Source organism: Triturus cristatus, chromosome 11 (assembly GCF_964204655.1).
Source record: "Triturus cristatus chromosome 11, aTriCri1.1, whole genome shotgun sequence".
Taxonomy (NCBI): Eukaryota; Metazoa; Chordata; class Amphibia; order Caudata; family Salamandridae; genus Triturus; species Triturus cristatus.
This window is the reverse complement of record NC_140594.1, coordinates 459,802,446-459,946,624: the sequence shown is the minus strand read 5'-3', so window position 1 is coordinate 459,946,624 and position 144,179 is coordinate 459,802,446. Positions and strand designations below refer to the sequence as shown.

Genomic DNA, 144,179 nt, shown 5'->3' with positions numbered 1-144,179 from the left:
CCCATCCTCATTAAAATTATGGTACGCCTGACCCTGTGCTCTAATGAAAAACTTTTGTACCGTGCAAATGTTTTAGCCGAGAACAGTGGTCTACATCTGACTCATAGCTTAATCTTAAGGTCAGGTTCTTTAGCTAGACCTTCAGATGTGAAAAGGTCATAGATTTCAAAAGTGGAATCGTGCAACCAGACTGGGTTAGTGCAATACTTAAGTTCTTATTAAAAGTTTTTTGAGATCCCTAGTCTCTAAAAGTCTCCAATTTCAAGATATGACGTATGGTCCCTTGGTCTGCGTGTAAGATATTATAGGCCCAGCAAAGTATATTTATGATAGCTTTTGCATACACGCTGATTATGGATAACTCAAGGCGGATTGCTGGGACAGGGACTGGCTGATTGTCGGTGCCATTCTTTGATCGGGATATATTCCAAGGTGTATTGTAAAATGGGTGGTATTTTTGAGTGATAGACCTCAAGCATAGGAGCAAAATGTCTGTTACCTGAGGAGGAATAAAATCTCAGTAGTTCAACATGGGCTTCAGCCTTTAGGCTGATACGCCCAATATGGGGCACATTTTCAAAGGTCTGGGTAAATATTCTCCCCAAGTAAACATATTCCTTAACAATCTCTAGAGGTTTCCTATCTAATGTCCAGTTATATTGGTGAAAGTGCTTTCTACCTCTGAAGGAAGGACTTTAGTTTTAGAGGTATTTGGTATATGATAATTATCTGTGGCATACTGGTCTAGAGCATTAAAATTCCTTTGTAAACCAACCGAAGTAAGGTCCATAATTGCTACATCATCAGCGTACATTGAAAAATGTGCATATCGCTGGAGCCTATTTTTGGTGGAACATTATTAATTGTTTGTAAACACTCAGAGAGGTAACTAATATACAAGGGAAATAGAATAAGGGCTAGGATGCAGCCTTGCTCAAGGCCGTTCCTCATAACGATAGGCTCCATCAGACCTTTTTCACCCCCAGCTGTACTTTGCACCATGTTGCAGAATGTAATGACATGAATATACCTACCCCCAGGACATACCGGTTTGGAAACCTGTGTTTACTCTCGCTTGGTACAGTAAGCCTGCTCCCAGTGGGTTTGAGCAGGAAAAATGCTCCTGCCTGCTGGGAGCGGACATTTCATCTGTTTGCCTGCCCTCTATAAAGAGGGCAGGGAAACATGAAATAATGGCTCCAGCATGTAGGGAGCAGCATTTTTTGCTGCTCCGTGTGTGAGGAATTCTGACTGCCACTGGAATCAGGGAGTGAGCTGGAACTGTGGGAGTATTAGGGCTATCAGCAGCCCCCAACAAATAGGCATTGGGTGCCCTGTGTGGGGCTCGGGCACAAACCATTGACTGGCTGAGCCCTCTGAGATGGGGTCCCTTGGGCCAAAATTGGCCTAGGGAGGAGGGCTGCATGCCCCGTTTTCAAATATGCAGTGGGTGCACTGGGTGGATTCCAAGGCACCCACCATATACTGGTCGGGCCTCAGAGAATGCAATCCCAGGGGCCAATATAGACCTGGGGAGGGTGGCTGGGTCCCCCCTCCCCCTTCATAATATGGCCAGGCCCTGGAAGATGGGTTCTCCTGAGTCAAAATTGGCCCAAAAGGGGGCCACTCAGCCCCCCTTCCCAATTGATATTTGATAGGCCCCAGAAGATGGGACCTCCGGGGTCAATATTGGTCCAGGGATGAGGGTTGCCTGTCCCCCTCTCCATTCTTAATATGGCCAGTCCCAGGAAAATGGGGTCCCTGATGCCAGAAATTGGGCCGGGGAGGGGAGCTGGGTACCCCCTCTCCATTAGAATTGGCCAGGTCCTGGGAGATGAGATGCCCGTGGCTGAATTCAGCCCAGTTGGGGGCTGTGTGCCATCATAACTTAAGCGATGGGACCCAGGAGAATCAGGTCCCCAGGGACAAAATCAGCCTTGTCCACCTCCCGGGTTGGCTGCCTTTGGGAGTTGGCCAAAGGGACCAATGTGCGCTGCATGGGGTTGGCTGCCTGCGACCAATCCTCACCGCGCATGACCAAAGACCATGCACAGCTGCGGTTGGATTATTGTATTGTAATAAAATATGAATTTTTGTTAAAAAAACTGAAAAAGCCAAAGGTTACAGAGATGGTATAATTGGGAAATGGAATTTAAAAAGTTGCTTGTTCTGCACATTTGCGAGACGTTTCTGACATTCCGCAGCACGGATTGCATATTCGGAGGGAAATATGGAGCAAACTTCGCCAAGCGGTCGCACATGGGCGCGGCCATCTTGCTTTTCTTGTCTGTTATGTTCTGGGCCTGTTTTCTTTGAATCCTCCCTAAATCTTGGGAATCCTTTGTTCCTAGAACTTTTTTTCTGATTGTTTTATTATCTATCCCCTTCTTACTTAAGAGTATATTTTGCACTTTTTCTACTTTTTTGCGAATTTGACTGTTTTTCTAATTCCTTGCTTTTTTTTTTACTTCCTTTCTTCTTCTCCTCACATAATTTTAAACTTTCGACATTTTATGGTGCGCTGGGCAATGTATCGCTGCTGTGGGGTCCGGCGCACCCATAACCAAGTGAAGCACTGGTGGTCTGATATCCTGGACCGAGAGCAGGACTTGCTGGGCCTGCTAGGTGTTGAGGTTGCGAGGCTTGGTGTGTACTAGATAATTATTATTATTATTCTGTGTTCTACGTTATTGCGAATATTATTTTTTCCCAAATAGCAAGAATGACGCTGCTCACATGCAGGTAAGTTACGTTTAGAAATCTTATATTATGTGATAGTTATTCTTGACAGGTGCTTGGTGATACCTAATCATACATGTTTGCAACTTTGTGCTGACTTGGGCTGATTATGTTATGTTATATTATATTAAAGACATTTCTATCACACGCAGCTACTCAAGAGTGTCCCGACGCAGAAGCCAAAATGAAGCACAACTGAAAGAACTGCGAGTTAGATGAAAAGCAAAGTTTCCTAAACAGTTTAGGATCATGAATACCATGCAATTCCTGGGGAAGGGAGTTCCAGTCCTCCGCTACCTTGTAGATCAGGGAGCTACCCCCATTCTTGAGAGGTGGAAACGGGGAATCACAGCCAGATATTGTGTAGGTGAGCCCAAGTGTCTCTGTGGCATGTAGAAGCTAAAGCACTTCCTCACATAAAGCGGACCAGATTTGTACAGGGCAGCATGGGCCAGAGTGAGTGCTTTAAATTTAACTCTTTGGACCACCGGAAGCCAGTGTAGGTCAAGCAGATGTTGCTTATGCTTGATCTTCCTGGGATGTTGAGCAGAGCCCTGGCAGCAGCATTTTGTATAACCTGCAATATCTTCAACTGGTACCCTGGCAGGCCAATGTACAGAGCATTAGCATCATCTAAGTGGTAGAGCATCAGGGCGCAAGTAACCATTTCCTTGGCTTCCCTGTGTAAAAGGGGAAAAAACTTCCTGAGAGATTTCAGTGTGCCGGAGCACTGCCCTGCTAGTTTCTTTATCTTAATCCGAGAAGCGGAGATCTGCATTAAACCAGATCCCCAGGTTTTTCACTGGCTGGCCCTCAGAATTAGGCAGAGGATAATCTGCCGGCCAAAGTGATTCCTTAAACTGAGGAGGGAAAGCCCCATATAGAAGAATTTCTGACTTGTTCTCATTACACTTGAGCTGAGCAGCTGAAAGCCATTTGAAAATGGCTGTAAGACAAGCTCCACCGCAGGTCGGAGATAAATCATTTTTTATCCCAAGTAAAGAGGAGCTGGGTATGATCCGCGTAAGTGATGATCTTAGCTCCCAGCTCCTCCGCCAAATAGAACAGAGGCGTGATGTATATGTTGAAGAGGAGAGGGCTCACAGTAGAGCCCTGTGGTATGCCAGTAGTCACCTTTGTGAGAGTCGAAGAAGACAGAGGTAGCCACACATGCTGCAATCTATCTTTTAAGAATGATTTTAGCCAATTCCAGGCTAGGCCAGACACACCTATGTCCAGAAGACGGGTCAGTAACTGAGAGTGTGGCACTGTATCAAAGGCGGCAGAGAGGTCTAATAGAATAAGAGCCGCTCTGCCACCTGCATCTAAACACTCTCTAATTGCTTCTGAGATTTCAACAAGAGCCGTCTCTGTACTAAAGGTGTCCCTAAACCCTGATTGAGCTGGATGAAGCAAGCCAGATGTTTCAACAAAATTAGAGAGCTGTTTATTAACAGTTTTCTCGCACACCTTCGCCACAGCAGGAAGAAGGGAGATAGGGCGATAGCTGCCTGGAGTGGAAGGGTCCAGAGATGGCTTTTTCAATAAAGGCAGCAGTTTGGCCTGCTTCCAGGTAAGAGGAACAGTGGCAGTCAGAAGGGACACATTCATGAGGTATACTACCTCAGCACCTGAGGCTAACAGCCTGGCCAAACAAGGATCAGACGGGGAGCCTGATTTCAATGATTTGAGAATTGTAAGTGAGTCTTGTGGGGCAATGGGAGAGAATGCCGTTAGGGAAGGTAGTGATTATGTAAAAGAACTTCAGTTAGGTAATGCATAGAAAACTAGATAGACACTTTTACTTTGTCCTGTTACTAAGATAGTGGTAGTCAGTTAGTTACTTAGTATTAGTTGGTAATGTAGTGGCCCACGTGACGCGTCCTCTCACGTGGCTTCAGTCCTTGACTCCTCCTTAGTCATTTTAGTAGAACCTTTTTTAGTTTATACAGTGAGTGAATAGCATTTAACCAATTTAGTATATGCAATTATGCATGCGTCCATCTATCCATTTAAGAAGACTGAATGTAGACTTAGTGAATTGGCCCATAAAAGGGGGTTGAGAATTATGATTGCGAATGAGATAGGAATTCCGAACATAGAAGCAAACATAGTTTTTTTGCAATTCCTTCCACAGTTTTGTGAATAGGTGGGCTAGGTAGGTTTAAGGTTCAGGAATCAGAATGGAACTGTGGGATAATAAAGATAGGACAGTCCACGGCCGCGATACTAGTTTAGTACTAGTCGATCTGATTTAGGAAAGGTCAATGTTATTGCGTTGCCGTTTCCTGTAAAAACATCTTTCTGGAGCGATTATTTATTATTTATTTAACATCAATCATTTTTTTCCTCTTTAATTATGTCTTACATGATCAGCATCCAGGGGCAAGAAGAAGACTGGTCTTGCAAGGTGGGTGCGGGGGCTAGAGGTGCCTCCCAGCAGGAACAACGCTCCTCTGCAGATGGTTCTGCTGGCCCCAGTAAGTCCTCCTGTTGTTTATATAATTATATATTTCCCTTACTTTTACCGCTCCTTATGTTTCTGAACTATTATTTTCATTTCCTAATTTCATATTTCCCCGAATCCTCTTTGATCTATCGGTTTTTAAATTCTTGCTATCCCTGAATTACGGACCACCTTAGTTATTTATATATTTCTAGTGTCTGGAGTTTCTTTTTTAGATCAAATCAAACTGCCTCTGCTGTGACTCTTATAGTCTGTCTGTAGCTCGCTTTCTTCTGGTTTGTCAGTCAGCTTTCCCTCTGCCCTTAGACATTTTGTGGACTGCCTGGTACTGTAAGACTCAGAGAACCCATTGGTCCTTACTAATACTAGTATTAGTAGTACTGCTACTCTGCTGTGTAGATTGCATGCTCAAGTAAGGTATTCTACATGTTTGTTGAGATGAAGGCTTTCCTTTCTTTTACTTTCACATGATCAATCACAAAATAATGGTCGCACTCATGTTGGACACCCCAAAGTTGTGCATTTTACTTTTTCTAGTCTAGGCCTTTTTATTAGCAGCATTTGACGGTGAACAACTGATTACCATGCACCATGCCTGGAAGTAAGTATTAGGAGGAGGAGGAGGATAGCACCAACCAAGAGACCTCATGTTCGATTGTCCACCCAGTTGGTCACTCTTTTTCATTCAAAAACTCAGATTCGCCCATAGCTCTAGCCATTGAGTCCAGTACTCTGGGTTGTCCACTTCCTGAGAGGCTCTTCAAAATGTGACACGAACAAAATGCGAAACCGGATACTTTATTATTTTTAATAAATAAATGTCTACTCTACTCTGGTACCTGAATTTTTAGTGATGTGTGTGGTGTATGTATTGTATTTTCAAACTTGCCAGTGAAACAAATAAATGGGAGAGGCATATACGCATCTAATAATGTGAAATGTTTTTCTAGGCGTACCGACCACCAGTGTCGGTGAGATTGCGGCGAAGGCGACAGCAGCCAGGAGGGAGCTGATGCGGCAGCTGCAGGGGGTGAGCTAGCAACAGTGGCTGGTGGTCGTAAGTCATATTGCTTACTTATTGACAAATTTACACTAGCTGCAAAGGTGTACACTGTACTGTTCAGACTAAGCTGTTGTCAACAGTTGAAGAAGACACCCTTAGCATTAGGGGGTGTTAAGTAACTAATGGCCTATTATATTACTCAGCAGAGGAAGTTTTATGAGGAAGACTAAGAGTCAGATGACCTTGATGGGTTGATGGAAAAGGGAAATAAGGATGGATGAGGAAGGGCGGGTGACATTTAATATAGGACTGGCAGAGAAGGATGCATGGGAGAATGAGGGGGCCTGGGATGCATATAGGTGGCTGATAGGATGCATAGGTGGTTGGAGGATGGGTGAAAGTTGAAAGGAAGGATGCCTGCCTGGGTGAAACTGTATGGGTATAAGGAATCCTCTGGGGGGTTTGATGGGTCAAACTCAAAGCCCAGCAAGCAAGGACACATGGGTGGTTAAATGACAAATGTATGTTGTTGGTGAAAGCGGTTTGTTAAGAATGATAGCCATGTTTGGATGGATGGATGCTTGAATGGTATCATAGGTGAAGACTGGATGAAGAGAATGTAAAAGAAATTTAAACTGTGCCAGAGTAGCAAAGTCAAGGGTTAGGAATAAAAATAAAGCAAGAAGAGCAATGCACTGATAAATGGAAAAATCGCTGGGAAGAAAAATAAACAAGGACTGTTTTTTTCAACGTTTTATTTCATAATCCTCCACTGACTCACAGTAGTTTGCAAGCGCAACATATATATTGGTATGTATGTACCCACACATCAGCAATTGCCTCTCTCCGAGGCAAACTCTCAATCCTAGTCCCTACCCACGTCATTTTGACAGCGTCAGCCATGGGTGACCTATCGGCTGCATAGTTACAAATTACCTCACGTCATCATGTGACGTCATGCCATATATCGTCTTTCATATTAGCAATCATTTATTCTGCCTTGTTGTAGTAATCAGGGTGAAAGTGAAATTGAGCATTTGCCATTGATTTAAGAAAATATGTCCAAAATAGAAAAATAGATAATTGTGAAGTACAGCTGCACCACCTGCAGACAGTGGTAAACTAAAGTGAGTCTGTGACACAAGTATGTCTGTCTAGGGTGCAAACTGACTGAGCTGGCATGCCTACAATATTAATTTAGCTAAACAAGAGAGAGAAGAATACTTGGTTACTCCATAGTGCCTAATGCCTGAAACTCTAATCACATCCAGATCTAAGGGGCAGAGGAAGTGAGGATACTACACATTTTATGTACTGCTAGTGCTACTATGCCACTATAATTTTATGTGTATAATTTTGTGTTACTCTTTTGATAATTGGTTACAATTGTCTTTTTTGTTTCTTGATATAGCTGCTCCTTCCCAATCCAACAGGCAGGAGTTAGCAGCCAGGACCCAGGAATGAAAGGTGGAAGGCCATCAGGGATGAATATCAGCAGCTGGTAGCTCTGGCGGAAGAGGAGGAGGAAGCAAAAGCTGCAGCCTCCGATTCCATGGGCCCCAGCCAGGCCCCCCCAGTGCCTTCAGTGGTATGGCGCAATGGTCTTGCAGCCGCCCGCTGCAATTTAAACACTGCTGCCCACCCCTGTTGTTGCTGCAAAAAATGTCAGCGCTGCATACTCCTCTGGTTGGCTGGCCCAGAGGCCAGGTTAGAGGAGCGCTTCCACATCCTAGAGCGCAAGATCTGGCAAGCCCGCCACTACAAATCAGTTTTCTTGACCCTTGACCCTTTTTTATTCTTATTTTTGGTGGGTGGAACTTGTTGGGGAGAGGATGGGAATGTGGGAGTTGGGGAAAACGTGGGTGTTCAGTTCTTTTATTCATGGACATTTGCTTTTTATGGACAATGTTTGGGGGACTTGCTTTACTGGACATTGGTTGGAGTTAGGGAGAAGGGTGAGTCAGGTGTTGTGGGTTTCTCTCCTAAATTCCTTCTAGTTTATATTTGTGAGGGGAATAAATAATGTATAGTTTTACATATGATGTAAATTTGTTTTTGGGGTACTCTTTTACTTCATACTGTTTCCTTTGCTGCAGGGCCAATACCAGTTTTTGAAATCTGCTGATAGTGTAACACACACCAACAGATTGATGCGGTACCATCACTTGTCCTACTTCTGTCAGTATATACATTATTGCATCCTCCACACTTCTTTTCTTCTTACCTGCGATTGATGATTAGGTGAAGTGATGGCTGCATAGTGATGGTTTGGTTTCCAAGGTATCCATGGTGTTGGTAGCAGCAGTAGATAGAAGCATTTGCAAAAAAAGAAAATGAGACAGTCACCTGAGGGAGAAACTATGATGATAAGCAATTCTAAAGTAAAATAAAACAGAATGGTGGTCTAGCCTAGTACAAGTTACAAACAGAAGTCGACTCAAGCTATGAGCTTATAAGTGTAACCTTTAGTGCTGAATGATGATGATGCTGGCAATTAAGTATGATGGATTATGTTCCTCTGGAAAAAAGTTTAATATATACTGTGCATGGGTGGGCAATCTAATCTCTATATATTGCCAGTGTGGGCTATATATATATACTTAGAGCAGAAGAAGATCCTCGCCCTGCCTTGAGTTAGTTTTGCTTTCACCACATCCCCCCACCTAGTGTGTGATAAATTATTGGTATAAATTTAATTTAGTCTCACCTCAGTAAATCAATCACACAATTTGATGAATGGTTGTGAGGGGGGATTTGAGGGAAAGGTTTGACACAGACAAACACTACACATGGACAACACATTCATCTTGGCAGCCGACCATCATAAATTTGTTAAGGGAGGAAAAAGGAAATGCATGCATGAGGAGGTTGATGAATAGTACTAGATTGATACAGGGCAGTATATATTATGCAATTGTCTGTCTGCTCCCAGAGAGACCCAAGTTACATACATTATGTTCTGTTGTTTTGGGCTTCCTTTGAAAGATAGCAATAATATTAAAATTTCAGTAGGAGTCACATATAAGCAAACTTAAACAACACACACAGTCATCGTAATGATTGAAGAGAAAAAATAAAGATACTTTATTATTGCCAAATTGGGAGTTGGATCTCCGTATCCCTCTTGGTCCTTCCTTGGACTGTCCATCCGTCAATCTTGGGTGCCAGGGGGATGTGGTTTGGTAAGGTAAGTGTGAGTGTGAGTTGTTTTTCCAGTATGGCGCAGAGTAACTTGCCTGTAAATGGAAAAACCAAAAGGATATTGAAAAATCAAGAAGAAAATTTAAACTGCAAATTAAGAAGGAGTGCAACAAGAAGACTTTCAGAGGTGGCATGGCTAAATCATGTCTGATTCGGCAGTTACCTCCAACAACACGAACAGCCTCCCCACCCAACGTCCACTTAGCTTCAAATTTGAGCCAGACAGCACAGCAACATAGCATTTTTCAAATTAAGTAAAAAAACAATGTACCAGTGTCAGTCATACCACACTCTCCACCACCACTACACATACATGTAGGTCTGGTGTTTACCTTTAGGCCACTTCATGACCTGAGTTATTCCATCAATCATCTCTGATCCTCTTCCTTATTCTGACTGTGAGTATGGTATGTAAGTAAGTACATTTTTTATTGTTTTTGATTAATTAAAACCATTACCAAAATGCACATTGGTAAAAGTCTTATATGTTAAAAGAAAGTGGAAATACAGTTCTAAAAGCTGGAAGATTTCCAGTATAAGAGAGGCCTTATTCACGTTGTACTGGGGACAGTCCAATATTTATACACGCGAGTATGGGATGGTGTCTAACTCTGTACAAACAGTGTCCTAACTCCCGAGTAAGTCCCAGACTCGTCCCGGATCAAACATGGAATAGATCGGCCTGCAGTAGTATAATATTGTTATTAAACAACAAGAAAGGAAAGATTGACTTGTGTCACTTTTTTGTGTGTAGAAGAATAGAATCATTCACAGCAAACAACAATCACTCAGAGTGCAATGCATGCAATCATTTACCTGCTCTTCCGGGGCAGAACAGGATAGATATATCATCATGGCCCAGGTTTTGGGAGGCAGGCACACATTTCACATTTATTGTATTCTCCATCCAATGTCTGGCTTGAGGGAAATGGCTTTAGGGTGAGTCAGGAGGAGTGGACTTACTTCTTTATTGACTGCACACAGTTGCAACTACAATCCGGCAATAAAAGAGTAAGAAGGTGGGGATGGATTTGTTGTGAATCAGAAAGACAGTGACACACACAAATATTAATGTTCCTTAGCAATATCTTTTTTTTGGGGCCTTTTTTGGGGGATCAAAGGAAGAAAGAAAGTAGCCGAAAGCCTAGTTGTCAGGGAAGTATAGCTCATCCTCAAACTCTGGTGGTTCATCCAGAAGTAGGTCACCTAACACACTTCTTCCTTGACCTAAGTCGCCGTCATCATCTTCCTGCTGTGGTACTTAAGATATGGTGTAATCCAGTAGTATAAAGAGCAGTTTCATTTTGATCATAGTTAACCTCCCCACGTTTTGGGGTGACAAAATGGTCCTTCTCACTGTCAGAACGGCACCAGCAGCACTAAAAAAGACACTCAGCAGAGACACTTGTTACATTGCAAGCCAGATAGTTTATCGCCATCCTGCTGAGCACTGGAACATTCTCGCCTTTTCCCATACCAATACAGCAATGGGGTTTGATCAAAGTAGACCTCTGCTGGGTCATCCAGATAAGCTTGGACCATCCACTCAATGGTCATAGGTGCTCTGCTTTGCTCGGCCTCTTTTGCCTTTGTCTCAGCACCGGACTTAAGCCTTGCCTGTGGAAACCATTCCTGTGCTGATTGAGAGGCTAATGATCCTGTTGTTGTTGTTGATGTTGTTCTTGGTGTTGTTGGTGGTTTTAGCTGCTGTGAGCCAACCACAATGCCCTCAGGCTATGAAGTTGAACTTGAAGGCTGCCCTGCAGTACTTGTTGTGCCCTGGAGGAGTGGGCCTCTAATTCCCCGCCTATCTTTTTCTAGCTGACTGGTTTGCACAGCTATCCTAGTTTTGTAGCTGGCAACACCCCCGTCTGAAAAAGGAATGAAAGTGTACAGTAATGGTTTTTACTGTGGATGAAGAATTGTGGCACAAATGTAATGGTTGGATGACACAATGTCTCTTTGCACCTTTGTATTTTCAGATAAGCAAAGGGTTAAGCTCTCCACCAACTCATATGCTTCTATTTTTTCTCCACACCTGCATACATTGCAGACACCTTATTTAGCAAATTCCTGTTGCGTGTGCAATAATGGAATAGCTTGGCCCATGGTACAGTCCTCCTTTCTGGCTTCACCTGTGAAGACCTCGAAAGGAAGCAGCAGCTCTGTCAGGCATTTAACTAGGGCCCATTGGGCCATCTCAATGAGCATGCCTTTCACAGTAGCATCCCCTCTTTGCATGACATATTCATTGATTGGTCGGTACTCCTCAATCAGACGTTAAGGCATGGAATATGTTGAGTTCCAACGTGTTGGCATCTCCCGGATGAGTGCTTTAACTGGTATTCTATTCTGTTGAATGACCGTCAGCTGCGTCCGGGCTTTAAAAGAATGGCTGAAATGTGTGTAGATTCTTCTGCAGGTGGTCAGTAACTTGCTGACTCGGTCTTCTTTTTTCAGAAAGTCTTGAACAATCATGTCAAAGTAGTGCGCCAAACACAGGTCCCTGAAATAGCCACCATCGGCCATCGGGATGCTGCTCTCAGCTTGGTCCCTTGATGCCGCTGTTGCCGGCGCAATTTTTGGTTTCCCAAAAAAGATCTTGGGCGACATACTGGTTGTGGTAAGTGGCAGTGCCTTCTTCTCACTAGCAACTTTCTTGGTACTGGACCTGGTACCTTTCTTTGGGGCCATCTTGAAGACATCAGCAGAACGCAGTGGCACAAGTTGAAGAGCAGTCTGTGGTCACATGTCACGTGATGTTGTGCGCAGCAGGACTTCCATCTGACAGTACAATGGGTGATGTTGTCTCCTCCTCTTTTGTGCACCTAAAGGCAAAGAAGCAAGAACATCTATGAAACATGGCATTGTTATGTTTCAATTACTAGTATAAACAAATATAATATAATTTAGTGTGTGCTTGTGTGTGTGTGGTTACACTTGTTAGTGTTATTACCTCAGTTATTAAAACAATTAACAATAAGGTGTGACCATTTGTGAGACTTTGCCAACAACAAGGGTTTTCATGGTGTACTTTGTACACTACACTCAGGACGGATAGGGAAGAAGAAGAAGAACAACAAAAATACAAATTTAATGGTTTGGCATTGTGCATCACATGGGATGCAGCTGAAAAAGGACAATGGAAGCAATAAGCCAAGGGGAACAAAGGGAAGACAGACATGCAGGTCTATATGGAAAAACCACACTCACTGCCTCCACAAAATGGTCACACAACAACAACCAGCAGGAGGCCTGGAAAACATTGAACTCAAGCCGACCTATATGGAGTATGGAATATGGACACACACTTTACAAAATGGCCCTTGGCCACATGGGGAAGCTCAGCCAAGGCAAATGATCGTCCACTATTACAAACACACTCACACACTTGCCAGATTAAGGAGGCATGCTAAACATCACATCTTTGATGCAACAATGCCAAAAATGAAAATTAACAGAGCTAAAAAGGTTTGCAAGTTACAACCACACACATCCAACAAAGGCATTTAATTTAAAAATACACATAAAAAAACTTGGTGAAATACCACAAAAAAATGTTTTCAGTATTTTTAATCTAATGCCTTCCATGACCAAAATGATGTTTAAATTTAGCAGGCACCAAAGAAACAGTTGTTTCATGCACCCATGGGTAACTCTGGGCCTATTGGTTGAAAAACCCATCCACAGACTAGGCCACATAGTAAATCAATTCAAATCAATATTGCAAATGTATTAAAAACATGGAGAAAATGTAGTGAACTGTACTACATTTTTTGCTGAATAAAAGAAGAAAATGTGCATACAAAACAACAACCAGCAAGAAGACATGGCCACCACAAAGAAGGCATGCAGGCCTATGGCAAAAGCACACTGGCTGCCTTCTTAAAATGGCCTCCAGCCAAATGGCCAGGCCACAACAACAAGCAATTAGAAGCCTACAAATGGAAGACAATGCAGGCCTTAGGCAAAAGCACACTGGCTGCCTTCACAAAATGGCCGCCAGCCACATGGCCAGGCTATCACAACAAGAAGCAATAAGCCAAGAGGATCAAAAGAAAGACATGCAGGCCTATGGCAAAAGCACACTAAGTGCCTCCATGAAATGGCCACCAGCCACATGGTCACAACAACAAACAGGAGGCCTGAGAAAACAATGAACTCAAGCAGGACTATATGGATACAGACATTACAAAATGGCCCATGCCCACCTGGGGAGGCTCAGCCAAGGCAAATGAAGGCCCACTATTACAAAACACACTCACACACTGGCCAGACAAGGAGGCATGCCAAACAACACATCTTTAATGCAACAATGCCAAAAATGAAAATCCACAGGGCTAAAAAGGTTTACAAGTTACAACCACACACATCCAACAATGGCATTTAATTTTATCACACATGAAAGAAAAAAGGTGAAATACCGCAAACACCCATTTTGTATTGTTAATACAATGCCACCAATGGCCAAAATAAATGATGTTAGTAAACTTTAAATTCAACAGACCCCACAGAAACAGCTGTTTGATGCACTCATGAGCAGCTCTGGGCCTACTGGCTGGGAAAGGCCTATTTTTTGTAGACTGCTGGACTACATAGTGCATTACATAACTCTTTCTAATTGTTTGATGGAGAAAAGTGTAGTGAACTGTGCAACATGTTTCCTTTATAAAATAAAAAATATTACTTACAAAGAAACAACTAGGCCCCTACTGAAACAACAGGCCACCCACCACAATACATTTTAAAAAACGATGAAAAGTAGAAATAAATTGAAGTGTATGGCCCCAATCAAACAAACAACACCAATTTCCCAACTTACTTGAGAAATCTCAAATTCCTAGTCTTCAAATAAAATGATATATGATGCAGCCAACACAAAGAGTGTTCCTTACAGCTCCAAATCCAAATGAAAAGTGACCAGGAGATGGACAAAGCAATGGGAGGAGCCTGCTGGACAGGAACAGGAAGTTGGAGACTCTGGGGAACTTCCTTCCTCTTGAAAAAATCATTTTAAAAAAAGGACTCCTTTTTTAATACGAATTGTAATTTCAAGGTTTTGATGCTGCTCGGGGAGAGAACCTTTTCCAGATTGCATACACGGTAGATTCTGAACATTCCGGATCGTGTTCTTCACAACACTTCAGCCGTAAGTCAGATGGCGCACACAAATGACGTGTTTGTGATCGCAAACTCTTGCGGGACCTTGCGGCCACCAAGCCAAACTTGTGGCACTCGCAAACGGCTCAGGAAATCTCGACAGCGATCGCAGGCACCCGGTAAGATGCTCCTGCATTGGCAAAAAATTTCGGGCACGCGAACACAAAAATATTTCTGCTCTGTTGCGGAGTTTTTCAGCAACTCCATATTCTACGCGGAACGTGGCGTTGCCATAACTATGCAAACTCCATGAGCGGAGCAGAGTTGTACACCCAGGGTTAGTTATAACTCGTGCCCTAAAGTAACTATAACTTTCAACCTCGCCCTGCACTGCAAATTACCCCACACATGAATTCACTCATGAAATCTTCTATGGCATCATTGATAATATCACTGCAACATTTACAATAACATTATTGATGAGAAAACTGGGCATAGTGGGGGTGCGAAATATATTTATCTCAGTGCATGAGTTATAGTTTCTTCACATAGCATAACAACTGAATTTCTATGGTTTTCTGTGTGTAAAATGTAAACCTAACTATAATGTCCCTGTAACCTTTGTTTTTTTCCAGTGAATATAATTATATATATATTTAATTTATTTACATATCTCCATATCACATCAAACATTTAATTTAAGATGTCATGAGTAATGTCATAAATGATGTCATAGAACATGTCATGAGTGATGTCATATGTGCGGTCATAAGCAGTGCATGGCGGGGTGCAAGTGATAGTGCTGAATTACAGTGCTATATAATATATATGACTCATAAAAATATCTATGAATATTTATTATATCTGTCATGTAATTTTAGAAAGAACGTTTTTCAACAATGAAGAATATAATTAGATAGCACTTGGTAACAACAGTGTGGGGAAAAAAGTTTTTAAAGAAAAAAATGCTCTCAATAAAATTGCCAAAGGTTAAACCGATTCAAAACACTTAGCGTTACAAAATGAACATATATCTTATTTTAACAAAGTAATATAAGAATATTATTCAAAATATTGGCCTAAACATTTTTCAACTTTTGATACATACACAAAATGTAACATTAATCCAAGCTTGATTTTACCCTAAAAAAGAATAATACAGTTGATATCAATTAAAATGTATTTTTTATATTGTGTACTTGTTGCGCTGGCGAGCATACAGCTGCCTGTCCATCAGTCAGTATCTCCAGCTCCTCATTTGTGTGGAGTTTGGGGCCCTGTCTCGATTATTGTCCTCCTTGGTAGCTTACAGAGCTTGTGTAGCGGCAAGTTTGGAACAGATCTGTACTCACTGTGATGTAGACCATAGGCCAATGAATGCCTAAACTAATGATTCGGTATTCTCTTTTCCATTGCACTGTGTTAATCTAAGGGTGTGTACATCATAGACAAATGGAACACCCAGTAGATGTACAATGTCCATTTGTCAAGATGAATTCAGGCAGCCATAATTTTGAATGGTCCACGTGTATCTTGCTGAAATCTCACAAGATACACATAAATGGTGGTTTATGCATCTTAAATGCCGTATAAGTCATAAAAGCTTCACTTATAGTTGTTTTTTTCTATGAATATGAAATAGCTGTAGTGTACATTATACCTATATTGTGTTTGTTTTACACAAACATCAGTTGACAGATTTAGTTTTTTACTGAGCCTGGGCGGAGTTCGCGGAGTCGGAACTCCGCGAAGTGCAAAAAAACCTTTGCTGCGCTACACAGAGCTCCGCAAGCTGCAGAGTGCATTAGATAAATGCAGTTCGTTGTGATTTTCAGTTGCAGATGCTTGTCTGCACTTTTCAAGCATCGCAAATGGCAACATGCACAGCGCAAGCAGGTACTGCCTCCTTTCTGCTGCTCGAGTAACTTTTTACTCGAACTGCAGCTTTCTCAACGCGAACAGACAGTTTCTCACCGTGAGTAGTCACGAGCATACGCGACCGCTCGCAATTAGAAATCTGACCGCCCGCTTTGAGAAATCTCATCAGGAGGTTGATTTTCCACACACGCACACGCCAACTTGATGTTGACGTTTGCGAACGAGGAAAAATCTCACCGGGAGGTGGATTTTCCTCGCTCGTGCTCGCCAACATGACGTTGACAAATACGAGTGAGGAAAAAAATCTCTGCGAGCTCCGCGTACCACGGAGTGCAGAAAACTAAGCAAACTCTGTGAGTGGAGTGGAATTCACCGCCCAGACTTATTATTTACATATTTGGGGGGAAATGATGCTATACATAGTTTCAAAGTTTCCCTAGTCCACGTGAGTTATAGTCTTACTTATTCCATTATTAAGTAGACTACAAGTTACAGATTGTATAATAGGAAATCTGGAATGGGAAAGAGCAGGGTAACCTAACATCAATGAATTTGTGAAAATTTGAGAGGACATTTGCCATTTGTCGTCAATGATGTGCATACCCTTAGGTTAAAAGGTTGTGATAGAAAAGAGACAAACCAATGGTTAGCGTAGGCATCCATTGGCCTATGGTGTACGTCACAGTGATGCACACATTTCTGTAATGGGTTCTTACTTGGTCTTAAACTTGGTAGAGTACAGATCTGTTCCAAAATTGCTGCCACACAAGCTCTGTGAGGTACCATGGAGGAAAATTACTTTTTGATGTTACATAATGTATATAATATATTGTGATATCAATCAATCAATCAGGTGTTTGTTAAGCGCGACTACTCACCTGTCAAGGGTCTCAAGGTGCTGGGGGGGTCACAGGTTCCAGTCCATCAAGGAGGGGGTCTGACGATGAGCCAGGTTTTGAGGCTTCTTGCGAAGATGGGGAGCGTTGTCTGTCTGAGCTGGAGTGGAAGGTCCTTCCAAGCGGTGGCCATGAGGAAGGAGAAGGAGCAGCCTCCCGATCTGGTCTTTCTGGTGGGGGGGACCACGGCATAGGAGAGCTGGGCTGATCGTAGGGTCCTTTGGGGTGCGTGGAATTTGAGTCGGCTATTCAGGTATGCTGGTCCGGTGTCGTGGATGGCCTTGTGAGCATGGGTGAGCATCTTGAAGGGGACTCTAGCTTCCATGGGGAGCCAGTGGAGTGTGCTCAGGTGCTGGGAGATGTGGCAGTGTCTTGGCAGGTTGAGAACCAGTCTTTGGACGATGTTTTGAATGTTCTGTAGCCTGCGGGTGAGGTTTTTGTTTATTCTGGCATAGAGTGTGTTGCCGTAGTCGAGTCTGCTGGTGACCAGGGCGTGAGGGACGGTCTTTCTGTGTTCGAGGGGATCCATTTGAAGGTTTATAAATGTATAAAATTAAAAGAATGTATAATTTAGATAATTACAAAAAATTAAACACATCCACTAGGTAGGGGTGGGCGGAATTTGCGGAATTAACCTTCGCAAATTATCGCGAGAATGTTTAAAATTATCGCAAACAAGCAGAAATATCGCGAAGATGCGGAAGTTTTTTTCCGGCATGTTCGCGCGATTTTCTGCATGGTTGCGGGTCGCCAACTTACCCATGTGGCTGCTTGCGGGCGCGGCCATCTTGTTTTGAGTTGTTCTCGCGGTGCATGATCGCGAGAAGAAAGACGTGATCGCGCGACGCATGACGTCACTGCGGGCGCGAACTGTCGCGAGACAGCGCAAATGGCTAAAAACAATACAACATCTCATGGAGAACGCGACCGGATCAAGAAAACTTGTCGGCGAACGCAGGGATTCAGGTAAGGCGATCGCGCGCGCGCGAGAATGTATCATTTTACAGCGCGAGCAAGAAACAAATTATCGCCAAGCTGCGGAAACCGGAATTTTTGACATTTTCGCGCTCTCCGCGGAACGCAAAAATGTCAAATTATCGCAATTTCCGCGACCGGAACGAAATTTTTGCCCAGGCCTACCACTAGGTCCAGATGGACCTGGAAAATGGACCTGGAAGACTGAGAAGCTGACAGCCAAGAGTTTTCCATCCATTTACGTACCTTGCTGCCATGCCAGTAAGATACATTATATGAAAGTATAGAATTCACCCTCAGACTATCTTGCATTTGTGTCATCAGCTTGAGACTCAACCTTTGGCTCTTAACCAAACTCCAACGGCTGTCACACCACTTGTCAGAAGTATGCACTACTATAGTTTGCAGCCATTGGATTATTTCAGTACACAGTAGAAGATTGTAATGGTATGTCACAATAATTTTTCAGTGGTCTGCAAACAGGAATTCCTGAATGTGATGATGAGTCACAGGAACAGTTCAATTCAATTTCCTATAAATGCACAATCAATCGAGAATATAAAGACAGAGTTTTATTAATTGGTTGACATGCCACATGTGGATGGTGCCTTTTATGGAACACACAAAAGTCCTCTCACTGGGACTACACTCAAAGTTGTAGTCCCAGTGAGGGGATGTAAAGTCCTGAAATGGGGAAGGCTGTCCTTATGGCGATGCTTTCTTGATACCAACACCCTGCCACCATGGTTTTAAAGTAAATCCTGGAGAAATACCCCTGCATGTTGAGCTTTACAAAAAAAAGGGTACGGAGGCACACAGTTAAGTCCCTGGAGTTCATGTTGCACGCACAGTCCAATAATGTGTCAGCAGTGGAGTTGAAAATGTCTTATTCTATTAATGTTCTTCACATTTTCTTTACAAGTTTCTTGTTAAATTTCATCACATGGGTGTTTCTGGCTGCCTCACTTTCCAGAATGGTACTTTGGCTCAATCTTTACTTGGTGGGCACTGGCACCTCGTTGTGGTTTGCACACCTCACGATGCAGCTGCAGCGCAAATTTACAGTTGAATGCTTTCCTTTTTCTTCATGGTTTTTGGGAAAATCATTTTTTAATGTGCCTGTCTGTAGTGTGTTAAATGAACTTGCATGCAAGTGTAATGTTCTTGAATATGGTGGAATGTGGAACTCTGGTGTTGCTATGGTGACCTGGAGATCTGAGAGAAGGCAGTTGCCATTCCTCAGCATTGGATGGGGTCTCTGTTACCTTGTTCTTAATAAAGAGACTGTTGCTGCCATCACTGAAACTTATTGAAGACACATCTTACCTTTGGCGTCGAGGATGGAATTAAAAAAGTAAGGGAAGTAGATCTGTATGAAAACGACCCTGATTCCGATGTAACAAATATTTGTCAAGTTAATGGGTCTGGTGGTGATGGCCCGATAGAAGTTGTTCTACTTAATGATGCCCCTGTAAAAATGTTATTTGACTCAGGAGCCAAAATTACTTTGATTCTGAAATCATTTTTTGAACAACATTTGGCCGAAAATGTAAAACTATCAAACCGAGAGGATATGGAGGGAAAATATTCGATCTTTTAGGGTGTTTTTGGGGTACCATTGATTTTAAGAGCAGGATCGTTCCTGGAAAAGTGTATGTATCCATGAAGGGAGATTCTCTCATTAGCTGGTTCCATCAACGTGACTTACATATAATACTGGATCCCAATAAGAATCCCTCTGTGTGTTTAAAAGAGTTACCTTCTGTAAGTCAAGTTGGGGTGGAACGTAAATCATGGGTCAAGGAATTTCCAGAGGTTTTTGAGACGAGACTGGGTTGTCTCAAGAACTACTACCATCACATCAAAATTAAACATAATGCTCTACCTAAAGTCGCAAAGGTTAGGAATGTACCACTTGTTGTAAAAGAAAGTATGAAAGTTGAACTTGACAAGTTGGTAACCAATGGCATTATACAAGAGGTAGAAGCAACAGAATGGCTTTCTCCCATAGTTATGGCACGCAAGGCCAATGGGGAGGCCAGGCTCTGTGTGGACTTGAGGGAATTAAATAAGGCGGTAATAGTTGATCACTACCCTCTACCTAACATCAGTGAAATGTTATGCTCGCTGAATGGGGCTAAAAACTTCTCCTCCCTTGATTTGCTCTCTGCCTACCATCAAATAAAATTACATCCCTCATCTCAAGACCTCACCGCATTTGTTACACCATTTGGTATTTTCAAATTTTTGAGAATGGCTTTTGGTGTCATTTCTGCTGCCTCTGTATTTCAGAGGGTAATGGAGCGCATTTTGAAGGGCCTAGAGGGAGTGAGAATGTACCAAAATGACGTACTGGTGGTTGGAACGGAAACATTTGAGCATGATAATAGATTGAGGGCTGTCTTAAGAAGGTTGTGTGATGCTGGTCTCACTCTGAGAGCAGACAAGTGTCCCTTCAATGTGGCAGAAATTGAATATCTAGGGTATCTTCTGTCATCAAAAGGCATTAAACCTAAACCAGACCTGAATAACACTATTTCTAACATAAGGACTCCCCAAGATAGGGATTAACTTGTGAAGTTTTTAGGGATGGCTGAGTTTTATCATAAGTTTATTCCTAACTTTGCAAGTGTCACGGAACATTTAGGAAACCTGTTAAAAAAGGGGTGTGAGTTTGTTTTGGTGTGAGGCATGTGATGGGGAGTTTAAGAACATAAAGGATCTACTGAACAAAGCTCCAGAATTAGGTAGCTTTGATCCCAAGAAGACATCTTACTTGATGACGGATGCTAGCACAAAAGGTCTTGGAGCAGTCCTGTTACAAAAAGGGGAAGGTGAGGACAAGACCATTTTGTTTTTGTCAAGGCCTTTGAGAGATGCTGAGTTTAATTATTCGGTCATCGAGAGGGAAGCTCTGGGGATATTTTGGGCCATACGTAAGTTACTCAAGTTTCTGTGGGGCTGTCAGTTTTCGGTCTTTTTTTAAGTGAACATAAACCGTTGAAGGAAATTCTTTCAAAAAAAGGTATTGATTTGGTGTCTCACCGAATTAGAAAATGGGTTGTGGCACTACAGGAGTTTAACTTTGTTGTTAACAATCTTCCGGGAGCCAGCAACACGTTGGCAGATTGCTTATCCAGATTAGGACATAAATGTGATGATGTGGCTACTGCTTCTGTCGAAGGTGGTAGTGATTGGTTTGACGGTGATGTACTTAATGAAGAAGTTAACGTGTGTCTCGTTAGTGAGGGCATTGTTTCGGAGAAGGACTGGAAGGAGTCTTTGTCAAAAGACGTTGTGTTGCAGAAAGTCATTTCCATGGTCTTGAATGGTTGGTGTGAAAAGAATAACCGCAGTGACGAAGTAAGAGGGTTCTGGCAGGTCAAAGATGAATTGGCTGTGGCTGATGGTATTCTTGTGAGGGGCAGTAAATTGGTTCCTCCTTGGGAACTCTGGAATTTTTTGCTTGAACGTGCTCATTCTAGTCACATGGAGATCGTTAAGACGAAGGAGAGAATAAGACAAGTTTATTGGTGGCCTGGAATTGATACCCATGTGGAAAGGGTTGTTAGGAATTGCCTGGAGTGTGCCTGCAGTGATAAGAGCTTGAAATGCAGGACGCAGCCTATGATTAAAAGGGAACTGTCTGAAGGACCATGGTGTGATATCTCCATTGACATTCTGGGCCCTGTGAGAAGAAATACTTGTGATAGGTATGTCCTGGTGTGTATGGACATGCACTCACGTTGGCCTGAAATTAAGATTGTAAACTCAGTAGAATCTCAGGTAGTAATTGAATTTTTAGATGAGTTGTTTGAAAGGGAAAACTTTCCCTCTTCATTATTGTCGGACAATGGAGTTCAATTTACTTCTAAGGTTTTTGAGGATTTTCTATCCTCAAGAGGCATTAGACACAATCCCGAATGTAATGTTTTAGTCGAGAGGTTTGCAAAAGTATTGAAGGAATGTTTACAGCAAGCCATCATGTCTGGCAATAACAGGAACAGGCGATGAGAAAGAAAGTGAGAGAATATAGGTTTACACCTCATTCATCAACAGGTGTGTCGCCCTTTAGGCTTTTCAAGGGAAGGGTACCTAATGTTGAAATTTATCCTTCGTGGGTCTTAGCAAAAAGAACTTTAGTCGATGAGAATGTTGACTGTATTGAAGGGTGGAAAGAGAAGGAGAAAATCGTACAAGAGAAGCGTAAGATTTAGATATGATGGTCGCAAAGCCACGAAAGAAACTGTGGTGTCTGTGGGTGATTGGGTAAAAATCAAGTCGCCCCGTCTCAACACAGGGTGCTCTAAATTTAGCAAACCATTTAAAGTCATCAAGCTTTTTAAGAATGCTGTTAAGACTCATGATTGCAAGATTATGTTTTATGTTACAGTCAGGTATCCTTTGTAAGACACGTTACTTTAGGATTATTCTTCTGTTGCATTTTTTACTTTCATTTTACTTTATAAGTTGGTGTTTAATATGTTGTTATGTAAAGGGGGAGATAATGTAGTGTCTTAAATGAACTTGCATTGACGTGTAATGTTCTTGAATATGGTGGAATGTGGAACTCTGGTGTTGCTATGGTGACCTGGAGATCTGAGAGAAGGCAGTTGCCATTCCTGAGCATTGGATGGGGTCTCTGATACCTTGTTCTTAATAAAGAGACTGTGCTGCCATCACTGCCTCCAGAAACTTATTGAAGACACATCTTACACCGTCTCTCTCTGCTTCTTCTCCCACGGATGAGCCATCTGTCGTTTTGGCATCTAGACTATAATGAAACTTCAAAGAGGTTTTAGATGTGCTGTATTTAATAAGACGTGGAAAGAAACGTGAAGACCTTCAATAAAACAAACCGTTTTCACCTCCACTGATTACACATTATTGGACCGTATATGGACCGTATTTGTAATAAGAACTGCTGGGATTTAATTGTGTGCTTCAGTACTCTTTTTTTGTATGGAACACACATTACTTTGGTTCCACAACACAACAGGAAACAAGTTGACCACAACAGGAAAATCTTCCATTCTATAAAAGTGCATGTTGTGTGCATTCTGGACCTTTACATCGCAAGCATGTGTGCACACTTTCCTGGATCCAGCCATGATTTATTTGTGCTGCACAATAGCAGCGTACAACAGCTAATGGCACAACTTGAAATTGTGAGGGCCTGACTTGTTTTTAAGGAATATGTCCAAATGTGTAAAAACAACTTTTAGTTTTGTTATCCAAAGATTATAATGTGAATTGTAGAAATTACTAAATATGTATCTTATATTTTTGTAGTAGGTAGGAGGCTCTAAATAGCCACACCAACCATGGTTGTTGCCACCTCAGAGAAATCCAACAATGAAAGGGAAGTCCAATTCAATGAGGCACATGGTAAAACTAGGAAGCATATGGAGTGGGCGTTTGGGCTTCTTAAAGCAAGATTTTGCGGTCTGGATGGTGCTAGTGGAGATCTCCTTTACTCACTATGCTGCACAATATTGCCCTGGGGCAAAACATCCCTTTCATCCCAGATGATGACTACAATGAGACCCATCGTGATGTTGATGAATTGTAAAATGAAGATGATATTGGTAAGGAAGAAAGAAATGATCTGAGACAAGATGTAATAGACAACTTTGTGTCATGATGGTGAGAAGTAATAAATGTACCTGAATAAATTATAGGAGATAATTGAGGCATGAGTGTTGTAATATGCACATTGAAGGTTGCTATACGTTTTGATGTCTTAAGGCCTGATTGAGAGTTTGTGAGTTCAGGAACCGCCGGGGTGGCTGTCTGACTGCATCAACCAGGGTGTCATACCGCCATATTACGAGCCAGGTGATTAAATGAACAATACATTGCCGCATACCGCTGATACAGCAAGCAAAAATTGAGCACGACAGTCGCGGAATAGGCAAATGAGCCTGTCAGAGGCCTATTTATGAGATGCTTTACAGCCGCATGACAGTGTTGGTCCAACCACCACATCTGATCAGGTGGGACGGGAGGTATATAAGGGAGAATCTCACTTCTACACATCCTGTGCCAGCATGGAGCTGATCGTACATGTCATGCTTCTGCTCGATCATGTCCAAAAGCCACAGTGTTTCGGACGCAACCAGCAGTAAGTCATACTACTACCTGTTTCCATACACTCCTAAGCAAAACAATGTTCCACCATGGATCTGACAAGGGTTTTGGGGTGGCATGATCAACTATATTTACTAGGGCACTGTGTGGGATTAATTTTAATGTATTACCCAAATGCATCTCTATCATGCCCTCCCCCAAATCCAAATCACTTTTACAGCACATGCACATTGAACTCGTAATCAGTGATAGTGATGTGTGCATTAAATTGTGCCACACAAAATCATCTCCTCATCATTATCACACCTATAAATCTCCCCAACACCCTCACTTCGCACACATCCTAGGTCCTGTTTTGATGTCAAACATACCTCTGTATGGATGTGTCAGTAAACTGAAACACACCATCTCTGCTACAACTCGGTATTGGACTCTCACATATCACCCACATGAAAAGGCAGGGTCAGTAAATGGGATTACAAAGATGTAGTGTAGGAAACATTCTAAGGGCACAATGGTAGCACTATCAGCAGAATAGGTATACCTCTATTATGTGGAACCCTGAAAGGCTGGGGATCTAGGGCACAGAAAATTTTTCTCATGACTGAGAAGCTCAATTTGCACAGGACCTGGAAATTAAAGTATATCAGGGACAACCAATAGCATAAACAAGTGCCATGCATGTGTAGGGAATGTCATGTCATGTCATGATAGCAAACACAGCATTAACCATATTTGTCATACATCTAGATAAGGTAGGTGTAAGGTGCACATTGGAAAATGGGCACATTTCTAGACAAAACTCCACAAAGGTATGACCATTTAATACCCTCCATTTGTGGATAAACACATATTTAACTTCAAACAAATATCCAAATGACATCATAGGGAGAAGTGCAACCTAAACGAGGTAGACAGTGGCCAGGCCAATCTAAAATACTTACCACGTAACATGTCACTGAATACAATGTCTGTCCCATTAGCTTTTATGTCCCAAATAGACATCGTTCCAACATTTCCCCTTGTCCTGTGTGACTCACGCACTGGGGGCACACTCACATCTTACTGACCACAACAACTGTAGCATCAATCAAGGATGAAAGAAATACAACTGTTGTCACACATCACTAACTAGACAGTAACAGAAAAACACCAGAAAAGAAATGGCAGGGTTAATGTATTCAAACCTATGACAAGGTTTAATGAACATATTCAGCAAACCATATTGTCCAATGGCCAGTCCATGATATTATAATGTGTCACAGCACAATGCTGTGCTAACATTTGCCCTGTCTGACACTGCCAGGGAACATCCTCAAAAAGGGGTACCATTGGGCATAACACCCACCTCAAAGATGGGATTTGGAAGGGTGGGGCTGTGGCTTAGGGAGGGGAGGGTTAGGATTGAGGAAGGATTTTTGCCTTATTTGACTTTGGGGGTGGTATAGGTGGGGTGTGGAGGCACTTTCTCTGGGGTGGGATTGGATGTGGAAGTGATGGGTTGGCCTTTGAGAGAGTTTTTTGTTGCTTTTTTGGCTTTGGAGCTGGGATCAGTGCCTGGGATGGGGAAGCAATTTCACTGGAGTGGAGTAGGATTTGGAAATGATGGGTTGGCCTTTGGGAGTTTTTTTTTACTTTGGGAGTTGAAGGCTTGGGTGTCACAGGACTAAGGGCAAGGGCAAACAAGACATCTTCATGGGGAAAATTAGTGAGATGTTCTGGATGGAGTTCAGGTTGAGAGGTAGATGGAGTGGAAGTGTGAGCTGTGGCTGCTGTTTGAAATGTGTGTTGTGTGGGTGACATCCTGGGAGTTGTGGAAAGGCCTGGGTCTTCTGCTGTGGTGCCCTGGGGCATGCAATGTGCAGCACACTTAAAAACAGCAAATCTCCTATGATTGTTTATGTGCAGATAGGTCCCCCTACCTGCACATAAACAATAATTTTCAAAACATTTTGTTTTGCAACTTCTATGTGTTCTGCTTTGTGCAGCACACATAGAAGTTAAAAAAACAGCATTTAAAGATTGTTTATTTGCAGAAGGTGGACCTTCCTGCACATAAACAATCTTCCCCTCAACACTGGCACCCTTACACTATTGTGCAAGGGTGCCTACCCTGGCGCTAGGCAGCTTCATTTTGTGCCATCTCAGAGGGAAACGTAGGGCTGCACCACATTCTAGTAAATATGGTGCAGCCCTGCGTTTCTAAAGTGACGAAGCGTGTCGTTAGCCTCCTTGGCTTAAAGACTTGCTTTGCCACTTTCTAATAAATCTGCCCCTGTGTGCTGGTTGGCAACAATGCCGACACCCTTTCATCATAGGGCAAGGGTGCCTGTGTTACGGGCAGGATTGGTTTTGTGCAGGAAGAAACACCTTCCTGCACAAATGCAATCCTTAGAGCCATATTCCTACTGTGTGCTGAAGCACACATGGAAAGAGGAATTAACAAGGAGGAATAAAGATAAAATAAAGATAATTCTCCTCATTATGCCTCTGTCAGGTAGGGGCACCATTTTGTCCATTTCCCATGTTTACAAGTCTTTAGAAATATGGGTTTATGTAACGTCTCCCTGATTCAAAGTGACACAAGGCAGCGCTATGCACTGGTCTACATTACTGAATAAATGTTAAACTACCTAAGATGCCAAAGAAGCATTGCATAGCTTAGTAGATCCCTAAAATGTTGTGTTTGGCTGCCCCACAAAAGTGACACAATACAGATGCAAACCTATAGTAAATCTGCCCTTGAATGTTTTTGCACCGGCCTTCCCCAGATGCATCCCTTTGCAGATGCTGCAGCGGAAGCGGAGTAACATTTTCATATTTATTCACTATATCCATAATTTATTATAATCATGGACTTTGCAGATTCTGTGCCCATATAATACTCATAACCACTTACATATCTCAGGTCCTTCGATAGATCCTTGGTAGTGCTAATAGGGACTTGATAATAAGAGACGGATGCTATTTCCCTCATGAGGACCTATAATGAGGAAAAGCCTATCCAACAACAGTAATCACAGAATACATTATGTTCTATACTCACTAATGAAGACAAACTCTGAATAACTATCAAGTCACTTTTATCTATTTGTTTCAAACATATGAATGGTCAATGCACAAATACATAGGAATCATCAATTCTGTGTTATTTCAATGTTTCAGGTAAGTGCACAATAAAGAAATGCAGTTCTTCAACAAATACATCATAAAATCAATACAGTATTAAGAGGGGAATCTGTTTCTTTTGGTGAAATTTTCCCTTTCAAATAGGTAATAACCGGATTAAAAATTTTTCATAACTTCTTCAGATTGTGCTCCTGTTTTTAGATCTCTTGGATATTCTTCTTTGGCCAAACTAAAGCAATTGTACACTCAATCCACAAGTCAGCTGGGACTACAATATCAACCAAGCCATCCAAATCCTTTCACAAAACCTTCGAAGCTTTCACAACCCTTTCTACTTGTTTGTACTACTCCATTGGTTTTTCTCTCAATCTGGGAAAATCATTCGTAAATGATAATATATCCTGTCGTGACCAAGGGACATGAACATATCCACCTCCTGGTACTTCTCTCATAGGATATATCGTTACATCTGCTATTTCTGCTCCTGCTTCCCTCACAGGATACAACGTTAAAGACAGCAAAGTCCCTACTATATTTTCCTTCTTTTTAGCCCATCTTCCTTTCCCTCGATCTAACTCGCCCCTTGTTTTAGTGTGCTAATTAACTCTTCACTTTGCAAAAGTTTCCCTGAAACATTCAAACTCTCCAAATCTTTGTCACTGAAATCTAATCTATATGTTTTTTGTAAGGCTTTAGACTTTTCTCTGTCAACTCCATACGTTTGTGCAATTTCAGCAAACATTTGATGGCCGTTTCTTACTTTCCTTGCAATCTTTTTACACATAAAAAGCAATTCTTCATCTTTATATTTACCCAATCTATCTGGACTGATTGTACCTAGTATAATTTCTTCCAAGTCTGCTTTCAACCTACTTACATCTACATCTGAATTATTAACCTGCACACTACAACCAGGCGCTATTTTTTTTATCCACTCATCTAATACTTCAGAAGATTGGACCTAACAAATTCTTAGTAATTTTGCCTGTCTCACTTCTTGACCCTCCTGATGTAGGTGTCACTTTTTCCTCAATCTGTATCAATCTTTTTGGATCTATGTATATACTTCGCTTTTGGGTTTCAATAAATCGTTCTGAAATGTTAATTAACTGCTCTCACATTTGTTCCACTATTTTCAATCAATCCTTGATTAAACTCATATGTTTTCCTGTAAACTGTCTGAGTTCCATTCGCATTTATATCTGGTATCATTAAAGCATGCACTCAAAAAACTCCTTGTCCATCATTATATAATGGAACAATCGGACCAATGGTCATTGGGACTGATAAAACATCTGGGTTCATTGGTGTCATCATTCTTTTTTTTTTTATCCTCTTTTTATTGAACAGTTGTGATGGTACAGTGACAGGCCACATGGCCACACAGCAATGACACATAATAAAAAAGCCACATGAACTTGTTCACAGATTACAGTGCATTGTAATATGACATTAAGCATCAAGAGACTCAAGAACTCCCTACTTTTCTCGCATTTCAACTGAAGGAGAGATAAAAAAGTTCACCACAGAACATGTTCCACTTCGCCCATTTGTGATCCCACTTCGCGGGACAACCTCTATGTTTAAACACGTCCTTCTCAGCAATCATGGCATTGTCCATATCGTTGGCCCATTTGGAATATTTAGGTAGAGCTCCGGTCCCCCACCCCTGAGCGACGTTCCTCTTAGCCAGGACAAATCCCAAGGACGCCCACAAACATGCATTCTGTTTCAGTCAGATCTGTGGCTTCCCACACATTCAGTAAACATAGTCGCGAGGAATGGACAATAGCTTTCCCACTGACCCTCGCCAGAACGGAAGAAATTTTCTCCCAATAAGGCTGGAGCTTTGAACATTCCCAAATTATATGAAAGAAAGTACCCTCGGATGAGCACCCTCTAAGGCAACTCGGATTCGGTCGACAACCCATCCTGACCAGTATGTGTGCAGCTAGATATGTTTTGTGTAGAATTCTGAGCTGAATGAGTCGGAGACGCATTGGGATAGCAACTTCCCTCGGGGGTGTCATCATTCTTGGCAATTCTTCTCTAACTACATTTTGATTTTGCCTCACGCTTACTGAAGTTTTCTCTTGCGGCACTTCCATTTGAAGTAATGACATACTTGGTAATGTATTTGTCTCTATTCAATTCTGTTTTTCTTGATAAGGTGGAGGTTCATTCATCAATAATCCATTTAAACATTCATCTATGTCATCAAATTCCTCAGTATTTCTAGATCTCTGATCCTCCACATTCTTCTTTTTCTCCTTACATTTATCCCCTTCTTTAGTTGCAGTTACCATAACTGGAAACATTTTCATTCCTTCTGCTATGTCCCTTCTCCAAATTGTCTTTTGGGCATTCCATTTTGCTTCTGAATATCTACTCACGGTATTCCTATATCTATTCTGGTACCTATCTCTTTCCCTCTTGTGTGGCTCATTTTCCAATTCTTCAAGAGCTTCATACTGCATAGGTTAGGACTATGTCTCAAATTATTGACTTGTCTCCTTACATTCTCTAAAGGTTTGGTATTAAAAGTACCATTCTCTGGAAATGCTAAAGTACCATCTTGCTCTGTGTGTTTCATCCAATGTCCTAACCATGCACATGTATGATAACCCCTTTCTAATGACATATAACCAGTGGGGAGTTCTTCAGGAGCTACAGGAATTCCTTCTCTAATAGGTATCAGCTCATCTTTGCTAAACAACGTTTTCAATAGTTTTAATAATTTCATGATTATTCTACACTAACACTGAACTATATAATTAAATCCTCAAAGTTCTTTTCCGTGTTATACTTCTTTGTTACCAATCTAAAATGTTCATGTTGTCTAATCCCAGTGCGACTCACAGCAACCAACCTATACCAACGCGGCACTCTTGGTGAGATTTTCATACAACTCCTGCGAATGACCCTCCCTTTACCAAATCAGCGTCAACATCTTTTTCGAAGTCTTTAACAAACAAACTACATAAAACAGCTTGTCTGCTCCACTAAAAGAAATACAATAGAACCATACACTTCAAGAATTCTCTTTGCTTCTAGCAAACACTCAACCAGCGCAATTTCACCCACATTCAAGTGAATAACTCTTCGGACTTCCCCAGATGCACTTTCTGAAGTGTCCCAAATAAATCTCCTCTATTTCATACTTTCAAGATTCCCTGAGCAGTACTGGCAATCCGACCATTGACTTGCACCACATCAAAAGTAGATAACGCACACTTACTTAGTTTATGCCACACTAAGACTGCCCTTGGGCTTATCCCAGGATCTTAGGCCAACGACGGACATGTTACTTCTATTAAGGTCAATGATAGACCACAACATAAAACATAAAGGTACGTAGCAAATTATCAAGTATTTTAGTCTAAACAAACCACCCGATGACACTATTAGGAGTAACATTTTATATTTATTCACTTTATCCCTAATTTATTATAATCAGGGACTTTCCAGATTCTTGCCCATATAATACTCACAACCACTTACATTTATCAGGTCTTCCAATAGATCTTTGGAAGAGCTGATAGGGACTAGATACTAAGAGATGGATGCTATTTCCCTCATGAGGACCTGTAATGAAGGAAAAGCCTGTCCAACAATAGTAATCCACAATATACATTATGTCCAATATTCACTAATAAAGACAAACTTTGAATACTTATCAAGTCACTTTTATCTATTTTTTCAAAACTATGAATGGTGAATACACAAATACATAAGATTCATCAATTCTGTGTTATTTCAATGGTTCAGGGATGTACACAATAAAGAAATGTAGTTCATCAACAAATACATCATAAAATCAATAACAGTATTAATAGGGGAGAGAGAGAGAGCGAGAGAGCGAGAGGACGAAACAACTATAGCAAAAACAGTATACAATTCATAGGAACCTAGATCAGAGGAAAAGTAATGCATAGCGTGCAATAGTCAGAAATAGCTAACCCTTCGGCTGAAAAGGAATACCTTAAGCAACATCACGAGCCGATGAAGTGCAAAGTAAGTCAGACAGTCTAGCACAGGATTTACAAGGATATCCAGCCAGAGTAGCACAGAGAGTACAACAGCAAAGACTCTCTTCTCATAGAAACAGCTACTTGCAATTTATTTTCTCAATGTAATAGTTATTTATAATTTTATACCCAAATGCTAAAAAGTTCCATCAGCCTAAAGTTACAATTTTATAATTTGACACAATTTGATTGGTCCAAATTATGAAGTGATCATCGTCTCAGTGAGCTCATCTGTTTTTTCTGTAAAGCTCATTGTTAGGAAAGATGTCATTATCGCTCTTCAGAAGCAGGAAGAACATGTTATTCTTTTCCATGTCCTCGCGCGCACTTCCACATCAGCTTGCAACATTAATTGACACAATTATTCAGAGAAAGATATACTATAATCATAGGAAGAGGAAAACCTGGTGCTAGCTATGCACAACTAACAAATAAATCAGATTCATAAAATAATCAAGGAAAAAAGACATTCTTCTGTTGCCTATGGCTACATTTGCGAGAAGGAAAATTACTCTAACAGGTTTTGAGGCCTTCGTAGAGAACACATAGAAAATAAAATACACACATTAATATTTTAGCATGAGAAAGTAACACATAATGAAATACGGGAATAAGGATTAATTATTCTAATTAATTCCGTAAGTATAATCTACTTCTCGATAATCAAACTATTAATAGGATTTGTTTTCCTATTTATGAACTAGGATACAAATGTTCACGAAACATTTATGTAAGTGGTTTCTATTATTACTGTTTCATATTTCATGATTCTAAATGCATATTTATTCATGTCTCTCTCCCAACATGTTGTAAAAACATTTTATAGAGTTTTCATGCTTTCAGCTTTCAACATGTTAAGTGTTGCAGCTAAACAAAACAATTTTTATTAAACATGTTGTGCCATCTTTGCACATTTTCACGTCATACCTTCTAATATCCCCATGTGTGTTTGTTAAAAATCATACCATTAGTCATTTGTTTTGCTAATAACACACTTATGAGCAGATTTGATCAAGCAAGAATATATTGCAAAAATCATGCTTCATCACATACATTAACTGGTGGATAGCACAAAGAGGAAGATTTTCTAAAAATGCACGCAGGACAGCCCCCCGCGAAGCTGTGCTGCGTTGCACAACAGAGAGGGAGCATGAGAGTGTCCTATCTTCATAGATATGGCTCTCTCCTCCCACTTCCCTTGCGCTGGCACTGATTTCAGCTGCTGTGAGCCACGCACACACCTTAGCGCTATAGAGCTAGGGTGTGGGCATTAGTCTAGCATAGGTTTTGTACAGGAAGGGTTCCCTTCCTGTACAAAATACAATGCCCAGGCAAGTGCTAAATTTTTCCCACCTTGTATGCATGCTGCACAGTGTACCATGCATGCAAAGCTGGAAAAGGAGGGAGAAATTAAAGCATTTCTCTTTCCTTGCGCCTATTTGAAAAGAGTGCAGTTTCTCGCGGTTAGTCTAATCTATTTTATTTAGTAAATTGGGAATAGGGTGAGAAACCTTGGGTGGTTGCATGGGAATGCCCATGCTCCACCCTTGATACGCGCCCATGGCGTAAAGTAGAGCGAACCAGCGCTATGGGCTGCTTTGTATTACTTTTCCGTCATTTCCAGTGCTGAACAAGTTTAGCGCTGGAAACTAAATAGGGAAAAAAAGATTTTGCACAAATCTTAGTAAATCTCCCCCACAGGGTTTTGCATGTAGCGTGAAGGTTAACTTCAGTGCAAAACAGCTTTTGCACATGAAAGTTGATTCATTGCTGCTGGTTGCGCTGCTTGGCGACGTTCCCCACCCTTTGCATTGCATCAGTACCATCCGCCTTTAGTAAATCTCGGCCTAAATTTGTTAATCCCTGTGTCAATATAAAAAAAACACTTAACCACAAGCAAATGTATCAACTTTGACCAACATGACTTGTTTCTGTTTGACTAAAACTGTATGCACTTTTCATGTCTGGGTTCCTTTAACCTTACTCAGGAGAGCGATGCCACGTGAATTTTGACAACACTCCGTCCTGTCTCTGGATTCCTCTGGCAGGTAATCGTTACAAACGCCTGAATCTACCGCACTGATAGCGGGAGCAGACAAGCGCCAGACTTACATAAAACAAACTATTGATCTTTGCTATGAAGCATATTGTAGCTTAACATCTTCAGATCGACCTGGCAGCGCACAGAATGAGAAGCACAATGGCCCTTTGATCTGTTTCTTTCGTTGGCATAGAAAAATATTTAAGGGCCGTCGCTGCGTCCTGGACGCGACAGGTACATACAATATTTTAAAGTGAAACTCGCCCGCTCTGATTCTTCAGCCTTTTGGGTCTGTGTTTGTGGCGGATCCGTGGACAGCTTCAGGACTTTTGCATTTGAGACAGGGATATTCCACCAAATAAGCTGCTTTCGATGGTACAGTAGTTCAGTTGTTGGCTGTGGAACAAACAGAGGTTGCTTCTGGTCTGCCCCGTGCTATAAACGCAGATTACCAGATGGTGCATAGATTGTATTTTGCACATTTTATATAGCGCGAACTCGACCCGAAGGCATTGGAGCGCTGTACATGAGCACTGTTAGACGGACCGGGAGGGTCGGCCGAGGACAATGGGAGAGGTCTCCGGGGAGAGCCGTCTCCAGCGATCGTACAGATAAATAACTTCCCCCCCACAGACAGACACCACACAAGTAGAAGATTCAGCGTTCTTTATAGGCAATTTCTTACGGTACGATGAAATGGTACAAGGAGGTCTGGACTCAGGGGTCCCCTCGATTCAAGTATCTCAAGGTGGGGAAAGGGGGTAGCGGGACAGTCTGGTTACCAGTCTGGTAGTTGAGATGGTATGGTGGATAGCTCACAATCCTCGAGCTCGGTGTTCTAGCTGGGACGGGCCGCGGCAGCGCCAGCAGGTCCCGGTGAAGATGGTCGATACACGGTCCGCGGCAGCGCCAGCAGGTCCCGGGAAGATGGTCGATACACGGTCCGCGGCAGCGCCAGCAGGTCCCGGTGAAGATGGTCGTTACAACGGGCCGCGGCAGCGCCAGCAGGTCCCGACGAGGATGGATGTTGCAGAAGGCCGCGGCAGCGCCAGCAGGCAGGACGATAGTTCACAAGGTAGGGCTACGGCAGCGCCAGTAGTCCGTCAAGGCTGAGTTCTCTCGGTGTCTCTCGACTCCAGGATACAACTGTCGTCCTGCTCCGGAGCTGCCCTTGTTATAGGTCTGGCGCCCTTTGATGTCCGGACCCTCGCACTTGGGGGTCGGAGGGCCCGGGATGAAGGTGTCCAGACACCCAGCAGGGGGTGGAGCCAGTGCCTGGGGGAGCTGGAGGCGATCGGCACCTGGCGGGGGAGAGCCCTTGACGCTTCGTTCTCCCATTGACCTGCCAAGTGGTCCGCTCACCTCCTGGGTGGATGGTGGTGCCGGGATGTCGGGGCCGGCCAGGCCCAGGGTTAGGGTCGGGTGGAGAACACGCGGCCTCGTGGTGCAGGGCCCAAGATGGCGGCTTGAACCGGCCGGGGGAGCCGGTGGTGGCTCGGTCCCGTGATACATGGCGGTCCGGGGGCAGGAGTTCCGTCGGGGGACGGGGTGCGGGTGATTCTTGTGGGTCACGCCTGGCGGGCCGGGGCCTGGGCCCTGTCGTGCGGGGAGGGAGCAAGCCCTTCGTGTGGCCTGTCCAACATGCGTCCCCCCCAGCTGAAGGCGGGGAGAGTCACCCATCTTCCTGGGGACTCTCCTCGTCGAGGCGGAAAAAGCGTGACAGGCCATCTGCGTTGGCGTGGTCTTGGCCCGGTCGATGTTCCACGGTGAAGTCCATTCCCTGCAGGGAGATGGACCAGCGCAATAGTTTTGGGTTCTCCCCCCGCATCTGCATCAGCCACTGCAGGGGTCGATGGTCGGTTTGTACCCGGAAGTGGGTACCGAAGAGATAGGGCCGGAGCTTTTTGAGGGCCCACACCACTGCGAAGGCCTCCCTCTCGATTGTGCTCCAGCGCTGTTCTCGGGCCAGGAGACGTCTGCTGATGAAGGCCACCGGCTGGTCATGACCCTCGGGATTCAGTTGGGAAAGAACCGCTCCGATGCCGTGGTCGGAGGCGTCTGTCTGTACAATGAATTCCCGACTGTAATCGGGGGCCTGGAGCACAGGGGCGGTGCACAGGGCGGCCTTCAGCTCTTCGAAGGCCGCTTGACAGTCGGGGGTCCAGTTAATCCGCTTCGGCTGGTTTTTGGACGTGAGACCCGTGAGGGGCCCCACAATGCTGCCGTAGTCCCTCACGAACCGCCGGTAGTAGCCGGTGAGCCCCAAGAAGGCTCGGACCTCGGTCTGGGTGACGGGGGGCTGCCAGGACTGGATGGCAGCAATTTTAAGTTGCAGCGGGGCCACCAGCCCGCTTCCCACCTGGTGCCCGAGGTAGGTCACGGACCCTTGACCAATTTGGCATTTGCCGGCCTTAATCGTGAGGCCGGCCCGCTGGAGGGCCTGCAGGACCTCTTGGAGGTGGAGGAGGTGGTTGGACCAGTGGCGGCTGTACACAGCGATATCGTCCAGGTAGGCGGCGCTGAACTCTTCGAGCCCCGCCAAGACCTGGTTCACTAGACGTTGAAAAGTAGCGGGGGCATTCTTCATGCCGAAGGGCATGACCTTGAAGTGGTAGTGGCCATCGGGGGTAGAGAAGGCGGACCGTTCCTGAGCCCGGGGTGTGAGACCGATCTGCCAGTAGCCCGCTGTTAGGTCGAAGATGCTGAGGTAGCGGGCGGCCCCCAGCCGGTCGATCAATTCATCCGCTCGGGGGATAGGAGGAGCGTCGGTCCGGGTGACAGCGTTCAAGCCCCGGTAGTCGACGCAGAATCTCAGTTCAGGTGTGGTGCCGGGGGCAGCGGCTTTGGGGACCAGTACAACCGGGCTGGCCCAGGGGCTGTCCGAGGGCTCGATGACCCCGATCGTGAGCATTTTGGCCACTTCCTCTTGGATGCAGGCCCGTACCCGATCTGGCACGCGGTAGGCCCGGTGTCGGATAGGGGGACTGTCCCCGGTGTCCACGTCGTGCAAGCACCAAGGGGTGATCCCGGGGGTGAGGGAGAACAGTGTAGCGAACCGCAGCAGGAGGTCCCGGCAGCCCTGGCGTTGCTCTGGGGTGAGGGCATCGGAGAGCCGGACCCCGTCCACGGAACCGTCGTTCTCCTGAGTCTTCAGGAGATCCGGGAGGGGTTCGGAGTCTTCTTCCGCCCCACTGTCCGTAGCCATCAGGAGGCTGAGTTCTGAGCGCACAAAGTGTGGTTTGAGTCTGTTGGTGTGGAGGACCCGGAGGGGGTTCCGGGGGGTCCCCATGTCGATGAGGTAAGTGACGGGGCTTTTGCGCTCGACCACTTTGAAGGGCCCCGTCCACTTATCTTGTAAGGCACATGGTTCGGTGGGGGACATCACCCACACTTGTTGACCAGGTTCGAACTCGACGGAGGAGGCATTGTGATCGTACCGTTTTTTCATGTCCTCCTGACTGGCCTCGAGGTTCGCCTTGGCCATCTCCCTGAAGCGCCGGGTCTGATTGCGTAGGGCCAGGAGGTACTTGAAGACGTCTGGAGGGGTCTTTAGGGGGGCCATCTCCCAACCTTCTTTGACCAGGCTGAGGGGCCCTCGCACAGGGTGCCCGTACAGGAGTTCGAAAGGGCTAAAGCCGAGGGACTTCTGGGGAACTTCTCGATAGGCGAAGAGGAGGCACGGGAGTAGTACATCCCACTGGCGACAGAGGGGCTCTTCCAATCCCCCAATCATCCCCTTGAGGGTGCGGTTGAATCGCTCCACTAGTCCGTTCCCTTGGGGGTGATAGGGGGTCGTGAATCGGTAGGTGACCCCGCACTGTTGCTAGAGGGACTTCATATATTTTGAGATAAAGTTCGTGCCTCGGTCGCTGACGACTTCTCGGGGGAAGCTCACCCGGGAGAAGATCCCCATTAGGGCCCGGCCAACCACCGGAGCTGTTACAGTTCGTAGGGGCACCGCCTCGGGGTAGCGGGTGGCGTGGTCCACCAGTACCAGGATGAACCTATGTCCTTGTGCCGTGCGGGGGTCCAGGGGCCCCACAATGTCTATTCCTACCCTCTCGAACGGGGTGGTGACCACTGGGAAGGGTTGCAGAGGGGCTTTCAGCTTACGGCCGCTCTTCCCACTGGCCTGGCACGTGGGGCAGGACCGGCAGTGGTTAAGGACGTCGTTCCGCATCTTCGGCCAGAAAAAGTGAGTCACTAGGCGACTGTAGGTTTTGTCCTGGCCCAGGTGTCCAGCCAGGGGGACATCGTGGGCCAGAGTTAGTAGGAAGTCTCTGAAGCGGAGAGGTACCACCAGCACTCGACTGGCCCCTAGCTCTGCGATTCTTTGTTCGCTGTATAGCAGGTCGTTATCCCAATAGACCCAATGAGTTCCGGTGGAGTCCCCTGCGCTCTGGGCACTGGCTTGCCGGCGGAGTCCCTCGAGGGAGGGGCAGGTCTTTTGCTCCTGGCGGAACTGTTCTTGGGTGGGCCCCCCTTCTTGACGCCACTGAGCCAGGCCGGGAAGGTCCGGGGGTTGCGCGACCCCTTCGGCCGTTGGTTCTGGGGGGTTGGCCTCGTCGTTGTCCTCTACTGGGGCGACCGGGGGCGGAGGTGCTGGCCATTCTGGTTCTTCTGATCGGGGACGGCACGGGCGGCCATGGACCGGGTGGTTACGCAGGCCCAATCCGGGAGGCCCAGCTTCCCCGGTGCTCTCTTCTTTCGACGGTGGCCCACGGGGAACTCTCAAGGTCATTCCCCAGGAGGCAGTCCACGGGGGCATCATCCCGGACCGTCACCTTCAACAGGCCGGAGACCCCTCCCCATTCGAAGGGGACGCAGGCCATTTGACACAGACTTTCGGAATTGTCGGCTGAGCGGACGGGGCAGAGAATGTTCGGAATGATCTGCTCGGGCTTCACCAGGTGACAGCGGACGGCCGTCACACTGGCGCCTGTGTCACGTAAGGCCTCGGCCCGACGTCCATTAATGGTCACCCACTGGCCATATTTCCGGGTGTTGGCGGGTAGGGGAGCCCGCGGGACCATGTCTTTTCCCCCTAGGCACGCCAGAACCATGGCGGCCGGTTCCCACTCCTGCTGGGCCGGCTCATATTCTTCCTGTTCCTCTGATAGTCGTTCTCCCCCCAGGGCGGCGGCAGCTACCTGGCGGGGCTTTGGTGTTTGGTTCTGCGGGCAGCTCGGGTCATTGGCGTAGTGGCCGACTCGCTGGCATCGGTGGCACGTGACGTTGGCTCGGAACCCCGGGCGCATCGGGGGGTTGCCCCGGCCGGCCGGGGGCGTGGTGCTGGCCACGGGTGTTGCCGGGATGGTGTCTCTCCCTCGCCCCTGGCCTCCTCCTCCTCCCCGGGGACGGTGCTGGCCTTGGTTGTTTCGGTTTTGCTCATGTGGTCCTCTCCGGCCCACTCGGGTGCTTTCCCATCGGTCAGCTTCGGCGGCGAGTTGCCGGGGGTCAGTCAATTTACTGTCGAGGAGGTGCTGCCTGAGCTCGACGAAACAGTTGTTCGACAGGTGCTCCCATACCATAAGGTTAAAGAGTTGCTCGTAGGTCGTTACATGGCTCCCCTTGATCCAACCCTCGAAGGCTCGGCTGAAATAGTTGACGTACTCCACCCAAGTTGTACCCGGGATCCGGGTGCAGTCTCTGAACCTCTGGCGGTACATCTCGGGCGTGAGGCCGTAGCGGGTGAGGAGGGCAGCCTTCATGTGGTCGTAGGACGACATCTGGTGATCTGGGAGCTGCAATAGGGCATCGCGGCCTTCGTTGACGAACCTCCCCCATAGTCCGGCTCCCCAATCACTCCGGTCGATCCGGTGGGAGGTCATGGTGATCTCGTAGGCTTTGAACCACTGTTGTATGTCGTCCTCTCGGACATATTCTCGGACAACATCCTTGGGGATGTGGACTTTTTTCTCGGTTGCTCCCGGGGTGTGCGGTCGCTCAGGCACCCCCGGTTCTTTATTCTGTTTCCGAAGTTCTATTTCCGCCAGTTTGCGCTCGTGTTCGAGTGTTATTCTTTTTTCCTCGAGCTCTCTCTGTCTCTGTTTTTCTTCTCGTTCTTCTCGGAGCCGCAGATGTTCTAGATTTAGTTTCTGCTCGGCTAACTTTAGTTCACCGTCCATCTTGAGTCGTGCCATTTCCAACTCATGTAATCTGGTTCTTTCTCTTTCTTGGATCTCCTCCTGCGAGAGGCCCGTTCCCCGCTCCTCGGGAGCCGTGGCGTTCCCCTCTGGTGCGACACTGTTTTGGTCGGGTGATCCGGCGACCCCAGTTTCTGCCCACGACTCAAGGGCGCGCTTCAAATCGTCTTTGGTACTCAGGCCGGTGGTAGCAATGCCTAGTTCCATGCAGAATTGTTTAAGTTCGCGGTGGCTATATTCTTCCAACTTATCCATTTGGAACTTTTCAGTGGAACCGCTATCTTTGGCTGACATCGTGGTTTTGTCGTGGGGTGAGCTACTCTCTGTACGATTACGCGTTGATTCGGATCGCGCCGCTGGCCACCAATGTTAGACGGACCGGGAGGGTCGGCCGAGGACAATGGGAGAGGTCTCCGGGGAGAGCCGTCTCCAGCGATCGTACAGATAAATAACTTCCCCCCCACAGACAGACACCACACAAGGAGAAGATTCAGCGTTCTTTATAGGCAATTTCTTACGGTACGATGAAATGGTACAAGGAGGTCTGGACTCAGGGGTCCCCTCGATTCAAGTCTCTCAAGGTAGGGAAAGGGGGTAGCGGGACAGTCTGGTTACCAGTCTGGTAGTTGAGATGGTATGGTGGATAGCTCACAATCCTCGAGCTCGGTGTTCTAGCTGGGACGGGCCGCGGCAGCGCCAGCAGGTCCCGGTGAAGATGGTCGATACACGGTCCGCGGCAGCGCCAGCAGGTCCCGGGAAGATGGTCGATACACGGTCCGCGGCAGCGCCAGCAGGTCCCGGTGAAGATGGTCGTTACAACGGGCCGCGGCAGCGCCAGCAGGTCCCGACGAGGATGGATGTTGCAGAAGGCCGCGGCAGCGCCAGCAGGCAGGACGATAGTTCACAAGGTAGGGCTACGGCAGCGCCAGTAATCCGTCAAGGCTGAGTTCTCTCGGTGTCTCTCGACTCCAGGATACAACTGTCGTCCTGCTCCGGAGCTGCCCTTGTTATAGGTCTGGCGCCCTTTGATGTCCGGACCCTCGCACTTGGGGGTCGGAGGGCCCGGGATGAAGGTGTCCAGACACCCAGCAGGGGGTGGAGCCAGTGCCTGGGGGAGCTGGAGGCGATCGGCACCTGGCGGGGGAGAGCCCTTGACGCTTCGTTCTCCCATTGACCTGCCAAGTGGTCCGCTCACCTCCTGGGTGGATGGTGGTGCCGGGATGTCGGGGCCGGCCAGGCCCAGGGTTAGGGTCGGGTGGAGGCCACGCGGCCTCGTGGTGCAGGGCCCAAGATGGCGGCTTGATCCAGCCGGGGGAGCCGGTGGTGGCTCGGTCCCGTGATACATGGCGGTCCGGGGGCAGGAGTTCCGTCGGGGGACGGGGTGCGGGTGATTCTTGTGGGTCACGCCTGGCGGGCCGGGGCCTGGGCCCTGTCGTGCGGGGAGGGAGCAAGCCCTTCGTGTGGCCTGTCCAACATGCGTCCCCCCCAGCTGAAGGCGGGGAGAGTCACCCATCTTCCTGGGGACTCTCCTCGTCGAGGCGGAAAAAGCGTGACAGGCCATCTGCGTTGGCGTGGTCTTGGCCCGGTCGATGTTCCACGGTGAAGTCCATTCCCTGCAGGGAGATGGACCAGCGCAATAGTTTTGGGTTCTCCCCCCGCATCTGCATCAGCCACTGCAGGGGTCGATGGTCGGTTTGTACCCGGAAGTGGGTACCGAAGAGATAGGGCCGGAGCTTTTTGAGGGCCCACACCACTGCGAAGGCCTCCCTCTCGATTGTGCTCCAGCGCTGTTCTCGGGCCAGGAGACGTCTGCTGATGAAGGCCACCGGCTGGTCATGACCCTCGGGATTCAGTTGGGAAAGAACCGCTCCGATGCCGTGGTCGGAGGCGTCTGTCTGTACAATGAATTCCCGACTGTAATCGGGGGCCTGGAGCACAGGGGCGGTGCACAGGGCGGCCTTCAGCTCTTCGAAGGCCGCTTGACAGTCGGGGGTCCAGTTAATCCGCTTCGGCTGGTTTTTGGACGTGAGACCCGTGAGGGGCCCCACAATGCTGCCGTAGTCCCTCACGAACCGCCGGTAGTAGCCGGTGAGCCCCAAGAAGGCTCGGACCTCGGTCTGGGTGACGGGGGGCTGCCAGGACTGGATGGCAGCAATTTTAATTTGCAGCGGGGCCACCAGCCCGCTTCCCACCTGGTGCCCGAGGTAGGTCACGGACCCTTGACCAATTTGGCATTTGCCGGCCTTAATCGTGAGGCCGGCCCGCTGGAGGGCCTGCAGGACCTCTTGGAGGTGGAGGAGGTGGTCGGACCAGTGGCGGCTGTACACAGCGATATCGTCCAGGTAGGCGGCGCTGAACTCTTCGAGCCCCGCCAAGACCTGGTTCACTAGACGTTGAAAAGTAGCGGGGGCATTCTTCATGCCGAAGGGCATGACCTTGAAGTGGTAGTGGCCATCGGGGGTAGAGAAGGCGGACCGTTCCTGAGCCCGGGGTGTGAGACCGATCTGCCAGTAGCCCGCTGTTAGGTCGAAGATGCTGAGGTAGCGGGCGGCCCCCAGCCGGTCGATCAATTCATCCGCTCGGGGGATAGGATGAGCGTCGGTCCGGGTGACAGCGTTCAAGCCCCGGTAGTCGACGCAGAATCTCAGTTCAGGTGTGGTGCCGGGGGCAGCGGCTTTGGGGACCAGTACAACCGGGCTGGCCCAGGGGCTGTCCGAGGGCTCGATGACCCCGATCGTGAGCATTTTGGCCACTTCCTCTTGGATGCAGGCCCGTACCCGATCTGGCACGCGGTAGGCCCGGTGTCGGATAGGGGGACTGTCCCCGGTGTCCTCGTCGTGCAAGCACCAAGGGGTGATCCCGGGGGTGAGGGAGAACAGTGTAGCGAACCGCAGCAGGAGGTCCCGGCAGCCCTGGCGTTGCTCTGGGGTGAGGGCATCGGAGAGCCGGACCCCGTCCACGGAACCGTCGTTCTCCTGAGTCTTCAGGAGATCCGGGAGGGGTTCGGAGTCTTCTTCCGCCCCACTGTCCGTAGCCATCAGGAGGCTGAGTTCTGAGCGCACAAAGTGTGGTTTGAGTCTGTTGGTGTGGAGGACCCGGAGGGAGTTCCGGGGGGTCCCCATGTCGATGAGGTAAGTGACGGGGCTTTTGCGCTCGACCACTTTGAAGGGCCCCGTCCACTTATCTTGTAAGGCACATGGTTCGGTGGGGGACATCACCCACACTTGTTGACCAGGTTCGAACTCGACGGAGGAGGCATTGTGATCGTACCATTTTTTCATGTCCTCCTGACTGGCCTCGAGGTTCGCCTTGGCCATCTCCCTGAAGCGCCGGGTCTGATTGCGTAGGGCCAGGAGGTACTTGAAGACGTCTGGAGGGGTCTTTAGGGGGGCCATCTCCCAACCTTCTTTGACCAGGCTGAGGGGCCCTCGCACAGGGTGCCCGTACAGGAGTTCGAAAGGGCTAAAGCCGAGGGACTTCTGGGGAACTTCTCGATAGGCGAAGAGGAGGCACGGGAGTAGTACATCCCACTGGTGACGGAGGGGCTCTTCCAATCCCCCAATCATCCCCTTGAGGGTGCGGTTGAATCGCTCCACTAGTCCGTTCCCTTGGGGGTGATAGGGGGTCGTGAATCGGTAGGTGACCCCGCACTGTTGCCAGAGGGACTTCATATATTTTGAGATAAAGTTCGTGCCTCGGTCGCTGACGACTTCTCGGGGGAAGCCCACCCGGGAGAAGATCCCCATTAGGGCCCGGCCAACCACCGGAGCTGTTACAGTTCGTAGGGGCACCGCCTCGGGGTAGCGGGTGGCGTGGTCCACCAGTACCAGGATGAACCTATGTCCTTGTGCCATGCGGGGGTCCAGGGGCCCCACAATGTCTATTCCTACCCACTCGAACGGGGTGGTGACCACTGGGAAGGGTTGCAGAGGGGCTTTCAGCTTACGGACGCTCTTCCCACTGGCCTGGCACGTGGGGCAGGACCGGCAGTGGTTAAGGACGTCGTTCCGCATCTTCGGCCAGAAAAAGTGAGTCACTAGGCGACTGTAGGTTTTGTCCTGGCCCAGGTGTCCAGCCAGGGGGACATCGTGGGCCAGAGTTAGTAGGAAGTCTCTGAAGCGGAGAGGTACCACCAGCACTCGACTGGCCCCTAGCTCTGCGATTCTTTGTTCGCTGTATAGCAGGTCGTTATCCCAATAGACCCAATGAGTTCCGGTGGAGTCCCCTGCGCTCTGGGCGCTGGCTTGCCGGCGGAGTCCCTCGAGGGAGGGGCAGGTCTTTTGCTCCTGGCGGAACTGTTCTTGGGTGGGCCCCCCTTCTTGACGCCACTGAGCCAGGCCGGGAAGGTCCGGGGGTTGCGCGACCCCTTCGGCCGTTGGTTCTGGGGGGTTGGCCTCGTCGTTGTCCTCTACTGGGGCGACCGGGGGCGGAGGTGCTGGCCATTCTGGTTCTTCTGATCGGGGGACGGCACGGGCGGCCATGGACCGGGTGGTTACGCAGGCCCAGTCCGGGAGGCCCAGCATCCCCAGGTGCTCTCTTCTTTCGACGGTGGCCCACGGGGAACTCTCAAGGTCATTCCCCAGGAGGCAGTCCACGGGGGCATCATCCCGGACCGTCACCTTCAACAGGCCGGAGACCCCTCCCCATTCGAAGGGGACGCAGGCCATTTGACACAGACTTTCGGAATTGTCGGCTGAGCGGACGGGGCAGAGAATGTTCGGAATGATCTGCTCGGGCTTCACCAGGTGACAGCGGACGGCCGTCACACTGGCGCCTGTGTCACGTAAGGCCTCGGCCCGACGTCCATTAATGGTCACCCACTGGCCATATTTCCGGGTGTTGGCGGGTAGGGGAGCCCGCGGGACCATGTCTTTTCCCCCTAGGCACGCTAGAACCATGGCGGCCGGTTCCCACTCCTGCTGGGCCGGCTCATATTCTTCCTGTTCCTCTGATAGTCGTTCTCCCCCCAGGGCAGCGGCAGCTACCTGGCGGGGCTTTGGTGTTTGGTTCTGCGGGCAGCTCGGGTCATTGGCGTAGTGGCCGACTCGCTGGCATCGGTGGCACGTGACGTTGGCTCGGAACCCCGGGCGCATCGGGGGGTTGCCCCGGCCGGCCGGGGGCATGGTGCTGGCCACGGGTGTTGCCGGGATGGTGTCTCTCCCTCGCCCCTGGCCTCCTCCTCCTCCCCGGGGACGGTGCTGGCCTTGGTTGTTTCGGTTTTGCTCGTGTGGTCCTCTCCGGCCCACTCGGGTGCTTTCCCATCGGTCAGCTTCGGCGGCGAGTTGCCGGGGGTCAGTCAATTTACTGTCGAGGAGGTGCTGCCTGAGCTCGACGAAACAGTTGTTCGACAGGTGCTCCCATACCATAAGGTTAAAGAGTTGCTCGTAGGTCGTTACATGGCTCCCCTTGATCCAACCCTCGAAGGCTCGGCTGAAATAGTTGACGTACTCCACCCAAGTTGTACCCGGGATCCGGGTGCAGTCTCTGAACCTCTGGCGGTACATCTCGGGCGTGAGGCCGTAGCGGGTGAGGAGGGCAGCCTTCATGTGGTCGTAGGACGACATCTGGTGATCTGGGAGCTGCAATAGGGCATCGCGGCCTTCGTTGACGAACCTCCCCCATAGTCCGGCTCCCCTATCACTCCGGTCGATCCGGTGGGAGGTCATGGCGATCTCGTAGGCTTTGAACCACTGTTGTATGTCGTCCTCTCGGACATATTCTCGGACAACATCCTTGGGGATGTGGACTTTTTTCTCGGTTGCTCCCGGGGTGTGCGGTCGCTCAGGCACCCCCGGTTCTTTATTCTGTTTCCGAAGTTCTATTTCCGCCAGTTTGCGCTCGTGTTCGAGTGTTATTCTTTTTTCCTCGAGCTCTCTCTGTCTCTGTTTTTCTTCTCGTTCTTCTCGGAGCCGCAGATGTTCTAGATTTAGTTTCTGCTCGGCTAACTTTAGTTCACCGTCCATCTTGAGTCGTGCCATTTCCAACTCATGTAATCTGGTTCTTTCTCTTTCTTGGATCTCCTCCTGCGAGAGGCCCGTTCCCCGCTCCTCGGGAGCCGTGGCGTTCCCCTCTGGTGCGACACTGTTTTGGTCGGGTGATCCGGCGACCCCAGTTTCTGCCCACGACTCAAGGGCGCGCTTCAAATCGTCTTTGGTACTCAGGCCGGTGGTAGCAATGCCTAGTTCCATGCAGAATTGTTTAAGTTCGCGGTGGCTATATTCTTCTAACTTATCCATTTGGAACTTTTCAATGGAACCGCTATCTTTGGCTGACATCGTGGTTTTGTCGTGGGGTGAGCTACTCTCTGTACGATTACGCGTTGATTCGGATCGCGCCGCTGGCCACCAATGTTAGACGGACCGGGAGGGTCGGCCGAGGACAATGGGAGAGGTCTCCGGGGAGAGCCGTCTCCAGCGATCGTACAGATAAATAACTTCCCCCCCACAGACAGACACCACACAAGGAGAAGATTCAGTGTTCTTTATAGGCAATTTCTTACGGTACGATGAAATGGTACAAGGAGGTCTGGACTCAGGGGTCCCCTCGATTCAAGTCTCTCAAGGTGGGGAAAGGGGGTAGCGGGACAGTCTGGTTACCAGTCTGGTAGTTGAGATGGTATGGTGGATAGCTCACAATCCTCGAGCTCGGTGTTCTAGCTGGGACGGGCCGCGGCAGCGCCAGCAGGTCCCGGTGAAGATGGTCGATACACGGTCCGCGGCAGCACCAGCAGGTCCCGGGAAGATGGTCGATACACGGTCCGCGGCAGCGCCAGCAGGTCCCCGTGAAGATGGTCGTTACAACGGGCTGCGGCAGCGCCAGCAGGTCCCGACGAGGATGGATGTTGCAGAAGGCCGCGGCAGCGCCAGCAGGCAGGACGATAGTTCACAAGGTAGGGCTACGGCAGCGCCAGTAGTCCGTCAAGGCTGAGTTCTCTCGGTGTCTCTCGACTCCAGGATACAACTGTCGTCCTGCTCCGGAGCTGCCCTTGTTATAGGTCTGGCGCCCTTTGATGTCCGGACCCTCGCACTTGGGGGTCGGAGGGCCCGGGATGAAGGTGTCCAGACACCCAGCAGGGGGTGGAGCCAGTGCCTGGGGGAGCTGGAGGCGATCGGCACCTGGCGGGGGAGAGCCCTTGACGCTTCGTTCTCCCATTGACCTGCCAAGTGGTCCGCTCACCTCCTGGGTGGATGGTGGTGCCGGGATGTCGGGGCCGGCCAGGCCCAGGGTTAGGGTCGGGTGGAGGCCACGCGGCCTCGTGGTGCAGGGCCCAAGATGGCGGCTTGATCCGGCCGGGGGAGCCGGTGGTGGCTCGGTCCCGTGATACATGGCGGTCCGGGGGCAGGAGTTCCGTCGGGGGACGGGGTGCGGGTGATTCTTGTGGGTCACGCCTGGCGGGCCGGGGCCTGGGCCCTGTCGTGCGGGGAGGGAGCAAGCCCTTCGTGTGGCCTGTCCAACAAGCACCGTATTTACATTACAAATTCAGGTACGGGGAGATTAAGGGGCATATTATCAAGCCAGGCGATAAAATTATCGCCGCTTTAGCGGCAGAAAATTGCCGCTAAAACGGCGATAATGGGCTTGATAATATGCTCTATGGAATTACAATTTAAGCCCATGTTAAACGTCCTTCACATATAACATGGGCTTCAATTGGAATTCCATAGAGCATATTATCAAGCCCATTATCGCCATTTTGGCGGCGGTTTTCTGCCGCTAAAGCGGCGATAATTTTATCGCCTGGCTTGATAATATGCCCCTAAGTGATTTGCCCAGAATCACAGGATGTGGACGAGACCTCGGGGCATGAACCATGGTTTCCTGCACCAGAGGCGGCAGCGCAGCCGACGGACCACATCCTCTACCCCATGATAATGCATAGACCTCAGGTTATTTGATGATTTATTTTACGGAAACATAGGTTACAGGTTATAGGACTTCACTGCCTTAGACCTATCTGTATTGCCCCGTATTCCACGATTCTATGAATAAGCAAGGTTAAAACAGAAACACACATTGAAACTTGTTTTATCCTTTAACAAGAAATTAGCCTTTTTTTAATGATTTTTCCAAACATATATCTTCAAGGTACATTGATATGTAGGTAAGAATAGTTAATTTATACTCTATCATTACTTACCTTTATGATATTTCGGTTCTCAATATTTAGGCCATGATTACTTTGTATTAAGATATTTCTACCCATGCTGTTTTGCTATGGATCCTGCCAGCACACTATGAGCCAGATTTGCTAAGAGCTTTTGTTGCCCTTGCATCACGCAAGGCAATGCATGGCAATGCAAGCCCTTAACTGGGATTTACTAAGCCAGGGCTGGCTTTAGCGCCGGTGGTGCCCAGTGCGACAATCATTTTTGGTGCCCCCCCAATGACCTCCTCCTCTGATTCCCTCAGGATCACCAGCCAAAAGTGTCTCTAATCTCTCCAATCATAATTTACTGCTAAACACAGCGCCTCCCCCTGAGGTCAGCGCCCTCGCCACAGGTCAGCGCCCAATGTGGTTGCCCTGTCCTAAAGCCATGCAAACCCACCTTGTGCGGTCCTGCATGGTGAGTAGTTATCCAAGGTAACGTAAGGCAGCACATTTCTCTGCCTTGCGTTACCTTGCGGCAGGGAGTCATTCAGATGGTGGAGTGTGGGCATTCCCAATACATCCAACCATGGATTTTGGTGCCATTTTTACAAAGAGTTGTAAGCCTGGGAATATGTCAAAATGGTACCACTCGCAAACCCTTGCATAACAAGGTGAAGTATGTTCATTTCTACAAGTGTTAGAAATGGGTTTTCTGGTTGGCTAGGGGTTTAACCTAAGCCAGGCAGAATCCACCGCTCTAGTCAGGATAAATGGATGACATGTCTAAAATAACCCCTGCTCCACCCACTTGGTAACTTGGCACGAGTAGTCAGGCTTATCTCAGAGGCAGTGTGTAAAGCATTTGCAAATACCCAGCAGTAATACAGTGAAAATACCACAAAATGACACCACACCAGTTTTAGAAAAATAGTAAATATTTATCTGTGTAAAACAAGACCATATGATAAAAAAATAACATACAATGATCAAAATACGAATAAAGCAAAAATAGACTTTATATACACTTCCTTGAAGTCAATAGCTCCGTCCGGGGAAATCAGGGCATCTTGAGCAAACAAATGCAACAGTTCCTGCCAGTCGCGGCTACATAGGCCAGCTATTGTGTCGGTGAGACCCGTAAAACAGTACCTTTGGAGATGCAGGGTATCGGACCTTGCGGTGAGCTCCAGAGGAGCGGCGTCGGCAGGCATCGGTTCTGGCGTTCGGTGCAGGAGTCGTCGGGCCCTTGAAGTCACAAGCGTTTCAGGTCGAACTCAGTCAGTTTGAAGTCAGGAGCACCTGCATCGCAAGGCATCGGGGCTGCGGTGTGAAGCAGAGCGGTGCGACTAGCGGTGCCTTCAGGTCACGGTGCAAGCAGCCGCTTGGTGATTGTCGTCCAGCAGCATTGGTGAGCTCAGGGCTGTGGTGCGAAGTGGAGCGGTGCTTGTTGCAATGCTGACAGGTCATGGTGTAAGCAGCATCATCTTCATTTTTGAAGCGCTGTTTTCGGTAGACTCAAGGCTGCTGCGAGACGGGGCAATGCGTCATGTGGTGCCCAAAGATTGATGTGCAAGCAGTGGCAACGCTTGATAATCTGGAGTTGATGGTGCTGACGTCGGTGGGTCAAGACTGCGGTATGGGATGGGGCAGTGCATTGTGAAACCTACGAACAGTGCCCGCAAACCACAGTGCAGACAGCAGAATTGATGTCAGCTTGGTGCAGTGGCGGCTGTGAGACCAGGGTTGAGGCGCAAAGTGGGAGAGTGCTCCCTGTTCTCCATGAGCAGGGTCCAAGGTCATAGTGCAGACAGCGGCATCAGTGATGGCATTGCGACATCATCGGGGATACCAAGATGACAGAGTGAAGCGAGGCAGTGAGGAGTGCGGCGCCCACAGGTCACGGTCCAAGTAGTGGCTTGGTGGCAGCATCGGGTGTCGTTGTCGGAGAGACCAGGGTTGAAGTGCAAAGTGCAGCGGTGCCCTCTGCAGTGCCTTCAGGTCACGGAGCTGGCAGTGGAGTCGTTGATGGCGTTGGGTTACCTTTTTCCTCTGTGGCAGCTGAAACATCCAGTTCCATGCAGAAGATGTTGAAGTCTTTCATTTCTGTAAGACTTTCCAACATGAGGCAAGCTCTACATCAATCCTTTGGAGATACTTAGGATGCAGAAATCAAAGTACAGTCTTTTCCCTGTCCAAAACAGACCAGTAACTGCAGGCCAGGCCAGCAAAACACACAGCAAAGTGGTAGTCTCTCCTCACAGCTCTTCCAGCTCTTCCAGCTCTTCTTTCTGACAGGTTCCTTAGTCCAACAGTAATCTAAAGTTCTGGGATCAGGGCCCCTATATTTATACCACTTTTCCCTTTGAAGTTGGAGTAAACAAAGTTCCACTGGCATACATATTCAAGTTCAGCCTGGCACAGACCAGGCTCACTTCAGGGGGTGGAGACAAGCTTTATGTCAGGCAGCCACAGTACATTCAGGTGCAAGTGACAACTCCTCCCACTACTCTAAATGCAGCGAGGTCAATTCAGTCTGCCTATGAATCACACAGGAAATGCAGGAAACACCTCAACCCCCCCTTGTGTCTGTCTAGTGTGAATGCACATCCCCTGCTCCTATCACTCTAAACTCAGACAGGGAATACACAAAAGGCAGAGGCACACAGGATGGTTAGACAAGAAAATAGCAATCACAAGGAGATGATGGACGCAGTGTTGAAACTTTTCAAGCACTCACCCCCAGTCACAGTTCGGAGTTGAATCCATCATCGTTTTTTAGCTCAATTTGCCACCCCAGTTCAAACACAGCTATATGGAAATCAGCCTTGCCCCTGTGCCTAATGGGAACAGTCCAGCCTGAACTGCCATGCCATCCTAGGACTGGTTTCGGGGTAACACCCCTCATCATTATTTCGAAACACATAATCTAAAAATCATCTTTACCAGAAGATATATTTTTAAATCCTGAGTTCAGGCATACTAAACTCTATTCTTCTATCTTGTCTCAATGTAAGTTTAGGCTTGTAAGATGTTACAAGGCAACCCCTATGTTAGCCTATGGGAGAGATAGCATTTCAACAGTAAAAACGAAATACACAGTATTTCACTATTGGGACATAAAGAAATACACCACTACTTGTACCACCCTTTAAACACACTACACCCTGTCCATGGGGCTAACTTTGGCCAACCTTAGGGGTGACTTATATGTAAGGAAAGGGAAAGTTTGGGCCTGGCAAGTGTGTGCACTTGCCAGGTCGACCTGACAGCTAAAACCTGTGCGCAGACACTGTAGTGGCAGGTCTGAGAACCTCTTTTAAAGGCTCCTGGTGTGGGTGGCACAATCAGTGCTGAAGGCCCACTGGTAGCATTTGATTATCAGGCGCTGGGCAGACATTTGCGAAATACTGGGGTCTTCTTAGTAAATCAAATAAGACAATCATGGAAACACCAATCCATACACAATTTACTTGGAGAGCATGTGCACTGTAGCACTGAATAGCAGTGGTAAAGTGCCCAGAATCCTAAAAACAACACAAAGAAGGTCAAAAACAGGAGGCCAAAAAGCAAAAAGTCCGGAGGTGAACCCGCTGAAAAAGCCAAGTCTAACAGCAAGTTACTTCCTTTTTCTAATTGTGATGCATTCCACATCACCTTTAGAAGAAAACACCTTTAAGATTGTTTTTTGTGTAGGAAGGTGTTGCTTCCTCCACAAAAACAATATTTTCCATAATACAGGTAATCTTGCACCACTGTGCAATGGCATCTGCATTGGTGCTAGGCGGCACACAGTGAACAAGCCCAAGAAGGCAGCAGAAATGCACTATATATTTTTAAATATAGTTCGTTACTGTTCCCTGTCTTTCATGCAATGCAGTGCAGCAAGTTGCCTTTTCTGCACTGCTTTGTGTGAAATGATCTGCCCCTATGTTGCATTTTACATATTGCGCTAGGGATAAAGCAGGCCCAAGACAAACTAGGTACCTATCAAAAGTGTCATAATATAAGGGGGAAATATTCTAAGGATCACAACACCACAACGTATTATGGTGTTCCGGATATTAGACCAACATCCTTCAAAGAACTAACAGGTTACATCCCATACGGATATATCAGACGTCTGGCAGCTCCCACAAATAAGCAACACTTTTCATATTTTCCGAGTCAGGTGAGAGGCATTGTGTTGAGTGGTCTTGCAGGTGTGACACGTGAAGCTGCACCGAACCTGGCCTTGGCATGGGAACAGCAGTGCCTGCACAGCAGTTATGGTTAAGCATGACTGTCGAGTGGCCTCATGTTATGTGTAACACTTCCAGCCGTGTTTTAGCCACATCACTGTGCAAGTTAGGATATTGTATCTCACACAGTGGTACAAGTGAAATTCTAAACTCCAGAATGCAACAAGCTATTAGCTAAATCACCAGGACAGGCCGAAGGTGGCGGACTCAAATGGGGCCTCTAGGCAGGTAGGGATTACTTTCGAGATATGTTCATCTTCTGCAGCTGCTGTACAGTGTGACCACTGGAGAGGGGGCATTGAAGGTTAGCCATTTCCTAGAAGGGAAACCTCAAAACATCTCAAGGTGTGCTGCTAAAGTAGAACATCTGACTTGGAAAGCCAATCTCTGATCAATCCATACCTTAATTGATTATCATCCATGAAAAATTGAAATTTTCTCACAATGTGTATCTTTTTGTATACCTTTTGCATCATTATTTAATATGTGTACTACAAGCTAGTCCTGACCAACAGCATTCTGCAGTAGTTTTGCAGTTCTGCTTTTAATGTTATAAGTATACACTTAAAAAGAATCTCAACATGAAAAGTGCTTTTGTCCAATAAGCAATGGTTGTCTGAAGGTGTCACACATGAATTGGGGTAATTTTGCAGCAGGATTTTTACTTTTTAGGTCTCGCCTGCATGGGCTGCGCACGTACGCAGTCTCGCTGACGAGATTTAATGTTTATAAGTCTTTTCTATAAAGGACTTTAAGCCCCGCCCGTCTTTTCCATTGGCTGGCGTCACAGTTTATGCTAAACGGTGGCCAGTCATTGGAAAAAAGCTGGTAGTGACGTTTTTGTGCGGCTTTTTGAGCCGTCCCATTTGGACGGGCTCCTCTGACTTCCGTGCCTCGTGAAAGCTTTCTTATCTTTATGGGGCCATGTGTTTCAAGCACATGGCCCCATAAAGACAAGAAAGCTTTCACGATGGACGAAAGTGAAAGCTGACCGATACTATTCTTCCAGCGGCCCACCTTAACCTGCTATAAATACATCTGATGCTGGAAGTGATTTTGCTCCGTGAGGTATCAGATCTCAGCCCCACCCCGACCTCCAGCTGAGAGTCCTATGCGCAGTGCTCCACACAGAGAAGGTCATTCTACCTGCCGGCTCCTATTTTTAGCAATGCTAGTTAAAGCAAAAAACGCCCGTATTGGTTTTTTTTCTCATAATGTGTGCATGCCTGGCTTACATGCTGGTAGACAATATGGTCCTCGCTACAAGTGGAGCTGCGCGCTCATTCCAATGGGGTCAGCATTGGGAATGTCGTGGTATACACCCACGGAATTACTGATGACGCTTATCGGTAACTTCATTGAGGGAGAGGGGGATAGGCCCTTTTCCTGACAACTCGTGATGACCGCTAAGCGTGTCTCCATGTGGCATCTGTGTGGATAGTGCGTGACCTCTGTTAGCCATTTAATTGCACCGGCCGGGGCTTCTCAGCAGAGTTCTGGGCACTGGCACCCGTTCTTATACAAATTAAGCACTGAGCTGGATGATCAAGTTACTCCCTTTGATACTACGCTGGACAGTGGGGGTAAACAGTGAAAGGTTACTTCAGAAGATTGTAGGTGAGTGGCAACTCAGATACTCTATAGCAACATTAAATAAAAAAATGTTTTTGTCATAGCTTATTTCACGGACAGAGAAGTGACAAACAACCTAAATACTAGCAGAATCTAACACCTTGGTATTGAGATATAAGCTCAATCACAAATGTAGTGCTTAGAGGCTAAGGTGTTACAGCACAGCAATGCTACGTTACATTACATACAGCTCATAAACCAAAGGATTGGTGGTGCTAAGATGTGCAACTAGGCCAGCACCCGCCAACATGCAGCTGTAGAAGAAATATGGAAAAGCAAGCCACTAATGACAAAGGTAGAGAACTCCATCTTCTGAGAGTACAGAAAAAGTGGGTGCACCCGCATACATGCCAACATTTCAGAAGAGCAAAGTGGGAGATTTAAACAAGCATTAAAAATGCAAGAGGTGTCGCCTTTGATTAAGTTAAAGCCATTTGCTTTGCTAATGGTACTGTATAGCAAAGCAAATGGCTTTAACTTAATAAAAGGAGAGACCTATTGTATTTTCAATGCTTGTTGTGAATGGATTTAATCAGTGTTTGAAGGGCGAGAGCCCTCACCAGAAGGCCACTGCAGCTTGCACCACCCATTGCTCCTGCCAGTGCTGACAAAGATAATACCAACACAGCTACCAACCATCTTCCTCCTACAAGTGTGATAAGTCAAACTGTTCCAGGACTTAAAAACCATAAGAATGGCTTGGTCAGTAGATATTTTTCTTTTCTTTTATTGCATATTAAATTAAGAAACAACTGTTGTTGTGGTCATCTCTAAATTACTCAAACAGCACCACCATGGGGCAGACTAATAAGTGCTGGTGTTAGTGAGGAGCACCAGAAACAAGGCTCAAACAAAGCACTTGGTTTAATGTATTTGAAAACGTATGATAACCATTGCAAAAGTTACTTAAAGCAACCTACAACATCGCAGTCTATTGCGGGAAATTTACACCGTGTTAACCAAGTATTCACAACACGGCAGTACCATGCGATAGTCACCAGATAACGCGTCAAATGGCAGCGTTAAAATCAACGGCATGCCGCACAAATGCGAAACACAAATGCAAAAAAAGCTGCGATGAGGCCAACGTGTCTGGCGAGAAAATGCACTATAAAAGCAGAACAAGAAAAACACATCTGAAACAATCCAAAGTGCGCAGCAACATGACCGAGCTCAGAGGCCAACGCGAACCCCACTAGCCCTACAGACCACCAGCAAGGACCAACGGGGTCGGGGAAGGCCAATTAGAAGAGGGAGAGTAGGATGGGGTGCAGTCCGCTCGAAAACAAGACCGGCGTCACGGAGGTGACAGAACACTACCAGCAACTAACCCAAAATCAGACTATCTTGAATGCAGCCGGAGTGTCGAGGAGGCCAACGGAGGAGACCAAGAGGCACTGGCATGACGTGAAAACCTAAACCAGGCCCAAAGCCGCTGCCAACAGGAAGGCAGCGACAGGAGGTGGGAGTCCTGCGCCACAGGAGAATCTGGAGGAAATGGAGGCCAGTCATCAGTGTGGAGACGGTACAAGGAGGTGGGAGTACGGACACAGCTCGAGAGGACCTGACACAACAACAACATGGTGAGTAATGAACAGGGACTGGGGGGACGGGGAGATGGGCACAATGGCACACATTCACAATTAAGTTTAGCACACAGCAACACCGACAATTACCCAGGGTCATGTCCCTCATCGTCGTGGCACACTGCAGCACACACACATAGCAATCACAGCAAATCCAATGAAAATGTGGCACAAAGTGCAACACCAACACTACAGAAGAGGGGACACAATTGGGTCCACCCATGCGCAGAAACAGGCCAATCACATTTGACAGAGCAGGGAACTGTGGGATGCATATGTACGGGTACAACCTCACATCAGTCATGTAGTCCAAATGTCCACTGTCCCCCCTCAAATTGCCAGCACCGCCCAAACAGTCACAATGTACATTGTCACACAGTCTGCATGTCTACAAGAACAATGCGGCAACATAATTGCCACCACAACATGCATCTCCCCTTCACATTGCAGAGGGACAAACAACACCTTCAGCAGGTCAGACCAGACAACCCATCAGTGATGCCAGAGATAACCACCACACCTTCGACAGCGACGCCCTAAAACAGCCCATGGACATCTCACGACCAGGACCAGGGCAGTCAAGCTATTAAGAGGAGAACCCAGCCCCTGCAACATACCACACAGCAGGAAGCACCCGCAAGCACGGCTGGCTCACAATACCCCACCGACCTACACATGGCACCCCTATGCCAGGTGTCATAACGCCAAAAGGAGATGGCCTAACAGGCGCAGGTGTGGTCCGAACCCATGAAAGGCAAACTAGATCACACATGTGGGTGTCCATTACCCCTCAGGGACCACCTACACCCCACAAAGGAGATCCACACATGCAGATGCACATTCCCAGTACGGAACCGTGCCCAGGGGCACGCACATATCAGTCACACACCCACACCCACATTGGCTCTGCGTACGACGGCCCAGTGCACTTCCCTTACGAATTGAGTGGGTGACGACAAAGCTACATGTCCAAGCTCTAACCCCCTGCCTGCGGTGACATGTCTGCGTCCGCTGTACACAGCACAATGTAATGTCGTAGGGCCCAGGGCCCACATGCATACAACAAGACCACAGGGACACATGCAGTTATTATGTTGAACTGGCTACGGGCATGTGCACCCAGCCCCTTTATTGGCAGGGCCACATGTACAATGCTGCCTGTGCTGGATGTGTGTGGGGTGAGTGCAAGCCAGCCCTCAGGGAGTTGTTGGTGCTGGCATCAAATTCAACAGTGAACACTATGAATACGGAAACAGACAACACCAGCATTACAGGGACAACTGCGAAGCATCATGAAGGTAGCCGGAGCAAGTCCAGAGGTCACACAATGAGCAAACAGAAGTGTCCATGAGTTGCAGTGCACTGAGTTTGGGGCACTAGAGCTGAGCGTGCTCATGTGAGGAAAATGTCTAGGATTGTGTCCCTTCGGGACATTCCTGATGCAGCTGCAGTGGGGGGTGTCACACCTGCATCATCTTCCTGATCATCGTGTCAGGTCCCCGACACTGCCTCACTCCCTGTGGTGACATTGCTGCATGAACTCTCCACAGCACATAACAAAAACAGTAATGGACGATAATTTGTGGTGCACTGAGTTAGTGGCACCTGGAGTACTGAGCAGGAGGCCAGGCAGAAGATTGCATCAATGACAGGTGTGAGCAACTCAGTCAGTCTGCCAGTATGACCGTTTCGACACTGGCAGTTGGTGGTTGGAGTTGGTCCTGGCGGTGGTGGCGTGTGCATCCTACGGTGATGTGACATCCGGGCCGGTCATGACTCGATTTGATGTGTGAGCCCTGGTGGGCCACAGTTGAGGCCGGAGGCAGTGGACAGCGCAGGGCCACAGACACATGACGTTGATGACCCCAAGGCCATCGCCTCAGAGGCCATCCAATATCTCAGAAGAAGGGGTCCCTGACCTGACCAGCACAGAGTTAGTGGCCCGGATGCACAGCGGCTGACACAGGCACCCCGCCACGGGACGGTGACTTGCGGTCCACTGAGGTAGGGTCATGCAGACTGAGCGGGTCCTTGTCGATGTTGAAGGTGAATGTGGCAGAGGGTTGCGGGGGACACTGGAAGGTGTCCTCCAGGGCATGATGCAGAGGGTAGAAGCTATCCGGAAGCAGCAAATGGAGGAGTGGAAAGCGACTACCTCGTTGCTACCACCAATTAGGTATCAGCTGCATAAGGATGAAAACTACCCCCTAGTCCATAGACTCAGACGCCACCAATGTATGACCAGAGAGTGTCCATGAATGTCGGGGAACAGACTTAGTGGCACCGGGGCTGAGAGGGGATGCAGTCTGCGATGATGCCGGTACACTGATATAAACTCCGCCATTGCCAAATCAAGTCTCTGTGACCTACTGGACCGCAGTGTGGGCCGGGGCAACGTTCAGCAGTGGGCCACAGCCACGTGTCGTAGGCTTGCGATGCACAGAGTTTGTAATATCAGGGCAGTTGTCAATAGTGTTCGATCACCTCCGTAACGACGATCCTTTTTTCCTCCCAAATGCAACGCATCACCTTCTTACGCCTCTCCTTGCATGCAATGATTCGTACTCTGCCTTTGAATAATCGATGTTCAGTTCCAAATCTGTGATCTACTCGAGTGCAGCGTAGGCCGAGAGCAGTAGTCCGCGTGGGCCCACAGAATCTTGCGGCTGTGATGTAACACTAAGACCTGTTGGCACCACATCGAAGGGTGTATAGTGACACACCCTCAGCCATGATTTATGTGCTCTGCCATGGTGTAATCAAGACTCAGTTCCCAATGTGTGACCTACTTGTCCGCTGTGCATGCCGGTGGAGTATGTCAACGAGAAAGGAGTACTGCGGGCCTCTGTTGCGGAGGCTGTGATGGTCTGAGGAGGCTACCAAGGTTGCAGGCCTCAGGCTTGGAGATTGCACGGGCACATGGTGGACCCTCTTCGACATACGCCGGTGTCAGTAGGTGGGCATTGAGGCCTGGGTGTGTAGGGGCAGACAGGACTGGTTTGGGGACCAGCGTCACAGGGTGCAGCCGGCGCACAGGATCACTGGCAACACCGCTCACGGCGTCAGCCTCATGGCGGGGAGAGAGGCGCCGCCCTGGCAGAGAAGTTGGGTATTCCAGAAGAGGACCACGCTCAGAGTTACGTGCCTTTTATTCACACCCCTACGCTGGCCTGGCGTGCACCGGGCCTGCCCACTTCGCTCACGCTTACGGGGGGACGTCACCAGCTACATATCCACGATCTTTCCCACTGGCTGGGGTGACATGGTTGCGTCCACTCTCCACTACACTCCAAACACCAGTGGTGTGTGTCGACATGGATATGTGTGCGGTCTGCATACTGCAGTCTGGCCAGCACATCCACGACACACTTGGCATGGTATCCATTCTCATTCATCTGTCCCTTGCCTCCTTCGCACATGCCTGGTCCCCACCTCTTCCGAGATTCTGCTATTGTGTGTCCGAGGTGCCATGCCGTTGATGGCTCATGTATATGGCTGGCCCAGGTTCCCACAGTGAGTTGTGCTGTCATGTCTGGTGGGTGTGCATGTTGTATGTGAGCTTGTGACGTGGGCATTTCCTGTTTTGTGTGGTGCATGATTGTGGAGTTAAGGTGTGTGGTGTGTGCATTTGTTATTGGACAACGAGCAGTGCATTTCTGTGGGTGCCATCCTGGTGGCGCAGCTTGATGATGGACTGTCGGGAGGTGCAGGTATCATGCACAGTGCCTGGGTGGTTGGCGGCGGTGTTGACAAAGATTCCACGGTGGTCCACTATTGCCTGCACATTGGTGGGATACGTGCGCTTTCTGTCGCGCTTATTGTGTGCAGTGTCACCAGGGGCCACTAGTAGGACATGTGTGCAGTCAATTGCCCCTGACAAGTGCAGGAACCCAGCTGTGGCGTACACGCCTTGCTTGGTCTCCGGCTGTTCCTGCGCTGTGTGTGTGAAGTATAGATAGCGGGGTACCAAGCTGATTGTATCATCCATGACCGTTGTGGGGGGACTTAAATTGGCCTGGCTGTGTGACTTCTCCGTCTCAGGCGGATGTTGGTTGGAGGGTACCAGAGGCCAACACGTGCCGCACGGCCAACAGCTTTGTCTGCGGTGGGATGTTGGTTGTCCGCTGTGTTGGTACCATCAGCCTGTGGGCAATGGTGGTCAGGTTGCGGAGGAGGGTTGTCCCTTTGAGCATATAGTGAGCAATGACATACTCTGGTGTTGGGTCTGTGAGGTTGGTGCATTTTTGGAGGGTCGCTGTTTTTGTCTGCGCTGCCTCAGTGTTGGTCCGGGGGGATGGGGGTGGTACTGGGGGGGTGGCGGTGGGTGTTGGGGCCCTCTTGGGTGTCCGGCCCGCATGTTCAGTGGCTCCATGGTATCTGTTGGTATTCAGGTGTGGCTGTGGGCTGGGCTCCCTTTTGTGGTGCAGGCTGCCGTCTGACTTTACACCAGGTAAGAGCAGGTGTTAATTTCCTGCTGCTAACGCACATTATTGCATGTTTCGTGGTCTTTTCGCCAATGTGGCTGGTCGTTGAGAATGTTGCGGAGTGGTGTTTTTGAAGCTTTTTGCACGGGATCGCCTACTCTGCAACTCATTAGCAATAGTTGTGGGGGTCATCTGTGGAGATGTTTTTTGCGGCTGCTATCGCGGGTAAACTGGTGTTATGGACTGTTAACACCAGCTTGTGAATGGGGGGATGCATTTATCGCAACTTTGGCTGCGGTAAAGTGCCGTTAACTCGCCGATTTCTCCTTGAGAATTTGGCCCAGAGTCTGCTTGATTGATTCAAAGACTAAAGAAAAGGTAAAACCTATCCAGATATTTTGCTTAAACAAGCTTCCCTCCTCACAAAGCAGGTACATATCAGGCAGTAGCAGTGTAATCTCCTTTTCTTCTCAAACAGATAATCAGGATCACTGCACATCCAACGTAACGTTCTATGATTATTCCTCAATTGAAATGGATCTCATCGGCTGGAGATGGTTTGGACCTTACATAGAGACAGAATGACACAGGGCAAACCATCACGTCAGAAACATGAGGGGGAGACCTTATCAAATAAAAAGTAACTAAAAGTAATGCCCCAAGCCGTGTGAAACTTAACAAAATTTCAGGAAATTCTCTATGCAGTGTCTGCATGTAAATGGAACTCAAGGGCATAGCTAGGGTTCAGATGTCATCAAAGACACCAGCAAAGGAACAGGCTTAAGATATTTTCTGCTTGAGATTGTCCGCATGGCAAATGATTATGTCATGAAACATTTGTTAGATTTCACAAATTGTGTATAATATGAAATTCATGAGTTTTGCAGGCGTAATACAATGTTGCATGGTCCTACTACAAGTACAGCACAGTATTACTCGATGTGGAGATTACATTTTACTGTTGTCCCCTGTGACATCACCTCATTCACCTCGTTCTCTGGTGTGATGTTTGTATGTGTGACCACTATGCCAACAAGTGGAATCACTGACAAATGTATCTTGCTGCGTAGTGTATGTGCTCCCTTATGTTTCTAAACTGTATGTTTGTCAAGCCATTTCAAATAATCAACAGTAGTGCTCATTGTTTGGGTTGCTGAATGTGTTCACACAGGTGCTGGTGTTTTTATGCCTAGCATGCCCGAGGCACAGCCAGGGTGGGGCCAGGAGGAGCCAGTATTCCCATAATAATTAGAGATAGCTTCTAAAACAAAAGCAAAGTTGATATCAAGACGTCCTTCGCATATGAATATTTTATGTAATGTTGTTATGTCATGTTGTGATAATATGTTATGCTATGTTATTTAACCCCTTCGGCGCTCATGACGGAACGGTTCCGTCATGAGCGTCGGTTGAGCTGTGCTCATGACGGAACCGTTCCGTCATGACCACGCCCGCGCAAGCAGCGCTCAGCACAGCGGGGGAATCCGCCCCGCATGGAAGGGGTTAAGAAATGGAGGGATGAAATCATTCTCAAGCAGCAACCACATTTTTCTCAGGGCTGCAGTCACAAGCAATCCCTAAATTAATCTATGCTCAACCCCCGGGTGGCTTGGCACAGAGCAGGCAGATTTAACTCTGAGGTAATGTGTAAACTATTTTCACAACTCTACAAACAATAACACAGTGAAACACACCACAATAGGACCACACCAGTTTACAAAAATATATTTTCTAAATAAATTAAACAAGACCAAAATGACAAAAATGAAACTAGAGCTATGTAGGTTTAGAAATGTAATTGAAATTAGCACAACAAAGCACAAAACACCAACTCTGGATATCTGGTTGCATCAGAATGGGACAAAGTTACAAGTTCAGGCCAACTGCAATGGAGCACGGGCCAGCTACAGGGACCCAGTTAGGCGCTGAATAAGAGTATCTTAAATCCTGGTTTGCAGAGCGTTGTGAGGTTCCACACCAAGGATGCGTTGCACAACCGAGGTGATGCATAGTTGTGCTGCGAGGTCCTGCATCGTTGTCAAAGATCCCATTGACAAAGGTTTGCGATGTAAAGTCTAGCTTGGAGGGTGCGTCGTGTAGTCAAGGTGATGCATCGCTTTCGAATGGCTATGAGGCTGCGGTGCAAAAACCTGCATCATCATTGAGGCTCCTGTCAATGAAAGGCACGGCCTGTGTTGGGAAAGCTTCACAAAGGTGACAGTTCTGATGCAGCAGCAGGATCGAGGCAGAGTCCGTTGAGTCAGAAGTACCTTCGCAGCAGAGGCGATGCCTCGGTTCCAAAGGTGATGCATCAAACAGAAAATGCAATATGCCAGTTTGGCAGGAGATCTGCCGTCCCACGGAGGGGATGTGTTGGTTCTTCTGGATCTCTCTGGCTGCAAAAGCACCTTAGGCCCACTTCCAATGTTCCATGACTGTGGTGGTACCACTTGACCAGGTAGAGTCACAAATGACAGAGTCCAGTTGCTAGGTTCAAGGTAGTTGGAGCCTTCTGTCACTGAGGCTCAGTTCAGGATGCCAGAAAACTAGCCCTTGGAGTGCCTTTTGGGTCCTGGGTTCAACAGATGCAGGTACAGCCCTTATCACCCAGGCAACAAAGCTGCAGGTAGCAGGATAGCACAGTAAAACAGCAGACTTTTACAACAGCAGCTCAACAGAATGGCAGTCCTTTCAGCGGCACAGCAGTCCTTCTTCCTGGCAGAATATTCACAGATCCAGAAGCGTGCTCAAGAGGTGGTGTTTGAGGTCCAATTTTTATTCCTGGTGCCCTTTCTCTGACAGGTGAAAAAAGCTTCTAGAGGTTTCTCTTTGATCTCCCCTTGCATCCTGCCTTCCCTAACTACAGGGATAATGCCGCCCTTTGTCTGGAGGCAGAACACAGTCAATTCAGGTGTAAGAAGGGTTGTGACGAGCTCTACCCTCCCATCCTGCTAGTAATGGCCCATCTAGGCACACCTAAGCTTTCTTTTATGTGTGGCTGTCTTGGAGGAATACAAAAAGTCCAACAGTCAACTATACACAGTCATGTGACCCAGAGACAGACTATAGGCACTAAATGGCTAAGACAGGAAAATGCCAACTTTCTAAAAGGGGCGTTTTCAAAATTGTAATTTAAAATCCAACTTTAACATGAGTGAGGACTTTTTCTTACAATTCCAAAGACACCAAATATGAACTGGTGACCTGTTCCCATTTGTGAATTACAGTGTATTAAATGTTATTAGGTAAATCCAATACTATCCCATGGGGGAGGTAAGCCTTGCACTAGTGAAAAATGACTTTATGGGTTGTTTGCTACCAGGACATGTAAAACTTTAAAGTACATGTCCAACTTTTTAAATACACTGCACCCTGCCCTCTCGGTTGTCCATGGCCTACCCTAGGGGTTACGTATATGTATGAAAAAGGTATGCTTGGGCTTAGCAAAATCTTCATTTTGCCAGATCGAAAGGGCAGTTTAAAAACTGCAAACACAGGCTGCAATGGCAGACCTGAGAAATGTTTAAAGAGCTTCTTAACTGGGTGGCACATTCAGTGCTGCAGGCCCACTAGTAGCATGTCATCTATATTAAATTCCATTTATTATTATTTGACTAGGGACTTAAAAGTTGATTAGACATGCCTGGAGCAGGCGCAGAGGACGAGCGCAGCCCCACAAGCACCCCGGATGACGAGCCCGGGACCTCAGGGAAGGGCAAGCACAAGAATAAGAGGAAGACGAAGTTCAGTCCGTAGGTGAACAGGATCATAGTCACGGAGGTGATGGAACACCCTCAACAAATGTTCGTCACCTCAAAGGTGAATGCCGTCGGAGAGCACAAGAGGACAATGGACGAGGTCAAGAGGAGATGGAATGACATCAAGCGGAAGACCAAGGAGAAACTCGCAGCCAACCAGAAGGCAGCAATGCAGACTGGAGGTGGGGGCCCAGTGCCACAGCTCGTGCTGGATGACATGGAGGAGCTGGTGTCGACAGTCATCAGTGTGGATACTGTGGCAAGAGTCGGGGGACCGGACACTTCTTGACAGGACACAACACAACCACAACAGGGTGAGTGACCGCCAGGTACTGGTGGGACGGGTGGAGATTGCCACAATGGCACACATGCACATTCAAGCAGAGCACAGTGCACACCCTCAATGACTCTGGGTCATCGCCCAGATCTATAGACTGTTACAATGTACAATGCCATTCTGTCTGAAAGTCAACATGTACCATGAGGCTACATACATGTGGACACATTGCAATACACCATCTCCCCTTCACATTGCAGGGCCACCGTCAGCACATCCTGCGGAGCAGTCCCAGCCACTCTTCACTGATGACGAGGAGAACAACCCCAGCATTGACGCACAAGCCCTCCTAGACATCCTTGACATCATCCGTGACTCACCTACAGCATCAGGGCTGACCAGCTGCATCGAGGAGACCCCACCCACCACCCAAACCACTCAGCAGGAGGCAGCCAAGGCCCCGGCAGTCTCCCAAGACCCCCAGGAACAACACACGGCCTTCCAACGACGTGTGCTGGAGGCCCAGAGGGAAACAGCTGAACAGGTGCGGGTAGGGTTCTACCTCATGGCTACCAAACTGGACGCCACCCATGGGTGTATAGGCCCGCTCCATGGTCTCCAACGAGCTCTGATTGACATCGCTGGAGTCTTGACGCAAAGAGAAGAACACCTGCCTGCTCAGAGCGGCACCAGTGATACCAGCCGTGAGCTGGCACACATGCGGAGGGTCATGTAGGACAGGGTGAAGAAGGAGGCGGAAAGGATGGCAGCCACCGCTGTACATCAGTGAAATGAAGGTGGGATCTACCATGCCCTGCAGATCATCATCATGGCATCGCTTTCACAAGGCGTGGCGCAGATGAATGCTGCTGCCCCCACTCCATCCACATCTCCGCCCCCTGGTGTGCCATTGCCTCACAGTGCAGCAGACATATCCCTCCGGCACCTGATGTGTCAGTGGCACACAGTGCCTCAGCCGGTACTGCAACACCCACAGGTGGGGTAGAGCACACATCCGGGGACGAGGACGTGGATGGGTTTGTGATCAGGAGGCATTAGCATTCATTTCTGCCACCTGGCCTGTTTCTGCTTGGTGCCGCAGATGGCCTCATGACCGTCCACTGACCCCCGATACACTTTGATGCACTCACCTTGGACAGCGACATGGACTGCCATATCCTGTTTGACGACCAATAACACGGCGACCAGACTGAGAACTGTACTCTTCCTCTTCCGCAGTACTTGTCATCCCCAGGATGGACTCTGGCTTGCCCTCCGCGGGCCCATATTGTGTAGTGTGGTCGGCATTGCCCTGTACCGCTCCAGCTGCAGAACTGCACTGGATGTGCAATAAACATCCAGTGATGCACTGCTGTGTCATGTCTTTCATCATTCATGTATGAATGTGTGGATGAATGTAGGGACAGTGATTTCCCTTGCGTCAATGATGCTCATCCTGTGGGATGAAAGTCAGAGGGTGCTACATTGCATATTGTGTACCGGGTCCTGTGAACACTATAACAGGGACACACGCATCAGTCACTTCCATGTCCGGACATGGACTGAACCACGCCCAGAGCCCACGAGTAATTTTTGCAGGCCCTGCGCTGGCCTGGCATATGGCTTATGCTCCGAGGGGGGGCCTCATTGCTACCCATCGCAGGTGTACTCGCTGGTGGTGTGCAGGTCACTGGTCTAGTGGTCCGCATGTCACAGCCACTCCCTGAGGGTAGGTTTGTACGCACACCACACACATTCGCCACAGGCATCACAGGCCATATGTCTCCGCCAACATAAGGGGCCGATGACGTCACATGCCCCTTTGCCGTTGGTGACTGGATGATGGACGCTCCATAGTTCTCAATCATAAAGGGCCCATGAGTTGTTGTGCACAGGTTTAGAGGCACCCAAGGCTTTGCAGCCATCACAGGCCTACCACCACGTGGCACTGACTAGCATTGCACAGGGTTAGTGGCACCCAAGACCTTGCGGCCATCACGGGCCTACCACCACGTGGCGCTGACTGGCGTTGCACAGGGTTAGTGGCACCCAGAGCATTGCGGACGGCACAGGCACCCCGCCATGGGACGGTGACTTGGGGTGCTTAAGCTGCTGAGCGGGTGTGCAGCCTGCGATGATGGCCCATCCTGGCGGTCTGGACAGCTCAGGTTTTGTGTTCCCTGCTGGGCCGCAGTGCAGGCCAGAGCCAGCGGGCAGCGCAGGCCTGCCACCACGTGGCATCGCTTCCGGGATCCCAGAGTTAGTGGCACCCATTGGGCTGAGCGGGTGTGCAGCCTGCGATGATGCCGGGTGCACTGGTATGTCCTATGCCATGGAGTAATCAAGACCCAGCACCAAACAGAAGACCTGGTGGCCTGCAGAGCGGGGATGCATGGTGTTGAGGGTGCCATGTCCGCGGGCCCCGGGCTTGTGGCTTGCAGCGGCACATGGTGGGACCTCCTGTCTACACGTTGGTGGTGGAAAGTGAGCAGTGAGACCTGGGTGTGCATGGGCGGGCATGCTATGATGTGCGGCAGGAGGGGCTGGGGGGCCTCTGCCTGGGTGTGCATGGGCAGGCAGGTGATGTTGTCTTATGTACTGTGCCAATCATGTACCTGGACTCTGTTTCAGATGACGGCTCTGTCTCAGATGTGTGACCTGGTGTACTGCTATACATACCGGCAAGTGGTTGGAGACACATCAGTGGCAGCAGGTGAGCAGTGTGGCCTGAGTGCATAGGGGCGGCACTTTCTCTCTCTCTCTCTCTATCTCCCCCTCTCTTCTTATCTCTCTCTCTATCCCCCCTCTTCTTCTCTCTCTCTGTCTCTCCCCCTCTCTTCTCTCTCTCTCCCCCTCTCTCTCTCTCTCTCTCTCTCTTCCCCTCTCTTCTTATCTCACTCTCTCTCCTCCTCTCTTCTTATCTCTCTCTTCCTCTCTCTCTCCTTCGCTCTCTCGCTGTCCTTTGATGTGCGCAGGACACACCTTCTCATCATGATTTTTGTCTTGCAGGCTGTAACCTATGGATTATCCCGAGGGGAGCCACCATGTGTATTAATTTCATTTCAGTTTTTATGTTAATAAAGTTTAATTTGTTGCTTCAAAAGTGAATGTGTGATGCTCATTTTTGTGATGACACATGCATGTCACCAGTTGTGATTGTGCGACATCAAGCGGATTATTTTGTACGTGTTTAGGTGTAGCTGATGTAGCATGTCTTTGGTCGGGGCGTGCTGGGGAGGAGGGTCTTGGGGGTAGTGGTGGTGGGTGTTGTTTCCCTTTCTGTACTCCGGGCTGCATGTTCAGTTGCCCGGGTGCATCTGTTGTTCTTCAGGTGTCGCTCTGGGCTGTGCTCCCTTTTGTGGTGCAGGCTGTGGTCCGACTTTGTACCAGGTCAGAGCAGGTGTTCTTTTCCTGCTGCTAACACGCCTTATCGCATGTTTTGTGTTCTTATTGCAGTTCTGGCTGGTCATTGTGAATGTTGTGGAGTGGTGTTGTCGCGTCTTTTGGCACGGGAACGTCTACTCTGCATCTCATTAGCGATAGTTGCGGGGGTCATCTGTGGTGATGTTTTTTGCAGCTGCTATCACGGGTAAAACTGGTGCTGTGGGCTGTTAACACCAGCTTCTGATTGGGAAGATAAGTTTATCGCAACTTTGGCTGCGATAAAGTGCCGTTAACTTGGCAAAAGCTCCTTGTGAATATCCCCCTTAGTTTGTGCTGGATAGGTGGCTTTTTCTTGATGCAAATTGCACTTTAAACAACCTTGCATCATGGGGGCACTACATTGGTAGTACTTGGGTGTTGCACCATAAACACCTCTGTTAGTTGATGCAAAGCCCGATTTTCCAAGATAGACTGAGATTCGCATAAACAATAATGCCTCCTTGAACCAGGTGTAAAGTTGGAGAAAGGTTTTTATTTCTCCTAATATTTTAGAACTTGCATGTGTGCAGAACTATACTGTGTGTAAATCTAATGTTTCGGATGTTAATAAAATGATCTAGGGAAATGAGTTTGTCCTGGAAGGGTACAATCCATTTAAAAAACAATGCAGACCTCACACATACATCTTTGTACCAGAGTGTAAAGGTGTGGTATAGTGATAGGAAGCCTTTTGTGTACGAACACAGAGAAGGAAAGAATCAGCAGACCAATTTTGTTGAATATAACTCTATGCTGTTTTCCCTTCCTTGAGCAACACAGCACAGCAGATTTGCACTAAAATGTATTACATTTCCCCATTGTTTCCTAAAACACTCATTATGCCTGCTCTATATTTAAGATCTCCAGAACTCTCCATCTTTAATCTCAACTTCCTGGTCTCCCACCTGGACTCATCCATCCCCTTAGTGCTTTGTAATTTACTGAGGATGGAATTAACACTTTATAAGCAATCATATACTGCCTTTTCATCAGTATGTACCTTGGTCTACTGCACAATTACTGCAGTATACCAATGCCCAAAATGTCAGTACGTTTTAGTGCCTAATAACTTTAAAAGTACTTAAGCAAATTATATCTGATACCAAAAACTAATCTGTAATCCTACAAATTTGTATCAAATCCCACTGGTCTTTTCGCCGCTCCACCAATTCAATGTCCATGGAAAATGCATTGGTGGAAAAGCATGTTTTGGGACACCCCTTTTAATTCCCATCCCCTTAGTGAATCACTGCCAAACTTTGCGTCGCCTGCCGATGTAGAAAATGGAATAGGTCTGCACAGTTTTATTGCGATTCATCAAACGGTGGGAAAGTTATCAGCAAGTAAATGTCAGAGAAATTCCTGTCTCTGGGAATCCTAACTAGAACTACAGAGTGGCTACTGTCACTCTATACTATTATATCAAGTTGCTTATTTTATGTTGATTTGAAATACCAGCCCACATTTAAAGATATAGGTATTTCAGCACTATCTATTATATTGTCCATTTATAAACTAGCAGAAAATACTGTGTCAAACGGTGTTCGTTTTATTTAAAATTGTACACACAGTACCGTTTCTTTATTGCCTAAATAAATATGCCCGCAATGGAAATCATTCTGTGTGGTTGGAATGAGGGGCGTGGGCGGTAATTGAAGATTAATTCTATTGTCTCAACTGAAACAGATTCTGCCAATTGCCTCCTTTCTCATTTGCCTCACTTCCAAGAAACAGCACCAGAGTTGTTGATTCGAGCAATCAAACCAGTGGTGAAATGTCAAGTGAGATATGGCTTATGGTTTCCAACCTGTCAAATTGATTAACAATTCAGCCTTAGTATCAAGTAAACGAATTGAAGCGTATGAGCCTTTCATGAGATAAGAACCTTCCTTTTCACAGAGATAAGATTTGCTTAAGCAGATTGCTACTGTTCAAAGACTTCAAAACCTGATGACTGACAAGCACATGCTAAGTGCCTCAACCATAATAATACGTTAGGCAGGTTTGAGGGGAAAGACGCATATAATGCTTCATTTACACACGCCTCTGCAAGCCCATCAGCCTGACTAGAATAGACTAGGAAATGTGCATTCATTGCCTTTAGACCTACATAAAGTCAACAACAGCAGCGCTGTAGCACACTTTAATGCCCTTGCAGAAATTGCTCAATCACAATAAGTGGGCGAAACTTCTCATTTTGGCGGGAACAACACATATTTGTTTCACTTAGGCTTTGCTTTTCCTACTCAAGAAATTTTCGTTGTGAAATTAGGGTCCTGGGCAATCGTTAAACGGGTTTCCACAACCTCACTCATTCTAACCCTGCAGTTAGCACCCTGCAACAACATATTTTTGTCAAGTGAGTCTTAGCACATCTAAGAAACCACAGAAAAATATTAGTGCTAGAATAAACCTGGTAGAGGAAGTTGTTGGGATCAAAACTTGAGTGAGGGCACTTGAAAACAAGCTGTCTTAAGGAAGGCTGTCTCTCCTCAATATTGCCTGCGTGCTACATGCAACTAAAATTCAGGGGCAGATTTACAAACCGATTGCGCCTCTTTTACGCTGCCGTTGCGTCACTTTTGTGACGCGGCGGCGGCGCAAAGCCAGCGCCATGCTGCGGGGTATTTACAACGTGACGCATCTGGGAGATGCATCACGTTGTAAAGCCCTGCGCCACATGTAGGCGTTCCGGCGCAGGGGGGGGGGCGTTCCGGCGCAGGAATGCCTCCTAAAAGTGGCTGAGTGAAATCTACAAGATTTCACTCAGTCACTTTTAAGGACATGCTGCGTCAAAACGCTGCACCTGCTTGAAGCAGGCGTAAGGATTGACGCAGCATGTTAGGGATAGGGCAGCCCCGAGCCTTGCTGGAGCTGCGTCGCGCTTGCGACGCAACTCCAGCAATGCGCCGCCTTTCCGACAGGGGATGCGTCACGCATCTGCCCATCCGAGTGCCACAATGCGCCGCTTTGTAAATGCGGCGCATCAGTGGTGGCGCACGGGTGGGCAGATGCGTCGCAACTCTTCTGGCGCATCTCTGCTGATTAGCAGAGATGCGCCAGAAGTCGTAAATCTGCCCCTCAATGCTTATTTTTATAAATGGACAATCAGGACCCTAGTATATAATTAGCAGCCATGCATATATATTTTTGCTGGATGCAGGACTTGCAGTGCATTAGCAGTTGTACCAGAGTGTGCCTGGGCAGTTCAATGCTCGACAGTCAGGTCAGGTAGATGTGGACCGCCTTGGACCTACACTGGTTAATAATTTTATAAGAACTCCTCTAGAGCGGTTTCTTGGTGGGGCCAGAGGGCCAATAGAAGGAGGATGCACTAAGAGAGGGTTCTCTTTGGCAGAGTCGATACATGGACAACAACATAATTGAGGTTTATTACATCCACTGGTATAAAGCAAAATTACATTTCTTGAACAAGTTACTTTTAGATTTTAGGCACAATAAAGAACTGAACAACCCCTGTTTACTTCAAGAAACATTCCTCAGTGTTTTATGGAAAGAGCTGTGGGATGAATCAGTTGTAGGAGCTGATCCCCAAAAGTTTTCTGTGAGGAAAGAAGACTCTCAGCGGTTGCTGATTGGAAGGGGAAGGAGCAGGAGTAAGATGAACAGAACAACAGAAACTGCATACATTCGAAAACAAATGGTGTCCCATATGGAAATGTGGCATACCTGTTCTTCATTATTAATCATACTTCTACACAAAATAATCAAATCTTCTAAGTGGAACATCATTAGTTCATTGCTTAGGACTATATGCATCATTAAAATTGCTATTTCGCGCAAATAATTTGTCCCCCAAAATTGCTTACTTAAAAAAAGACTTCTAAAGAGTGAAACATAATTTTTGGACTTTTGCGATACATCTTGAAGTAAAAATAACTAAACGTCCTTGTCTTGAGAGCTTAGATTTCTAGTTATATTTCAGGATACTTTTTAATTGAAATAGGGTCAGGTTAATGTAATGAACTCCAGACAAGAAAATGTAATTAAATTGCTTCCTATGATGTAGTGGAAATCAATGAAGGGACCTCTCCTCATATTTTTTCCAGGAACAATTCAGTATTTTGAGAAACCTACTCTTAACGGACACGTTTCTGCTTTTTTTTACAGATCGCAACAAGAAAAGAAATGGAAAAAACAATTCCAGTCAGTGCTTAATTTGTGCCAGTGTAAAAGAGAAAAACACGAGGTGATGGGCAGAATGGTTGAATTATTGTAAGACACTGGTAATTACACGGACCAGAATATAGTCTCTAAGGGTAGCGTGGTCAAGCAGGCTTTTTAAAAAAACTGTTCAGGAACTCTGTACTCAATGAAACTTACTATGTAAATCAACAAATCAGGTGCAGGCAGTGCATATACTTAGAAGAGAAAAAGTATTTTAATTTTTGCACAAAAAGCTAAACTGCACATAATCAGCAGAAGAGACTGTAATCCGTACACAGTTGTCAGGGTAACAATCAATGTGGACTGGGAGAAAGGAGAAAGCCAAGGCTGCTCTGCTAGGACACGAATTGAATGGTTGCGCAATTCAAGTCAAGACAATTACCCTCCTGTGGGAATTTGTGGGTAATGACTTTTTGGGAACCTTTAGTTATCTCAACCCCTTTCAGAAGTTCAAAGTTATCACAAAAAAAAAAGCCATACTGTGTCGCTGTGGTGATTGAAAGATGTAGGCTGGCACCCCCACCAACTGTGAAAAGCAATCCCAACCCGTAGAAACACTTTTTAAAAGAGTTTATCTCTTGAAGTAAGAGAGCAGAGTGAGGACATTGTTTCTAGGTGCTAAACAGTCACTTGTGTTCACACATTGTGTTCTTGGTGGGAAAAAAAGCAAGGTAAGCTTGTGGTTTCACTTGGAAGTCCAGTTATAGGCTCTATAGCTTCAGAACAAGCCGCTGCAATACTTGTGTTACAAGTCTTTATCCAATGACGTACCAATGCTGGTCCTTCTTCTGTATTACATCACTGATGACATCACAATGATGTCTACAATACTGAAACATAAAAATATCTGAAATTAGACATTGACAAAAAAATACTAAATTCCAGTACCTAACTAGTAAATCCTCAAATATTGAGAATAGAAATATTATTGTTAAAATTATACATTTTTACCTGTATTGAAAAGAAAAATACCAGAAACAAAAATATTGTTACCTTTAAATAAACAAATAATAAGGCGAATATATTGATTCACACAATATTAACTACAATATTATTGACAAATTAATTAAATAATAATTAATAAATATAAAAAAACACCTTTTACATAAAATAATGACTTCAAATTAGCCCAAAACATTTCATACACATATTTAAATAAAACAAAAATATAGTGTGGAGGTGGCATAGTAGGGCATGTGATATGGAAGACTTAGGGCCCAATTTCGATCTCGCTAGGAAAGCCCCCTGAACGACTCGCATCTGGAGGGCTTTCTGAGCGAAACGTGCTCAGGGGGTCCGAACGAGGGAGTACGATGCAGCTGTATGTTTTACAGATTCGGTTCGCTCGGACTCCCATAGAACTCTATGGGAGCCTGTATACAGACGCATACACAGGCTCCCATAGCAAGAAGGGGTGGGTGGGAAAAAAGCATACACCCTGTGGCGGGCACTCCGTGGTGCCAACCACACTGCACACTGACCGAGGCGAAGTGGCTGCCCGAATCATGCATCATATTAGCTCGGTCAGAATACGGCTCCATAGCGCGGCTCGATTCGGCTACGAATGAGTCTTACGGACAGGTTCAGGTCCCAGAAACGATTTGGTCAGCGCGCACACAATCTTCGCATCATACTGGGTTGTTCAGACCTGTCATCAAAAAGGGCTGCAAATCGGCATCGGGAAAGCCAAATCCGATTTGGAGGCCTTCCGAACGACATCCGAATCAGGCCCTTAGGATGGATCAGACCTCGAAATTCCTTTCTTGGAATGTTTGGAAACTCAGAAAGTCTGTTAAGAGTAGCATGGTGTACTCTAACCTGGGGAAGTATGGGATCTCAATGGCCTTCCTTCAGGAACATCATTAGTACCTGGGGTGATTGCACAGGTCAACTGCATAAGGAATAGAGAGGAGAGTTATTTGCTACTTCATACTCCAGTGATGCATGGCGGCGTTGATTCGGGTGGTTCCGGGGACTCTGCTCTCAGCCTCTTAGGTTGACAGTAGACACAAAGGGTAGGCATGTTATTGTCTCAGGCATGTTGGATGCCAGAGCGCTCTACCTGCTAAATGTCCATGCCCCCAGTGTAGACAACTCAGATTTTTATGTCGCACTAATGAGAGGTGATGGTAGCAGGTGACCTGACCTACATTCTGGATGGTCGGATGGACAGGTGCCCCCCCAGGGTAGACATGAATGCAGTGATGACTGGGGCACTAGGGGAGGTAATGCCAGGATTTGGCCTGTAGGATGTGTGCCGGGAGTGCAAACTCCATAGCCACACGTCTCATGTTTTACCCCTGCGACCAGAACGCACAGTCGCCTAGAGTACTGTCAGATGTCCGTAAACTTGGTTCAGGGTGTTGTTCATATCTCATATTTGGCCCGCTACATTTCAGACCAATCCCCTCTGTTGTTTTCATACCAAATATGTAAGAGGGCCCCCAGTGTGCACCTCTGGTGGATGAGGGCAGGGGCACAAATTGTCTCAGAGGTACTGGATTATTATTTTGGGGAAAACTGGGAGAGCACAGCCTCAAGGGCCACAGAGTGGGATGCCATGAATGTGGTTTTTCATGAGTAATGCATGCAGAAGATGCAGCTCACACATATGTTAGATGTGCAGGAGAAATGACTGACAACCCTAAGGGCAGTTCTGGCTGATGTACCACAAACGTTTGGGGAATAGAAAGAGACTAAGAGAGAGCTACTAGAGGCTTGGGACAGGTTGGATACATTTGTGCACACCACCTATAGACAGCGTCTCTATGCGGAAGGAGTCTGGGCAGGTAAAATGCTAGCTATGCTTTTCCGTAATTAACCACAAAAGACACCAGTTGTTGCAGTTTGTGATGCGTGGGGTGCAAGTACATTCCGAACAGGGTATAACTGATATTTCTGCACAGCACCTACGGGAGGTCTACGCTGTACCTGACACTTGCTCTTGGGGGCAAGTGGAGGAGTACTTGATTGGCCTTCATATGTCCCGCTTTTCTGGGGATGACAGGGAAAAGCTGGATGTGCCCCTTACCAAGAAAGAGATCGTAGTGGCTATCCATACACTGCAAACCTGTAAGGCTTCGAGAGGGAATGGTCTACCAGCTGAGCTATATAGGGGTAGGGACTCCTTTGCAGATCACCTATTGGTGGTATACCAGGAGGCATTTAAGAGGGAAAATTAACTAACTCTATGAAGGAAGCACTCATAGTCCTGATACCCAAGCCAGGTAAGAATGTAAAGGAGGTCTTCTCCTACTGCCTCGTCTCAATGCTAAATGTTGACGTTAAAATACTCAGCAAGATCGTACGAATCATTTGCTGGGATTTTTGTCTGCTCTGGTTCATAAGGACCAGTGTAGTTTTATCCCTTGCAGGAATACTCTATGTAACCTATGGCACCTTTCCCTGGTGATGCATGCTCCTGAGCTGGGGGATGGCCCATATGCACTGGTGATACTCGACACAGAGAAAGCTTTTGATTCCCTGACTTCTTATGGCATGTACTGAGAAAGGTAGGGGTAGGAGAGAAATTTGTCAAAATGGTGCAGCTGCTCTACCAGAGCCTGGTGGTGAGGGTCTTTGATGGCAGGATGATGTTGAGTCATTTTACCCTTCATAAGGAGACCAGGCAGAGCTGTCCATTATTGCTCCTGCTGTCCGCGCACTGACGATAGAGCCGCTGGCTTGTAAACTACGATCAGTATTTCATGGGTGGGCAGTGAAGGTTGGGGAAACCACCCACATGGTCTCCCTATATGTGGATGATGCATTTGTATACTTAAGGCAATCAGAGTACTCTGTCCCCATTATGTTGGCATCCCTAATTACGGAGTTGTGACTGGGCTATGAGACAATTGGACCAAGTCCAACTATTTACCCTAAGCACCTTTTTAAAAGACAAAACTACAATGCGAAAAAATGATATACTGCTAGAAAATGACCACCATCACAAACCAGCAAAAAGATATAAGAAAGTAAGTATAAATAAATGAATAGAAAACTATAAACTCACCCAAATAGCATGCAAAAATTACCCTAAAGGCCACAGACTTTAAAAACTACCAACAATTTAACATTTAAAATTAAACTTATGTATTTGTTTTTCAACCAACAGAAAGGAAAGCACCTGCTACACATTAGAACACCCCCAATGGAAAAACTGTAAAACTGTGTGAAACATCTAAACCAAACATTCATGTAAGAGTACAAAATAGAAGCAGTTGCATATTTTTACATCTAAATAGCAAGAAAGCTTCCTATTATTATATACATTTATACTATTACACTACTTTCAGATACAATGGCAGACACTGCAAATATATCACTTCGCAGAAAGAAAAAAACAGTTACTAAATCAAATGGGCTACACCTGCAGCCAGGAAAGTTCATCATCAGAAATTATAAACTGGAAATGTACTAAATATTTTTCTAGTGCTATGGGAGGGCAACTACAAAGATGATATTGTAATTCATGTAAGAGAGCGCAACCACCCCCTAAATATGACAGAACAGAAGTGGGAACATGGCGTCCATGAGCTAGGTGGTCACAGCCGCGGACGCCGCCAGGAGAAAGCAATACGCATTGTTTAGGAGAGATGTGAAGAGAGCTACGAATTGACATAATGTAACGCATTATATTGTATTGCACGAAGATGGTAGAGACATGGACTCCCTCGGGCAGGATTCCCAGGGGCCAAGTAGTAGACTGCAGATCTCCAAGTATGCGATGGAAGGAGGCGGTAGCAGAGCTCCGGCGTTCCTGGGAGGCCGGCGTTAGGACTGGGGGCAGAGGCAGAACAAGTCGTGCCTGCCAGCAGCTCCCTGTGGAAACTGAGCAGATGGTTGAGCAGACCGCTGGGGGTTGGAACAACGCACTAGGAGCACGGAGGTGGAGGAGGGCAGAGTCCAACAAGAGAGCGTGGTATTCCTCGCATATGGTGACAGGTACTGCCCCGGAAGGTGAGGATGGAGATAAACCCTCCAGGTATACCTTAAGGACTAGGAACACTGAAGGAGGTAAGACACATTTATTCCTATCATATCAGAAACCGCCTCCAGTGCCAGCACAAGGAGTAAAAATTACAGTTAAGGGAAGGCAGGGTTGGCAAGGTGGAGCGAGTCTCCAGCAAAGAGGAGTTGGTAAATTATCAGGAGAAGATAGTGGGTCTAAAACTAAAAAGATAACAAATCCGCCCACTAAAATTAAAATGACTCCCTCATTAAATCATTTTTTTGCATACTACCAAGTATGCAGAAAGACGGAGGTGCAGACCCAATCTTGGGAGCAGAGAACCTTAGTAGCCATGGGAATGGGTAGGAAATTGAAACAACTTTAAATAAGGGCACCAATTTTGGTGATGGATCCCCAAAACAAAATCAAAATCAGTCAAGCTGTAAGCCCATGGCACATCTAGAAGAAGCTCCAGTAACTCCTGTCAGTAATAGGTTTTCTGTATTGGCACTAATGGATAACCCAGGAGCCCCCAAACAAGCTGAGCATGTTGAGCAAGTTGATCAAAGTGGGACTGGATATAGTCAGAGCAGTATGGATATGGTAAATTCCGAAATGGCCCAGGGAGGCTCAGAAGACTCGCTGGCAAGCATTTTACTGGGCTTGAAAAGCTAAATTAGGCAACGCTTTGAAGTTTCAGAAGCAAACCAGAAAGGCATACAAGCCTCTTGCCTGGAGTTAACTCACAAACTAGACGAAGTTAATGTAAATCAGGATGGTTATGGTAAAGCAGGATGTGACAAAGAACACATCTGATCTCTCTAAACTAACTAGACAAAATCAATCCTTAAAAGAAGATCTTGAGAGACTGGAAAACCAGTCCCAAAAGAATAATCTGATATTTTGGAACATTCCGAAGGCTGAGGAGGGGTCATATATGAAGGCCTTCATCATCAAGCTGCTACAGAACACGGTCTTAAAAGACAAGGAAGGGATAAATCTTGACTACGAAATCCAACGAGCTCATAGAGAGCCCTTTCGCCGCAACTTGCAAAGGGTCAAACCCAGGAAGTTTCTTGTAAATTTCCTCTCCTATACCATCAAAGAGGAGATCCTCAGTAATGCCCAAAAAAATGGTCCATATTTAGTAGATGGCTACTCATTGCTAGTCAGGTCTGATCTATGTAAAACAGAGGCAATGGGAGCTAGGGAATAAGATGTAGGTACTAAGGAAGTTGGGAGCTAAGGTCCAATTAAAATTCCCCGCAATGTTGCGTATTATGTGGGACAGCCAAATGTATAATTACCGTGCAGTAGAAGATGTCAAGGCATTAATTGATACGATAAAAAAGAAGAGAGATATTGCTAAGTGACCTCGCATAATAGAGTAATGTGACAGTTAGCTCTCCTATCTCTCCTATATATTCTGAATCGGTGTCTTTTCTCAGATGCTGCGTCCAATAGGCATTCTCATGCCTAACAAGGAAGGGAGAGTTCCCCGTGGTTGGACAAGGGGGTAGGGGCGGTATGATGGTGGGGGAGATTGGGCACGGATGAGGTGCAGTGAGTTAAAAAAAACAAAAAAAGTTCTCAGAACCAAAAGAAAGACCCCATAAGTTAGGAATGGGATACTCATAGGGATACTCTACTAAAATAGTGTACGAAAAGCCAAAACTACAAACTAGAGAAAAATAGTAACACAAATACAACTAAGGGGCCGATTCCGATCCGGGTCGGAAGGGCACTGAACGCGATCCGGTCGGAAAAACTACGAGCCCTACGCCTGTTTTCCGGCCGACTCGTACAGCTGTACGAGCGAGCCAGTACGATGCGAGCTACATGAAATTCACCGACCGAGTCGTTTCCAGGTCCGGACCACTCCGTATGTCTCGGTCGTAAGCTAACCATGCCGTGCAATGGATGCGATTCATGACCGAGCCAGTACAATGCACGCGTCGGACAGCCTGTGCGACCTGGAGTGTTCCGGGGGGCTGCGTCGGACCCCACGACACCCGCAGCTGTATGACTCACACACAGGGGGAGACCTATGGGTCTCCCCAACAAAGGCATGTACGGTGCGGATGGCACCGACTTGTACCCACTGTAGGGGGTGCACTTGTTCGAGACGTACCCATTCAGTCAATGGGAGCGCATGTACGCGTCGTACAACTGGCTCCCATTGACTTCTATGGGAGTCCGACCGAACCGTGTCCGACAGCATACGTGCGCATTGTACTCGCTCGGTCGGACTGCAGGGGTCTGGCTCGGTCTGAAAACACTCCGGATCCAACTCGGTCAGAGTGCTTTTCGACACGGATCGGAATCGGCCCCTAAATATACAAGTAATCCATAATACCACTGTAATTGACATGTAGACTACTCCCCCAAATCCTCACCCTAACCTGAAAAACCCTAAAAAATTCCTTAAAAAAGGGCATACCTTTTCCGATGAACAGCAGTCACCGTAACCTGGTTCCAGGAAAATAGACTAAAAATAACACTAATAGGTTAAAAATTAGAAAGCAGCAATGAAGAAAAATGGCCTCTTAATGAAATAAAAAAAATATTATCTCCCCATAGAAACAAATGGGAAATATTGTAAAAAGGTTGAATAAATGTATACAAAAAAAAAGAAAACATGTAAAATAGGTCAAAAAAGTTGTGATAGAATATAGAAAAAGGTAAAATAGATAACAGCATAAAATATATACAATTATTTATTATACACTAAAAAAAATATGTTAAAATAATGTTAAAAAAAGTCTACAAAAAATGTAAGAATCTGTTAAACAATGGAAAATAAAAGTTGACATGCAACATGCGATAGTATGTAAATATAATTTACATGACTTTTATTAATAAACATTTTTAAAAAATGTTTTGTTTATTTAATTTTAGAAAGTTTTTTTTTATGCTACAGTACGTGATTAAAAATGTAAAAATAAACAGTGAATACACTTTGGGAGCATAAATATAAAATTTGATAAATGTCTCACAGCTTTATTATGAAATATAATGTAATCAACAATGTTGTTTACAAACATACAGCAAACTTGTTTTATATATTTCTAATCGCCATCAATACCACTAAAATAACACAATGGGGCCAATTCTAATATTGTAAGGAAGGCCCCCAAACGGAATTTGTAAAGAGCAAATCTGGTTTAGAGCCTATCTTTCCGTCTGAATCATCCCCGTTACAAACGAACATGTACGATGCGTAGATTGTGCCTGCGCCGACCGAATCATTTACGAACCCGAATCTATCCGTCCGACTCGCACGGAGCCAAATCATGCCGCCCAATGGAGTCCGATTCCGCATGGGCGAGTATGATGCACGATTCAGACAGCTGCTTCGCCTCGGTCTCAGCAAGACAAAACAGCTATCAGAAGGGTACTTCAGGGGGCCGTAGCAGGCCACCCTCCACCCTGGGCCCTCCGAATCTGTCTCGGGGTGTGTCCATGGGTCCCCCGATCCAGGCATGCACAGTGTGATGGACACCATAGAGTGCCCGCCACTGGGTGTACACATTCCCCCACCCACACCATTTCCGCTATGGGAGCCTGTGTACATGTATGTACATGGGCTCCCATAGAGTTCAATGGGAGTCCGAGCGAAACAAGTCCGTAAGCATACACAGAATCGTACTTGTTCGTTCGGACTTCCGGAGCATGTCTCTCTCGGAAAGCCCTCCGGATCCAACTTGTACAGAGGGCTTTCCTTGTGATATCGGAGTTGGGCCCAAAGTATTTCTACTACATACAAATAAAAGTAAAATATAAAATAACTATTGAAATTCCAATCTTAAAGAATCGCACCCCAACATGAATCATTTAAAAAAAAATGTTAGAAACTAAAGTGGTGACATTTACTGTTACCACCCCAATCTAACCATATGGGAGAAGGTGTGGGACCTGAAAGCGGTGGCCTTTACTATACCTACTTCAATGTAAATCAATTTGGGGAAGGCGTTGGACATTAAAGGTTGACATTTACCATTCCCACTTCAAACTAAACCAATTTGGGGAAGGTGTTGGACACTGAAGGGGTGACATTTACTATTCCCACTCCAATCTAAGCCTAATTTGGGAAGGTGTTGAACACTAAAGGGTGACATTTACTATTCTCACTCCAATTTAAACCATATTGCAGGAAAGGGGTGACATTAACTGTTGCCAATCCAATCTAAGCCTATGTTAAAAAGGAGTTGGATGCTAAAGAGGTGAAATTTACAATATCCACTTCAAAATATAACATTTTACACAAGGTAATCCAAATTAAACATTTTAATAATACAATCAAGACTCAAGACTCACACACATTGTTTTTACTATAATATGAATTAAAATTGTATCTAAAACACACCAATAAAAATGCAAACCTTTATATGCATATTAAAATATTAGGCTATAGAAATAAATAACTATTAATACTTAAAATATGTTTTTGAAATATTTACTACCATTCATTAAGTTTAAAGCATAAATTGACAAATAAAATCATAATACAAAATAAACAATCATAAAAAATATTTAAATACATTTATAAATTAAGAAAATATTTAAAAAACAAAATTACATTTCTAAAACCTAAATATTTTAAAAGATTTCTACAATTTATTTTCTAATATTTGTTACAAAATATTTAAAATATTCACATTTTACATAAAAATATTTCTAAACATCTACATTTATTAAAATTGTTGTTATATATTTTTAAATGGTATACGCTTTTTAGATTTTTTTTATCTAATACCAAAAGTATAGATTTTAAATAATATGAAATTCAAATGAATTAAATATATTAATATAACAGAATACATTCGGGAATCCTAAATGATTAATTTGCATTTATATATTTTTTTTAAATATACCCACCTTTATTCCTTAAAAACTCAATATCGACATTAAACGTATATTGATATACAATAATACAATGAAAAAGTATAAATTAAAAAAAATTGACAACTAAAACTTTAAGGGCCTCATTATGAGTTTGGCGGTGAGGGAGCGTGACCACCCTGCTCCCGCACCACCAAACCTATGGTTGAATCCCCCGTCAGATTAGATGTTTTCTCCTGTCTGGCTGGTGGTTCTTTGGCATTCCAACAGCAGCGTCTATGAAATAGGCACCTCAATAGGAACATCCAAATGTGTGCTGGGTTGCATGCAGACAGGGGGGCACAACATGTGCCCCCCCCCTGCATTCACCCCATGGTGCGGAGGCACAAGGAGGCCCTGTAGGCACCCCTTTGTTTCCTCACGCCATACTTTTCATGGCGGTCTCACTGCCATGAAAAGTTTGGCAGTGGAGGAAACTCGTAATGTGCTGCACCATCAGGTGTATTGCGGCCTCAAGACAGGAGCTCTGTAATAGGGCGGTCGGAAGACCATCACCGCTGTGACTCTGCGAGTCTTGTAGTCAGTGGACCTCCAGAATCTAAATAAGCCCCAATATAACTTATGCACTATTAAATAAAAATAATAAATATATATATAATCAAATACACTACAATAAATTATACACTAATAGACACAAACGGTATTATATACAACAATATTTTCTACCTCAATATGTATTACAACAATATTAAAAACAACACTAAAAGCAATATTTTTACCATTGATATTCCTGTTGTTTAATATGTCTTTATTGGCATTTTCTATATCACAATAATCAATCAACAAAGGAATGCAAATAGATAACAACACTGAGTTTCTTATTAATGAACACAAAATTAATACATACACTGGCTGGTCTTCATGTAGGGAAAATGTTCTAGTGGTGTGGTGGCTTGACCATCTGCCAGAATCTTACCTCACTTGGGTGTCGACAAAGACATATCCTCATAACTATTATAGTAAGACATGTAACAAAAACAACAATCTATAAAGAGAATCTGTCTATAGTGATCATCAAGAAAGTAGGGGTGTCATTGTGTGGAGTTGCTGGGAGGGGAAATACATATCAGGTGTGGAATAGGCTACTCGAAGGTATGAGGTACTTGGCTGCCATGATGAGCCCCATGCCGGACACAGCTGTTGCCAGGGGCAGCGCCTCCTAGTCCAGGACAATGGACAGCGTTATGCAGGATCACCCAATTTGTTGAGCAATTTGAGTGCATAGGTGTCCCAGAACATGACAGCCCCAGGCCCCCGCTGCCTAATTTCACAGAACATAGCATCTGACACTCCCATTGACCAATTATACATCTCCCACAGCCAAGATGTCTCGGAGAGGTCTGCGCTGCCTTTCATGACATTGTTATCTGCTGCTTAAAGAGGATCGTGGCCAGGTCCACTAATTTCAGAGAGTGTTTAGTGCACTTTGTTCATTTTGTAATCCCTAGGAGGCACAGCAAATGGTGAATGGACAGCTGCACATCTGTCACCAATGAGACATGCTCCATCACTCACACCTATACTTACGCTAGTACCGGATAGTCCCAAACCATTCTAAAAATCTTGTATCTGCATGTCTGCAGTGTGGACATACTGGGGTTACTCCCAAGAATATCTTGATGAGCCAGTGTGGTGTGTGAGGCAGGTCAGATGCAAATAGTTAAACTTCTGGTGGGCATTACAAGAGGTCCGCTTAATATGCTCAAGAGCCATCCCTCACTGCTTGCCCATTATGGCTTTATTGAGGCATGCATCCCACCAAGGTTTACTATGCAGTATTTGACCCCTGTCTGATGCCTGTAAGGCAGTGTACAGCACTGTGACTGCCTTCCTGGCCAGCCCAATGGTCAGGGCACACAGTAGTCCGCAGTGAGACTGTGGCTCCTCCTGACCCACTCCCCAAGCATTATGCACCTCCAGCACAAGCGCACTGTACAATAAAAAGAGGCATACTCCCAGGTCATGCATAGTTTGTAGAGATGGAAAGGATTGCAATGTGTGTTCTGCATACTGGTCACCCACTTACATCCCCCCACTTCATGCCATAGAGTCGGTTTGTGGGAGTCCTCCTGGACTCTCACGCCTGGCTCTCTCCAACAGAGACAACTGTGGTGTGTATGGTACTCGCTGCCAACCAGGCTGGATGTCTCTGTTCCAGCAGATCTTTGCCACTCGTGCCAGTCTGCTTATTTCCCTTGATGGGCCTCAGAGATCATTCTTAATTGCTCTACTTTCCAACAGCAAATCTCCAGCCAACCATCGCATGTGGCACTGTCACTGTGCTGCAGCAAAATATAACTTGAGTTCTGGCACCCCCAGCTAATGCCTGCTGAAGCGTGGCTATTGATACACTTTCGTGATCACCTCCCCATATCAAGTCGAACAACACTCCCCTCAATCCCATGAAGAAGCACCACCGGGAGGGCCACAAAGAACCATAAAAGACGAAGTAGAACTAGATCTTTGCTATGGATGCCCGGCCTATGGGCTACAAAGGAAGATGCGTCCAGAAGCCAAGAGACTGATGAATCGCCATCAGGGCCCTGCCATGATTTCTATCCAGCAGGTCCCTATCAGTGTGGTACACATTGACCCCCAGATAGCAGAAGGTCTCAAGACACCAGGGTAGTCTCCCGGGCTCCATCTCTGCCACCTCCTCCTACCCTACACCACATAGGGGGAACAGACAGGACTTCCCCCAATTGATCCTTACGCCGGTCATTTTTCCAATAAGCTCCAGCAATTAAAACAGATCCGGCTGCAGCTGTCTGTAGTCTAGTATGTAGTTTAGAGCATACACCGCTACACTCCAGTCTGGTACCCTGGTCCTCAGCAGACCAGTAAGAGGCTCCATACCCAGAGAAAAAATTATAGTTAAGAGGGAGCACCACCGTCGGGTACCCCTCCAAATCTTGGCTGTCACAACACCTATTATCTGTCTTCATTCTGGCCCATAGGACCGTGTACAGTACTCTAACCCGACCAAGGAACTCAGGTCCTGTTCCTAGGACCTCCAACACTAGCAACAGGTAGGAACATCCCAGAGTGTCAAGTGCTTTCTTGATGTCTAGTGACACTACCTCTGGAAGGTCAGAGGCTCCCTCCAATCAATCAATCAATTAGGGTTGGTAAAGTGCAACTACTCATCCATGAGGGTCTCAAGGTGCTTGGGGGAGAGGGGAGCAGCTCCGTTGAGTGCTAGGGTCATCCGAATAGTGGGATCTTGAGGTTCTTCCTTAACTGGGGCAATGTGGGAGATTGACAGAGGGGATGGGGGAGGGTGTTCCAGGCTTTGGCTGTGAAGTAGGAGGACTTACCTTCCATTCTGGTCTTATTAATATGTCGGACGGTGGCCAGAGAGAGATGGGCTGATAGGTGGTGTCTTTTGAGTGTGTGGAAGGAGAGGTAGCTGCAGTGTTGTGAAGGGACTTGTCTGCGTGGGTGAGGAGTAATACATCAGCTGAAGGCGCGCCTAAGGCAAGCCCGTCTGCGCCCGTCCGCGCCTGGACCGCGCCCAGTGCCAGGACCCCTGACCCTCGCCGGAACCAACCCACCCGAAGACGAATACGACGCCGCTGCCCTCTACGCACTCAACTCCGACCGACAGCCAGCCTGCTACCAAGCCACCCCGAAACGCACCCATGGAGCCTTCACCTGCCATGCCTGCAAGTACACCTGCCTCCGGACCGGCACCGAGCCCGCCAGAACAGGTACCAACAACAACCACCTCAAGTGCAACCTTCTCAACACCCGCTCCGTCCACAAGCACGCCGTCGAACTCTGGGACCTCCTCAACACAACAGCACCGGACGTTGCCTTCCTCACGGAAACCTGGATGAACGCCTCCTCATCCCCCGACATCGCCATAGCCATCCCGGAAGGCTATAAGATCGCCGGGAGGGACCGCGTCAACCAAGCCGGAGGTGGCATCGCCATTGTCTACAGAAACACCATCCGCATCACGACCAACACCGACGACACCCTCACCACTGCCGAGCTCCTTCACTTCCAGATACACACCGACCCCAAGACCACCCTCAGAGGTACTCTCATCTACAGACCCCCGGGAACACGCACACAATTCAGCGAAGCCATCGCAGACTTCATCAGCCCGCACGCCCTCACCTCCCCCAACTACATCCTCCTAGGGGACCTCAACTTCCACCTGGAGAACAGCAAGGACAACAACACCACCACCCTGCTAGACAACCTCGCCAACCTCGGACTCAAGCAACTGGTCAGCACCCCCACCCACTATGCCGGCCACACGCGTGACCCCATCTTCTCCTCCAGCAACCACATCTCCTTCAGCCACTCCACCGGACTCCACTGGACCGATCACAGCTGCGTCCACTTCCACTTCAGTAAACCCACGACTCACCTCTGCCCGCAACAAGCCCCCGTAGATACTGGAGCAAGATCACCACCGACCAGCTCACCACCTCCCTGGGCCTGGCACCAACACTACGGACCCCAACGAAGCAGCCCGCAACCTCACACAGTGGATCACCAACTGCGCGGACGCCCTTGCGCCACTGAATAACCCCCCTAGCAATCCCCACAGCAAGAAAGCCTCATGGTTCACCAACGATCTCAAAGACTCCAAGAAATCCTGCCGCACCCTCGAAAAAGCCTGGCGCTACGACCAGTCTACAGAAAACATGACAGCCCTCAAGAACGCCATCCGCAAACACCACCAGCTGATCCGCACCACCAAAGGGACATCGTTCAGAGACCGACTGGACAACAACACCCACAGCAGCAAGGAATTTTTCAGCATCATCAAAGAGCTCTCCAACCCCAGCACCAGCAACAACGACATCACGCCATCACAAGACCTCTGCGACTCACTCGCCACGTTCTTCCACCGCAAGATCACCGATATACACGACAGCTTCGGGGCTCAGCCTACGTACCCAGCCACCGAACCAACGCCCCCCACCACCACCCTATGCACCTGGAGCCCTGTCAGCACGGAAGACACCACCCACATGATGAACACCATCCACTCCGGCTCCCCAGCCGACCGCTGCCCACACCACATCTTCAACAGAGCCGACACCATCATCGCACCCCAACTCCGGGACATCATTAACAACTCCTTCACATCCGCCACATTCCCGGAGAGCTGGAAGCATGCAGAGATCAGCGCCCTCCTGAAGAAACCCACCGCGGACCCCACAGACCTCAAGAACTTCCGTCCCATCTTGCTCCTCCCCTTCCCCGCAAAAGTCATCGAGAAAACCATCAACAAACAGCTGACCACCTTCCTCGAGACGAACAGCTCCCTCGACCCATTGCAGTCCGGATTCCAAGCGAACCACAGCACCGAGACAGCCCTCATCACAGCCACCGACGACATCAGGTTCCTGCTTGACAACGGTGAAACTGCCGCCCTCATCCTCCTCGACCTGTCGGCCGCATTCAACACTGTCTGCCACCACACCCTGACAACCCGCCTCCACCACGCCGGGATCCAAGGAAAAGCCATGGAATGGATCACCTCCTTCCTCTCCGACAGAACTCAGAGTGTCCGTCTCCCGCACTTCCGCGCAGCAGCCACCAAGATCATCTGCGGGTACCCCAAGGATCCTCGCTCAGCCCAACCCTCTTCAACGTCTACATGAGCCCCCTCGCAGCCATCGCACGCAAACACAACCTCAACATCATCTCCTACGCCTACGACACCCAACTGATCCTCTCCCTCACCAACAACCCCGCCACCGCCAGAGCTAGCTTCCAGGAAGGAATGAAAGACGTCGCGGAATGGATGAAGCTCAGCTGTCTGAAGCTGAACTCAGACAAGACGGAAGTCCTCATCCTCGGACCATCCTCCTCCGCCTGGGATGACTCCTGGTGGCCCCCTGCCCTGGGCACCGCCCCCAAGCCCACGGACCACGCACGCAACCTGGGATTCATGCTTGACTCCTCCCTCACGATGACCAAGCAAGTCAACGTCGTTACATCTTCCTGCTTCAACACCCTCCGCATGCTCCGAAAGATCTTCCGGTGGATCCCCACTGGAACCAGGAAGATAGTCACCCAGGCCCTCGTCACCAGCCGACTGGACTATGGGAACGCCCTCTACGCTGGGACCACCGCCAAACTACAGAAAAGACTCCAGCGCATTCAGAACGCAGCTGCACGACTCATCCTGGACATTCCCCGACACAGCCACATCTCTGCACACCTGAGAGACCTGCACTGGCTCCCCGTCAGCAAGAGGATCACCTTCAGACTGCTCACCCACGCCCACAAGGCTCTCCACGACATGGGCCCCGAATACCTCAATACCCGCCTCACGTTCTACACACCTACCCGCCAGCTCCGCTCCGCCAGCCTCGCCCTCGCCACCGTCCCACGGATTCGCAGAACCACCGCCGGAGGAAGATCCTTCTCCTAACTGGCGGCCAAGACGTGGAACTCCCTCCCCACCCCTCTACGACTGACCCAGGACCATCTCTCCTTCAGGAAGCACACCAAGACCTGGCTTTTCAAGCAGTAGCGGCACCCCCCCTCCCAGCGCCTTGAGACCCTCGCGGGTGAGTAGCGCGCTCTACAAATGTTCCTGATTGATTGATTGATCTTTTGACTGGAAGCCAGTGGAGGTGTGGGGTAATGTGACTGTGATGGGGGATGTCGAGCATCAGTCTGGCTGCAGCATTCTGGACAGTTTGGAGTTTGCTAAGGAGTTTCTTGTTGGTTCCGGTGTGGAGAGTGTTGAGGTGGTCCAGTCTGCTGCTAATGAGTGCATGCATGACAGTTTTTCTGCATTCAGTTGGGATCCATCTGAAAGTCTTTCGAAGCATGCTGAGGGTGTTGAAGTGAGCCGAGGATACGGAATTGATCTGGAGGTTCATTGTGAGCAATGAGTCAAGTATGATGCCGAGGTTTTGTGCGTGATTCATGAGGGTTTGGGATTTCCAAGGTAGAAGGGCCATCAAGAGTCATTCCATGCAGAGGGGGTGAAGCCAAGGATGAGGACTTATGTCTTTTCTGAGATTAGTTCTAGGCAGTTGTTCATCATCCAGGTGGTGACTGCTTTCATCCATTCTTGGAAGTTGTGTTTGGTGGTGTTCAAATCGCTGGTGAGGGAGAGGATCAGCTGGGTGTTAGAGGTGATGTTGAGCCCGTGGATCCTGACGATGGTTGCGAGGGGGGCCATGTAGACGTTAAAGAGGGTGGGGCTGAGGAAGGAGCCCTGGGGCACTCCACAACTGGTCTCTGTTGGTTCAGAAAGGTAGGGAGGGAGTCTGACCTGCTGAGTTCTGCAGGTGAGGAAGGAGCGTATCCAGTCGAGGGCCTTGGCGCGCAGGCCGGCGTCTTGCAGTCTGGTGGCTAGGTTGCAGTGAGAGACAGTGTTGAATGCAGCAGAGAGGTCCAGGAGGATGAGAGCTGCCATTTCGCCATGGTGGAGGTGGGAGTGGATGTCATCGATGGCAGTCTCCGTGCTGTTGTTGTTTCGGGATATGGATTGGGAAATGCCCAGGATGTTGTTAGCTTCAATTAAGTTTGTTAGCTGGGAGTTGACAGCCTTTTCGATGGCCTTGGCTGCGAATGGAACCAGGGAGATGGCCCTGAAGTTCTTGAGGTCCCCATGATGTGACATAGCCTACAAGTGCTGTAGAAAGTATCCCTTTGGGGAATTCATCCACTTTGGTCGGGGTGCACCAATATCTGTAGCATTAGAAGCAACCTATCCGCAAGCACCATACTTAAGATTTTATAGTCAATGTTAAGCATTGACAGTGGGAGGTAGGAGCTAACCTTGAAGGGGTCTATGCCAGGCTTAGGTAGTATGACAATAAGGGGATGTCAGAGGGATGAAGTTAGAATAGCCTTTTCATCCACATATAAAGCAATATGGGGGCAAGGTTCACACTGTACGTGGTGTCAAATTCTATGGGAAACCCATCAGTGCAGACTATCTGGCAAGTCACTGTTCGCACCTCTTCTAAGTGAAGTGGTTGTTCCAGTTCCTGAAATTGGATATGCATCGGGTGGGGAAGGGCAATTATCTACACCTATTCCCATACGCTGTCTAGAACAGATCCCAGGGGAGGGGAATACAATATCTCACACTATCCCACAAAGACAGTGTTTGTCAGCTTGTGTGTTCACTGTGTTTTGCCGGCAGCATCTCGCATTACCCAATCAGCATTTTATGGATGGCTGATCGCAGTAGACATGCAAGGGTGCTGCATGGTTTGTCACCATCTGTGTGCTGCTGAGCTAGGAAGGCCTTATAGTCAATGTTGCTAAGTTGTTGTGCCTCATCTCTATGTCGAGTGCGCAGCACAGTCAGCCTTTCCCGGGCTTCGACCACCGTCATCGCATCCTGCTCCACTTCCCTCATTTACATTTCTAAGTCCAAAATATTGCGGAGTAGGGAAGTCCTCAATCCCCAGGTGGTCTTAATGCAATGTCCTCGTACAACTAAATAAATTTCTTCCCACTTTTTTCCCCTTCATCCCATCAATCCCTCATTCTCCTCAAAGTAGAGAAGCAAATGCTTGCTAACCGTGTCTTTGAATACTGCGCCAAAGAGAGGGTACCTGAGCATGAAATGGTCAGGGACGGGGTGTTAAGAAACATCTCCTGAAGAGTGTTTGGGGCATACAGAAATGCCACACACAGAGGGCAGCCATCCAGCACACCCTTTAGCAATACATACCGGCCTTTTATGTCTATTATCAGCCTACTGTGTATGAAGAGTATACCCAGGGCTATCCAGATGAGGACCCCTCTAGCACATGCCAAGTACTCAGTTCAAAACACCTTCCCACTCCATCACCTGGACACCTTCTCCATTTTCACACTTGTGAGATGTGACTCCTGCATACATGCAATATGTGTGTGCCTACGTCTAAGGTATGCACACACCGGGTGCCATCTCAGGGGCATCGCCATGCCCCAAATGTTCTCGGTGAGCACGTTGTATGTTGTAGTCATAATATCTCATGTCGACCTCAGGTTCAAGTACCTCTGCATATCTCTCAGGTCCTCCCCGCCAGCCCCTCTCCACATCCCCAGATTTGCTCCTCCCCTTTGGAACCCAAACCTGAAACTGCAACAGAACAATAAATACCACACTCTTGACTTGAACGCTAACATGCATCATGCCATAACACAACATTCACAGTTTCAAACAGATAAATCTTGACCCAGTGCTAGCAATGTCTTTGCAGAAGTCTATGGGAGAGTGGGCAAAGAGAAATGCCCTGTGTCTATAGTCCTCAAACAGGACTCTCAGAGCCCAAGTTAGACATTTTTGTGGTCCGCTGAAACATGTCCCTCCCTCTCAGGAACTACTGAGGGCCACCAGCCCCCTTCCCTCAAATCATGTTCAATTGGTATCAAACCTCACCATTCACCCCCATACCATCATCCGGCATCCCACTCTGAGGTGACCTCTCTGGTGTACTAGTGATTTCCTATTCCGAGACCACTGAGTCAGGAGATCCCAGCCACAATTCCAGATCTGTATCCAGCGCTAGGACCTGATACCTGTTGGCACCATGCATGGAGACCTCCGCCACCAACTGTGACTGTTCATTACCTGAATGTACTTTGATAGGGCATGATTATGAGCATCAGGGCCGGTAGTGATGAGGTTTTCCCCATGTCCAGCCAAGCAGGTCTTCCTTCCCTGCCCCCGGTGGATCATCCACCCCTTGGATTGTAACCATGCCCAGGACTCATCCGGCGAGGAGAAAAAGTGAATCTCAAACGCATCTACCACCCTTAGCCTCGCTGGGAAGAGCTGTGCATAGAACAAACTCATGGTTCGGAGCAGCGCCTTGACAGCTCCGAAAGTATTGTATTGCTTCTGTACTTCTGCTGTGTGATCTGCATAGGCAGCAACAGTGCATCTGCTGTAGTTCCAGGGGCCTTTTGCGCAAAACATCTTCAGCAGTAGGTCCTTGTCTCTAAAGTTTAATAGGCGTGCTATTTCAGGGTGTGCTGCAGCACCCAGGGGCGGGGCCGACCTCAGATCCTATGTGCCCATTCAATGGAGAAAAATTTCGAGATATGGGCTGCCAGTATCAGGGATGCCAGCCAATCTTCTAAGTGAAGCTTCATATTAGGGCATTCTGACCTTTCGGGGAACCCCAGGAAGCATACATTGTTGCGTGTGGATTGTCCCTTTGCATCTTCCACCCGTGCCTTGAGGTCCCGCACCTCCATTTGCATTGTCTTCAGCTGGTCCTACATGGACACATCAAGGGCCATGTTGTGATCAGGAAGGATTCCACCTCATTTACTCTTCCCGTTAGTTTGACATGGTCAGCCTGCAGCAGGACACTCTCCATCTGTATTGCTCTCATGTATCATCCATGGCAGTCTTGGAGTCGAGAATGGCTTGTAGGATCCAATCATCATATATGGGGGGCACAATTCCTCACTTTTTTAAGGCAGCGCCACTCTGTCACACAACACCAACCCGCAGCAATATGGTCCAAGGGGGCGCCAAGCGGACCCAATAGTTGTTGCAGTGCATAGAAGTGTTCTACCCTCCCGCCGGGCCTCACCAGCTTCTGTAAGGGGTTTTCAGGGCCCAGCAATCATTCATAACTTTATCATAAAGGATCATGAAGTCTCAGTGCTATGTTCCCACTTGAGGGCAATCAGAAGAAGGGTCAGAGGAGGGAGGCTCCCTCAGCATCAGGAGACTTTGATGGCGGCATGCCCTACTCATCGGCGGATTTCAGAATCATCACCGGGGTCCTCAGCTGGGGTAGCAGGGCCCCAAAGCAGGTCTCTCATCTGCTCATGACGGCAGGGTCACAGAGCTCCTGATGTGGCCGCGGTCAGTCCAGCAGTGTCCACCGCTAATGTGGCCTGCTTACTGGGCCTTTTGCAGCCCAGTGGCTGCCCCCTCCTTGAGCCCTGGATTGGGTCCACATAGGGATATAGTTGGGCATCGCTTCTTTCTTAATGCAGCACCAATGTCGTCCAGTGAGTCACAGGTCTGCTGTCGAGCTCCCTCTCACTCTTTGAGGAAGGTACCTCTCCTCTGTCGTGGCTGGCACCCACTCGGGTCGGCATACTGGGGAGACATGCAGGACTGTATTTGTAGCTCCACAAGAGGGGCTTGAAATGGCATGTTGTGAGGCCACCCCGTCTGTCGGAGCAATCTTCCCTGGGCTGTAGCTCTCACTTGGGGGGGTTCTCCTCCAAAGGCTGAGGTGTCAGTGGACCTTCACAAAGCAGGATAAGTGCGGATAGGCCTAGGCCGTAGTGGAGCTTCACAGCACCATCTTGCCCACCCCCGATATTCTTGACATGATACTTTTGTATCATGATATTTTTTCCTATATTTTGTCCACATAACTCCTGAGTCACAGTGGACAGCTTCTGTTTATCCTGCCTCACCTCCGAGTAGTCCTCTTCTTCGAGGCTGCATGTTCCTCTGGCCGTGCAATAGCACCTTCAGTTCCCCTGCTAAGATGTCAATCAGCTACGTCCTTTTAGGGAAACCCAAGGCAGCTCCTTCTGGCAGGCTGTAGAACTTCTCTGATTTCTGGTACCAAACAAGGTGAAGGAGAGTTGGTAGTAAATGCCCCAACTAGCTGCCACTTCTGGGGACCCCTATTCTGTTAGAAAAATCTTGCCATAATTGTTGGTACTTGTTTCCAATACTTATACTATCTTTTCAGAGAGAGTTTGTGTATTCGACAAGTTCATCACCTTTTGGGAATTCCTCCCTGACTGATCCAAACATGGTCTTTGTCTTTCAGTGTCAGGAGGAAAGTCAAGTGGAGTTGCGATGTTCCTTTCAGAGGAGACTCAAAATAAAATTACAAAAGAGAGACAGGGTTCACTTAAGTTGGTATGAGTACTCGTTCGGGAAGGGAACAATAGTTTTCCTTACAGAACAGAGTCACCTGATATCTCCAATCCTCCACACCCTCATGACTGGTTCACTTCAGAGGGCAGAAAAAGTGTTGTGGAGAAGCCTTGAAATTTACATTGTTGTAGGGGGTTCTCTACAAGCCCCTGAATATATTCCACCTTAGTGGTGGAAATGAAAATAGATTCCTATTGACCAAAACTATATCCAACATACACACTAGACACAGCCTACTATACACACATGGTTCCACACACTTGTATCATTCATGTCCCAAATGGACTGAGCAAAGGATGTATTTTCAGAGAACATACCAATTTATAAACATGAGATAGGTGGTTAGGCATCTCTCCTCAGTAAAACACCTGTCCTGTCAATGTAGTCTGCTGCTGATCCCACTGGCAGTCCTTTACAGCTAATTCAGATGATCACAGTCAGACTCAGTAAAGGAGGTCTCAGGAGGCCCACCAAAGTTGGTGTCTTAACCAAGGATAGCGGCACTGGGAAAACAGAGTGCAAGTTGGTTGCCCTGGGGAAGGGAATGTGCAACAGAGCTCAAGATGCCCAAGATTGCCTTGGCGTTTGTCCTTAAACAGTTTTTTCACCCCCATACTAAGCCACAAAAAGTGGTTCCAATGACTATCCTATCAAGTTACATAAGAAAGTGTGCCACTAAAATCAAGCAGACAGGTGTTTCAAGGAATGGCCCTCTAAATCATATTTATTTGGAAAATGTAACACGTTTTGTTGTGGTTTGTATCATTCTATTCTATCTACTTGCATCAACAGTTTGATTCATTCTAGGAGTAATTAGCAGGAACTGAGGTGTCCAGATTAGAATCACAGTGCTAGGTAGAACAAACCCTTTCAGTTAACTGATGTAGCTCTGTATATGTCTAAGGTACATTGAGATTGACATTAGTGGGAGAGGCTAAACTGACAACGGGAATGATATGTGCCCCTAATTGTAACACAAGCTAACCCTGAACATAGTGCACCCCTCCAGACCACAGAGCCCCAACAGAGGCTTCATTGTATGACACAAATGACGCTCAATGCAGCCGTGTTTGTTTTGTTTGCTGGGGCAAACATAGACAAAAACCTACAAAACTCATTATGAGGAAGGGACTCAAGACAGGGGTTCCAGGACAACGAAAGGGGCACAACCCTGAAATAAATCTGTAATAAACTCCATGGACAAAAGAAACATCTATCAGAATATTATACACCTGGAGGCAATACAGTCACACAGTCAAATGATTAATTTATGAATCTATAATGCTTTGCCAACACATTTTTGTACCCATTTGACAAGCTCCCCGATAGCTCATTAATGCATGCTATCTTCCTCATTATCTTAACACCTTCACACCTGTAGCTTGATTGTTTGAATAACCCCAGCTCTACTTGAACCCAATATTTTTCTTTTGCGTTATGACTGTGTTTCTTTTTAACAGATCACTACGTTTTTTGAATGATGCTTCATACATTGATGCCCGGAGAACAAATGGTACAATGCCCCGGCATCCCAAGACATGCAGGTGAAGCAATGGCTTATCTCTTTTATGGAGAAACAGCACATGACATATGGTGAGCAGGGCCCCTTGGGCCTGGTGTAGTGATCCGCATGAGCTGCCTTACTCAGCGTTGTTAAAAAACATCCATTGACTGATGTTTGGTTTTGGCTAGGCAAGACGACTCTGGAGACATTTATGAACTAGTTCCTGATAGCTGTGTCTATATAAGATTAAAAGGACAGATTTCAGAAGGTGCACTTCAATCCAGAGGCCATTATGAACTGTAAAACTGGCAAAAAGCTTAAACTCAGATTGCAGTACTGCTAGAAGAAAGCAGCACATAATTTTCCTAAACTGTCTGCTTTCAGTAAGACCACAGAGCACTGTGCTGCATGCAGTCCGTGAATCCTTCATTTTGCTTTTCGATCGTCATCGAATAGTAAATATTAACTAGTTTTCAATGAGCTAATCTTTTTATCAGGCAGTTAACAGTTATTACAGTTAGTATAGTTCAATTTTCACTATGGTAATCTCAAGACTTCATAATGTTTTGCTTTGATTAAAGCTCTTCAGGGGCACAAAACCTTGGTAGGTGGTGCTGATTTTCAATGCTGCAGAACAGTAACAAATTAAGGGTCATATTATCAAGCCAGGCGATAACGTTATCGCCGCTTTAGCAGCAGAAAACTGCCGCTAAAACGGCGATAATGGGCTTCGTATTACGCTCTATGGAATTCCAATTGAAGCCCATGTTAGATGTGAAGGACATCTAACATGGGCTTCAATTGGAATTCCATAGAGCATATTATCAAGCCCATTATCGCCGTTTTATCGGCAGTTTTCTGCCGCTAAAGTGGCGATCATTTTATCGCCTGGCTTGATATTATGCCCCTAAATTGTAAATTATCAGAGTACTTGCTTCAGAAAGGAACAAAACCATTGGCGCAGACCAGTGGCCCCGAGAAACCCGTATGTTTTGACGATATGAACACAGATTTTAGTAATACAGCAAAGAAAGTTTCACAATGTGTTGCCTTCAGTAAAAAAAGCAAGCTATGGAATGCTATATGAAAAGAAATTATATTTCCTTTTTTGCTTTCTCGCCGAAAAACCAAGTGCTATCGGGGATAACTGTTTTACATAATCATAGCTCCATAAAAATATAATGGGCCTTATTTAAAAGAACATTGTGCCTCCGGTGAGTCACCTTTTCTGAAACACCGGCAGCGCAGTGTGTCTGCCCATATTTACATGGCCAAGAAAAGCCACCTTGCGTGACTTTTCATGGCCTTGTAAATATGACCCCTTTCATGCAATTCTCTGCATGAAAGTGGTGTTCCATGGGTTTTGCTGTGAGTGTTCCATACAACATCAATGGAACCTGACACATTCCCAGATTTACAAAGGGGTTTATTGCGATTCTGGCAGTCCACAGACCTCCAGACTTGTGGGGGCATGACAGGGGCAGTCTTTCGACTGCCCTAACAGGTCCAGGGCAGTTGGCCCACCCTGGGGCTACCACAATCACCAGGGATCAGATATCCGTGGTGGTGGCACAGCAGTCCTGAGGCCACAATATACTTTGCGGGGCAGCTGCAGCCCCGTCAAGCATATTACGAGTTTCCTCACCACCACACTTTCCATGGAGGTTCTACAGCCATGAAAAGTGTGGCAGTGAGGAAACAAAGGGGGTCATATAGGGATCCCTGGTGCCTCACGCCATGTGGATGCACACCAGTATCTGCACGGCATGGACTGCAGCAGTCCATGCTGTGCAAGTACTGCCTATGACATTCCCATTGCAGTGCCTATATCATGGGCATCACCCTGGGAACACCAAAGAACTGCCTGCCAGACAGGAGAAAACTCCTGATCTGGTGAGCGGTTCCTACACAAATTTGGTGGTGCCCTGGCGCATGGCAGCTAATTATGCGCAGACGCAAGGAAAAACACACAGATGCCTTGTATTGTTGTGAATACTGAATACATCACATCCCTGTGATTTTAAAATGATGCAACTCGGCACAGCAAAATGGCTTGCAGCGCTGTGCTGTATAATTGTTTTGCAACAAAGGGGGTCCTATAGGGATCCCTGGTGCCTCACGCCATGTGGATGCACACCAGTATCTGCATGGCATGGACTGCAGCAGTCCATGCTGTGCAAGTACTGCCTATGACAATCCCATTGCAGTGCCTATATCATGGGCATCACCCTGGGAACACCAAAGAACTGCCTGCCAGACAAGAGAAAACTCCTGATCTGGTGAGCGGTTCCTACACAAATTTGGTGGTGCCCTGGCGCATGGCAGCTAATTATGCGCAGACGCAAGGGAAAACACACAGATGCCTTGTATTGTTGCGAATACATCACATCCCTGTGATTTTAAAATGATGCAACTCGGCACAGCAAAATGGCTTGCAGCGCTGTGCTGTATAATTGTTTTGCAAATTAGGCCCACTGTACATAGCTCTTGCCAGCATTAGGTCCATTGTACATAGCTCTTGCCAGCATTCATAAAATAGGTGATGCGGAGTTGAAATATGGCCTTTTAGTAATTTATACTGGGTGTTTTGCAGGTCACCAAATGTCACACTGTAGATACTTCATAGTGTTAATCTGTCAGGCATGTGCTGAACAGGTAGGAAGTTGGATAAGCAGAGTGCCTAGGATTGTTGTGTCTTGGGGTCTCTCTGACGACTTGAGTCCTATTTGCTTGGCTATGCAATACAGAGGACCTCTCAGATCTCCCTTCTTTAGTACAAGTTTAAGCAGACTAATTCATCAGTATTTTGTGTCATAAGAATATAGGCAATTTGGGAATTCTGTGCTGATATACAATTTTGCAAGTTGTTAGTGCTAATACAAACCAAATCGCAAATATAAAATCGCAAAATCACATATATTATTAAGTTTCTTTATTTGCAACGTTTTATAATTCACAATCGCAAATAGTGATTCTATATTAGCAAATTAGGTTCCTGAAGCCCACTGCTTGATTTTACTTTATACAATGTACATCCCAGTGAAGTAGGAGAAAATTGTATGTTGTATAAAATATCCAGGCATGAGCAACCAAAAGATGATGGGCGATGCAAGAGAAACCCCAAGTTTCCTGATGCGGCGCTTGAGATTCTTGTCATAGAATGTGTTTCAATTAGTGAAAACTTTTTGGTAAAAGTTCATTAACAGTGCCTTAGTCCACTAAAAAAAGACTTGGTTGGGAATACTATGGAGATCTGCCAAAAATGCATCCAAATCAGGTGAGAATCTACTGTGAAGTTTATTTGCCATACAGAGCTGCCTGCAATGCGGGACACACTACCACAGCATTTCAGCAGCTGAAATAGAACCACCACACATAGAATCCCACACAAAGTTCTACATTCCCACAAGCTCTGGTTTTGGCAAAAGTCGTTTAGCCAGAACCAGAAACGATTGTCTAGGACACTACATTTTACTTTTCCCCTTAAATTCAACAAAAAGCTTAAAACAGTCAAAAAATCCCCCCAACAAAAAGACCCTTCTTAACAAAATAAAATAGAGATTAAAACAAAACGTGTAATTACAATAATACAAAGTACGTAAGATAATACACATTTCTTCTCTCATTTACCTACCAAGAAAAGGAAAAGTACTTACAATATCATTAACAAACAGATCATGAACCCCGGATTATTGACTGATGCGGTTGCTTCTATGCACACCAGGTTCGACTACTGCCTCCTTCAACTCATGCACCTCAGTCATCTCAGCAACCATCTGCTTCTCCTTCAAATTACCCTATCCCAAACCTTATGAGAATTTGACCACCCTTGCAACATCTCATCAATTGGTACCGCAAACTTTCGCCGCACTCCCACAAACTTTATTAACCACAAAAGGCCCATCAAACTTTCTGCCACCCTTCTTAACCTAACCTCCCTTTTTAATGAGCACACTATCACCAACACTCACCTTGACCATTTTGACCCGATTGCGGCTGTCAAACTTCTTTTTTTGTCTTAACTTGGCTTCTCCCACCTTTGTCCTTGCCCTTGCATCCCAAACACCAACATCCACGCCAAACTTTACCCACTTGCCCACCCAACTCGGGCATACCTTTGTAGCAGGCTTCCTGCCCCTCAGCATTTCAAAAGGCGAAACTTAGGTAGTAGAATGTGGAGTGGTCCAGAAAAACCACAACATAGATCTAACTCCATTATCCACTACACACCTGATGTCAACTCTCCACTGAACGCAATTAACTAATATTCATTTTATGCGTTCTACCTGGCCATTGCTTTGGGGATGATATAAAGACATCCTCTACTGCTTGACATCACCGGCTTTAGGAAACCTCTCAACCTCTTCATTAACAACCTGAACCCCATTTCAGAAATCAAAAACTGAGGATAACTTTCCCTGAGTAAAATTTCTCTGAGGAAATCCATGACTGCACTGGCATTGGGTTGAGGCACAAACTTAAACTCTGACCACTTTAAGTATAAATTAACTACAACCAATGCAAAATGATACTGCACCGGTAACTTATTAAACAGACCTACAAAGTCAACACTGATTTTTCCCCAGGCTCTCTCTGCAGAGGAGGTTTCCTCACAATCAACCCCTTCTCTGAAGTATGATATACCGCACATTCGCCCACAAAAGATTCAACCTCCCTATCCATAGAAGGCCACCATAACGTTTGCCTCAGCCTTGTGGTACGAACTTATCACCTCTGAAAAGAAGGCCATCATCCACAGAAAGTTCACAACAACTTCCCAGAATGGCTTACACAAATAGAAAGTGACCTTTAACTAGGCCACTCCCTAGCAACACACCCCAACACAAATTTCATAACTTCATACAAAGCCATCTTTTCTCGCCATTCTCGTTCCATGACTGCACACATCCCTTCTAGATCCAATGAAGCAATAAAACAACTTTTCTCCATGGTGCCTACATCATCCACAATATCTTCCTGAATAGCAAACCAAAACAAAAAATCTGCCAGCACATTCTTGCCTTTCCCTTGATATGTACAATATCAAAGTGAAATTGTAACAGCTTGAGTGGCAGTCTCAAGATTCTGGGTGTTTGTTCTTTAATTTTATACTCAGTGGTTTATGATCTGTTTTTACAGTAAATTTCATACCCCAGACACATGGTTTGAATTCTTTAATTGCCAACAAACAATCCAGCAATTCTTTTTCAATGGTTGAATAATGAGTCTCTGCCTTCCCTCAACACCCTGGAAGCATAACTAATGATGTTCTTTACCGACCCACTCTCCTGCAATAAAATGTCGACTAAACCATAATTAGAAGCATCCACAGAGATGCAACATTCTAGCTTAGGGTCAAAAGGTTTAAAAATGTTAGACCTTGCCAATTGTTTCTTTATCCATTCCAACAATTCTTGACATGAATTACCCCAACTAAACTTGGTATCTTTTTTAATAAGTTTAGTTAATGGTAAAATTTGAGAAGCATAATCAGGAATAAAGCAGGAATACAATTCACACATACCCATGAAAGATTTAAGAGCTGTTTTATGTCTATGAGCCTATACTTCAATAATCGCATTAACCAACCCTGACATGGGTTCAATGTCGTCCCCAAAACCACATGTCCTAATTATTCAATCCTGTTTTTTCAAAATCCACACTTGCCAATCTTAAGACCTACCCCTTTTCCTGAAGTATAGATAGAACACAATTAAGAATGACCTCATATTCTTCTTAAGTTATAGCAAAAAGTAATATGTCATCCTGTAAAGCGACTACACCATCAATGTACCCAAACAACTGGTACATGATCCTTTGAAAAACTGATGCCTCAGAGGCTAACCGGAGCGGCATCCTGCAATATTAAAAAGTGCCCGGGGGAGAGATGAAAGAAGTATGGTGTCCGGGTTCGGGTTCCAACACCACTTGGTGGTAAGCAGAGGCAAGGTCCAATTAATGAACCACTTTGCACCCGACACCACAGCCAACAAGTTAGAGATCTTCGGAAGTGGGTGCGAATTGACACAAATGGCCCTGTTTAGATTGTGTAAATCAACACAAATTCTGAGTTCACCATTCCACCTATAGGCTACTACAAGAGGGGAAAACAAAAGCGGAGTTTCAATTGGTTGAATGACTCCATTGCCATAAAGCTTCACTAACTCCCTTCCTAAGTTTCCCTGACAGAGAATGGTCCATACCGCAGCTTGTGTTTGACAGGAATGAAGCCCTCCTAAACATTGATTTTTTTTGTAACCCATCCTCGTTGCCATCAAAAGTGTGTTGATCTGCCAGAAATTCTTCCACACCAGGTGAGAATCCGTGGATAAGTTTATTTGTCAAACAGAGCTGCCAGCAACCCTGGATACATCACCACCACATCTCAGCAACTGAAATAAAACCACCACACATAGAATCCCACACAAAGCTCTTCCTTCCCATGAGCTCTGGTTCTGGCATAAGTCTTTTAGCTAGAACCAGAAACAATTGTCCAGGAAACTACCAATACGTGAACAAATCAATGCTGCCAGTATCCCAAGCGCAGCATTGATGAGATCCATAAGCACTATGGTCTCATACCAAAGAGAAGCTGGCACAACGACTGTCTTAGGCTGGCCATAATGGTGGTGGGTCTTCCTCAGTATACCCTGTGAAAGTGATGAAAAAAATCACATCACCAAAAGCACCTTTACACATGAGACTGTGTTGGGAGTTACAGACATCAATATTACTAATGTTTCCCCTGCAACTACAGATTAGAGCAAACTTCTGAATATACTTCATGTACATTGTAAATGTGGGTTAAAATAATTGCATTATTTTAACAAAATATAAAACATATAGGTTGGAAATTGGGTACTGGTTGAGGGAGGTGAAACCCTACTCAAGCAGCAACCACAATTTTTGTTAGGGTGAAGACACAGCTATCCCAAATTTACCTGTTCTTATTACTCTGGTAGCTTGGCACAAAAGCAGTCAAACTTAACTTAGAGACAATTTGCAAACAGTAAAAAAGTGAAAACACAACATAAGAAAACTCACACCAATTTAGAAAAATAGAGTAAAATATAATACATTATTTGATACCAAATTGACAAAAATCCAATCAGAACAACTAGAGATATGCAATTTACAATATGTCAGGTAAGCAAAGACCTAAAAGCACAAAGCTTGACTCATTGTTATCTGGTCATGCAAGACCAGATGAAAATCATAAGTTCTGATCGAATGAGACAAGGTTAGTCCAGTCTAAAGAGTTAACTTCAAAGTCCAGCATGAAGAGTTCTGTTCACGGTGAAAGGGACCCTGAGGACCAGGGTAAGCATCAGGATAGTCATTGATGTAGCGCGAAGAATAGACTGGGCATTGTGGATGGTCATTGCTGTAGCACGAAAATCCTTTTGGGCATTGCGGACAGTTGTGCTGGAGCTTCATGTAGGCAGTCACTGCGAGCTGTTGATGCTGTAGCGCGAAGTGCAGATCTCGCACTGCTGGGAATTGTTGGTGGTTGCTGTGGTGCAAAGAGTCAGGTTCGCCAGAACTTTACGTTTAGTGGGTGGTGCAGATGGCAAGATCTTGGGGCAAACTTGTGAACAGTCCAAAGCTTCAAGAGAGCTCAACTGAGGCCACACCAAGCCAAGGTCTAGGACCTGATGGGCACCACTTGGGGGTTAGGAACTCACTCAAATAGAGGCAGCAAGTCTCAGGAAGGTCCAGTTGCAGGTTCAGGCAACAAACCATCTGGACAGTTGCAAGGAGCCTCTGGAGCTTGTTCTGTCCCTGTAGCTCAAAACAGGAGTTCCGCTGGCTGACCCTTGGTGTCACTTCAGCCTGGAAGAACGGTGCAGGTCCAGTCCAGGCAGCAGAGCAGTAGAGTAGTATGGAAGCAGAGTGGCAGTCCTTCTAGCAGCAAAGCAGCACAATAGTCCTTCTGCTTTAGTAACCATAGGTCCAGAAGTATACTGAAGAGTTGGGTCTGGGGGTCATATATTTATATTTAGTGAAGTAGGAGAAGACTCTAGAGGTTTCCCTTTGACATTTTTGGCATCTCCTATCTCCTCTGCCCTACCTCCAAGCTGGCTGCATGAGCAATACAGTGGTGACTAGTCTTTTATGTAAAGGTAGAGCACAACCTATTCAGTTGCAAATGGGACAGTGCCCAGCTCTGCCCCCCAGACTGCCAGTTTTTGACCCATCCAGGCATACCTAATCCCTGTATTGTGTAGCTGTCTGGGAGGAAAAAAGTCCAACTTTCAACTGCATCCAGACATGTGACCCAGGACTAGGCTGCAGGTGCCACTGCCAAATAGTTAGGGCAGGAAAATGCCAACTATCTAAAAGTGAAAAGAACAGGTGATGGATGGAACAATGCAAAAATTCACCCTCAGTCACAGTTTGGACCCAGCCAAATGGAAATCAGCCTTGAACCTGCTCCTCATGGACACAGTCTAGTCTGAACTGTTAAGCCAATTTCTCCCAGGATGGAAACAAGCATCCTGGGACCAGTTTTTGGATATCACCCCTCATCAGCCAAACTATCTTGAATCCAGTGGCTCAGGGAACACAGGACCCACGTCTTGCTATACCCTTCCCACCTAGGGCAACTAAAGCAAAAAGAAGAGATGAAGGATGGAATGTTGAACAATGCAAACATTTACCCCCAGTCACAGATCTGGATTTAATGCATTGTTGTTTTGCTCACCACGCCACACCAGTTTGAACCCATCCATATGCAAATCAGTCTTGACCCTGCTCCTCATGGGAACAGTCCAGTCTGAACTGCTAAACCAGGTCCCTCTGGGCCGGAAACAATCATCACAGGCACTTTTTTGGGGTATCACCCGTCAACAGCCCGGCTAGCTTGAATCCAGTGATGTAGTGTTCACAGGACCCACGTATGGGCATACACCTCTCACTTAGTGCAACAACAACAAAAAAGAGCAAATGATGTGGAGGTAGGGGTCCAGCAAGATTCGCAAGATAGAATCATCAGATCCAGCTGAGGCGGGAGTTACTGCTGCTTCTCTGGGACTCCTGCTGCTGCTTACTCTACACATATCACAGTGCTCAGGGGCAGAACCAGCACCAACCACAATACCCTCGTTCAGCATCGAAGTCAAATAGTCCTATCAGCGGTGCAACCGTCTACATACAGCCCCGTGCATGTGAAAGGAAGGGCTGCGTAGGTGCAGGGGATGCTTGCTGCAAGCTTGTATTGCAGAGCAGAGAATATGTTGTGTATTGAAAATTTGTATAACAGCATTTGCATAGCGCTCAAACAAGTGCACATCTTTCTTTGGTATGCATGTCTGTGTGGTAGATGCAGCTCCTTGGCGGCGGTCCTCTGTGTTTTCCAGCCTCCTCCATTGCATGGTAGGGTGGAGTGGAACTCCACAGAATTCCACTGAGTTTGTAAGTAACTCTGCAGAATTTTACATAGTGCAACCGGAAGCAAGCATCCTGGGACCAGTTTCGGGGTATCACTTCTCGCCCGCCAGGCTAGCTTGAATCTAGTGGCAAAGTGAACACGGGACCCACGTCTGAGCATACCCTTCCCACTTAGGGTAAGAAAAGCAAAAGGAACAGACGTTGGAAATAATGCTGAACAGTGCAAACATTCACCCCCACTCACGGATCTGGATTTAATCCATAATTTTTTTCTCATCACTCCAATTTGGGCACAGCCATATGCAAATCAGTTTTGACTCTGCTCCTCATGGGAACAGTCTAGCCTGAACTGCTAAGTCAGGTCCTCCCTGTACTGGAAACAAGCATTCTGGGACAAGTATGAGGTCATCACTCCTCATTCACACCCAAGCTACCTTGAATCCAGTGGCACAGTCAGTACAGGACCCATGTCAGGGCATACCCTTCCCACTTAGGGAAATAAAAGCAAAACGAACAGATGATGGACGGAATGCTGAACAATGCAAATATTCATCCCTGTCAGAGATCTCGGTTTTATCCATCATTTTTTTGCTCACCTCGCCACCCCAGTTTGGACCCAGCCATATGCAAATCAGTCGACCCTACTCCTCATGAAAACAAGCCAGCCCAAACTGTTAAGCCAGGTCCCCCCTGGACCGGAAACAAGCATTCTGGGCCAGTTTTGGGGTAGCTTGAATCCAGTGGCACAGTGAACACGAGACCCATGTCTTGGCATACCCTTCCCACTTAGGGCAACAGAAGCAAAAAGAACAGATGATGGATGGAATGCTGAACAATACAAACATTCACCCCTATTCATAGATCTGGGTTTAATCCATGGTATATTTGCTCACTACGCCACCCCAGTTTGGAACTAGCCATATGCAAATCATTCTTGACACTGGTCCTCATGGGAACAGTCTAACTCGTACTGCCAGGCCAAGTCCTCCCTGGACCGGAAACAAGCATCCTGGAACCAGCAACTTTCTAAAAGTGGCATTTTCAAATTTGTAACTTCAAATCCAACTTAGCCATTTAAGAGGATATTTAATTACAATTTCTCAGACACCACACATGATGTTCCTGTCTGCTCTCAATTGAAAGTTATCACTCACTGTAATGCGTTAACCTAATGTTATCCTATGGGAGAGGTAGGCCTAACAGTAATGATTTTTTTTTTAGCAGTTTATCACTTTAAAGTACATGTTCAACTTTTTAAACACATGGCACCCTTCCCTCTGGGCTGTTTAGGACCTACCATAAGGGTGACATATAAGTAATAAAAAGGAAGTTTGGGCCTGGCAACAGGTCTACCTTGTCAAGTCAGAATGTCAATTTAAAACTGCACACACAGGCAGTAGTGGCAGACCTGAGACATGTTTAAATGGCTACTTAAGTGAGTGGTACAAAGAGTACAGCAGGTCCTTAAGTAGGATTTAAATTACAATCCCTGGGTACATGTAGGACCTCTTTACTAGGGTATCACAAATAAATTATATATGCCAATTGGATGTAAGCCAATGTTATCATTTTCAGAGGATAGAACAGAAGCACTTTAGCACTGGCTAGAAGTGGTAAAATGCTCAGAGTATTAAAGTCAGCATAAACAGGATGCCGGAAGGCAAAAAGTCAGGAGAAGCCAAACCAATGATGTCAGGTCCAACAATATACTATTAAACAAACACATTTTCATATATATGTATATATATTGTATAATTTATGCATCACTTTATGCCTGAAAGGGAATTGTTTATTTATATATTCCTTGATTTCCTTCCCTTAGACCCTTGTCTGATCTTTCTCCTCCCCGTTTGGGAGGCTTTGATCTCTATGGTTACCCTCGGCAAGTCTCTTTCATTTATTGATATTCCTGTGGAAAATGTGTTCCCTCACTGGTGCTTGGTTTCTCTTCCGCTCTCCTATTTTCACTTTCTGAGAGATCTGTATCTGCCTCCGACTCCAAAGTGTCTCTTATCTCTGTTGCTTTGGAATTTCTAGCTTCTTGTAGTGTCTTACGCGGGTACGTCGTACTTCCTGGCAAAGATCAAGATCCTTCCTGATTCGTAGACCGTTTGATCACAAGCAAACTTGTTCTGCTTCCTCTGTTTTATATTGTTTTCATAACTGATCAGATGGGTTTTCATCTGTTGTCTCATTTGCTCCGATTGTTCTTTGTCTGGGTTTAGATTGATTGTCTCCTCTATTTTTTTAATTCCTCTAAGTAACTTGCACCTATCACTTTTGGAATATTTGATCAGTATTTCGACTATCCCCTTCTCTGATTGTGTCGTAAATTCTGCCCATTCCACCAAGTGGTTGGGGTCAGGGTTCTCATACGAGGGTATGGTGTAGATCCTGAGACCCCTTGGGATTCTTTTGGCATCCAAGTATCTTTGTAAAAATGTGGCCTTCCACCACTTCTGGATCTTTATCTTGTATGTTCGTTCTAATTCAATGAACCATGCCTTAAGTCTGCCTGGTCCTTTATCAGAATTTGCAGTCCCTGCTGTCAGGCTGGATGATGATGTGCTCTCAAACACCTCTTCCACTGCTTTTGGCATCAACGAACATGTTCTTTTTGGGTTACTTGTTTTGTTTCTCTCTTAATTAGTATTGCATTTTGTTTCTCTTGCCCAAACGCAGATACCGCTGTATCTGCAATGCTGCCCAAATCAGTCGTTGATTCACTCACCCAGTGCAGGTGCATCATCATATTTTGTGCCCTTCGACCTGTTACTGCCTCCGTTGTTGCAATCCAGTGTGGGGTTTCAGATTTCCCAACTTCTTCTCAATCACCACAAACCTGAAAATCCTTTTGCTTGTAGTCCTCAAAGCGGAGGGGCAAGCAGCCTCCAATTAACTTCCCTTGTTGGTTCTTGCCACGGCCGCCGCTCTCCTCGCAGCAGGTGCCTCCGCATCTGAGGGCGAACTTGCACTGAATGCAAATTACTATGAAAATGACGCTGTGCACTCCTGACAAGTTGATCTCTCGATTCTTTATTTCATAAGTAACCCATAGTGCAAATAAGTTGACATACATATCAAAACAATACCCTTTCAGGCATAGAGTGATGCATATATTATGTCAAAAGGAAGCAGAGAACTCTGGGTAGTTCACAACTTTAGGTTGAAAGCGGCTCCTGTGTATAGCACCCACAACACCAGTGACACTCTAGATCTGCTCACCTCAAATGTTTGCTTTTCTATCAAAGTCTTTAAGCATAGGATTAGCACAGTTCTATCCACGCCAAGATAGAAAGGGACAAAGTATTTTACCATTTCTACTGCAAAGTCTTTAAGCATAGGACTAGCACAGTGCTGTCCATACTGAGCTGCAAAATGACAAATGCATTTCACCACTCCAGGCACAGTATTACAGCTTTCAATTGGTAAAATACCAACCAAGCCAACCTAAAATGAATAAAAGCAACCCATGACACATATTTCACTCTAATTAGAGCTCTTCAGACAGGTATCGCTTTGTCCAGACACAAGGGAGCACCCAGTATAAGTTAAAACAGTACCTTTTCAGGTATAGAGTCAGGCATACTTTATGCAAAAAGGAAGCAGGGAACACTGGGTAGTTCTCAAGTTTAGGTGGAAAGCAGCTCCTGTATAGTGCACCCTCAACTCCAGCCACACTCTAAATTTGCTCATCTCAAATGTCTGCTTTTCTATTAAAGTCTTTAAACATAGGATTAGCACAGTGCCATCCACACCCAGAAAGAAAGGGACAAAGTATTTTACCATTTCTACAGCAAAGTCTTTAAGCATAGGACTAGCACAGCGCTTTCCATGCCAAGCCGCAAAATGACAAAAGCATTTTACCACTCCAGGCACAGTATTGCAGCTTTGAATTGGCAAAATACCAAACAAGCCAACCTGAAATGAATAAATGCAACCCCTGACACGTGTTACGCTCTCATTAGAGCTCTTCAGAGAGGTATAGCTTTGTTCAGACACCAGGGAGCACCCAGTTTAAGTCAAAACAATACCCTTTCAGGCATAGAGTGATACATAATTTATGCAAAAAAGAAGCAGAGAACTCTGGGTAGTTCTCAAGTATTGGTGTAAAGCAGCTCCTGTATAGAACACCCTATAGCTTTGTCCAGACACAAGGGTGGGCACCCAGTATAAGTAAAAATAATGCTTTTTTATCAAAGTCTTTAACTATAGGATTAGCACAGTGCCATCCACCCCGAGATAGAAAGGGACAACGTCTTTTGCCATTTCTACAGTTTCTTTTTTGTGTATATATTTATATAGTGTCCCTCATGCTTATGAGACAGAATATACAATTTTATGAAAAAACTCAAAATGCATTCTAAAAGTAAAAAAAGTGGCTTGTTTTCTTAATTACATTCATGAAATATTGCTAATGTTACTAAATAGAAAGTACAAAATAATATTGGGGAATCCACGCAACTCACACCTCCCTGGACTCCCCCAGGTGTCTAGGTTTAAAAAATGTATGGGTTTGGTAGGTTTCCCTAGATGGTCGCCGAGCCCGCGACTAAAAATGCAGGTGGCCTCCTTGCAAAGCCAGGTCATTTTGAGATGGATAATTTTTATGCAGCCAGAATTTTTTTTGGGCCCTTGTCTGTTGCGGGTACTTGGTGCACCCACACAAGTGAGGTTCCATTGTTATCAGTAGACCTGGTGGGAATGCTGGGTGGTAGGAAATTTGTGTCAGCCCGGTGATCCTACACCTTTCCCACACAGAAATATGAGAAAAAATTTATATTTTTCAGCTAAATTTGAGGTTTGCAGGTGATTCTGGGAAGGAAAACATTGGGAGGGTCATCCAAGTCACACCTCCCTGGAATCCCTTTGGTGTCTAGGTTTCAGAAATATCTCGGATTTGTAGGTTTACCTAGATGGGCGCCGAGCCCGGGATCAAAAACGCAGGTGATTCCTTCGCCAAACAAGGTATTTTTGTAATCGATAATTTTGATGCCTCCGCCGTACCCCTTAGGCTGTTTCCAATCGCTGGTGCTAGGCCTACCAACACAATTGAGGTACTATATTTATCGGGAGACTTGGGGAAATGCTAGGTGGATGGCAGTTTGAGGCTCTGTGCAGATTCCAGAAATTTCCATCACAGAAAGTGAGGAAAATGTGTTTTTTTACAAAGTTTGGAATTTGCAAGGGATTCTGGGTAAGAAAACCTGGTGAGAGCCACACAAGTCACCCCATCCTGGATTCCCCTTGATGTCTAGTTTAAAAAAACATTAAAAGGTTTGCTAGGTTTTCTAAGGTGCCGGCAGAGATAGGGTCTAAAATCCATAGATAGGCATATTGTTAAAAAGGGTCAGTTTTCACTGGAAAAATGTGACTTGTCAATGTTACATTTTGGGCTGTTTCCTGTTTTGGGTACTAGGCCTACCTAACAAAGTGAGGTAACATTTTTATTGGTAGACTTGAGGGAATGCTGGGGTTGAGTGGAAGTTTGTGGCTCCACAAAGGTTATAGAACTTTCCATCACAGAAATATGAGAAAAATATTTTTTGTTAAAAGTTTGGGGTTTGCAAGGGATTCTTAGTGACAGAACCTGGTGAAAGTCGCACATGTCACCCCATCCTGGATTTCCTTGAGTGTCTAGTTGTCAAAAATGTACAGATGTGCTAGGTTTCCCTATATGCCAGCTAAGTTAGGCTCCCAAATCCACAGCTAGGCACATTACAAAAAAAGAGTTTTCTGTGGAAAAATGATATGTATACATGATGTGTTTTGGTACATTTCCTGTCACGGGCACTAGGCCTACCTACACAAATGAGATATCATTTTTATTGGGAGACTTTGGGGAATGCTGGATGAGTGGAAGTTTGTGGATCTACGCTTATTCCAGAACTTTCCATCACAGAAATGCATAGAAAATCTGTGTTATTTTACAGTGTTTGAGGTTTGCAAGTGATTCTGGGTAACAGAACCTGATGAGAGCCACATAAGTCACCCCATCCTGGATTTCCCTGGATGTCTAGTGTTCAAAAATGTATAGGTTTGCTACGATTCCGTAGGTGCCGGCCGAATTAGGGTCTAAAATCCACAGCTAGGCCCATTGCAAAAAATGGGTCAGTTTTCACTGGAAAACTGTGATGTTTTTCACCTTGCGTTTTGGGCGGTTTCCTATTGTGGGTGCTAGGCCTACCCACACAAGTGAGGTACCAATTTTATCCGGAGACTTTGGGAAATGCTGGCTGGGTGGAAGTTGATGCTCCCCGCAGATTCCACAACTTTCCATCACAGAAATGCGAGAAAAATGTATTGTTTTGTTTTTACAAAGTTTGGGGTTTGCAAGGGATTTTGGGTAACAGACCCTGATGAGAGTCACACAAGTCACCCCATCCTGGACTCCTCTGGGTGTCTAGTTTTCAAACATTTATAGGTGTGCCAGCTTTACTTAGGTGCTGGCAGAGCTAGGGTCCAAAATCCAAAGCGAGGCACATCGAAAAAAGGGGCAGTTTTCACTAGAAAAATGTGATGTCTGCGTTGCATTTAGGACGTTTTTTGTCACGAGTACTAGGCCTCAATGGTTAGAGCGGCAGATCCTGATGCAGAGGTCTGGCCCGGACCAGGGTTCAATTCCCGCCTCGGCGGGTTCTGGGCTCAATTTCCCCGGACCCGATAATTCTCGCCTCGGTGCCTATTCTAATCATCGGTCCCACTCTGCAACTCTGGGCAATAGCTTGCTTAATCTCCACAACGGCCCCAAAAGCGCTAGGATACCTGGCTTCACCTTGGGGGTGCCCATGAGTGTGCACTTCACAGGGAAAGGCCAGGAAGGGTTCCACAGCGGTATGTGCACAGCACCTGAGAGACCCTTTCGGGGGTGTGCGGAGCGCTATATAAATGCACTACATTTACATTTACCCACACACTCACAAGTGAGGTACCATTTTTATCAGGAAACTTTGTGAAATATTGGCAGGAAGTTTGTGGCTTCCCTTAGATTCCAGATCATTCCATCACAGAAATGGGAGAATTGTTTTTTTTTTAAGTTTAAAGTTTGCAAGTGATTGAGTCACACAAGTCACCACATCCTGGATTCTCTTGGGTTTCCAGTTTTTAAAAAAATGTATAGGTTTGCTAGGTTTCCCTAGGTGCTGGCTGTGTTAGGGTCAAAAATCCACAGCTGGACACATTGCAAAAAAAGGGCCAGTATTCACTGGAAAAATGTGATGTGTTCAGGTTGCGTGTTGGGTTATTTCCTGTCACAGGCACTAGGCCTACCCACACAGAAAAGGTATTATTTTTATTGGCAGACGTAGGGGAACACAGAACAGTAGAACAAATGTTATTACCTATTGACTTTCTCTGCATTTTTGCCTTCCATATGTAAGACAATGTGTTAAAAATAATGTGATTTTGAAAAATGCCCTCTAATTCACATTCATTAATGGGTACCCACAATTTTGGAGATGTGCAAATAACCACTGCTTCTAAACTTTATGGGGCAGATTTACAAGCCCCTGGTGTCACTTTTAAACTGCTGTTGCATCACTTTTGTTATGCAACAGCAGCGTAAAAAATGAGACAACTTTAAAACGTGACGCATCTAGGAAGATGCGTCACATTGTAAATCCCTGCGTGACATTATACCTGCATCAGGTATAATGTATGCAGGGTGGGCGTTCCATACAGGTAAGCCTCATAAAAGGGACTCAGTGAAATCTATAAAATTTCACTTCATGACCTTTAGGATGCCACTGCGTCAAAACCTTACGCCTGCTTGAAGCAGGCGTAAGGAGTGACGCAGTGTATTGGGAATAGGCGGCAACATGCATTGCTGGGGTTGCGTCGTGACTTTTCAGCCAACAGATGCATCAGTATTTATGACACATCTGTCAATACTTGCGCCATATTGGCCATATTGTAAATACGGTGCATCTATGGTGGCGCAAGGGTTTTTCAAGCAGGCGCATGGAAACTGACGCATCTTGACGCATCTATACAGATGCGTCAGTTTCTTGTAAATCTGCCCCTTTATTTTGTTCCCATTTCAAAAATATATATTGGTTTCCTTGGTACCTATTTTTCACTCTTTACATTTTGCCAAATGAATTGCTATATAGCCGGTACACAATGAAAAACCATTGCAAGACACAGCTGAGCTTTTGGCTCTAGGTACCTTGGGTTCTTGGTGAACCTGCAAGTCCTATATATCCCCACAACCAGAAGTGTCCAGTAGACATAACAATATATAGCTTTAAAAAATCTGCCATACTTAGAAGAAGTTACAGGTGAAAATGTTTGCACAAATGGTCATTTCTTTTAACTCAAATTCAATATTTTTTCATTTCAATTGTTAGTTTCTATGGAAAAACCTTAAAGGATCTACACAAATTACCCCTTGCTAAATTTAAAATTGTATCTACTTTTCAGAAATGTATAGTTCTCTGGGATCCATTATTGTTACACATCCATTTCTACCACTAACTGGAAAGAGGTTGGAAGCACATAAAATTGGAAAAATAGGCTATGTCCCAGTAAAATGCCAAAACTGTGCAAAAAATGTTGGTTTTCTGTCAAAAAGTCTGCCTGCTCCTGAAAGCTGGGAAGATGGTGATTTTAGCACCACAAACCCTTTGGTGATGCCTTTTGCAGAGAAAATAAACATATGCTTAATTCTGCAGCATGTTTACCCCATTTTTCCTAAAGAAAACAAAAATTGCCTGTATTTTGGTCAATTTCTCGGTCCCCTCAAGGGAAATCCACAAATCCTGGATACCTTTAGAATTCTCAAGATGTTGGAAGAAAAGGACACATATTTGGTGTGGATACCTTATGTGGACAACAAGATACAGGGGCCTAAGTGTGAACTATCCCAAATAGCCCCAAAAAAGGCTTAGCACAGGGGGCAAAAGGCCCAGCAGCAAAGGGGTTAAAATACATGAAAATATTTTTAAATAATAAATTCATAAACATTTATTTAAAAATGTGATAATTTATATAAAAAATCACCATGAAACAAGAAGATCACGAATGGAAAGATTATACTAGAAAATATATTGCTGATTTTGACATGTGAGAATCATCTCATGCTAAACATTTACCATCAAATTTAGAGAAAGAAAAACATTCTGACTCAAGAACGTAATTGTGTCGATCTACACATACTACTAGGTCCTACACACAATGCTCAAACTATTTCTCCTTTGAGCAGACACATTATGCTAAGTAGATTTGTTCAATGCATAGGGGTAACAGAAGGAGTAGTTCAAAAGTATCCCATAATTTACAATCTTGCGAACAATTTCAAAATATTGAAACACCTATGTTGCAGGTACAGAAGCAACAGCTAAGAGTCCAAAAAACGAATGGGCTAGTGGAAGCAATAACTTCAGATTTTCATTCCATTTGTTATTGGTGTGTATAGTGAAATCAGTACCTTTACAGGAGCTGTAAACACTCTATATGGATTAATGCATGAAGTTAGAGTTCATGTACAACATCGACATATACATTAAAGCAATAGATTGCAATGATTTGGGAGGCCTGTGGATTTTGTGACTGCTATGAGTTTTTTACCTCGTAGACCTATAAACTTTCAAATTGAGCTTGGCCATTTCAGCGTGGATGTTGCTAAACAGTCTGAATTTTTTTTTAAAATGTTTGGAACAAATGGAAACTACTCATGCTAGAAGTGGCTGAGGGAAATGCTGTGTAATAGAGTGAAAAGGCCTTAAGCCACAACACTTTCTAAAAAAACAAAAGCAGAGTAGTTTAAGGTAACCTTTGAGGTGCAAGGAACGTGAACTAAGGGCCCGATTCACAGAACTAACTTAAGACAAAATCCTAAACTTACTACCATTTTGGTATTCACAGAAGGCACTTACTCATTTTGGTATTCACAGAAGGCACTTACTCATTTTGGTATTCACAGAAGGCACTTACTCATTTCGGTATTCACAGAAGTTAGGACTCCTAACTTTACTACTCCTAAACTGAGAAAAATCCTAATTTTACGACTTTAGGTATTCACAGAAGGCATTTAGGAGTCCTAAAGTTAGGAGTCCTAACTTTACTACTACTAAACTGAGAAAAATCTAAATTTTAAGACTTTCGGTATTCACAGACGGCATTTAGGAGTCCTAAAGTTAGGAGTCCTAACTTTACTACTACTAAACTGAGAAAAATCCTAATTTTAAGACTTTCGGTATTCACAGAAGGCATTTAGGAGTCCTAAAGTTAGGAGTCCTAACTTTACTACTCCTAAATTGAGAAAAATCCTAATTTAAGACTTTCGGTATTCTCAGAAGGCATTTAGGAGTCCTAAAGTTAGGACTCCTAACTTCTGTGAATACCGAAATGAGTAAGTGCCTTCTGTGAATACCAAAATGGCAGTAAGTTTAGGATTTTGTCTTAAGTTAGTTCTGTGAATCGGGCCCAGAGGGTTTATTGATGTACCAGTGTTGCAAGGGCTACTTGATCCGTGATCAAGGAGCAGTGAGCTCCAAAGTGTGTCAGGTCAGGCTGTTTGCTGCCTTAATAATGGAGAAATAAAGAGCACGCTATTCATTGCACGGAATGTCGACCCGTCTCCTTCTTTCCCCACATAGGGCCATTGGATTGGGGATAGAACTTGTGGCATTTATTGGGGCTTTGCTACCTTCGCCATACACTCGCTGCACTGAAGGACACCGGGACAATTAGCAATGTGACTGGTTTTTTTTGTCGTGCCTATAGACTTGATGCTTTTTAAAAATCTTTTTAAAAGTTTCCAAAAATAAATGCCCCAGTGGGTAATCCGTCAACTGGGGGCCAAGAAAAAGGGGGTAAAAAAAGTGAATTTCCCATGTTAATTTCTGTAGGGTTTTTATACGCCCGAACCGCTGGAAGGAATTACACCAAATTTGGCATAAAGCTAGCTCTTGGTATAGAAAGAGTGCTTTTTATTATTTGGTGACAATTTGTTCAGTAGTTTTAGAGATATTCAATGAAATCCAAATTTGTATATCTAGGGACACAAAGGCTCCTCCAACCCTCCCGATCTCATGCTGAGATCTGATTGGCTGCCACCACTTCAACCAGGAAGTGTTGGCAGCCATTTTGGAACTTGTCTTCCCCTGAAAAACTGTAAAACAAATAAAGAAATGGCGGAAGGGAAGGAATATTCTGACCCCCTTGGCTCTAGTCATGGGGTCCCAGATGGACCCTGTCAGGGAAAAAGAGATTTTATTTTTAAATGGCCGAAAATTGTGGCAGAGACACAATTTTTGTGAAAATTAACAAAAAACACAAGCACGGGCTCCTACGTTTGTTTTTATTGAAGCCCCTGGGTGGGCCAGATCTTGGGGAAATACTTTATAATACATTTTGAGGAGGGGGCACAAACAGGTCCCCACCCAATGGCCCGTCTTGGCCCTGGGGACCGCTACCTCCCAGGGGCTGGCCGAGATATGTACAGAAAAGGAGGAAGGCCGCATGATCCTCCTCCTGAGGCTGCAAGAGCCCCAGGGATCACCACATCCCTGGGGCTTTCTGAATAAAGAGGAGGGGGCTGCACAGACCCCGTATCATTGACTGAAAGGGACCCAGGAGCCAACACCTCCCCAGATCCAATGTCAGTATAGAAAGGGGAGTCCCCCTCCTAGGCCATGTACGACCCTGGGGAGCACCAGCTCCCTCAGGCTCTCTTTATTGTTTAGTGCACCACCTACCCAGCACAGGCCCTTGAAACTGAAAGAAGGGGGGCAGTGCTGCCTCCCTCCTGTAGCCACATATGGCTCTGGGGACCACCACCCCCAGGACCGGCTTCTTTTATGTCCCGAGGTGCACACCCCTAGGACCTAGCTGCTTGCTTTTTCTGTCACCAAGCACAAGCAAATACTCAATTTTCAACAAGGGTGAGCAGTCACACAGCTCTCACTTGCTGGAAGCGGAGAATTCATCTCTTTCCATGCCCTCAGAAATGTGGGCAGGGAAAGAGTTGAAACTAATGCTCCTGTATGCAGGGAGCTAAATTTCCAGCAGCTTCCTATGTGCAGCAGCAATGCCGGTTCCCACAGGAGGCAGGGTGCTGGCTGGGTCTTCGGGGGCCTTCCGGCTCCCCTCGTGGTCCCAAATCACACTGGGTGCCCTGGGTGAATTGATTAAACCCAGACCTGTGACTGGGAGTGAATGTTTGATTTGTTCAGCATTCAGTTCATGATTTGTTTTTTTTGCTTTTGTCACCCTAAGTGAGAAGGGTATGCCCAGACGTAGGTCCCATGCTCACTGTGTCAATGGATTCAAACTAGCCTAGCTGTTCAGGGGTGATACCTTGAAACCGTTCCCGGCATGCTTTATATCGGACCAGAGAGGGCTGGCCTGGCAGGTCAGACTGGACTGTTCCCATGGGGAGCAGGGTCAAGACTGGTTTGCATATGGCTGGGTTCAAACTGGGGTGACGTGGTGAGCAAAATACTATGGGTTAAACCCAAACCTGTGACTGTTGGTGAATATTTGATTTGTTCCGCATTCTGTCGATCATTTATTCTTTTTGCTTCTCGTGGGCTTCAGGGCACCCAGGGAGTCATGGCCAGGCAAACTGCGATGTGTTCCCTAGGCCAAAATCTACTTGTGGAGGGGGGCCACGGAGCCCTTTCCCCCATTCAGATAAGCCTGGGCCCTGGGGGATGGGGTCCCCGGGCTGAAATCGGCCCATGGAGTTTGCTGCTAGGCCACCCGTGCCCATTCAATTAAGGTTGATGTCTGGAGGAAGGAATCCTCAGGGCCAAAATCAGCCCAGGGCTGGGGCCACGCAGCCCCCTCCCCCACTGTATTGTGGCTGAGCCCCAGGGGATGGGTCCCCAGGGGCTGATATCAACCCTGAGATGGGGACCATATTGCCACTCTTCCCCTTCTACTAACTGGAAAGGCCTCTCTGTCTACCTTAGTTGTATGCTGTTGAGATCCATAAATACGATAGCAATAAGTCAGGCTCTGTGTCATCATGAGGAACTGCTTAGGATCAGTGCGACAAGAAAAATGGTCCTCCTCTTGATACCCCCAATTCTATTTTTTGAATGACATGGATTATTAGAGTGATCAAGCAAGGGAAAGGGTATCAGGAAGGGAACAGCAGGGAAAAGGGATAAAGACCTGAAAAGAAGACTAAACAATAGTGTCTATGCTTATAAAATCTCACTATAGATAAAATCTATTTACATCAACTCTCTCAGGAACTTCATCCAATTAACATTCTTCCATATATGATAATGGAACTATAAGACATTTAGAAACCTGCATGCACATATAGATAAATAAACACTAAACACGGTCAATCTGCAAACACCACAGGCAATTAGATGTACAGCTACATATCATCCAATACACTCAGAAACTATCATACAGACCCACAAACATAATATCACTCTAAAGAAAAGAAGAGAAAACTAAAATAGAACAAGGCTTTGGGCAAAGGCAAATACATCTTGACTCCAGAAGTATTGCTAAAAATGTCACTTTCATTAGAGCCACTGACTTGTTCCATGACTCATATATGATCTGTAGAAGGAGTTTAGTTGCAGATCCGTTTTGTTTAGTAAAGAAAATAAATATTTTTTTTCTGTGTAAAGAATATTTGTAGTTTATATGTTTTTCTTCATGTTTAATATGTGTATTCTAAAGGAAATAAACTTGATAACCTGAAGCTTGTACAGGCCCCCATATAAACAAAAAAATGTTTGATCCACACCCTCCTCAAATTCAATATACTGGATAATCTCTGTGATTATCTAAATTGGGAAAGACGCCTTGATCACTCATGCGAGGTCGCACAAAAAAAGTTCACAGTGTCAGCAAAATCCCAATTTTCTGAGTGGCTATACCGTAGACTCCCTACCTGATCGGAAGCCCTTCGGCACAAAGAACACTGCCGCTTCAGCGCATGAAGACTTGAGACTGTGTGTCTCACTTTGGCCATACCTGCATGCCTACAGTCATTCTCCACAGCCGCTGACGTCTTCTTGAGAACAGAGGAGAGGTGGGGGGAGAATCCAATAGCCAGAAAAACCCAGACGCAACAGCAGCGATATCAAAGAGATGACTGCGTCTCTAACCACCGACTCTCACTCAGCATTTTCTCTGCCTCTAACGAATTACACAGGCCAGCCGACATGCAGATGCTTAAAAACTCAACTTTTTCAGATGGGTACTGGTGGTAACTGACTCTGACTAACCAGGCCTAGAGCCAGTGCTATGATAAAAGACACTTAGAGTACAGTGAAAACACCTGCATACACTAGGGAACACTATGCGTTGGAGTACCCCTGTGATTAGTATGACCTCCTCTGTAAGGCCCTAGTACATAGTAGCGCAGGGGGATTAAAACTACCTCTAAGTCAGAGGTGCAGAAATATGCTACTTTAACTAGTAGTCGTGTTTGCAGAGTGTTGGAGAAAGGGTGCTGGGCATCCAACCAACGCTCAGGAATTCCGCTGCGTAGGACTTACAGGAGGTACCAGGAGAGATTCTCGGCCCCCAAACTCCCTCAGGACTAAATTGGACTTTATCCCCCATCCCGTAGTCTGCCACGAGGCACGTTCGCAGAGTGGTAGAGAAAGGGGGCCATGGCCGCTGAATACATTTTAGCAATCCCACTGTGTGGGACTTACTGGAGTTAACAAGAGGGGTAGTTTACCCCCAAGGACATCCTTGGGGGCCAACTTCCCAAACTATTACCTCCAGTCAGTCCCACACAGCAGCTCTGGTAAGTACTCGTACCAGGCTACGCCCAAATTGCCCACCACTCTACAAACGTGCTCCCTGGCGAGCTCTTCGATGGGGATTGAAGTCCCCTTCACGGCTGGGGGTCCTTTAGGGGCCAACTAGCTTACCTTTTACCTCCAGTAAGCCCTACGCAGTGGGATTGGTGAGAGGTAGACAAAGGCCATGCCCCCTTTCTCCACCACTTGCAAATGCGCCCCCAGGTGCGTTGTAAGTTGGGGGATTAAGTCCCCTTGAATCCTGAGGGTCCCTGGGGTCCAACTAGCCCACCAGGTACCTCCAGTGAGCGCCACAGAGCTGCGTTGCGGAGAGGTGTAAAAAGGGGCGTGGCCTGGACCACCTGTCTGCAACGCAGCGCAGTGGCGCTTACTGGAGGTACCTGGTGGGCTAGTTGGCCCCCAGGGACCCTCAGGATTGAAGAGGAATTAATTCCCCAAATAAAAACACACCACAGGGCGTGTTTGCACACATGTCACCTCCAGCCCCAACCCCTCCCTTCACCACTGTGCAAACGCGCCCTGTGGCGAAGTTGGGGAATTAAGTCCCCTTGAATCCTGAGGGTCCCTGGGGTCCAACTAGCCCACTAGGTACCTCCAGTAAGCACCACAGAGCTGCGCTGCAGAGAGGTGTAAAAAGGGGCATGGCCTGGACCACCTCTCTGCAACGCAGTGCAGTGGCGATTACAGGAAGCACCTAGTGGGCTAGTTGGCCCACAGGGACCCTTAGGATTGAAGGGAATTAATTCCCCAACTTAAAAGGCGCCACAGGGCGTGTTTGCACACATGTCACCTCAGGCCCTGCCCCCTCCCTTCACCACTGTGCAAACGCGCCACAGAGCTGCGTTGCAGAGAGGGGTAAAAAGGGGCATGGCCTGGACCACCTCTCTGCAACACAGCCCTGTGGCGCTTACTGGAGGTATCTGGTGGGCTAGTTGGCCCCCAGAAACCCTCAGGATTGAAGAGGAATTAATTCCCCAACTTTAAACGCGTCACAGGGTGTGTTTGCACACATGTCACCTCAGGCCCAGCCCTCCCGACCCCTACTTAATGGCGGCCGCAATGCGGCCACACGGCCGGGGCGCCAAAGGAAAGCTCGTCTGCGCCCGTTCGTGACCCGACTGTGACCAGCGCCAGGAACCCTGGATCTCTGCACCGCCAACGCTATGACCCAGTGGAACTCCACACTCTCAACCCAGGCCCCAACAACTGCAAGCTAGCATCACCAGCCGACACCCACCCAGCTGTCACCGCTGCCGGCACACCTGCAACACCGCCAAGACCACTGACCCAGCGCACGCCGCCCACAAGAACACAACCGAACCAAAGACCCTGCAATGCATTCTCCCCAATGTCCGATCCCTCCACAAACACGCCACTGAAATCTGGGACCTCCTCGACAGCACTACCCAGGACGGAGCATCCTTTACCGAAACCTGGAGCAACACCACCACGGGACCGGACATCGCCATTGCCATTACCCAAGGATACAAGATCTCCAGGAAGGACCGCCCGATCCGCCCGGAAGGGGGAACCTCCATCGTCCACAAATCCACCCTCCGCCTGAGCTCACTCCCTGACGAGCCCACAGACCTGATGGAACACCTTCACTTCAAGATACTGGCCAGCCCTACCTCCACCCTCCGAGGAACCCTCATCGACCGACACCTTGGACCCCGCGGACTTTTCGCCAACTCCATCACGGACATCATCTCGCCACATGCCATTGCGTCCACCAACTACATCCTACTGGGAGATCTCAACTTCCACCTCGACAACCAACTGGACCCCAGCACGACATCCCTCCTGGACAACCTCCACAACATTGGACTCTGCCAGATCGTGACCGAACCCACGTACTCAGCAGGACACACCCTCAACCCCCTCTTCACAACAGGAAACTCCATCACCTTCAGCCACACCACCGAACTCCCATGGACTGACCATCAATGCGTCCACTTCACCTTCAGAACACACACCATCTACAGACACCAGCACCTGCTCCCACGAAGAAACTGGACCAGAATCACCAACGACCAGCTAACCTCATCACTCAGCAACTCCACCCCAACCATGGCGGCAAACGACGATGCCAACACACGAGGCCCGAACCATGCACAGATGGATCTCCGACAGTGCCAACACCATAGCCCCCTCAAGAAAAACAACAACACCTACGCCAAGAAAGCTAGATGGTTCACCATCGAACTTCGAGAGTCCAGACGCACTTGCTGCTGCCTTGAAAAGGCCTGGAGGAACACCAAATCCACAGAACCTCACAACAAATTCAGAGCTGCCACCAATGCCCACCACCAACTCATCAGAAAAATGAGGAAAAAAGCGTTTGAACAGAATCTCCACTCATGCACACAACAGCAAAGAACTCTTCAACATCATTAAGGAGTTTGCCCAATCCACCAACATCCCTCCCTCACAAGACCTCTGCGACAAACTCTGCACCTTTTTCCGCCACAAAATCAAGAGCATCTACGAGAACTTCGACGAAGACAACCAACACACTGAACCCTCACCAACCACCCTGAAGCCAGCGATCGACAACTGGACAGCCCTCACCACCGAAGACACACTGAAGACGATGAAGTCAATCCACTCCGGGGCCCCAATGGACCCCTGTCCCACCACATTTTCAACAGAGCCGCCGACACCATCGCACCCATGCTCTGCCACACCATCAACCGCTCCCTGGCAACTGCCTCGTTCCCTGATGACTGGAAACATGCTGAGATCAACCCCTCCTGAAGAAACCCTCGGCGGACCCCACCGACCTCAAAAACTACAGACCGATCTCCCTGCTCCCGTACCCAGTGAAAGTCATTGAGAAAGCCATCAACACTACAGCCAACTCGCCACATTCATCAAAGAGCACAACATCCTTGACTCCTCCCAATCCGGCTTCAGAAAAATCCACAGTACAGAAACTGCCCTCCTCGCCGCAACAGACGACAGCCGTACCTTACTGGACAAAGGAGAAACGGCAGACCTCATCCTCCTCGACATCTCAGGGGCATTCGACACAGTCTCTCAATGCACCCTAATACGTAGACTCCACGACGCAGGGATCCAAGACAAGGCCCTCAACTGGATCCGCTCCTACCTCTCCGGCAGAACGCAGCGGGTCAGACTCCCCCCTTTCCTCTCGGACCCTACACCTACCACTTGCGGAGTCCCCCAGGGGTCCTCCCTCAGCCCTACGCTCTTCAATGTCTACATGGCTCCGCTCGCCCCCATCGTCAGAACCTATGGACTCAACATTGTGTCATACGCAGACGACACCCAACTCATCCTCTCCCTATCCAACGAACCCAACACCGTCAGACACAACTTTCGAGAAGGCATGGAAGCCATCGCCAAATGGATGAAATACAGCTGCCTACAACTAAACACCAACAAAATGGAAGTACTCATCATGGGCCCAAACCCAGATGCCTAGAACGACACCTGGTGGCCCCCTGCCCTCGGAAGCCTGCCCACCCCCACGGACCATGCACGCAACCTGGGAATCATCCTGGACTCAGAGGTCAAAATGGACCACCAGATCAATTCCGTCTTGTCCTCCTGCTTCCACACCCTCCGCCTCCTATGTAAGACCTTCAAATGGATCCCCCTCGAACACAGAAAGCCCGTCACTCACGCCCTGATCACCAGCAGGCTCGACTACGGCAACGCACTCTATGCCGGAATAAACAAAAACCCCACCCGCAAGCTACAGAACATCCAAAACGCCGCCGCAAGACTGGTCCTCAACCTGCCAAGACACTGCCACATCTCACAGCACCTGTGCACACTCCACTGGCTCCCCATCAAAGCCGGAGTCACCTTCAAGATGCTAACCCATGCCCACAAGGCCCTCCACGACACCGGACCAGCATACCCGAATAGCCGACTCAAATTCCACGCACCCCAAAGGACCCTACGATCAGCCCAGCTCTCCTACGCCATGGTCCCCCACACAAAAAAGACCAGATTGGGAGGCAGCTCCTCCTCCTTCCATGCGGCCAGTGCCTGGAACGAACTTCCGCTCCACCTCAGGCAGATAATATCGCTCCCCATATTTCCAAGAAACCTCAAAACTTGGCTCTTCGACAGACTCCCTCCTTGATGGATTGGAACCTCCTAACCCCCTCTCACACCCCCCAGCACCTTGAGACCCTTACGGGTGAGTAGTCGCGCTTATCAAACACCTGATTTGATTTGAGGCCCCGCCCCTCCCTTCACCACTGTCAAAACGTGCCCTGTGGCGCGGTTTAAGTTGGGGGATAAAGTCCCCTTGAATCCTGAGGGTCCCTGGGGTCCAACTAGCACACGAGGTACCTCCAGTAAGTGTCACAGAGCTGCGTTGCAGAGAGGTTTAAAAAAGGGCGTGGCCTGGACCACCTCTCTGCAACTCAGGCCTGTGGTGCTTACTGGAGGAACCTGGTGGGCTAGTTGCTCCCCAGGGACCCTCAGGATTGAAGGGGAATTAATTTCCCAACTTAAAACGTGCCACAGGGCGTGTTTGAACACATGTCACCTCAGGCCCCGCCCCTCCCTTCACCACTGTGCAAACGTGCCCCGTGGAGTGTTTTAATTTGGGGGATAAAGTCCCCTTGAATCCTGAGGGTCCCTGGGGTCTAACTAGCCCACGAGGTACCTCCAGTAAGCGCCATAGAGCTGCGTTGCGGAGAGGTGTAAAAAGGGGTGTGGCCTGGACCACCTCTCTGCAATGCAGGCCTGTGGCGCTTACTGGAGGTACCTGGTGGGCTAGTTGGCCCCCAGGGGCCCTCAGGATTGAAAGGGAATTAATTCCCCAACTTAAAAGGCGCCACAGGGCGTGTTTGCACACATATCACCTCAGGCCCCGCCCCCTCCCTTCACCACTGTGCAAACACGCCCCGTGGTGTGTTTAAGTTGGGGGATAAAGTCCCCTTGAATCCTGAGGGTCCCTGGGGTCCAGCTAGCCCACCAGGTACCTCCAGTAAGCGCCACAGAGCAGGGTTGCAGAGAGGTGTAAAAAGGGGTGTGGCCTGGAACAGGGCGCGTTTGCAGAGTGTTTCTGGGAGGGGGCGGGGTCTCGGCGATGCCGGTATTTAAAAAAATAAATAAAGTTTAAGAAGGGGAGCTGTGTGGCCCCCCCTTCCTTTCCTATTTTATGGGCCCTGGGGACCCCATCCCCCAAGGCCTGACCCCTAATCTTTTATTTATTTCAAAAATGGAAGGGGGCCATGTGGCCCCCCTCCTGAGGCCATATTCGGTCTGGGGACCCCATCCTCTTCAGGCCATTTATGACCCCGGGGGCCGGCCTTTGCGTGTTTTAAAAAAAAAATGTATTTTTGTTATGGGGGGGCCCTGGGCCACTCCTTGCCCCGAGGACCCCATACCCCGGGGCCTGGCCTCTCGTTGGGGACTGTGGGGGGAGCCCCAATGCCCCCACGATCCTAGTCGGCTCCCCGCCTCCTGCGGGATCCGGCATTGCTTTTCCACACGGGGAGCTGCTGACATGCAGCTCTCTGTGTGGAAAAGCAATCTGGTTTGGATTTTGGAAGAGAGAGCAGGTTTCCTGCTCTCTCTTCAAAAATCCAAAACACAGTTTGCTATGGCAGGGTGGGAGCGGTGAGGCTCCCGCCCTGCCATAGCAAACAGCAGTGTCCCGGAGTTGGGCACCCCGGGACAGTGCTGGAGCCGGCCCTGGGGGGTGGCAGTCCCCAGGGCCATCACAGGCTCCAGGAGGGGGCCACATGGCCCCACATTCAATGCACAGCCCCAGGGAGGTGGTGGTCCCCGGGCCGTGTGGGGGGGCTCGAGCCCCTCACTTAGGTTTTTTTTTTTTTTTAAAACACGCCCCGGGGGTGGCGGCTCCAGGGCTGCGGGGGGCCGTGTGTCCCCGCAAATATTTGATAAAAGCCCCGGGGGTGGCGGTCCCCGGGGCTTGAGGGGCCATGAGCCCCCCGCAAATATTTAAGAAAAGCCCCGGGGGTGGTGGTCCCTGGTGCTGTGGGGGTCCCCCCGGGCCCCAGCATTTACATTTCAGCATGCCCCCGGGACTTGGCCCACCCATTGGCTAAATATTAACGAAGGGAGGGAGTCCGCACTTCAGTTTTTTTAATTTTCGCGGCGGGATTTGCGGATCCTCCGCGGATTTTGCCGGTTTTAAAAGAAAAATAGCTTTTTTGGGCCCTGGGGGTCTTTGTGGGACCCCCTGAGCAGGCATAGGGGGTCAGGGTGTTTCTACCCTGCCCCCTTTTCTTGTTTTCCACGTTTGCTTTTCTCTTTTCTTGTGACTCGGGTCTCGGGACTGTGAAGGACATCTAACCTGGGCTTCAATTGGAATTCCATAAGGCATATTATCAAGCCCATTATTGCCGTTTTAGCGGCAGTTTTCTGCCGCTAAAGCGGCGATAAATTGTATCGCCTGGCTTGTTAATATGCCCCTTAGTCTTAACTCCTTCTCCAGATGATCTTTTATTCATCAGACATTCTCTGCCTGGTCGTCTTCTTATATCCAAGCCCGTACATTCACCACAGTCTTACTCCTTTGCTGAAGAAAGAGATGAAGACCTGGTTTTCGAGCAGGGACCGAATTGCTTTTTGCAATACGAGTAGTCCACTAGAAATGCTTTGCTCCAGATGGTATTGTTTCCCGAAACTGATAGTCCCTGATGCAATGCTATTTTGGTCTCCTCTCCACTGGGTGAAGATTGCATGAACTTTTGTAGAGATCTGCATTGTTGTTGACAGTGGAGCAAAAAAACAGATTTGTTTTGACGGTTTATTTGCAGTATGTTGGAATTATTGCGGAAATGCAGTAAACTGCGAAACTTCCTCATTAAAGTGGTCAGACAAGAAAAAAAAATCAACATCTCATAATTAGAGTTAAAACGTCTTACTTAGTGACAATTACTACTTTCACCCGTCTAAAACAAAAACACAGCTTTTTTCCACAGCGCTTAAAGCGTATTGGAGCCTGACCCATAAATTAACAACTGCCAGTATAGGGTGGCGCTGCCATAAATCGCACAAACTCGAAGAGACTAGGGGCCATTTTCATATCTTAACCTAAGGTGATGGTAACATGCCTTGCAGACATCATGCACTCACACGCTCAAATTCATGGCTCTCGTGTGTAAGGTCTTCTCAGCTTTAATAATTAATACAATCAGATAAATCTGCCGCATAGGATTTGGAAGATATCTGGTCATAGTAAGGTCGGAGTTTTCCCATGGGGAGTTCATACACTAGAGTGCAAATATGTACTGAAAGCCACAAGTGCAAATATGTATTTACTACTAAATGACAAATCAATGGTCAATTGCTTAATGACACAGCATCACAAAATACATAAATGATGCATGCCATCAGTGATGACTTTAGCATTGACAGAAATTCCCCTGGGTTGTAAAACTTATAGTTAATTACAAATTTACAAATGTTAAAGTTACAATATAACGTTCGGAAAATGCTCCTAGAAGATCGAATGTGTGTGCACGAGTGGACGTGCGATCGACCACGACCCAAGCATGAAATGAACAGATGGGCATGGTACTTCCTGCTTGTTTAGCTTAATGGAAAACTTCCAACTAAATTCAGACCACACTTTGGAATTACAGGCCTCTCGGAATCTTTACGTCTCTTAACAGCTGCAGACTGCATACAAATAAAATAATCTATATACAAAGCCTTTCAGATCGCATTTCTTACATTTCTAAGCTTTAATGGTAACATGTATTATTTTTGCCCACTTTAACAGTGCTCAATTTGTCCTTCCCAGAGGGAAAAAAGATAGTTTGAAGAACCCTAATAACCTGGGGTCATATAGGCCAATCACACTGATAAACAGTGTGTAGTAATGAAGTCGGTGACCAGGGTGTAGTTTCATGTATATTTATTAAGTTGTAGTTACAAGTTGAGAAGATCTTGTTGAACAGCCATAGTTACATGGACATCAGTAGTAGCAGCCCCACCAGGAGCAGCCTCCCTGTTGCTCAGCCCATTTTCAACTGTCAACATTCACAGCAGGCACCGAAGCATTCCAAACATGTCCATCACACCATCATTCCATACAGAACACTCACACTGGCTGAGCAGCTAGGAATTGGGACATAAGAACAGTATACACAAAACAACAGGATATAAGATATATTGACCACTTGAATTGAAAATTAAATAAAAAATACCATAAGGTAAAAACTATGTACAATAATGTACAAATGAAGGAACTAGTCCAGAACCCATGGATGCAAGGAAAAACACCACATCACGAGAGGGAATGAAGACTAAACAAAGGAGGAAAAAGGAATGAATAGATACAAATATGAAATAACACTCATCCTCCCCCTTTAATATTAAAAACAAAAAGAATAGAAGCAAGAACGTTAAGCTCACATGAACAAAGTGATATACTGCCACATGAAAAGACATGTGAGACTTAAACTCATGAAAGATGCAGAAAAGCATCCAACCATGCACCGCAAAGCAGGGCAAAGCACTGTGAAGAGAAAACACTGGAGACACGCACCCCCAGAACTCTGTCACTATGGGTGTACTGCACCCCATATATATACTCCTCATGTAAGGAACAACAATGTAATCTGTGAAGAAGGGACTGAAACCCGACTTACCACCCCTCATGTAAGGGACAAAACATGCAAAAATGTGACTATGACCCTGTGAGGAGGCGGCCTCCATAGCCGGGATACCCTTCCCGTCATCCCGTAAACAGAAATACAACGAGACGCAAAGGCTGGGAGGGAATGTGTTAAACCTTTCCCCTACCTCTTGTATGCAGGGAGGAACCCCGCCCAGACCATATGGGAACCAATGGCGTCCGCGAGAGGCAGGAACTGACGAGTACGAAAGGAGCCCGGAAGACCAGCGAGGGGGTGTGGAATCGGAGGAGCAGCGAGAACCGCTACGCCAAGAACAGCCACGCCAAGAGGAAGAGAGGAGCGGAGAGGAACCCTCGACCATCGAACCGGCAGAAGAGGAACCGAGGCCAGTAGTCGACCCGGAGGACTCACCTGAAGAAGCCGAGACCTGGTCCGAAGAGGGGTGGACGCCCCAGGTGGACGCTGATGAGCCGCCGCAGCTCCGGAGAGTTGCGGCCGACGCGGTACGTGACACGGGAAGGGGAAGGGATAAGTGGGTTCCAGCTAGTGGACTACAGGGTATTATGGTTGCAAAGTGTCCGTAGGTTAAAGTGGTTGCCCTACCCTACAGCCCGATATTCTACCCACGGTGCTACGTTCAACTATTCTGTAAACCAATCCCTGTCTCTTCTAGAGAGTATACGTACCGACAACCCTTCTAGCTTTATGAGTGGTATCCTTAACCAGGGGTTCTTGTGGACGGTCCCCTTCACTACTCCGTCTGGAATTGAGCAGTTGCACCTAATTCCCATATCCCTGTTCCTCATTTTTTACGAAATCGCCACACCTGTCTTATTTTTGTCGTTCGTCACAACGGGTGTTTCTTAGTGTAATTAGTCATTGGTGAAGGGTTCATAACGGAAAGCCTGAACAAGACTCTTACCGCCTTCTCTCCTTCTTTCTCTCCGAGGAAACTTGGGGAAAACACCCGACCACGTCAGGGACCTATCACCCGCTGGAAGACCATGAGGACGACTCCCGAATAGAGAAGGCCAGCAATTCATCCTAAACCTGTTTTGGAACTGCTCTTTCCGTAAACAAAAATAAAACTCCAACACAATTGATCCTTGAATTCGGCCTCCTCGTTTTTCCTTTCGACCCTCCCTCTCACACGTGGTGTCAGAAGTGGGATCAGAAGGGATGGAGGCTGCAATCAAGAAGATGGCTGAAGGTCAGGAAAAACTAGGGTGCCTTATTGAACGCTTCCTATCCGTGACCGAAGAAGATAGGGAGAAACACCATAAAACCCTGGTAGAACAAAGCCAATCACTGGAAGCCATATTCAACAGACTTGCAGATACGATGGGGCAACAAAGAAACCAGACCACTCTACCCTCAGTGGTCCTTCAGAAGCATGTAAATGGGGAGGACCCGGACTTCTTCTTTTCTAATTTTGAGAGAATGGCTAGAACAGTCGGGTGGGCCGCCGACAAATGGGGTCAGTACTTAGGACCGTTGCTGACTGGGGATTTGCAGGCCGCCTACCAGGCAGCTAACCCTTTAGGCCTTACGCCATACGATGACGTGAAGAAAGCAATGCTAGAAAGTTGGGGATAGATGACGAGACGTACAGACTACGCCTCAGACAAGTCAAAGAAGGCCCCCAGGAGACCCCCAGGGCCCTCTCTTTCCGGATCCGGGATCTAGCCGACCGGTGGTTGAAACCCCTGACTGCTACTAAGGAGGACATCATGGAGAAATTATATCTCGAACAGTTTTTAACCTCCTTACACCCCCCCCGTACAAAAATGGGTACGACAGCACACGGGATTGACTTTTGATAGGGCAGTGGACATCGCTGGCGCCTATACTCGCGCACAAGAGTTACAAAGAGGGAAGGACAAACAATCCTGGAAACGTCCTAGCGGAGGACCCGTCAAGACAGTGAGGCCACTGGGTCCAAGGAGGTCGGATACGGTCACCCTCTTACCTGGTCCCCTACCTAATCCCCTGCGGCCCTCTTCTTCCCCTGGGCCCCAGTGTTTTTCATGTGGTGGTTTCGGTCATATAGCCCGGGCGTGCCCCCAAAAAGAAGAACCTATGGAAATCGGGCTCACCCGTTCCTACTATTGTACTCCCGGGGGAGAGAAACCTCCCTATCATCACACCGTAAGGGTCAATGGGGAAGAAAGACAAGCCCTGATGGACACAGGATGTCTGCAGAGTGTCATCCAACCTTCCGCAGTTCCGGGAGGCGTTATACAAACCAATGCTACAGTAAACATACAGTGTGTACACGGGGACAACAGGAGGTATCCAACTACCACTATACGAGTCCAACACAGTGCCGCTCATGCTCCGGTGCCAGTAAAAGTTGGGTTAATACCTCGACTACCTGAGCCTTTAGTACTGGGTTCTGACTACCCCTATCTCTCTGCGGTTGTACCAGAAAATCGCACCGATCAGGATGCCTGGTGTCTAACAGCCCCTTTTTCTAAGGAACCCCATCTCACTCCACCCCAGGAGAAACCACAAAAAAGCAGAAAACAGAAGAAAAGAGAGAAACAGGACTGGAACCGAGTTGCGCTCACACGGAACAAGGAGGAGGCCTTGTGGCAGTACGACCGAGGGTTCTTCACCGCACAACGAGAGGACGACACGCTAAGGGAAGCCTGGAACAAGGCCTCAGAAGAGGAAGATCCAAATGAAGTAGGTCCCCAATTCCTGGTAAAGAAGGGGTTGCTATACAGAAAGGGAGGAAGCAACCAACCCCTACAGCTGCTAGTCCCACGCTCCTATAGAGAGAAAGTAATGTTTCTTGCCCACAGCCATCTCCTATGGGGACATTTTGGGGAGGAAAAAACAGAAAAAGAGATACTAAAACAGTTCTTTTGGCCGGGTATCTACCAACAAATCCGCCGATACTGTAGGGAGTGTGCCATCTGCCAAAAAAACAACAGACATACCTTCCCTAGAGTCCCCTTGCGTCCCCTACTTGTCATTAGTGAACCCTTTGCTAGGGTAGGGATGGACATAATAGGCCCGTTGCTCCCCTCTCGCAGCGGCTATAGGTTCGTGTTGGTATTGGTAGATTACGCCACTCGATATCCCGAGGCAGTGGCATTGCGTCACCCAAACGCCCTGCATATCGCTAAAGCCCTGGTTAATATCTTTTCCCGAGTAGGCTTTCCACAAGAGATAATAACGGACCAGGGGACACCTTTTGTCTCCAAGCTCCTGAAACAGGTCTGTACCCAGTTAAACATCAAGCAAATCCGAACATCGGCTTATCATCCACAGACTGACGGGTTAGTGGAAAGATATAATGCTACCCTTAAAACCACGCTAAAAAAGCTGCTTGAGCTAGAAACCCGTCGTTGGGAAGACATGTTGCCTCTTGCCCTTTTTGCCATCCGATGCAAGTCCCAGAAAAGCACCGGGTACTCCCCATTCGAGCTATTATCTGGCCGACCCCCACGTACCCTACTAGACATGGCAAAAAAGGAATGGGAAGAAATCCCCGAGGGTACCAAACCCCTACACGAATACGTCTTACAATTGAAGACGCATCTCCACGAAATACGCAATATCTGTAGAACCCACTTGGAACAGGCCCAAGAAGCCCAGTAACGGTATTATGATAAGGGTACCAGAAATAGGTCTCTGAAGGTGGGTGATTTTGCTTTGCTAATGATGCCTACCTCGGACCACAAGCTCCTAGGCCAATGGCAGGGTCCATTTCAAGTCCTGGAAGCCACCACTCCTGTAACCTATCGCCTAGAAATGGATCCCACAAAGCCTACCAACACCCAAATAGTTCATATAAATTTATTAAAGAAATGAGAAGGGCCGGTACCCCGCTTGGTAGCCATAGCCAAGAATCCACCCTCTTTTTCCGGGAGCATAGACCCTGACCTGACGGAGAAACAGAAGGAAGACCTGTATGATAGGCTACAGCCTTTCCAGGAGGTCTTCTCTACCCTCCCAGGACATTACACAGTAACCGAACATGCTATTTACACTCAACCTGGAAGGAGGGTAAAATTATGTCCCTACCGTATCCCCGAAGCCCGCAGGCTGGCAGTAGAGAAGGAGGTACAACAGATGCTCCAGATGGGAGTGATCGAACCATCTACTAGTGAGTGGAATTCTCCAATTGTTTTAGTTCCAAAACCCGACGGATCTATTCGATTCTGTATAGATTTCCGCGAGGTTAATAAAATTTCACAGTTTGACTCCTACCCATTACCCCGGGTTGATGAAATGATTGAGAAACTTGGTAACGCAAAGTATATTAGCACCCTGGACCTAAGCAAAGGATACTGGCAGGTCCCACTACGTAGGCAGGACAGGGAAAAGACCGCCTTTTCAACCCCGGGAGGTCTGTATCACTTCACTGTTTTACCCTTTGGGTTACATGGGGCCCCGGCCACTTTTCAAAATTAATGAACACCGTATTGAAACCCTGTGCAGACTATGCCGCCGCTTATATTGACGATATCGTCATTTTTAGCGACACCTGGGAACAACATCTAGACCATATGGTAGAGGTAGTAAAGAACCTGAAAGCTAGTGGGTTAACTATCAATCCTGCTAAAAGTAAGTTAGCAGCTAGGTCAGTTAAATACCTAGGGTATCTCCTCGGGGAAGGTCTCATCAAACCCCAAAACGAGAAAGTAGCTGCAATAGCCAGTATACCCTTTCCTCAAACAAAAAAAGAACTACGAGCATTTCTCGGCATCCTAGGGTATTATAGGAGGTTCATCCCCGACTTCTCCCAAACAGCTACCCCCTTGACTGACCCCCTGCAAAAGACCATCAACACCGAGAAAGCACTACGATCTCCCACAATCCAACAACTAGCAGCTTTTCAGACCTTGAAAACAGCCATCACATCCAAACCGGTATTGCTGAGTCCCGATTACACTAAACCATTCATATTACAGACAGATGCGTCGGATCAAGGACTAGGTGCTGTCCTATCACAAACCGACACCCAAAACCAGGAAAGACCAGTACTATACCTCAGCAGGAAACTGTTTCTTAGAGAAACCAAATATGTGGTCATCGAGAAGGAAGCATTCGCCATAAAATGGGCTATAGAAACCCTACGTTACTATCTGGACGGAAGAGAATTCATTCTTTATACGAACCATGCCCCCCTACAATGGCTATCTCGCAACAAAGGGCACAACGACAGAATCATGAGGTGGTTCTTGGCCTTACAGCCCTACCGTTTTACCACACTTCACAGGAAAGGGAAAGAACAGTCAAATGCCGACTATCTCTCTAGATATCCCATTGACTCTTTTCTTGCCAGCAAGAAAGTTAGGGAAGGGGGATGTGAGGAGGCGGCCTCCATAGCCGGGATACCCTTCCCGTCATCCCGTAAACAGAAATACAACGAGACGCAAAGGCTGGGAGGGAATGTGTTAAACCTTTCCCCTACCTCTTGTATGCAGGGAGGAACCCCGCCCAGACCATACGGGAACCAATGGCATCCGCGAGAGGCAGGAACTGACGAGTACGAAAGGAGCCCGGAAGACCAGCGAGGGGGTGTGGAATCGGAGGAGCAGCGAGAACCGCTACGCCAAGAACAGCCACGCCGAGAGGAAGAGAGGAGCGGAGAGGAACCCTCGACCATCGAACCGGCAGAAGAGGAACCGAGGCCAGCCGTCGACCCGGAGGACTCACCCGAAGAAGCCGAGACCTGGTCCGAAGAGTGGTGGACGCCCCAGGTGGACGCTGATGAGCCGCCGCAGCTCCGGAGAGTTGCGGCCGACGCGGTATGTGACACGGGAAGGAGGGAGGGATAAGTGGGGTCCAGCTAGTGGACTACAGGGTATTACGGTTGCAAAGTGTCCGTAGGTTAAAGTGGTTGCCCTACCCTCTGGTGTCCCTTCACAGCCTGATATTCTACCCACGGTGCTACGTTCAACTATTCTGTAAACCAATCCCTGTCTCTTCTAGAGAGTATACGTACCGACAACCCTTCTAGCTTTATGAGTGGTATCCTTAACCAGGGGTTCTTGTGGACGGTCCCCTTCACTACTCCATCTGGAATTGAGCAGTTGCACCTAATTCCCATATCCCTGTTCCTCATTTTTCACGAAATCGCCACACCTGTCTTATTTTTGTCGTTCGTCACAACGGGTGTTTCTTAGTGTAATTAGTCATTGGTGAAGGGTTCATAACGGAAAGCCTGAACAAGACTCTTACCGCCTTCTCTCCTTCTTTCTCTCCGAGGAAACCTGGGGAAAACACCCGACCACGTCAGGGACCTATCACCCGCTGGAAGACCGTGAGGACGACTCCCGAATAGAGAAGGCCAGCAATTCATCCTAAACCTGTTTTGGAACTGCTCTTTCCGTAAACAAAAATAAAACTCCAACACAATTGATCCTTGAATTCGGCCTCCTCGTTTTTCCTTTCGACCCTCCCTCTCACAGACTCCTAAAGCAAATTGTGAAGATGGGACTAAAACCTATTAAACCACCGCTCCTAGAAAGGAAAAGAAACTTACTGCGTAAAGCATAAGATGACTTACACACCATACATCAAACAAAAGAAACGTGAAGCACAGGGTGACTTACACACCATGAAACAACATGCAGCACAGGGTGACTTACACACCTAAAAAAACAGCATGCAGCACAGGGTGACTTATACACGATATAACAACTTAGAGAATAGGGGCAGCACAGGGTGACTAAAGAACTGTATAATCAAGGTTTCTGCGCAGACTAAACACTATAACAACACAAACTGTAGAAATGGGACTAGCACCCACTCTAACATCCCTAATCTAAGACTTTGAAATGAGAACCGTTTAAATGGGACTAACCCGCACTAAAGACAACAAACAAAACGTGCAGCACAGGGTGACTTATACACTTTGAAGCAACTTAAGCGAAAAACGGGCAGATCCCGCATGTAACGGTATGAAAATGAGAAATGCTGAACATGGCAATCAAACAAACAATGAAATTAAAGCACAAAACCCTTCACCGTTGTGCGACCTCTCACCCTTGTGATGCCACAGTGGCACAAAATTCACAAACTACAAGTGCAATAAGAGGCAAAGGTTACAAACAGAAATGTGCAGGACAAGTGTTCATCTCAGAGCAGCTGAAGATCAGCTCAATCAAGAAACATGTTGAAACTGTTAACATGATGTAGACCTGCATGTATCCAAGGGGAAAAAAAGCACAACAGTAATACGGTGTTGAAAACTACGTCTCTTGTCAACTCTCATCATAATTGTAGCTCACCATAGCTGCTTAGTTTTGAATTAATATGTTGTGGAAGGGTGATCGCACAACCTGCATCGCCCCTCCAGACATCCCTATGTATTTTGGCACAACTTTTTTTTCTCTACGTAAATCGTCTGCGCACTGCCGGCTGAGAATGAGGCAAGGGGCACAGAACGTACAACTAAAGAAGATGGCGGCACGTACTTGACGCTGCGCCGGATGACTCCGGGCACATCCGTGCTACGAAGCGTCCCAGAGCAACAAAGTTTGAACTCAGCCGAAGACGTCACTAAAGAACTCTCAGCATTGCCGTGCGACTCCATGAACAAAGGTAAGAAGCATGTGCACCTTTTAAAATTTAAACTGCCACATAAGGGTTTAGCCGGCCAAACTGTAGGCAAAACGTTAACGTTGAAAACTTAAAATGTTGAAATGAACTCACCACAGATAGTGTTATTAACAGCCCAAATAGCCCGAACAGTACCATTCACGTAAGGAACATAGATGAGCCAATATAGCATGCCAATGATACGTTGCAGGCAGAAACCAAAAGGTCAGTGACCGCAATACTCAATCCGGATCACTGACAAAATATCGACGGACGGAATATCGACCTACAAGAATATCGAGTCCAGAATATCGATGGACAGAATATCGACATCCTATCTCTACAAAGGTAAGTACAAAGATATTGACACTAAAATATAGTTGTTTAAAATATTGTTTCGTTTAAATGTCTTAAAAAATAATAATAATTAAATAATAAACATAATTAATAAAAACATAGTTAGAATTATTTTAAAAAGTTAAAAATGATAAATAATAAATGTAATATAAAAACAATAAACATTGATATTTAAAAAATATATATATCTATGTTAACTTAATAATATTATTAAATACATACTTTATTTAATTATAACATGATAGAAACATAATTAAAATTATAAATATATATATATATATATAAATATTCACTTAAAAAACCATAGGTTTCACACATGTCATAGTTAGCTGGACATTTCACTCGTAAAAAAACAATGAAATTCCCCCGTTATAGTTAGTGCAGGCAACTATAACTCACGCGACCGCAATCTTCTGCTGATGACGTCAGATATTACATCACTGTATTTAGACACTTATTTACCCATGTCTTCTTCCATTAATCTTTAGCTATACATATATTACAAATATTTATTTTTCAGAAAGACACATATGTCATCAGTGATGTAATATCTGACGTCATCAGCAGAGGATTGCGGTCGCGTGACTTATAGTTGCCTGCACTAACTATAACGGGGGAATTTCATTGGTTTTTTACAAGTGAAATGTCCAGCTAACTATAACATGTGTGAAACCTATGGTTTTTTAAGTGAATTTGCAAGGTTTTTTAAATGCTAATTCGTAACTATAACGTGTGTGAAACCTATGGTTTTTTCAGTGAATTTGTACGTTTTTTTAAATGCTAAGTTATGTATTTATTATTATTATTTTTTTTCAGGTTTTTCCCCGTGCGCGCACCGAGCGCCCACGGTTCACAGTGCGCGCGTTGAGCGCACCTCGCGATTTAAAAAAAAAAAATTGTTTTTTTCTCCCTTGGGGGTCCTTCTGTGTCCCCCTGACCAAGGCTAGGGGGTCAGGAACTGTCCACTCTGCCCCCTTTTCACGTTCTCCACCTTTGTTTTTCACCCCCTCAGACTGCGAGAGACAAAATGGCGGCCGACACTTCCTGGTTTCGACCGATTCGAATGTTTACCGACATCTAACAACCAATCAGAGTTGCGCTCACGCACGGCAGGGTGCGCGCACAGTGCGCGCATATAGATATTGATATGCTTTTAAATGCTATTTTCTCAGGAAATACTGAACAGATTTACACCAGACCTGCAAAAGGCACTTCCTTGACTTCCTGAAAATTCTATTTTGAATAACTTTGGCGCCGTTTGACTTATCTTCGTGAAATTTTCAAAACTAATGGGGCGCTCCGCTCAGCTCCTACCCTGAAAGTCTCGGGGTGATTCGTCAAGCGGGGGCTGAGAAAAAAGTGGGGTCCCAAAACGCGTTTTCCCTATGCATTTTCCCATAGGACCTTTAGTCGAAGGTACAGCCCGAACGGCTGAACGGAATTCCACCAACTTTGGCAAAAAGGTAGCCCTTGGTTCACACTCGTGCCTTTTGCTTAAATGGTGTAAATCCGTTCAGTAGTTCCTGAGATAATCAAAAGTAAAATCACATATATATCTGGGCGGAGCCTAACCACACATCTCATCGTGAGATCTGATTGGCTGTCAGCACTTCATCCAAGAATTGTTGGCAGCCATCTTGGGACCAATATACATGATAGCACCTCATTAAAAAGCATTGCGGTTAATAGAAGGTTTTAAGACTTTAGTTACATTATAAATCATTTGTTGATGGTACCATACCCATTTTAGGAATTATGGTGTGTTCTAAGTGATTTTACCATGTGAAAAAGCCTTCTACTGTGATATCATGAATCATGTTTGCGAGAAAACTATTTTCTCATGCTTTTCCCACAGAGGTTTGGAAGGTGATCTAGAAGCAAAACTGAGAGCATATTTTCTGTAAATTCACATTTTCTTTCTCAGTCATGTGAGAATGAAGTCTGACATTCTCAGTAAAACATGTACATCCAACAAGGGCAGAGACTGTCAGTTGATTCCTTTGTGCTCTACTGCAGCTTCCCAGAGTGTTCTAAAGAACAACTAGAGCGCTAACAGACCTACTTATGACAAACGTATGGCACGCATGAAGCCATCTTGGTTGGAATAAAGTGGTATCTCTTAAAACATTTAATTTAAAAAGGAATGAAATGAGGGGGTTCATTTTGCCATAGAAAGTAGGATTAGTGCTGTAGAAAGAAAATTTAGGGAACATTTTGAGTGACTTCTCAAATCCTCTTCTATTTCATTAAAAATTTCTGACATGCAGACTGAAACATGTACTTTAAATACCAGCAGCAGACTTCCCTGGTGAGCAGTAGCTTTACTACAGTGATCTAATAAGCAACTAGAGTGCTAACATTCAGAATTTATGGCAAATGTGTGACACATCTGAATGCCTTCTTGATGGAATCAAAGTAAAAAACTGAAAGTATTTCCTACTGAGGAGACTGTAGTAAATGAGGAAATTAGGAAACATCATAACAAATAAGTCTCCCAAAATGGCCACCAGAGACAAAAGAGCCCAAATGTAGCCCAAATATCACCCAGATGTAGCCCAAGTATAGCCCAATGACAGAATGCCTCAGAGTGTTCTAACAAACAACTAGAGCACTAACAGTCTTACTTATGACAAAAGTATGGCACACCTGAAGCCATCTTGATTGGAATAAAGTGGTAACACTTAAAACATTTAATTTACAAAGGAACAAAATGAGGGGGTTCATTTTGCCATAGAAATTATGATTAGTGCCGCAGAAAGAAAACTTAGGGCACATTTTGACTTCTCAAATCCTCTTCTATTTCCTAAAACAATTCTGACATGCAGACTGAAACATGCACTTTGAATACCAGCAGCAGACTTCCCTGGTGAGCAGTAGCTTTACTACAGTGATCAAATGACCAACTAGAGTGCTAACATTCAGAATTTATGGCAAATGTGTGACACATCTGAATGCCTTCTTGATGGAACCAAAGTAAAAAACTGAAAGTATTTCCTACTGAGGAAACTGCAGTAAATGAGGAAATTAGGAAACTTCATAACAAATAAATCTCCCAAGATGGCCACCAGAGACAAAAGAGCCCAAATGTAGCCCAAATATCACCCAGATGTAGCCCAAGTATAGCCCAATGACAGAATGTCCCAGGGTGTTCTAACGAACAACTAGAGCTCTAACAGTCTTACTTATGACAAAAGTATGGCACTCCTGAAGCCATCTTGATTGGAATAAAGTGGTAACACTTAAAACATTTAATTTACAAAGGAACAAAATGAGGGGGTTCATTTTGCCATAGAAATTATGATTAGTGCTGCAGAAAGAAAAATTAGGGCACATTTTGACTTCTCAAATCCTCTTCTATTTCCTAAAAAAATTCTGACATGCAGACTGAAACATGCACTTTGAATACCAGCAGCAGACTTCCCTGGTGAGCAGTAGTTTTACTACAGTGATCTAATGAGCAACTAGAGTGCTAACATTCAGAATTCATGGCAAATGTGTGACACATCTGAATGCCTTCTTGATGGAACCAAAATAAAAAACTGAAAGTATTCCCACTGAGGAGACTGCAGTAAATGAGGAAATTAGGAAACTTCATAACAATAAATCTCCCAAGATGGCCACCAGAGACAAAAGAGCCCAAATGTAGCCCAAATATCACCCAGATGTAGCCCAAGTATAGCCCAATGACAGAAGTGTGCAAAACACTTATTTGTTGTGTATTTGCAGTTTTATATAGTGCAGACTTGTCAGGTATTGGAGTGCTTTACATGAGCATTGGTTACATCACACAAGATCAAATTCATTTTGGTTGTAGACTTGGGGAGATTAAGTGATTTGACCAGAATCACAGAATGTTGAGCTGAAGCAGACACTCCAACCTGGTTCCCCAGTTGCAAAGTCTGCAGCTCTGGAAGTAACACCACATCCTCTCCCCTAGGTGCAACATTTAATCAAGTGGGCAACTGGATAAAAAAACATAAAGATTACAAATAATTTAAAAGTTCTTTGTCGCTATTTGAAAACTCAGAAAATATGTCCTCATTTTAGTTTTTTAGAGCACTAACCATAATTTTGATGCAAATAAGACCCTCTCATATATGTAATTTCTAAAGGAAATACTCTAGGTATTACAGTTTTGATTACATCAAGATGATGTCAGGCATTCCACACTTTTGTAATAAATATAGAATGTTAGCAATCTAGTTGTTCATTGGGATACTGCTGAGAGGCAGAGGCCAGGGGCACGGACTCTGAAAATTGAAGGCAGGTAGGAGAGTGCAGATGACCACACTGGGCAGGCAGGAAGGGCACTGGCAGCACAACAGACTATGGAGGGCAGTGGAAAGGGGGGCAGGGGCAAAAAACCAACAATACAGGACTGGCAAGAGAGGCTGTGGCAATATAATAGACCATTGTGGGCAGAAGGAAGAGGCAGCGGTAGTACAACCATACATGCCAACAGACCCGTTTCAGCCAGGAAACGTCCAATGTTTTTAAGCTCAAATGGGCTTTATTTGATCTGTCTCCTATCTACAATCTCCTCTTTTTCAATGCAACTCAAAGGGGAAAATCAATACCCCAGTTTTTTTTTCAAAATCTCCCTCTTACCAAGTTCAAAATGTTCGCAAGTATGGTACACTGAATCATGGTAGGCAGGAGGAATTGGGGTAGGGACATGGACTCGGATAACAGAGGACAGGAGGGACATGGAGAGGTGCACCAAACTGACCCTACAGGGCAGGCATCAGAGTTTGCAGCAGCACAATACACCACACAGCGCATGCAGGACGGGAGTGCAGCACAACAATCCATAGAAAGCAATAGGGAGGGGACAGGACCATGCACATGGACAACAGAGAACAGAGGGGAAAGAGGCAATGGTAGCTAGCTGACCATAATGGACAGACAGGGGTGAAAGCTGCAGCATAACAGACCATAAAGGGCAGGAGGGACGGATCAGGGGCATTACAATGGAACAGACTAGCCAGGAGGGAGGGAATAGGGGTCTGCACATGGAAACAGAGGGCTGGGGGCAAGGGGGCAGGGCAGGAGCAGCAAGATGACCATGGAGGTCAGGCAGGATGGGCACTAGAAACAAGACACACCATGGAGAGCAAAAATGAGACTATGATGGCATACACACAGACCATGGAGGGAAGGTGGGAGGGGGTCAGGGGCAGCTAGCTGACCACACAGGGAAGGTGGGAGGGGCCATGGCAGCACAGAAGACCATGCATGGCAAGCGGGAGGGTTAGTGGCAGCACAATGGCTATGATGGGCAAGAAGGAGGGTGCAGGGGCATGCACAAAGGACCATGGAGGATAGAAGGGAGGGTCAGGACCTGGGCACAGATAAGAGAGTTCAGGGAAAGGGGCCTCACAACAGACCGCGCGGAGCAGGCAGGAGGAGCAGTTGTAGCACATAGACCAGGGAGGGCAGAAGGGTGTGGCAGTAAAATGGACCATGGAGGACAGGAGGAAGGGGATAGGGGCATGGCATGTGGACAGGCAGTGTGGAGGTGGCAGGAACAGGTTACAGTCATCTGACAATGCTAGGCAGGTGGGAGGGGAGTGGCAGCTCAACAGAACACTCAGAGTAGATAGGAGTGGCAGGTCCATGGAACATGGTGGGCAAAAAGGATGGAGCAGGGGCATGCACAAAGACATCGGAGGGCAGGGGGAAGGAGAATAGGGGCAGCAAGCTAAGCACAGAGGCTAAGCAGGAGGTCAATGATGGGCCATAGAATTGGGCAATGGAGTGCAGGAGGAGTGGACTGGTACATCATGCTAAATGGAGGGCAGTGGCAACACATCAGACCATGCATGGCAGGAGGGAGGAGGCTAGTCCATGGATTCAGACAACAGAGGATAGGGAGGAGGTGGATGGAGCAGCAGGCTAACTGTTCACAGAAGGTGGATATTAGGAACTTTATTGTATTTAAAATGTGTGTCTGTGCGAACTACTTAAAATATAAACAAGTATGCAGCATAATCTCACTTTTATTCAGGAAGAAGAGGACGTTTGTGACTGTGACTCCGGATTCACTTGGCAGAAACACCCCCTGACCCTCCACCCCCCATCGCAAAATGTAATGCCTGTGAAAAGGGTAGGTGGACGTAGTGTTATATAGAACATAGTCCTGAGAGCACGATTGAAAATGAAAACTAGATATAGTATATGGTATAAACTATGCACCAAAAAGTGTGATATAAGATGAACCGGGGTGTGAAATATAATATGCAATACATTGTGCGCAATGACAGATTCATTGGAGAGCGCGAGATAGCACAGGCACTACCGCGTGCTATGAGATATGCGCCTTGGAGTGTAATATGCACAGGGTAGTGTTGTGTAACCTAGCTAGTCTCTAAAGTTGTAATATAAAATATGTGCTGGGGAGTGTAACGTTGCATATGCACTGTGACAAAGATATGGATCCCAGATTGTAATATGTATGGCATAGCGCTGTGCGTTATAACACAGGCATCAAGGAAGGCACGTTAGATGGGGCAATATAACCCGTGCGAAGGCAAGTGTGGCATGACATATTCACGGGGTGGTGTTACAGTGCACATGGGCTAGAGAGTGTCATAGCATACGCACTAGCTGGTGGAATACACCACAGAGGTGTGAGGCACTCGGCGGGCACTGGTGGGTGTAACACAGCATTGGGCTCAGCCAGGAGCACGCTGTGACTCTCAAGTGAGGTTTGTCTCCTTTCCAGAGAGTAAAATAAAAAGTATTACACATCCGGCGGTGGATGTGTATTTTATTAGCCTTGAGGGGGGTTTCTTGCATAGTTTGGTCGAATTTTTGTCAAATCCGATTTGAATGGCTTGGTGTGCGTGTATATTAAATGTGCCCGTCAATAGCTACCCATGTTTGTATAAATAAACGACAAGGGTGTCTACTTGGAGAGTACCCACCGGCGGGGGCGCCGGGATTAGGCACGGTAGGGCGTCAGACACGTCAGAGCTTCACTTGCAGTGTAAATACATTCCATTTGGATTCATTCTATGCATAGTCGCCTTTTAATGAATATCACGCAAATCGTCATGGTGATAGGTACATACGCTTTTGTCCAGCATGTCCTAGGTTTTTCTATAAATATATTTATAAAAAAAGATAATAAAAAACAAAGGCCAGCCCCGGGGGATGGGATCCCCGGGGCCATAAGTGGCCTGAGGAGGGGGGCAACGCAGCCCCCTCCTAAAGAATAAAAAAAAAAAGGCCATGACCTGGGGGTTGGGGTCCCCGGGGCCGATTAATCCCCTGCCCTATTATATACTAGGGGCTTACAGAGGAGGTCATGCTGATCACAGGGGGACCCCAACGCATAGTGTTCCCTAGTGTATGTAGGTGTTTTCACTGTATTCTGAGTGTCTTTTAACATAGCACTGGCTCTAGGACTGGTAAGTCAGACTTAGTTACCACCAGTATCCGTCTGAAAAAGTTGAGGGTACAGGATGATTTTGCAACAAGGCTTCTTTCTGCTCTTCTGTTTGTTCTTTCTGCACATTATCCTTCTTCCTGCACTTTTCTTCGTCTTTGAGGACTTCTGTTGCTTCTTTCTGCATTTCTTTTTTTTTATTCCTGTGCGTTTTTTCTTCTTTATTCACATGTCCTATCTCTGTAGGCATAGTTAGAAATTAGCATTTAAAAAACCTTTGAAATTCACTGAAAAAACCATAGGTTTCAGGCACGTTATAGTTAGGAATTAGCATTTAAAAAACCTTAGGAATTCACTGAAAAAACCATAGGTTTCAGGGGCATTATAGTTAGCTGGACTTTTCACTCGTACAAAACCATTGAAATTCCCCCGTTATAGTTAGTTCAGCTAACTATAACTTGCGCGCACGCAATGCACTGCTGATGACGTCACATATTACATCACTCATGACATGGTCAGTGACATCACTCATGACATCACTGATGACATCTCAAATTACATCACTGATGACATCACTGATGACATCATCAAGTGAATGTGTGTTTTTCTGAAAATTACATATGTTTTATATATGTATATCTCAAGGTCGATGGAAGAATAAATGGGTATATAAGTGTCTAAATGGATGATTTTTTTTGTGAAAAATTGATTGTATAACTGACTGATTAAGTGTATCTTAGTGAATACATGGCTTAGTGAGTAATGTTTAAATATGTAAATATCTGTATCAGTCTCTCACTTTGTGTATAAGTGGCTGCATGGGTTGGTGAGTAGCTACATGAGTGTCTATATAGGTTATTAGTTGGTTTTTTGAGTATCAGTATGAGTGTCTGAGTTTCTGTATGGTTCGTGGGGGGTAGTACTTAGTGCATAGGTGCATGAATGAGTGACTCACTGTTTGTATGTGTTGAAGACAGCATGTGTACAGGACTGTATGGGTGGATGAGTGTGTGCATGGGTGTGTTAGTGAGTGAATGACTGTCTCAATAGTGTCTTTATGAGTAACTACATATGTTTAAACTAGTATATGTGACTATTGGTGTATATAAGTGAGTATATGTGAGAGTGAGAGATTGGAAGAGTTCCTGTATGAATAAGTACGTGTTTCTATAAGTGATTGTTTAAAAGACTAAGTATGTGTAAGTTTCTGTAGAAGTAAGTGTGGTGGTGTGTGTATAACTGTATATGCAAGTAAATGGATGTTTGATTCTTTATTAGCATGAGTGACTATGTGTGTGAGTAACTCTATGGATGAGTGGCGTTGTGTAACAGGATGTACAGGTGTATGAGTACATATGATGAGTGAGTACATGTATGAGTGACTGTATAGGACTGTTGGTGAATGAGTGGATGTGTATGTGGATCTTAGAATTTCTGAATAGGTTGTTGTAACTGATATTGGTATGTCCATTGTTTTGAAAATGTTAGTTTCTATTTTTGAATGTGTGTATCAAAGGTTATATTAGGGGGAGAGGAGGTCTGCCACTCTATCACAAGGATGATGTCATCAGTGATGTCTTTTGAGATGTCATCAATGATGTCATGAGTGATGTCACTGA

General features: G+C 46.6%; 1 long non-coding RNA gene across 1 annotated transcript; it reads right to left on the bottom strand.

Moving 5' to 3' along the window:
- Nucleotides 1-71,503: 71,503 nt before the first annotated feature.
- Nucleotides 71,504-134,709, bottom strand: LOC146784429 (uncharacterized). The gene is made up of 2 exons (XR_014970705.1): nt 134,504-134,709; nt 71,504-72,138 (listed from the first exon to the last, which is right to left on the bottom strand). It is a non-coding gene; the product is annotated as an uncharacterized LOC146784429 (long non-coding RNA).
- Between the last annotated feature and the right edge of the window lie 9,470 nt (nt 134,710-144,179).